Genomic DNA, 144,179 nt, shown 5'->3' with positions numbered 1-144,179 from the left:
AAACGTAGGTCCCTTGCTGTCAGATTCAGGTGAATTTATAATGGGGAACAAAGAAATGGCAGACCAGTTGAACAAATACTTTGGTTCTGTCTTCACGAAGGAAGACACAAATAACCTTCTGGAAATACTAGGGGACCGAGGGTCTAGTGAGAATGAGGAACTGAAAGAAATCCTTATTATGCGGGAAATTGTGTTTGGGAAATTGATGGGATTGAAGGCCGATAAAACCTCGGGGCCTGATAGTCTGCATCCCAGAGTTCTTAAGGAAGTGACCCTAGAAATAGTGGATGAATTGGTGATCATTTTCCAACAGTCTATCGACTCTGGATCCGTCCCTATGGACTGGAGGGTAGCTAATGTAACACCACTTTTTAAGAAAGGAGAGAGAGAGAAAACAGGTAATTCTAGACATCAGTGGTGGGGAAAATGTTGGAATCAATTATTAAAGATGAAATAGCAGCGCATTTGGAAAGCGGTGACAGGATCGGTCTAAGTCAGCATAGATTTATGAAAGGGAAATCATGCTTGACAAATCTTATAGAATTTTTTGAGGATGTAACGGGTAGAGTGGACAAGGGAGAACCAGTGGATGTGGTGTATTTGGACTTTCAAAAGGCTTTTGACAAGGTCCCACACAAAAGATTGGTGTGCAAAATTAAAGCACATGGTATTGGGGGTAATGTATTGACGTGGATAGAGAACTGGTTGGCAAACAGGAAGCAGAGAGTCGGCATAAATGGGTCCTTTTCAGAATGGCAGGCAGTGACTAGTGGAGTGCCGCAAGGCTCAGTGCTGGGACCCCAGCTATTTACAACATACATTAATGATTTAGATGAAGGAATTGAGTGTAATATCTCCAAGTTTGCAGATGACACTAAGCTGGGTGACGGTGTGAGCTGTGAGGAGGATGCTAAGAAGCTGCAGGGTGACTTGGACAGGTAAGGTGAGTGGGCAAACGCATGGCAGATGCAGTATAATGTGGATAAATGTGAGGTTATCCACTTTGGTGGCAAAAAACATGAAGGCAGAATATTATCTGAATGGCGGCAGATTAGGAAAAGGGGAGATGCAACGAGACCTGGGTGTCGTGGTACATCAGTCATTGAAAGTTGGCATGCAGGTACAGCAGGTGGTGAAGAAGGCAAATGGTTTGTTGGCCTTCATAGCTAGGGGATTTGAGTATAGGAGCAGGGAGGTCTTACTGCAGTTGTACAGGGCCTTGGTGAGGCCTCACTTGGAATATTGTGTTCAGTTTTGGACTCCAAATCTGAGGAAGGATGTTCTTGCTATTGAGGGTGTACAGCAAAGGTTCACCAGACTGATTCCCAGGATGGCAGGACTGACATATGAGGAGAGACTGGATCAACAGGGCCTGTATTCACTGGAGTTTAGAAGGATGAAAGGGGATCTCATAGAAACATATAAAATTCTGACGGGACTGGACAGGTTAGATGCAGGAAGAATGTTCCCGATGTTGGGGGAGTCCAGAACCAGGGGACATATTCTAAGGATAAGCGGTAAGCCATTTAGGACTCAGATGAGGAGAAACGTCTTCACTCAGAGAGTTGTTAACCTGTGGAATTCCCTACCGCAGAGAGTTGTTGATGCCAGTTCATTCGATATATTCAAGAGAGAGTTGACCCTTACAGCTAAAGGGATCAAGGGGTATGGAGAGAAAGCAGGAAAGGGGTACTGAGGTGAACGATCAGCCATGATCTTATTGAATGGTGGTGCAGGCTCGAAGGGCCAAATGGCCTACTCCTGCACCTAATTTCTATGTTTCTATATCAAGTTCTTACTAATATAATATTAGCTTGTCTCAGTGTTAGTGCCCTTGCCTCTGAATCAGAAGGCTGCGGGTTCAAACCCTTCTCCATGCCTTGAGCACATAAGCTAAACTGTTATTTCAGTGCAATACTGGTAGAGTTGTCTGAGGTACTGTCTTTTCGATGAGTCAGAAATTAATAGCTCCACCTACCAGTTACAGTGGTTCAGATGTATGTTTAAGGATCCACTTTCACTATATAAAGAAGAGTAAGATGTTCTCCGGATATCTGGGTATGGTGTTTGAAGGCAGTTCAATTTTCGTGTACAATTGGAATTTGCTGACATCAGCAGAGGCAAAAAATATCACCGAACGATGCTGCCCCTTTAAGAAATGTGCACCTTTGTTCTGTCATTATGGTCAGGTATTTTTTTCATCCTTTCTATTATTTTGTAAGAACTCATTCTGAATTGTACCCTGAGTATGATTCAGGGGAGGTGGCAGCAGACTCTTTGACTGACAAGATGAGTAATATAGCACATAAACATTAACCTAACAGCATCAAACAAGGTCAGATCAGAAACAGAATCAAGCAGTAGACTGGGAACCTGGTATAAACAGATTGAACTTCTTTCAGTAGGTAATATGGCATTCTTTCTCTTTCATAAACCTCCATATATGATTAGGATTATAGTCATGCAAGAACAATAGGTGGAAGTCTGAAGAACTATATATTCAGACCAGCTTGGAGCACAATAAAGTATTTGGTGAAAGCATACAGTTAGTGTCAAGACAAACCTTCCTAATGAGTGATCACATCATGAGGACAAGGTATTTCTCTGGTGTCCTCCCAATGAATACCAAAAGGAGGTGCATTCTAGTTCCCAATCCATTAATATCTGTTTATTGATGGTATTGCCTATGATAATACTGAAGGTAACTGCCTTCAGAATCACCCATACTTACACAGCAAAGGAACAAGTCAAGATACATCAGAAGTAAACACTTCAAACTGGAAGGAAGAAGTATGTTTGTAGAAGAAAACCTTCAAAGAATGAGGATCATATCACAGATCAAAAATTTAATTTCCTCCCTCATTTGTTTATCCTCCATATACATTTGGATGCTGTCACAATGCTGACAAAGAATGAAAATGGGCTGTGTATATTTTGATCTTAAGGGCCTCAAGGATCAACATACCAAAGAGTGTACCTTCCCTGAATGATAAATATAAATAGTAATGCTTAGTGGAGGCACAGATGACACGTTGGCCACCGAGCTGGTCATAGACGTTTTGTAAGTTTTCTTCCAATTCTTCTTTCACTAACTGAAAACTTATACCTAAACAATGATAAGTTGTGGTGTAATTTCAGCACGAAGATCAAAGAAATTCAGGTGTAAGTGACTTTTATGCTACAGATGAAATTTCTCAAAGTTTTATGCTGATTCTGCAAATCCTCTGCTAAAAGCCTCTGCTGCTCACTGACATAGCTCCACCTTCATGCAAAAGTGCAGCTATTGTGAATTTTCTGAATTTCTGCCTGTTCGGAACGAGCTGTAAATTTACGCCTATCATTTTAGGCACAGCAGGACCTAAAGTCATATTTCTGGTTTCTTATTCCAATCTGTTACAGCAATTTTTAAAAATTTCTCCTCACTGAGACCTGCAATGTATTTTCTCTATCTTTTAATGCGTCTTTGTGGCATCAGAATGATGTACATTAAAAATGGAAAAACTTCCACAATTGCATTTTCTTAAACATGTTGGGGCGATTTTTGCTGAATACGTTAGGCACTAAAGAGGTAAAAAGGTGGCCAAGATGGCATCTTAAGCAGAAACGTTGGTAAAGGAATTGAAGCTTGCACTAGGAACAGCCGCCCAGAGGTTCATTAAACAGCCGATTGCCACTTAAAATACCTGCTAACGCTCATTAAAGAGGCTGTGCAATATTTTGGTGGCTCACGCTTCAACTAACACCCTCTCCTAACAGCAACTGTTTGGCAGTAAACACGGCATTGATGTTGATTTCAAGCGCTACTTAAAGGGATACTCACCATTTCATGGTCAATACTGCTGGAGTTGTGAAAAGGACCTTGGAAACACATCGAGAGACTTTCTGAGACACTTTCTCAAGACTTCACCAACACATATTCCAGAGGACTTTGTGTAAAAAAAATTAAGTGCTATGCTACTCCACCTTATTGGACACTTTATAGGTGTCGCCAGGAGAAAGAAAGTGCTTGGTCATGAGGATATTTGTAGGGGTCCCACTTGGTAAGGACAATGAATAGGAGGACAACATGGGGCCAGACAGAGCAGCACCAGCTGCTGCAGGAGAGAGCGACAGGAGGGCGAGATGGCGTCCTTCCCCCATGCGGGTACAGGAAAACCCTCCCCCTTTGAACCTCCTCCACCAGGAACTCCAGTGCCGGATTCGAGAACCTGTGCACCCTCTCCCTCGGTCCCTGAGCTATCCTGTAACCTGCCGCTGTGTGTCCGCCAGCACACTCCACACCTTCAGTGGGGAGACCCAATATACTGCTCCAAGAAAATTGCGTTGTATCAGCACTTGAGTATTAAACCCGCACTCAGGTTTAACACCTCCAGGTAAGTTCAAATTATGGTAATCAGCAATTAGGACCAAAGTTGAGTGCTAAATCCTGACTTTCAAGCAAGCCTGTCTTATTAGCACTGCACCCATTTAAAGCCTGTTTTCACCCTTTGGCCAAAATAACCCCCATTTTGCCTCATGTGTGTGGTGGTATGATAGCTTCAAACTTCAATTTTCATCCATAAAGATGGACTTAAAGAAGAAATATGGCGTAAGTTTAATGCTTTCCTTGGCCCCCGAATGATTATGCTCATTCTACCAGTTTAGCGGCGGTTTTTATGTCCAGCATTTGCTAAAGGAATTCTCAAGAAATTTTGGCGTAACCCACCAGTAGAGGAAAGGTCGGCGTAAATTTCAGAATAACTTCACAGTTACACCATTTCAGGAAATACAGGACTAATTAGACATTAATTTTGAATAGATTCTCAACCTGAGTGCTCTGAACAAATTGGCACATTCACGAAAGAGTTTGAAGCTCATATACTTCACATGTACAAACGCTGTGGCTTAGTGGGTAACACACTCATCTCTGAGTCACAAGGTTGTGGGTTCAAATCCTGCTCCAGGGACTTGAGCACATAAATCTAGATTGACAATCCAGTGGAGTGCTGCACTGTCTTTTGGATGAGACATTAAACCAGCTCTCTCAGGTGGACGTAAAAGATCCCATGGCACTATTTTGAAGAAGAGCAGGGGAGTTATCCCCAGTGTCCCTGGCCAATATTTATCCCTCAATCAACATCAAAAAAACAGTTTATCTGTTCATTATCCCATTGCTGTTTGTGGGAGCTTGCTGTGCGCAAATTGGCTGCCACGTTTCCCACATTACAACAGTGACTACATTCCAAAAGTACTTAATTGGCTGTAAAGTACTTTGAGAAGCCCGGTGATTGTGAAAGGCGCTATATAAATATAAGTCTTTCTTTCTTTTCATAGCCCAGAACGCAGCTGATCTGAATGTATCAGATATTGTAAGCATAAAAGAACCATCCATAACTTTAAGGAACATAAGAAATAGAAGCAGGAGTAGACACTGAAGAGCCTTTTCCGTCACTCAATAAAATTATGACTGATCTTCTACCTCAACTCCGCTTTCCCGCCCTAGCCCCTATCCTTTGATTCCCTTAGTGTCTAAAAATCTATCAATCTGAGTCTTGAATATACTTAATGACATAGGTAAAATGAGGGATGAGGTCCTACAGGAAGAATTCAGGGAGCTAGGAAGAAATTTAAAGTGTAGGACCTCAAAGGCACCGGTAATCTTCGGATTACTACCGGTGCCACGTGCTAATGAGTATAAGAATAGAAGGATAGAGAGGATGAACACGTGACTGGAAAGTCAGTGTAGGAGGGAGGGCTTTAAATTCTTGAGGCATTGGGACCGATTCTGGGGGAGTTGGGACCTGTACAAACCAGATGAGTTGCACCTCAACAGTGCCGGGACTAATATCTTCGCGGGAAGTTTTGCTAGCACTGTTGGGGAGAGTTTAAACTAGCTTGGCAGGGGGATGGGAACCTGAGAACAAATTCAAAAGGGAAGGAAGTAAAGCAGAAATTGGATAGTAAGAATCTAGAAAGCAAATCTGTAAGATAGAGGAAACAGGGCTTAGTATGTAGTAAGCAAGGAGGTCTTCCTGTGCTGAATGGTATATACTTTAATGCAAGGAGTATAGCGAATAAGGCAGATGAGCTAAGAGTACAGGTAGACGCTTGGGAGTATGACATTATAGCCATTACAGAAACATGGCTGAAAGAGGGACAGGTTTGGCAGATCAATATTCCTGGCTACAGGGTTTTTAGACAAGATAGAGAGGGGGTAAAAAGGGGGGGGGGGTTGCGGCACTGATTAAAGAAACTATTACAGCGGTGAGGAGGGATGATATGTTAGAGGGATCATCAAATAAGGCCATATGGGTCAAAGTGAAAAATAAAAAAGGGGGGAATCACACTGCTGGGCATGTATTATAGACCCTCAAACAGTGGGAGGGAGATATTGGAGCAAATATGTAAGCAAATTGCTGTGAAGTCTAAAAACCATAGGATAGTAATAGTAGGGGATTTTAACTATCCAAATATTGATTGGGACAAATTTAGTGCGAAGGGTATAGAGGGTGCGGAATTCGTGAAATGCATTCAAGGGAACATTTTTAGTCAGTATGTAGCAAGCCCAACACAAGAGGGGGCGGTCTTGGATTTAGTTTTGGGGAATGAAGCTGGGCAGGTTGAAGGGATATTAGTGGGGGAACACTTGGGTTCCAGTGACCATAATTCAGTCAGATTCAAGTTGGTTATAGATAAGGACAAGAATAGGCCTGGAATAAAAGTTCAGAATTGGGGAAAAGCTAATTTTGCTAAGTTAAGGAGTGATTTGGCCATAGTGGACTGGAAACAGCTACTTCTGGGTAAACCAGAGTAGGAACAGTGGGAGGCATTCAAGGAGGAGATCTGGACGGCTCAGGCAAAACATGTGCCCTTAAAGAAAAAGGCTGGGGAAAATAATTCTGGAGCCCCCTGGATGTCAAGGGACTTACAGGGGAGGATTAAGAAAAAAAGGGATGCTAATGTCACATACCAACGGCTAAATACTTTAGAACCTTTAGAGGAATATAGAAAGTTAAGAGGCAAAATTAAAAAGGATATTAGGAATGCTAAGAGAGAGCACGAGAAATTCTTGGCCAGTAAAATTAAGGAAAATCCTAAGATGTTCTATAAATATATTGAGAGTAAGAGGGTAACTAAAGAAAGGGTAGGGCCTATTAGAGACCATGAGGGTAATCTTTGTGTGGAGGTGGAAGATGTTGGGAGGGTTCTTAATGAATACTTTGCATCTGTTTTCACAAAGGAAAGGGGTAATGCAGATACGGTTATCGAGAAGGAGTGTGATATTCTGGATGAAATAAATATAGTGAGAGAGGAAGTATTAAGGAGTTTAGCAGCTTTGAAAGTAGATAAGTCCCCAGGCCTGGATGAAATGCATCCCAGGTTGTTGAGTGAAGCAAAGGAGGAAATAGCAGAGGCCTTGACCATCATTCTCCAGTCCTCTTTGGATCTGGGCATGGCGCCGGAGGATTGGAGGACTGCTAATGTAGTAACCTTGTTTAAGAAGGGAAAAAGGGATAGGCCGAGTAATTACAGGCCTGTCAGCCTAACTTCAGTGGTGGGAAAATTATTGGAAAAAATCCTGAAAGACAGGATAAATCTACATTTGGAAAGGCAAGGATTAATTAGGGACAGTCAGCACGGATTTGTTAAGGGAAGATAGTGATTGACTAACCTGATTGAATTTTTTGAGGAGGTAACTAAGGATCGATGAGGGTAGTGTGTACGATGTAGTATATATGGACTTTAGCAAGGCTTTTGATAAGGTCCCACATGGTAGACTGGTCATGAAGGTTAAAGCCCATGGGACACAGGGCAAAGTGGCAAGTTGGATTCAAAATTGGCTTGGAGGTAGGAAGCAAAGTGGAATTATAGACTGGTTAGCCTGACATCAGTAGTGGAAAAAATGTTGGAATCAATTATTAAAGATGAAATAGCAGCGCATTTGGAAAGCAGTGACAGGATCGATCCAAGTCTGCATGGATTTATGAAAGGGAAATCATGCTTGACAAATCTTCTGGAATTTTGTGAGGATGTTACTAATAGAGTGGACAAGGGAGAACCAGTGGATGTGGTGTATTTGGACTTTCAAAAGGCTTTTGACAAGGTCCCGCACAAGAGATTGTTGTGCAAAATCAAAGCACATGGTATTGGGGGTAATGTATTGACGTGGATAGAGAACTGGTTGGCAAACAGGAAGCAGAGAGTCGGCATAAACGGGTCCTTTTCAGAATGGCAGGCATTGACTAGTGGGGTGCTGCAGGGCTCAGTGCTGGGACACCAGCTATTTACAATATACATCAATGATTTAGATGAAGGAATTGAGAGTAATATCTCCAAGTTTGCAGATGACACTAAGCTGGGTGGCAGTGTGAGCTGTGAGGAGGATGCTAAGAGGCTGCAGAGTGAATTGGACAGGTTAGGTGAGTGGGCAAATGCATGGCAGATGCAGTATAATGTGGATAAATGTGAGGTTATCCACTTTGGTGGCAAAAACATGAAGGCAGAATATTATCTAAATGGTGATAGATTAGGAAAAGGGGAGGTGCAACGAGACCTAGGTGTCATGGTGCATCAGTCATTGAAGGTTGGCATGCAGGTGCAGCAGGTGGTGAAGAAGGCAAATAGCATGTTGGCCTTCATAGCGAGAAGATTTGAGTACAGGAGCAGGAGCTGCAGCTGTACAGGGCCTTGGTGAGGCCTCACCTGGAATAATGTGTTCAGTTTTGGTCTCAGTTCAGTTTGGTGTTCAGTTCAGGATGTTCTTGCTATTGAGGGAGTGCAGCGATGGTTCACCAGGCTGATTTCTGGGATGGCAGGACTGACATATGAGGAGAGACTGGATCGACTGGGCCTGTATTCACTGGAGTTTAGAAGAATGAGAGGGGATCTCATAGAAACATATAAAATTCTGACGGGACTGGACAGGTTAGATGCGGGAAGAATGTTCCCGATGTTGGGGGAGTCCAGAACCAGGGGTCACAGTCTAAGGATAAGGGGTTAGCCATTTAGGACCGAGATGAGGAGAACCTTCTTCACTCAGAGAGTTGTTAACCTGTGGAATTCTCTTCCGCAGAGAGTTGTTGATGCCAGTTCATTAGATATATTCAAGAGGGAGTTGGATATGGCCCTTATGGCTAAAGGGATCAAGGGGTATGGAGAGAAAGCAGGAAAGGGGTACTGAGGTGAATGATCAGCTATGATATTGTTGAATGGTGGTGCAGGCTCGAAGTGCCAAATGGCCTACTCCTGCACCTATTTTCTATGTTTCTATTTTTCTATGATTGATGTTTTTGTGACTGGAAAGATGTTTTCAGTGGGGTTCTGCAGGGCTAAGTACTGGGTCCCTTGTTTTTTGTGGTATATGTCAACGATTTAGATTTGAATATAGGGAGCATGATTAAGAAGTTTGCAGACAACATTAAAATTGGCTGTGTGGTTGATATGAAGAGGAAAGTCATGGGCTGCAGGAGGATATCATCTACTGGTCAGGTGGGCAGAGCAGTGGCAAATGGAATTTAATTCAGAGAAATGTGAGGTGATGCACTTTGGGAGGGCTAATAAGGAAAAGGTATACACATTAAGCGATAGGCCACTTAATAGTGTAGATGAAAAAAGGGATTGTGGAGTGCTTGTCTACCGATCCCTGAAATTAGCAGGCCAGGTGGATAAGGTGGTTAAGAAGGCGTACGGAATGCTTGCCTTTATTGGCTGAGGCATAGAATATAAGAGCAGGGAGGTTATGCTTAAATTGTATCATATTTTGGTTAGGCCACAACTGGAGTACTGCATGCAGTTCTGGTCGCCGTATTATAGGAAGGACGTGATTGCACTAGAGAGCCTGCAGAGGAGATTTACTAGGATGCTGCCTGGAATGGAGAATCTTAGTTATGAGGACAGATTGGATAGGCTGGGTTTGTTCTCACTGGAACAGAGGAGGTTGAGAGGAGACCTCATCGAGGTGCACAAAATATTGAGGGGCTGGACATAGTGGATAGTAAGGGTCTATTTCCAGTGGTGGAGGGGTCTATTATGAGGGGGCATAGTTTTAAAGTGGTTGGTGGAAGGGATTTGAGGGGGGGCTTCTTTACGCAGAGGGTTGTGGGGATCTGGGACTCGCTGCCTGGAAGAGTGGTGGATGCAGAAACCCTCACCACTTTTAAGAGATGATTGGATGGGCACTTAAAGTGCAGTAACCTGCAGGGTTACGGACCTAGAGCTGGTAATTGGGATTAGACTGGATGACCTTTTGTTGGACGGCGCAGATATAATGGTAAGTACTGCAGGGAATAGAATACGGCCAGGGTGATCTCCTGGACTAGTGTTGATCACCTGGATGGGTCGGAGAGGAATTTTCCCAGATTTTTTCTCCGTAAATTGGCCTGGATTTTTATCTGATTATTGCCTCTCCCAGGAGATCACATGGCTCCGTTCGGGGTGGAGTGTAGATGTTTTCAGTATAAGGGGTGTTGCAGTTGTGTGAGGCGGACTGGTTGGGCTGGGTGCTCTTTGCCGTTCCGTCATTGTTCATAGGTTTATATGTAACCTTTAGGGCTGCTGACCAAGGGCCGTGCGGCTCTTTGTCGGCCGGTGCAGACACGATGGGCAGAAATGACCTCCTTCTGCGCTGTAAATTTCTATGTTTCTATGTTTCTATGTTAATGGCTGAGCATCCACAGCCCTCCGGGGTCGAGAATTGCGGAGAACAAGAGTAAAATCCTGTGTTTGTGCTGAGAGCTAGATCTTCATGCCAAGCAGCTCTTATTAATCTAAACACCAGAAGATGTCTCTCACAGGGTTTCCGTTCACAAAAGACTGTTGGATTGAAATTTAATTCAATTTTAGATGCTGATTAAGGATTGCAGTTAAAATAAGGTTGTCAAGTAATCACAGATTAAGGAGTTCACGTATTACCCTGACACCATAAAATAAATCTCTCCCATTTTATAGTAGTTTCCTTTATAGTGAAACATTCTGAATTGACGATCGAGTAGAAATTCAGTGATTTTGCGACTGGGCTTTTGGTGCTATTTCACCCTTTTGGGTGAAAACCCGGTCGGCAGGAAATTCGGTGATGTTTTGCGGCGGCACTTACCACGTACCGCTGGGGAGAGGAGTGCCGCCATGCAAGACCCAAAATAGCGTTTTCGCCAAAAATTTGGCTCTCTCCGCACCCGTATTCATGCCCAGAATACCGAGAGGGTAAAACCTGCCAGCAGCGATAGATATGAAGACCTGCAAAAAAGGTAAGTTAAAGTTTTTATTTTTTCATTCTTTTTCAGCGCTTCGGTAGATAAGTGTCTTGTGGATGTTTTGTGAATTTTTTTTGTTTTTTCCAATTTTGTTTTTGGTGTTTTTCCCCTCTCCCAAGGCCTCCCTCACAGCACTATCGGCCCCGGACTAAAGTTGGTGAGGATCGCGGTTTGCGCCACAAATCCTCGTGCCACTCCAATTTTTACCGCTGCACAAATTAAAGGTTGAATTTCTGGCCTACTAACAGTAGCGAAGCGAAAACGGTAATTTTGGTGAAAAAGTACCATTTTTTCTGATAACCGAATTTCTAGCCCCTGCAAAAAGTGCCAGGAGGCTTGCAGGAGGCATGTACTAATGTAATACTACGCAGTGCAAATCTGCTCCAAATTGTTTTTTATTCGACATTAAGTCTCCGTATTTAAGGAAGGATATACTTGCATTGGAGGCTGCTCACAGAAGGTTCATTCAGTTGATTCCAGAGATGAGGGGGTTGACTTATAGGTTGAGTAGGTTGGGCCTATACTCATTGGAGTTCAGAAGAATGAGAGGTGATCTTATCAAAACATGTAAGATAATGAGGGGGCTCGATAAGGTGGATGCAGAGAGGATAATTCCACATAGGGGAAACTAAAACTAGGGGACCTAGTCTCAGAATAAGGGGCCGCCCATTTAAAACTGAGATGAGGAGGAATTTCTTCTTTCAAAGGGTTGTAAATCTATGGAATTCTCTGCCCCAGAGAGCTGTGGAGGCTGGGTCATTGAATATATTTAAGGTGGAGAGAGGCAGATTTTTGAATGATAAGGGAGTAAAGGATTATGGGGAGCGGGCAGGGAAGTGGAGCTGAGTCCATGATCAGATCTGCCATGATCTTATTAAATGGCAGAGCAGGCTCGAGGGGCCAAGTGGCCTACTCTGGCTCCTATTTCTTATGTTCTTATTAAGAGTAATACCTGTACCATTCATACAATACTTGAGAATTTTCTACAAGCCAAGATCAAATTTCCCATGTAAGGACATTGCAAATCGGAATATCTTTTTCCAGTGCAATGTATTGCTTCTGGGACTTTGTGCACTGAAGGCAGCACTAAATGGTACAATTGTGAATTGTCTAAGCGGAAAAAGCTCAAGTTTTAACAGCTATTGATTTATACTGCGTGCGCTGGTGATTTCTCTGCCTCTGTACAATGTCTGGTGCCATTAAATCTAGAAACTTGGCCAGACTACAGATTAATGATATGCAACGATTGTACAATGCCAACGGTACAATAAACTTCTGTTTGTTTGGGGAGTCAATTTTCTATGATGCAAAGAAAAGTACATTGTGCTGATTAAAGTGAGAAATGTGTTACTGGAGAAAAGAACATTTCAAACCTTGCATCCAATGACAGTCCTTCGCACTTCAAGGTCATGCATGACGGCAGTGCTGAAATCCCCTTACAGCAAATGAACATTGCACCTCAGCCCGAGAGAAACTATGCCCCTCCCAGCAGACTGAAGGACTAGATGCCAATTCCAGGTTGTTTTGATGTGACCTTGTACCTCACTCGGGATTATACTGCTGCAGCCTGAGGGGCAACTTGTCCTGGGTACACTTGTAACATGCTGGAGTCACCCTACCCTTTAACTACACCGAAAGTAACCCACAACTTTCCAAGCTGCACTTTTATCAGTAGAGCTTTGTTCTAATTATTGTGCAATGTGTAATTATAGAACTAGCACAAATTAAGATTTGTACAAGGCATTTATACATTCCTAATAACAATGCGTATAATGTTTTCTTTTTACAGAGTTGCAACGCTTCAATGTGCAGCCTTCAGCTCCCAGCATTCCCTGATACAAGTGAAGCATCTCAGCAGCACACAGCTTTTGATGATAATTTTACATGCTCCAAATTCAGATCCAAAAGCACCTTGCTCTACTTCATTATTTTTCAAGTACCACAAAAAGGTTTAAAAATATTAGCTTTTATATAAGTCATATCTTGGGAATTCTCTCAGAAGCCTGCATTATCAGAGGTAAATAAAATCAGGTTTAAAATCTGTATTTTTTGAGTGTCTCTCAAACATGAGCGACACTTTGTTGGTATCAGTCAGCAGCAGAGGTTGCTCAGTGCTGAAGGCTAGGTAGGCAAATATCACATAAATAGTCCCCATCTCTGGAAACAGCACTTCTGATTGGGAGTCCAGACATCTGTACATCAATTATTTAATCAGTTTTTGACTTAATGATAAGTCTCGATTTTTTTTTAAAGACCCATGAGGTCTTTTTATGAGGAATATGTACTTGATGATAAGGCCATTGCATGACTTTATCTTGAAATATTTCTTTAACTGAAAAATGTTTTGAAGTTAGAATACATATGGAAAGAAGTGGGTGAACAATATCACAGAGAAGGCGGGTTATTTTGGTGAAAGGGTGAAAACAGGTGCTAAATGGGTGTGGTGTCAATAAGACAAGCCTGTTTGAAAGTCTGGTTTTAGCACACAATTTGGAGGCTAATTGTGGATAACCATAATTTGAATTTGCCAGGAGGTGCTAAAACAGACACCTGCAGGTTTAGCACTCAAGCGCTGATTAGATGCAATTTTCGTGGAGCAGTAAATATGGGCTCCACGCATCCGCTCCCATTGAAGGTGCAAAATGCACTGACTGACACACAGTGGCAGGTTTCAGATTGGCTCAGGGACCAAGGGAGAGGGTGCACAGGTTCTCGGACGCAGCACTGGAGTCCCTGGTGGAGGAGGTCCAGAGGAGGAGCGATGTCCTGTACCCGCAGAGGGGAGGGGGCCACCTCACTTTCCTCTCTCTCCTCTCCCTCCTGTCCCTCTCGCATGCAGCAGCTGGTGCTGCTCTGCTTGGCCTCATGTCCTCCTCCCATTCTTACTGCAGACCAAGAGGGACCCCTAGCAAGATGTCCGTGACCAAGCGCTCTGTTTCTCCTGGTGATCTATAAGGTGTCCAATAAAGTAGAGTAGCACAGCATTTACTCTTTTTAGGTGATCTCATCAGAGAATTTCCAGAATAAATGTTGATAGAGTGTTGAAGTCTTGACAAAGTGTCCCAGAAAGTCTCCCCAAGTGTTTCCAAAGTCATCTTCAAACCTTCAGCAGCAAGTGAACAGTAAACAGTGAACATGGTGAATATGCCTTTAAGCAGCGCTCGAAATCGACATGAACACCTTGTTTACTCCTATTCAACAGGTCGCATTAGGTCAAGCGCTATCCACCAAAATGCTGTGCAGCTTCTTTAATGAATTTAGCAAAAATATTAAGTGCCAATCAGCCCCTTAATGATCCTCCAGGCGACCATTCCTAGCGCAAGCTTCAACTCCTTTACCAAGATGGCATCTTGTGCTGAACACGGGCTAAACCGGCATTTCAGCTCAAGGCCCCATCTTGGCCACCTTGGAGGCTCTTGAGCGTCTAAAGGAGCCGGCAAAGTTCTCTAAGAGTTAGACAGTGCTCTCAGTGCTAAAAATAAAATACCAGTTGTCTGTCAGCTGTCAAATTCTATTTATATCAGACTATAGTACTTCAGCCACTCTTCTTTCAGATGGAAAGTGAACACTTTATAGAGCGTGGCATTAATAAATGAATATCAATTACAATGGCATCCATCAGGTCATTGATGGAACAGAGTTACCCAAACACATTCTCCAAGGCAACTCCTGCAGTATGCATTACAGTGAAAAGGTGATTAGCAATAGAATTATACAGCACGGAAGGAGACCATTTGGCCCATCATGCCTGTACCGGCTCTTTGAAAGAGCTATCCAATTAGTCTTTCCGCCGGCACTTTCCCAAGAGCCCTGCCAATCGTTCCTTTTCAAGTATACATTCAGTTCCCTTTTGAAAGTTACTTTTGGAACTGCTACCATCACCCTTTCAGGCAGTGTATTCTAGATCTTAACCACTCGCTGTGTAAAATGAGTTTTCCTTATCTTCCCTCTAGTTCTTTTGCCAATTATCTTAAATCTGTTTCCTCTGGTTACCAATCCTCCTGCCAGTGGAAACTGCTTCTCCTTATCTACTCTATCAAAATCTCTCAAACTTTTGAACACCTCTATTAAATCCTTCCTTAAACTTCTCTGCTCTAAGGAGCACAATCACAGCTTCTCTAGTTTCTCCACACAACCGAAGCCCTCCATCCCTGGTATCATTCTGGTAAAGCACCTCTGAATCCTCTCATGGCCTTGACATCTTTCCTGAATTGTGGTGCCCAGAACTGGCCACAATACTCCAGCTGAGGCCCAACCACTAATTTATAAAGGTTTAGAATAACTTCCTTGCTTTTGTACTCTTATGCCTCTATTTATAAAGCCAATGATCCCATAGCTTTTTTAACAGGTTTATCAACATGCCCTGCTACTTTCAAAGATTTATGGATATGAACCCCCAGATACCTTTGTTCCAATAATACCTTTAAAATTGTGCCATTAGTGTGTTTCCGCTGGCTGAAGAGTCTAGAACATAGTCTTAGGATAAAAGGTCGACCATTTAAGACTGAGATAAGATGGAATTTCGTCACTCAGAGTATTGAGAATCTTTGAAATTCTCTCCCCAAAGGGCTGTGGATGCTGAATTGTTGAATATGTTCAAGGTTGAGATTGATTTTTGGACTCTAGGGGAATCAAGCGATATGGAGATCGGGCAGGAAAGTGGAGTTGAGGTCAAAGATCAGCCATGATCTTATTGAATGGTGAAGCAGGCTCGAGGGCCAATATGACCTACTCCTGCTCCTAATTCTTATGTTCTTATATTATCTCTTCTCATTCTTCCTCCTGCTTCAGTAGATTGAAATACTGTGCAGTGGTCTCTTAATCACCAGTCAGCTCACAAGATAAAATTTTTGAAATGGCTGGGTGTTTCTCTTAAGATATTATGGGTTGAAGAGGGTAATGTTCAAACGCATGACCTCAGAAGATCCAGGCAGAAGATTAGGTTGAATGGGCGTCCACAAATCACAAGTCAGACTTTCAGCATTAGGAATCTTTTTGTTCCTTTGTGCCTATATGCTCTCCCTTCCTGCACCTACTGAGAGGGCTATAGAGGGAGGTAATCAAAGCCTTCCACTCTTTTCGTCCAATCTGAGACACCCATCCTCCTTTGGTCAGTGTCATTCTTTTGATTTAGGTTTTTGTCTGGATCTGGGTGTCTAGCGCACCGTTAAAGACCAACATTTTTGGAGGTGACACTTCCTCAGGGCTATTTCTGGAGATATCCTGGCTTAAACTTATCTTTGAAAAAAAGTAGGTTGCTAGCTTGTTGGACTCAAAAGGCAATTATGGTAATGTTCCAGGAGATCCATCTTCTGACTTTGCACGCACCCCACCTTCCCATAGCTAATAGAACTAAGAAGGCCACAAAGATGTAACCATAGTCTGTAGCTCTCAAGAAGGGAGGGTGGGGGTATTGCACCTCTGTTTAGAAAGGGCTCCCTGGCTGAAACAGGGCACATTCACAATATATTTTATTCAGCAGCATATGGCCATTATTCACTGGTAGACTTCCACTTAATATCCAAGACCCTGTTACCTTCTTTTGCTGCACTGGGATTTGATTTGATTAATGCTTCAGACTCACTGCTACTTTCACTGGAGGATACAAAAGGAAACTAGAAGTTTAACAATTTACCATAAAAAGATCGACATATATTACAACATTTAGAGTGAAACTTTAGTGATCAGTTTGAATTTAACAAAACCACAAGGAGTGAACAATGCAATGATATGATGAGCTGTTAAACAAAATCTTATTCATCTCATAAAATTAAAATCATGAGGATGGAGTCATTGTTATGAATTTGGTCCTGTCTTGTGTTCTTGTGTTCAGTCGCATCAGTCCAGCCCGTAAATGTTCCAACGGGGCAAAATTGCTCCTTTTTATAGCCCCATTTGTGCCTTCGGGGAAGGGGTTGATAGCAGCTCTGGGGAAATTGTCTTGGAGGTTTGGGAGCGTAGTGCCGTTAGCGCCATGCCCCACGATTTGTGCCCCGGGCTGGTGCACACATAGTAATGACATCATCGCCATGCCCGCCAATCCCTCACCGCCCCGACCCCTTTGCGCCCCGTGGGGGAAATTGCCCCGCAGGTGGCAAGGATGGCAGTGGCTGATGTCACGGCCAGCTTCAAGGTCACGATATTTGACCGCCATATTTTTCTGTCGGCTCGACAATGGCGGTCTTCACTTCGACCAGGCCGTCATCCTGCAGCCTGGCACTCCATTATACGTGCCAGGCCGTGGCCCAGTGGCAGTCTTCAAAGGAACTGCAGAGCGCACAGCTGCCCTCCCCTTTAATTGAAGGGGAGGGGCATTTTGCCACGTCTGCACTACGTAGATCATCCATGTAGCTGAGCGCTGGGCTCTAGAGCACGGCATTGCACTCAGCACTACTCTACCGCCCTGGGAGCACCACTCCATGGACGCAAAGCACCTCCAATTGCGCTCCACCTCCGTTGAGGGGCGGAAAGGCCGAATTCCGTGTCGGGGCGGAACCTCCAGGCTGGGTGATAAATGTCCCGGCCCCGGAAGGTTACCGCCTCAAAACAGGGTGTGGGGCAATTTCGCCCCCTCAAGGGACTTGACTCACACTGACTTGATTTAATTGTAGCATAGCGAGACGCCAAGTGTAACAACAAAAGCCCATTTTGACCTCAACTGGGTTTAACTGGTATATTTATAGACAAATGATGAACATGCAATGCAAGTCATCTTCAGTCAGTCATCTTTCTGAACTTAAAGAAAATAATCTCTCCATATTCTGTTTCTATGGTTGTAATCTCCATCTCAACTCACCTTTCCCTCTCTCTCTTTGAATTCAGTACCCTCCTGCCCTCTCTAAGGGCTCAAGTTTCGGACCCCTGCTGGAACGGCACACATTGGAGAAGCCCGCCTAATTTGTGGAACAGAAATTGCGCCGATTACTTACCTCGCGATTCTCCGATATATTTCGGGCTGTTTCCAGGTCAACGCAGCACAGCAGGAGCTGCTGGGAGCGGGCCAAAGGCATTGCGAGGAAGAACTGCTGGCAGGGGGGACGGGGCTAGAGCCCAACGTCATTTTTAGTGCCAGCAGCATTGTGCATGCGCGTTGGAGCGTGCGCGCATGCGCAGTGGCACAGAAACATTGGCACTCGGCCATCTTTAAAGGTACATGCAGGAGTGATTTTTGGTTTTGTGGAGCTGTACAAAGGCTTCTGACTGAAGGAGTGCTGTTAGCAGTGCTGTGGAAGAAATCAGCTGCTGGAATCAGTGAGTGCTGTTTGTTGCTGCTAAACTTCCAGAACAAGTGCTGCATTGGTGCATGCAAAATAAGGACTGTGTGTTTTGAAAAATCAGAGTGTCAATTCAATACAGCAATGGAACAACGTCCACCAAGAATGAATTTCTTGCATGAGGAAGTGGAGACATTAGTTAATGTCCTTGAGCAGAGATGACAGGAGCTGGATACCAGCAACAGAGGTCGCATAAAAGTGCCACCCAACATGGGAAATGAGGGAGGGAATGACAGGGGGAGTGCAATCGACGGCATAGGCCGTCAGGGAGGGCATGCAAGTGATGACACAGGCCCTCATGGAGGTAGCTGCTGCAATAAGGGCACACAGCCCGACCAATCAAATTACACCCCCATGAAGAAGTGAACATTCACTGAGATGTGGATGAGAGATGGTTGCAGCCTTTCTTTGCTGCTTTTGTTCTTGTTCTTGATGTAACTGTAGTAACTTTTTTCAAATTGAAATTGTTTTGTAACTTTACAACTTATAAGTGATCTACGGGTTTTTAAGTGATCTTAGAGTGTAAATGCTCTCACATTTTGTAAGTTATTTAACTTTGCACCTAAAAAGTGACCTTGAAGTTTCAGTGATCTTAAGTTTCACAGTGAAATTGTTTTGTAACTTTTGTAAATTTACAAGTTTATAAGTGATCTTAAATTTTTAAGTGATCTTAAAGAGTCATATTAAAGTAAAGTTTGATACAACAAATAATTTATTACACTAACGTGAACTTTTCAATAAAATATTTTTACATCAAAACTGAATCATGTTCCATTAACACAACACAACATCGGAACAACTGCAAAGAATAAACATGTCCATGCGCAACAGTTGTCGCAGAGCCCTCAGGCATCAGTAATTGAAGCATTCACGGATGAGCTGCTGGCGCAAGGCTCGAGCAATCGTTAAAGGAGCACGATGGACGGCCCTCCTCCCACGTCGTGCTCCAACATCAGTCACTTGCATGCTTTCCTGATCGTCATCATCCTCATCCTGCTCTTCCAAATTACTATCATCAGGCACTTTCTCCTCATGTGGGTCTTCTGGTTCCACTACCAGCTCCTGCTTCCTCATCATGGTTAAGTTATGCAGCATGCAGCACACAACAGTGAACTGACCGACAATCTCAGGGGAGTATTGCAAGTTGCCTCCGGAATGGTCCAGGCATCGGAAATGCTGTTTCAAGATGTCATTCGTCCTCTCTATGTGCCCAAGTTTCCACACGAAAAAAAACGGGCGCCCCTCCGAGCTGGGCGCCCGTTTTTCGCGCCTAAAACGGCACCTAAAAAAAAAATCGCGATTCTGGAGCGCTTTGCAGCTCCTTGTCTGCCTGGCGCGGCGCCCAGGGGGGCGGAGTCTACACTTGCGCCGATTTTGTAAGTGGGAGGGGGCGGGTACTATTTAAATTAGTTTTTTTCCTGCCGGCAACGCTGTGCGTGCGCGTTGGAACGTTCGCGCACGCCCAGTGTGAAAAAAACATTGGTAGTCGGCCATTTTTGTAGTTCTTTGTAGCAGTTTAATTTTTGAACATTTTTTAATAAAAGCACATTACCATCAGCACTGAGGCTTCTTGCAACTTTCTCACTGTCTCCTTCCCCCCCATCCCCCGGAAACGAACGGCTGTTTCCTTCCCCCCGCCTCCCGCACAGCGGCAACGAACGGCTGTCTCTTCCTCCCCCCCTCCCGCACAGCGGCAACGAACGGCTTTCTCCTCCCCCCCCCCCTCCTCCTCCCGCTCAGCGGCAACGAACGGCTTTCTCCTCCCCCCCCCCCTCCCGCTCAGCGGCATCGAACAGCTGCAGAATTCTCCCTGCCTGAAGCACTTTCACACAGGTAGGAAGATGGTTTATTTAATCTTTTCTTTGCTTATAAATGTTTATTCAGGTTGGATTTATTTGTATAATATTTGTAGAAGTATAAATAAGGATTTATTGTAGAATTTAATGAGTTCCCTTCCCCCTCCCCCCCCACCTCGTTCTGGACGCCTAATTTGTAACCTGCGCCTGATTTTTTAATGTGTAGAACAGGTTTTTTCAGTTCTACAAAAATCTTCACTTGCTCCATTCTACTTTAGTTTGGAGTACGTTTTCACTGTGGAAACTTTGAAATCAGGTGTCAGTGGCCGGACATGCCCCCTTTTGAAGAAAAAATTCTGTTCCAAAGTAGAACTGTGCTACCTGACAAGAACTGCAGAAAAAAAAATGTGGAGAATTGCGATTTCTAAGATAGTCCGTTCTCCACCAGTTGCTCCTAAAAATCAGGCGCAAATCATGTGGAAACTTGGGCCCTATGATGCTGCGTGTCGCAATGTGCGCCATGTTGTATTGATGGTCAGCTTCCGTCCGTGTCACGCGTACCCTTTGTCTCCCAGTAGCCAGCTCTGCCCTTCTGGCTGCTGCTGAAACATGTCAGATATAATGCTGTCGCATAGGATGAACGCATCATGGGTGTTGCTAGGTTATCTCGCATCGACTGACATGATGCGCTGCTTGTTGTCACACACGAGCTGCACATTAATGGAGTGGAAAATGTTTCTATTCCTGTACAGCTCAGCATCCTCCACAGGTGCTCACAAGGCGATGTGGGTACAATCAATGCAGCCCTGTACCTTTGGGAAGCCAGCAATCCTGGAGAAGCCCCCAGCCCTCTCATGCATTGCTTGGCCGGTCATTGGGAACTTGATGAAGTCATTCCTCCACGCATACAGTGCAGCCGTGACCTGGTAAACGCAGGCATGTATTGCACGTTGAGACATGGCGCACACATCTCCAGTTGTAGCTTGAAATGATCCCGAGGCATAGAAAGAAAATGTAGCTGTAACCTTCACTTCAACAGACAAGGCAGCTCTCAGCATATCACAGATCTCAACGACAACTTCTCTGCGGAAACGCAGCTTTTTGACACAATCAGCCTCACTCATGTCCAGGTACGAACGCCTGGCTCGCTATTGCCGTCGTGAGTAAGGTCTCTTGCCCATCAGCCTACGGGCTATGATGTTCCTGGTGCGGTGAGCTCTAATCAATTCTCTCCAATGCAGCGAATTGATGGAGAACCATTTCATAATCCGTGGTGTTGATAATGCAGCACCCATACTTGAAGTAAAAATTAAACTTTTAAACTTTCTGGCTGGCTCTCCCTCCCTCCCGGTGTTTTTCAGGCCTCCCCTATCCTCTGGCCGAACGACCGAAATAGCGCAGCTCGCTTTGCTGCAGGCCGGGCTCTGAATAACGTCGCTCTCCCTCGCCAGTGCTTCTCACGCCGACCCCATCTCCTGGCCGAACGGCCGAAATATCGCAGCTCAGTGCTTGCTGCCGCTGCTTCAGAGAGATAGGAAAATTGTGTTTATTTTTAATTGATTTATTTATCATTTATTATTCATGATGGCTCTTTATTGGTAAAAGTGAAGTGTTTAATGCTTGTAAAATCCCTTAACTTCCCTCTAACTTCCCTCCCCTCCCCACCCCTCTCTCTTGCTCCCTGCGCCTAATTCCTAAAATGTAGGCAAGGTTTTTCTGAGCGTACAAAAATCAACACTTACTCCATTCTAAGTTAGTTTGGAGTAAGTTTTCACTGCCTAAATTTGCAAAACAGACGTAAGTGGCTGATAACGCCCCCTTTTGGAAAAAAAAACTGTTCTAAAACGAAACTATTCTAACTAACTAGAATTGGAGCAAACTAAATGCTGAGAATTGCAATTTCTAAGATACTCCATACTAAACTAGTTGCTCCAAAAAAATAGGAGCAACTCGAGCCGAAACTTCAGCCCATTATCTCTACCTCCATATCAACTCTCTCACTAAATTCACAGACACCCCCTTGACCTTGCCATAGGTTGTGGTCTTTCTGAACCCATGGTCATGTTCACTGACTTATCCATGTCTGACCACTTCCTTATATCCCTCATCACCTAAACCGCCGACATCCTTGCAATCCCATTTCCTTCTACTGCCTCTGAGTAAAATTTTCACCCAAGTCAAATTAAATTAAATTAAAATTCTCATTGTTGCAGCCCTGAAACCTCCTTCGGAACTTTTCATTCCGTTGAATCTAGCCTCTTCTGCATTCCTCCATTCCCTCACTAATGGAAGCCATGTCTTCAGCCACCTAGGCCCATGCTCGGCAATTTCCTCCCTAAACCTCTCCACCTTTAAGACCTTCCTTAAAACATATGTCTCTGAACAAATGTTGGATCATTCTCCTAATGTCTCCTTTCTTGGCTCGATTTCTATTTTTGTTTCCTTATACAGGTGTAACTGTCATGTATGTACCCACAATGTAACACCACTGCAATACTGTATATACTTAAGCAATGCATACCTTGACCACAGGGGATGAACTTGTGGGAGACACTCCTTACCTGGTCATCCAGGTATATAAAGGGAGGTCCCACGCAGGGTCATCACTTCTTGGTCCTTTGAATAAAGGTTCAGGTCATAGAGTGACCTTGTCCATAGAATGTGCCTCGTGTGGGTTTTGTGCCATTGAGTAAGGACTTTACATTGGTGACGAGAAACGGGAATCAACGACCCACGAGAATGGCCACCAGTAGCACAGAGGAACGGTACTGTGTTGGTGAGGACTGGGACGATTTCATTGAGATGCTCCAGCAAAGCTTTGTCACGAAAGAATAGCTGGGAGATGCAGCGGCCGACAAGCAAAGGGCCCATCTGCTGACCAGCTGCGGACCTAAGACTTACACGCTCATGAAGGACCTACTCGACCCGAAAAGGTGGTGGACAAAACCTTTGAAGAGCTCAGAAAACTAATCGGTGAGCACCTCAAACCGGCAAGCAGCATACACATGGCCCGACACAGATTCTATACCCACTGACGTCGTGAAGGACAGAGCATACCGGACTTCGTTGCGGACCTCCTCCGGCAGTTGGCCAGCTTCTGTAAGTTCACAAACGCCTGCAGGGGGGAGATGTTAAGGGATTTCTTTATTGAGGGCATCGGTCATGCGGGAATTTTCTGAAAGTTAATCGAGTCCAAGGACTTGACTTTGGAAGCGACGGCGTTGATGGCTCAGACTTTCATGGCGGGGGAGGAGGAAACCAAAATAATATACGCGCGCAATCCTGCCTCCAACGCGGCGGGGGATCAGGGAGTCAATATCATAAACGCGACTCAGAGCCCCGTAGGCAGGCAAGGGCAGTTCGACACACCACAGGCAGCAATAGACCCCAGAGCAGGTTTTCAACAGAGACAATGGCAGGCTGAACGGACATTTATGCCATCACAGTGGACAATGCGGTCCAGGATGGGGCCATTGACACCCACTAACAGGGCACTCAAGGGCAGTCAAAAGGACTATCAGCGAGGAATGCCGGGTCATAGCTCCTTTGTTCACAACAATGGGAATCTCAGCTCATGCTGGAGGTGTGGGGGCAAACACTCTGCCAGGACTTGCAGGTTTCAACAATTTGTCTGCAGAAATTGCAACCTCAGTGGCCATTTAGCTCGAATGTGCAGGAAGCCTGTAACCAGGCTAATTTACGAGGCAGATGGACCTGAAGAGGGGTCTGTGATGCAGGATGACTCTTGGGGCAAATCAATGGACGCTGAAGTTCAGCGGGTTCATGTGGCAAACATTCACAGCTCATATACCAAAACGCCACCAATAATGATGAAGGTTTTATTATTGAGACACAACTATGGACGTATACCAAAGAAATCATTCCAGTTTTAGGCAGTGTAATGTTGGCGGTCACACACAATGGATCAGTGAACCGGCTGCTGCTCTGGATTGTCCCGGGCAATGGTCCCGCACTGTTGGGAAGGAGCTGGTTAGCTGAGATGAACTGGAAATGGGGGGATGTGCTTGCAATGTCATCTGTGGAGTGAAGCTCATGCTCACAAGTCCTACAACAATTTGAGTCACTATTCCAACCTGGCGTCAGGACGTTCAAAGGTACCAAAGTAGTGATACACATCACCCCGGATGCCAGACCAGTGCACCACAAAGCCAGAGCGATGCCGTATGTGATGCGGGAGGAAATTGAGAGCGAATTGGACCGTTTGCTGAGAGGGGGCATCATCTCGCCCATTGAATTCAGTGACTGTGCGAGCCCCATCGTTCCCGTCCTAACAGCGGATGGTTCTGTCAGGATTTGTGGTGACTACAAGGCCACTATCAATCGGGTGTCCCTACAAGACTAATACCCGCTCCCGAGAGCGGAGGATCTTTTCGCCACGCTGGCAGGCGGCAAACTGTTTACCAAGTTGGATCTCACTTCAGCCTACATGATCCAAGAACTGGCCGACGAATCTAAACTACTGACCACCATCACTACGCACAAGGGACTGTTCGTTTACAACAGGTGCCCGTTTGGCATTAGATCAGCTCCTGCGATTTTTCAAAGAAAATCCATTCCTGGAACAATCGCATTTCAGGACGACATCCTCATCACTGGTCGTGACACCGAGGAACATCTCCACAACCTGAAGGAGGTGCTACGCCAACTGGACTGGGTAGGCCTGCGACTCAAGAAGTCTAAATGTGTGTTTTTGGCTCCTGAGGTTGAGTTCCTGGGCAGGAGGGTTGCTGCAGATGGGATTTGGCCCACTGAATCCAAAACAGAGGCGATTTGACAAGCGCCCAGGCCCGGCAACACATCGGAGTTGCGTTCATTTCTGGGACTCTTGAACTATTTCGGGAACTTTCTGCCGAACTTAAGCACGTTTTTGGAGCTGCTTCACGTGCTCCTGTGTAAGGGTTGTGATTGGTTTTGGGGGGACTGTCAAGAACGGCTTTCAATCGGGCGTGGAATCTACTTTGTTCAAATAAGTTATTGACCCTGTACGACCCCTGTAAGAAATTGGTTCTGACGTGTGATACATTGTCCTATGGGGTTAGGTGCGTGTTGCAGCAGAGTAATGCTGAGGGCCAACTACAACCTGTGGCTTCTGCTTCCAGGTCGCGCTTTCAAGCAGAACGGGGATATGGGATGGTTGAGAAGGAGGCACTCGCGTGTGTCTATGGTGTAAAAAAAATGCATCAGTACCTTTTTGGCAGGAGGTTCGAATTAGAAATGGACCACAAGCTGTTAACATCCCTGTTGTCAGACAGCAAGGCTGTCAATGCCAACGCGTCAGCTCGCATACAGCGATGGGCTCTCACGCTGGCTGCTTATGACTACTCCATCCGGCACCGGCCCGGCACTGAAAATTGCGCTGACGCGCTCAGCAAGCCTCCACTGGCCACCACTGAGGGGGCAGCGGAGCAAAGCGCTGAGATGGTCATGGCTGTTGATGCCTTTGACAACGCAGGCACCCCCATCACAGCCCGCCAGATCAAAATCTGGACAAACAGAGATCCCCTCCTATCTCTGATTAAGAAATGTGTCCTGACTGGGGATTGGGCGCCCGCACACGGAGCATGCCCTGAGGAGGTCAGACTGTTTCACAGGCGGATGGATGAGCTCTCCATCCAAGCCAACTGCCTACTATGGGTCAGCCAGGTAGTCATGCCCCAGAGGGGCAGGGAAGCATTCATCAGGGAACTCCACAGTGAGCATTCAGGCATCGTTCTGATCAAGGCCATTGCCCGGTCACATGTTTGGTGGCCGGGAATTGATTCAGACCTGGAACACTGTGTTCGCAGGTGCACGACGTGTGCCCAACTGGGTAATTCCCCCAGGGAGATCCCGCTCAGCCCGTGGCCCTGGCCCACCAGGCCATGGTCACGCATTCATGTAGACTACGCGGGCCCGTTCATGGGAAAAATGTTTTTCATTGTGGTAGATGTGCACTCAAAATGGATCGAGTGCATCATTTTGAATTCATGCATGACATCCACCACTGTGGAGAGTCTACGTGCGGTCTTTGCAACCCACGGCTTGCCGGACATCCTTGTTAGCGATAATGGCCCATGTTTCACGAGCTACGAATTCCGGGAGTTCATGCCGGGCAATGGCATCAACCATGTCAGGACAGCACCGTTCAGGCCGGCCTCCAATAGCCAGGCGGAACGTGTGGTCCAAATCATTAAACAAGGCATGCTCAGGATTCAAGGACCCTTCCTTCAATGCCGCCTATCGCTCCTCCTGCTGGCCTATAGGTCCCGACCGCTGAGCTATTTATGAAACGAACACTCAAAACTCGGTTGTCCCTCATTCACCCAGTCCTGACCGACATAGTTGAGGGCAAGCGCCAGTCCCAAAACGAGTACCATGACCGAAATTCAAGGGGGAGATATATCAAAATAAATGACCCCATATTCGTCCTCAATCACGTCGTGGGGCCCAAATGGCTTGAGGGTACTGTAATAGACAAAGAAGGGAACAGGATCATCGTGGTTAAACTTAACAATGGGCAGATATGCCGTAAGCATCTGGACCAAGTAAAAAAAAAAGGTTCAGCATAGACACTGAGGAACCCGAGGAAGAGCATGAGATGGTGCTCACACCACCGCCAGTGAACGAGCAACAAGAACATTCAGCAGCATACACAGTCCCTGCGGTCAGCCTGGACAGGCCTGAATCACCACAGGTGACAGACACTCACGCCAAGGCTCAACAACCAGAGCCCCAACTGCGGCGCTCCACGAGGGAGCGTAGACCTCCTGAAAGACTTAACCTATGATCTCAATAAGACTTGGGGGTGGGGAAGGTGATGTCATGTATGTAACCTCTATGTAACACCACTGCAATACTGTATATACTTAAGCAATGCACACCTTGATCACAGGGGGTGAACTTGTGGGAGACAGTCCTTACCTGCTCATCCAGGTATATAAAGAGAGGTCCCACGCAGGGTCATCACTTCATGGTCCTGTGAATAATGGTTCAGGTCATAGAGTGACCTTGTCCATAGAATGTGCCTCGTGTGGATTTTGTGCCATTGAGTAAGGACTTTACAATAACGACTCAAATGCGGCAACATCAGGACTGAGACCGTGCCGGTTTTTGGATTTTTCTGAATTTCGGACAAGAAAAATCATAAGCCTATCTATAGGCTTATTTGAATGGATAAGAGAAACAAGGAATAGAGAAAACAGCTGAGCGCAACCCAAGTTTACGTATTTTTACATTCGAATGCCAGATTCAATGAATGAGATACATGAAATAAAATATGAAAAGGAATGTATTCATAAAGTATAAAATTGAATAAATAAAGGGATTTATTTGGTAAACAAAGTATGAAAAGAATAATGTATAAAGAATAATATTCTTCCTGTGATCCACTTCCTACACCTGGAGGTTGTGTTTGAGGGAGAGCTTGCGGTCGAGGGCTCCCCTATGATGTCTGAGTTTGAAGATGGGTCAGCAGTAGGATTTTCAAGTGTGGAAATTGTTGGTGTAGTTGCAGGCTGTAGGTTTTGTGCACTCTGGTGCGATACCCTCTTAAACATATCACCTAATTTTAATTGTTTAAGTAATTTAGGCTTTTCTTTGATTAATTTTTCCTGAATTTTATACACCTGCATTATTTCCTGTTCACTTATGAAGTTTTGTTGCTCTAAGGCGTTAATTAATTCATGACAAAGGTTGATTGATTTGTCAATGGACACTTTTTCCACTTGATTATCAACATCATCATCATCTTCACTATTTTTATTCTTTTCCTCTGGACGCAAAACCATATCCACAATTTCATCATCTGTCACTGTATGCACAACAGGATCATCATTGTGTCCATAACTTGTTCATTCATCTTCATTCAATGCTAGCACAGCTTCACAAATCAGCCCTGTTGCAATATTCTAAAAGTTCAGAAATCATTTCTTTCTCTTCGAACAGATGAAAACCTTTTAAGTTATCATCAGCATCAGCGTCATCTTCATTAAACATAGTTGCTGGCCACAGATTATGCTAAGCATTAGTCACGGTATTTTTAGTTACCTCATCCCACACATCCGCAGCTGCCCATTTGAAAAATCTTTTGAGAACGCTATTATCTCCATGCCTCTGTTCACAGCACTAAGCAAACGCCTCATGAATTCATTTTTGTAGAGACACTTCATTGATCTCAAAATTCCTTGGTCCATTGGCGTATCACTGATGGGAGGTAAATAGATTCCATAGACATTATCCTTTACTAGAAGTTCAGCATCAGGATGTGCTGTGCAATTGTCTAACAGCAAGAATATTTTGCACTTTTCATCATGGTCAGCCGCCCTACAATGAGCACGAGCCTCAGGAACAAAATGTTTTTCAAACCAATCCAAAAAAATTACCCTGGTTACCCATGCTACCTTATTAGCATAATAATGAATATCCTCATGCCCTTGAAACACCTCGGATGCTGGCTTTTCCAGATGACCATACGCTTACACTTATGTGTCCCAGCCGCATTTGCACAAGCAAGCACAGTCAGTCTATCTTTGGCGTCTTTTATATCTGATGGCTGCAATTCTTCTGCTGTTGCTAATATCTTTCTCGGTATATGGTGCCAAAACAGTGTTGTCTCGTCGGCAGTATAGATTTGCTCAGCCGAAAGATTTCCATCAACAATTAGTTTAGCGAACTCGTCTACCTAACTTTCAGCTGCCTCATGATCTGCTGAGGGTTTTTCATCACATACTTTCAATTGCCTGATGCCATGACACCTTTTAAATTTGGTTAGCCAATCTGAAGAGTACTCGCATGGAGGTTCAATCTCCAGTTCTGCATGGAATATCTTGGCTTGTTGCACCACCATTGGGCCAGACAAAGGAACCTTTTCACTTCTCCTCTGTCGCCACTAATCATCATTACTCGATCTAAATCATCACTTTTAGGCTTAAGCATAGTTTTTCTCTTATTCATTTCTTTCTGAACATCATGAACTTCATGATCTGTTCTTTCTGGTTTTTGATATCATAAATGGTGGCGGTTCCGACACCATACTCCTTACTCAGTCTTCGTACTGACTCACCTCTATCTAATTTCTGCAGTAACTCCACTTTCTTGGCAGTTGACAACGAATTATGTTTCCTCTTTGCACTGTTACCCATTGGGGTATCTGTTGGCCTTTTTGGCATGGTTACAATGGCAAACAACACACATTCACAATAAATGGTGATAAACACCAGGGCGCGTGGGTTGGGTTGGGCCGGGTCGATGGTTATTCAGCAAGGCTCAGACCAATCGTACGCCATTTAAAACATAGGGGCCTGCCGGATTTTGGACAATAATTCCGGATTTTATTTTACTGATTATCAAATGGGATTTTCTCAAAAATGTCCGGTTTTTGGATAATTCCGGTTTTTGGACAGCTGTTGAGTGCCTTGTGATGTTTTTTTTGACTTAAGGGCATTAGATAAATTTAAGTTACTGCTTTACTTTCCTAATTTTTTTAGTGAAAAATGATCAACAAATCCTCAAATGTGACAGCAATGTAAAGAAAGAAATAGAAACATGCAAAATTGCTTTGTGAATTGAAATGAGAAAAAGCAAAGAGAAACTTAAATTGCCTCATTATCAGTAACAGAATATATGGAAATGTTGAAGTGTCTATTATGATTATGATAATAGGAGAAAGATTAGCAGTAAGCTCGAGGAATGCAGCTAGACAGACAGGTACAGCTCCAGGAAACCTAATACCCAGTTCAAGCAGCTTTAGAAATTCATGGGTCATTATGTAACTCCACCAAAAAAGGAACTTGAAAACTTTTCCAAGGGCATTAAACTTCTGGCAATTTTGAGTGAATACAAAGAATTAATGGCAAAAACCTATTCATAAGTAATAGATTCTAATAGTCATTCAAATTCATAGAATCATAGAAATTTACAGCATGGAAGGAGGCCATTTTGGCCCAACTTGTCCACGTGGGCCGACCAAGAGTTATCCAGCCTAATCCCACTTTCCAGCTCTTTGTCCATAGCCCTGTAGGTTACAGCACTTTGGTGCACATCCAAGTATTTTTAAAATGTGATGAGGGTTTCTGCCTCTACCATCCTTTCAGGCAGTGAGTTCCAGACCCCCCACTGTCCTCTGGGTGAAGAAATTTCCCCTCCTATCTCCTCTAAATCTCCCATGATTACTTTAAATCTATGCGCTTGATTTTACACTTTTGTGCAGATTGCCCAATAAAGGCCCAGTATTTCCGACATGGGCGGTAAAAATAGGTTTTCAGATCACCGGCTTGTCACCATTTTAAAAGCCGCTAGTCTCCATTTTTAAAATTGGGCATTACCACGAGCAATCTGAAATGGGCGTTAGCGTTAAATCTCTCTGGCCTTCTGCTGTAAAATATCGCCGTCCTTAGCAACGGCATGGCGACATTCGTTTCCCGCAATTCAAGAGGTCAGGGGTCATCACTACATGCGCAGAAGAGGAAACAGAGAGAGAGGGAGCAGAGAGGGACTGAAAGCGTGTGTGGGTGTGGTGTGTGCTTGTTTGGCTGTTGTGGGAGGCACGAGGGAGATTCACCAGCAGCAAAAAGCCTACTAAGCACCAAGAAGATGGTTGGCACCGAGTTTTTGTCCAACAAATAATACATAACATGGAAGGGATGGAGGAGGCCCTGAAGCTGTTAGCCAGGAACACTGGTGGCAGAGGGCTCCCAGTGCTCCCGGAGCACGGCACTGCACCCCAAGGTGCTGCACCCCCATTGCCAATGACACATGAGAGCCAGGAGCAACATCTTGCTTCTGGCTCAGAACACATTCCCACCTCGGGTCCGTCCTCTCCCGTATCCATCCAAGCAGCAGTTCTGCTGTCATCCCACCACCGCCCCCCCCCCCCCCCCCAATGGAGCAGCGCCTGAGAAACTCTTCGACCAGGTGGCTTGGAGTCAGGAGGGGAAGGAGAAGGGGTAAAGGTGGAGAAGAGAAGCGGGGGTGGGGGGGGGGGGGGTGCAGGGAGGGAAGGGTTGGTTTTTACAGATATACTTATGATTTCAGATAAATGGTCGGTTTAAATGTTTTTTATTTAACATAACCTTGTTGCGCATTGACTCAGATAGCTGCACCATTACACACTGGTGATTCCTTAACATCAAAGGGTATAATTATACTTAACTTGAATCAACTTAAAGTTTAACTGTCACCAAGGTGATGCACACCATTGATGTATGACCTGCACACCCAGCAGTTTGTCAGTCTTGTAAATACCACCAACGTTCTTTCAGGCAAAGCGCTCATTTATGAGCTGCTGACATAAGAGTCTTGCAGCTATGTAGCCACCATGTGCCCTTTCCTGTGGTCTACAGGGGAGCAGTGGCATGGCTTCAATATCAGCCTGATTGTCTGGCCCAAGGTCAGTATCCACCTTCTCGTCCTCCTCTTCCTCTCTCTCCTAAGGTGGAACGTCAGACCCTTCAGGCAATTCTTGTCCCCTCCTGATAGCCAAGTTGTGCAGCATGGAGCACACCACCATGAATTGAGCTACTTGCTCAGGTTGGTATTGGAGCTCACCTCCTGAGTGGTCCAGCCATCTAAAGCGCTGCTTAAGCACTCCAATGGTTTTCTCGACGATATTGCGAGCTGCTCTGTGGCACTTGTATCGCTTCTCGGCTTCGGTGTGAATGTCATGCAGGGGGGTCATCAGCCAGGTGGTGAGGCTATATTCTTTGGCTGATTGTTAAACAAGTCAGATACAGTGCTCTCATGCAGGATGTGAGCATCATGGATGCAGCCCGGAAATTTAACATTCACTGCCTTAATAATTTGCTGGTGGTCGACAACGAGTTGCACATTCAGGGAATGGAATCCCTTGCGGTTCCTGAAAACTTCTGCATCCTGAAAAGGTGCCCGCGTCGTGATGTGCATACAGTCTATTGCTCCCTGCACCTTGGGAAAGTTAGCAATTCGGTAGAATCCTAAAGTCCTCTCAGTCTGAGCCTCCCTGGTCATAGGGAAGCTGATAAAGTCCATCCTGCATGCGTACAGGGCTTCAATGTCCTGTCTAATGCAGCAATATGTGGCATGCTGAGACATACCGCAAATGTCACCAGCTGAGGCCTGAAAAGAACCCGACGTGTAGAACGACAGTGCCATGGTAGCTTTGACCTCGACGGACAATTTGAGGTAAGACTGCTTCTCCCTGTACTTGCGTGGGGTGTAACGTCTGGTCCTCCTCATCTGTCTGTCACGTCTTACATTGGTCACTTGATGCTGTCGAGCGTACCTTCTGTCATCTCAAGTCTGCAGCATGTGAGTGGTCATCAATAGCTATCTGTTTTCCACCGATTGTTCACAAAGAATGAATGTCCCCACTAAGACACCTAGTAAATTCCAATTGTCCACAGTATGAAAAGATGTTTGTTCTGATGTTCACATCACCTCCAAAGACCTCCAGAGTACATCTGAACTTCCCCGAGGTTGAAGCAGAGCAGCCCTTTAAATGATGCGACATGTGATTTAGAACAAGGCGTCCATACCGCCGTGAATAGTTCCGGTTAGTTCCACTTTTTCCCAGCATTTTTTTCGGCGAGTGATTTTGTGGGTGAGATGTGTGTGAGGTGCTGAAAGTAAGGAGGGGCGATATACTGGGCATTAGTTTTGGCAAATGTGATCTTTACGACAAAAAAGAGCGGCCGGGCGGTATTATTAAATCTCGGCATTAATTATGTGCCGAAAGTAACGCTAGGTGATATTATGGGCGTTGGGATCGCCCATTCTGATGATTCCGCCCAAAAAAGTGGGCAGGCGGTATTATTTTTTTTCGGCATTACGCATATGCAGAAAGTGATGCTCGCCGATAAGTGACCGAGAAATGGGCATCAGTTTCCATTTTGTGGCTAAATGGGTAATATCTGGGCGTTACATGTCATTTCAGCGTTACAATGGATGTTAAGTGGGCGTTATGCATGCAAAAATAATGGAAAATCTAGCCCTATGTCCCCTGGTTGTTGACCCCTCTGCCATGGGAAACAGGTTGTTCCTATCTACTCTATCCAAGCTCCTCATAATTTTGTACACCTCAATCAGGTCTCCCCCTCAGCCTCTTCTGTTCCAAAGAAAACAGACTTAGCATCTCCAATCTTTCCTCATAGCCAAAATTCTCCAATCCTGGCAACATTCTTGTAAATTTCCTCTGCACTCTTTCCAGTGCAATCACATCTTTCCTGTAATGTGGTGACCAGAACTGCACACAGTACTCCAGCTGCAGCCTAACCAGTGTTTTATACAGTTCAAGCATAACCTCCTTGCTCTTTTATTCCATGCCTCGACTTACAAAGGCAAATATTGCATATGCCTTCTTCACCACCTTATCTACCTGGCCTGCTACCCTTAGGGATCTCTAGACCTGCACTCCAAGATTCCTTTGGTCCTCTACACTTTTCAGTGTTGTACCATTTAATGTGTATTCCCTTACCTTGTTAGACCTCCCCAAATGCATTACCTAACTCTTATCCGGATTGAATTTCATTTGCCACTGTTCCGCCCACCTGACCAGTACAGTGATACAATTTGCAGCTTTTTTTCTTCATTATCAACCATACAGCCTATTTTAGTGTCATCTGCAAATTTCTTAATCATTCAAGTCCAAGGGCTAGAACCTCCACTTCTTTTGTTTGCTTAACGCCCACTTAATGCCCATTTTACCACTGAAATGACGTTTAACACCCATATATCACCCATTTTGGCACAAAATGGAAACTAACGGGCTTTTTTAGGAGACTTATTGCCGATCGTTATTTTCCCAATGGGCTTAACACCGGGAAAAAATATTACCGCCCGCCCATTTTTTTGGGGCGGAATCAGCAGAATGGGCGAAATCAACACCCATAATATCGCCCAGTGTTCCTTTCCGCACGGAATTAATGCCAAGATTCAATATGAACGCCTGCCCACTGTTTTTTATCGTAAAGACCATATTTACCCAAACTAGCGGCCATGGAGATCGCCACCTCCTCGCACACATATCGCCCACAATATTGCTCGCTCAAAAAACCACCCACAAAAAGTGGAACTAACCGGAATGAACGCCAGCGGTGTGGCTGACATTTGTTAAATCCCACTCTTACGTGAAGAGCTGATATCAAAAAGATTTGCTTGAAAGAGCGCTGATGTGAGTGACAACGCTGACACATTGCTGTGTGTGTGCAGCTCAAACATCAATGGTGCCCATCACCTTGGTGCCAGTTAAAGTTTGCGTTGATTGATGTTAAGTTGTATTTAACCCTTTCATGGTAAGGAATCACCGGTGTGTAATGATCCAGCTATCTGAGACAATGCACAACAAGGTTATGTTCATTAACAAAAGTTTAATACCAACATTGGTCTGAAATCATAAGTATCACAGCCAATAACACCCAACCCCCGCCCACACCCCACTTTTTCCACCGTTGATATAAATCACATGGCATGAGATGATTGCGTGATATCATTGCGAGGTAATGTCACAGAGACTGATACAACACATAACCAACTGATGTAATCATGATTATTATGATTATTATCATTCTTTATCTAAAGACGTACACCGTGACCGCAGGCTTTGAGTAAAACATTCCGGTAAAAGTGCAAGACTTCACTCATGACTGTTACAACTCAAGTTATATAAATACATAAGTACATGTAAATCAATATAATACTTACTCTTGCGGATCCCACAAGGTCGTTCCATCATTTGAGGCATTGGTTGCCCTCATGCACCTCGTTGGTCGTCGACGAGACCACCTCTGCTATCTCGGTCCATATCCTCTGGTAAACCTTGGAACTGGGCTTCCCACGCTCTCCCTGTGTCAAATCGCTCCAGCATAACTCGACCTCCTGCAGGAGGGAGGCATTTGCCTCGCCCGAGAACCTCCTGGCTCTTTTGTGGCCTCCAATGTGCTCCTCTCCCACCTCACTGCTCTCACTCGCGTCAGTCTCCACAGCGTGCTGTGATGCCTCCTCCTCTCCCTCCATTATAGGGCAAATTCGGTCAAATATGTGGCTGGTAACAGCTAATTTTTGTTTGCCTTCTTGCTGTGAAGCTCTAAAGTCTCCCTCCTTCCTCCTAAAGCAGCCACACCACACCCAGACACGCCTTCAGTCCCTCTGAGCTCCCTCTCTCTCTGTCTCCTCTTCTGCGCATGTCATGGTGACCCTTGACCTCCAGAATCGTGGGAATCAAGCATTGCTATGCTGTTGCTAAGGACGGCCACACTTTACGGCAGTAGGTATAAAAAATGTAATGCTACCGCCCATTTGATATCGCTCGCGGTATCGCCCATTTTCAAAAATGTAAACTAGGTGTTTTGCGATTGGGCGAGAAGCCGGCGATCTGAAAACTCTTTTTTAACGCCCACGCCGGAAATAACGCCCATTTTTGGATGAGAAGCACAAAAGTGGAGGTTCTAGCCTCAAGTCATTGATATATACTACAAAAAGCAAGGGACCCAGCATTGACCCAGGCTGAAAGGCTGAGATGAGGTAAATAGAATGGGAGGAGCCTTGTGTGGAGTATAAACACCAGCATGGACTAGTTGGTCTGAAAAGCCAGTTTCTGTGCTTTGCTATGTAATTCTGTGCAATGACAAAGCACAATCACATAGACTTGTGCTGGCTCCAGCTCCAGCTCTCTCACTTACTAATCATTGCAAGATTTTAACCAAAATTACTGCTTTGTGCCTTAATGTAGTTCTACCCGTCTGATCCATCTTAAATCAGGTGGGTGCCACCAGGAGGACATTTGCCTCAAACAACACATGCAGGTTTCTAAATCCAATACTGCTGTTGTTCCATGTAGAAATGTTAGCCCTGAAATTCCGATGTCCCGAGTCCGTACGAAGTATCTACGAACGCGGAAATGCGCATGCACTGAAAACCGGCTTTTCCGATCTGTCAAGTTTCTGGCTTGACAGATCCTCTGTATCTCAGGAGCGAGGACACTTGCAGGGCAAGATTTCCAATACTTACAAATATCTTGCCCTGCAAATGTCCTTTAAAATCTTGCGCCTGAAAAAGCAGGCATATAGCTACTTTTACAGGCACAAGTGTTTAAAAATACACAAAAACATTTTAAAATAAAGTTATAAAAACACATTTTATTGTTAAAAACCCTCCCCACTATGGTAAGTTTACTTTAAGGCTTAATTTAAAAAACTTTTTAAAAAGTCGGGAAAATATATTTTTTTATAACAACTTTAATTTAAATGAACGTTAATTATGTAGTTTATTTTCTATTTTTTATTGTGTTTTGGGTGTTTGTGGGGGGTTTCTCATTCATAGTAATAGGAGTTCCGAACTTACGGAATTCTTATTATTATGAATGGGAATCTATACTACGCTTGATTGGCTGCTGTCTCCAGCTCCCGGCCTACGCACGTCCCCACCTGCGCGCGCTGCGACGCGCAGTCACGAGAGGCCTCAGGCACGGAAGTTCCAACGGACACAGCAGCAACAGGCAAGTGTGCATCTTTTTTCTCTTTCTCTGTCGTTTGCCCGCGGGAAGAGCCCAACCGGAATTTAAGGGCCACTATTTCAATAACTCTGGCATTATTAGGAAAATTCTCTTATCCAGTGCTCCCAGTCGGGAGCAGTACCCGAAGTGTTGGAGATAGGGTTTAAACAGTAGACAACCGATGGAGATTTTAAATCATGGTTGTACTGTACTCACAACAAGCTCTCTATCAATTTAGGCTTGTAAATAATTTGCTTATTTGGACAGTTATATTATAAAATGTCAATCCCTAAGGAAAAAAATCAAATTAGTACTAAGAAATAAAAATATGGTCAAGAAGGCCTAAAGTTTAATAAATTAAAATACTGCAGCCAAATAAGTAATGAACAATTGAGACAGCGCTAAAAAGAGAAGGAATATAGCAAGAAAGAAACTTAGGTTTCAACATCTAGGTATATATATTTAAAACTACTACAATCCACACCAAGTTTATCCTCCAATAGCATTTTACAGATATCTAACTGCAGATTTTATAGTTTAGATGAAAGTGTGACTGGATTTTATCTTTTATGAAATCTGATAGACAATCAGGTCTCTACTTCAGTAGTTTTCAAACTTTTCTATATAAGAGACCCACTGAGACTATTGACAGGCTCCTAGGTATTGCTATAAATATTAATACATTCTAGCAAGCCCTGCAAATACTGACACATTCTCAAGGACCCCTGACATAATTTCTAAAATACAGTGGGGGATAAATTCACTATCTCCCCATTTCAAACTTTTAGAAAATTTGCCATTTGCGCTCCAAGAAGGAAGTGGAGTGCTAAATCAAGAGTCCACTTCCTTCCTGGAGCGCAATCAGCAGCAGACGGGGCAGTGAGTGGAGCAGCGTTGCACACTGGGTCGTGCAGTGCTGCCGCATTCAAAGGCTCCTTCCCTCCCTTAAAGGGAAGGGCCATCGCTGCAGGCTCTGCAAAATAAAATGTACCTACCTGGACCACTACGGCAGCCGTGATCCCACGCGATTCTCTAGCACAGTGCCAGGCTGATCAATCGCAGCCAGAAACTCGAGAAAAAAAACTGGAATAAAAAAGGAACGTTTTATTTTACTTACCTGGGCCACCTCTCCTTTAAGCTTCACCCCTGAAGTGGCTGGCTGCCCGATGCACGTCTCCTGCATCTGTCGGTGTTTTTGCCCGGTGCTGCTACAGGGGATGGAAGTCAATTTCGGGTCCGAAGCACAACCGGGGCGATGTGCACAGCGATGACATCACAATCTCCAGGCAAAGGAGATCGGGGTGCAATGGTGTACTGTGGCAAAAACCCCGCCCGAATATGGCGGGAGTCGATGTCAGTGCCGTGCCCGGTCGTAACGCCATTTGTGTCCCGTTAGCGCCCCCGGGGGAGGGGGGCAAAGGCACCCAATTTCATCCCAAGTGTCCCTTACCCAAAGTAAAACAGTGCTATTGTTGAAGAAAACATTTTTATAATGCAGGTTAGGGATCCTCCCCTTCTGAGCCTAATGGCCACATATTGAAGCTGGAGGGAGGACGGAGCCCATCACACACCATGATCTTATTTTAGTGATTTCCAGAAGATGTTAGAAATAATTGCCAGGAAATTCCTGGGTTCGAGGAGGGCAGGAAGCTTTCTTCCTGGAGCAGTGGAACCAGGCATTTGAGATGGAACCCGTTCACACTGGATTCCACCCAGTTTACACTAGACCTTTAAATTCTGTTGGAGGGGATGGCTGTCGGCAGATCTTCTGCCCCACATCCTGTACATCAGGTGAACGTGTTGGGAGAAGTTCCCGGGCTCCCCAAGAAATTCTGCCCATGCACCCCAATATGGTCTAAGGGAATCGCACAGCAGTAGATAGATGGTTTAAGTCCCATTGACGGCTCCAAGCCTTTAGTAGGGAACAAGAGACCCATTTGCTCCATTGGGAACAGAAGATTCCAACGCATTTTTTCCTGCTGGGCCTTTGCCATATCTCCATTCCACTATCCGAGTGGCGTAGCACTGCTTAGACATTCCTACATGTGGGTAGAATGTTCCCGATGTTGGGGAAGTCCAGAACCAGGGGACACAGTCTTAGGATAAGGGGTAGGCCATTTAGGACTGAGATGAGGAGAAACTTCTTCACTCAGAGAGTTGTTAACCTGTGGAATTCCCTGCCGCGGAGAGTTGATGATGCCAGTTCATTGGATATATTCAAGAGGGAGTTAGATATGGCCCTTACAGCTAAGGGGATCAAGGAGTATGGAGAGAAAGCGAAAGAGAAAGCAGGAGAGGGGTTCTGAGGGAATGATCAGCCATGATCTTATTGAATGGTGGTGCAGGCTCGAAGGACCGAATGGCCTACTCCTGCACCTATTTTCTATGTTTCTATGTTTCTACTGATGGCTCAGGGCAGGGGCCACTGAAGAGCTGTTATAGATTCATTGGGCTCACCCCTGTCATACAAATGACCTTGTCCCTTGGGCAATTTGGAACGGCATCTGCATCTTCGGGCATGGTTAGAGGGGAGGTCTGCTCCACTACACTTGTGACAGCAGAGCGTGCCCTCGGGAATTTGAGGGCCAAGTTATTTATATAGAGGATGGTTAGAAAGGTGAAAGCTCTGCCACAAATTGTTGCTGATTCAGAGTCCATAATTTCTTTTAAAAGGGAAATGCCATTACCTGAAAATGTTGTTTGATCAGGTTGCAGATCAAATTATTTTGTTTATAACAGCAGTTTTGATCTATTAACTGAAAATTGAACTAATTTGATCTGCTCTGCAGTTTAATCATTTTGGCAGTTTACTAGAAAGAAATGTACAGTAACGAATACAGAAAAATATCTTTGTTTCTTCAAATTTTTTGAAGATTTCTCAATATGATTTGAGTAAAGCTGTGTCTTGGCGCTATAACAAATAATATATTTTACCATTATAGCTATGGTTAAAGGATATTCCAAAAATAGTGTCATTTCTAAATGTCCTTGGATTTTCGAGTTGAGTGCACATCGCACATGCAATCTGTAAAGGATTTAAAGTATTCTTTGTACAGAACAACAATAATAAGGCTGGGCAATCAAATTGAATTAATTTTCCTGGCAATCAAATGGAATTAATTTTTTTCTACCATATCAGCCTAATCAGCAGTGAATCCTCCGCAAACAAATGAACACGCCAAGTAGGTAAAATGGGAGGGGGTTGGTTCCTTTAAGAAGTCCCTTAGCCCTAATAATTTGGTTTTCGAAGCCCAGGAAAATCAGTCCTATGTGCACTTCTTATGTATTTCTTATGTATGTTTATTTCTTATTTTGTGGGCCTGGAGGGTTGTAAAGGACTATTTTTAATTCTATGGCTGCTTTGGTCAATAAATGCTGAATCAGAACACCTAGATCTGTTGAGACATATTAAAATTAATGAGAACATGAATTCAAACCTTACGTGTGCCTTTGAAGCTCCATGGTTTGCACCTATGTGACCTGTGCAGACAGAAGTGTGGGCACTTCTACTTTAAGACGCTTTCATCTTCATTTCAGCCAAAGTGCACCATGTGACCTCCTCTAGTTGGGCTGCATGTTGCATCTCATTCTTGGTTCTTTGATGAAAGATACAGCAAAAGAGACCAAGTTGATACAAGAGGCAAAGTGCCCCCCAAAAAGCGAATGCGAGATAGTCTACTACCAGGTTGAGAATTGAAGTGTGTGTAAAGACACGGTTAGAGGTGATGTCACTAATTGTTGTTTTCACTCTCCTGTCATTTGCTCTTTTGCCGCTGCCAGCTTCATTGCTCTTTTTCTGTCTTTCTTTCACCCCCAGTTGTACGGTTACATCACTTTCATTTAGCAGTTTTTCCCCAACTCCCTTCCAGTTTCCGTTAGTTATTTAGATTTTTGTCTCTATTTATGCCTAATGATGGTATTGTACAAGGACAATTTAGATTTTACTTAATAAATAGGAAAGCAGAATGTAATACGCTGTGGACTTATTTATTCTTCCTTTCAATGGCCCGGCAAAAAAGGGCTATACTTGGTAAGTAAGGTCAGTGAGTTTTTCTCCTAGATTTCCCTCTCCCCCATAACACAATATCAGCAGCTAGCTGAGATCTATCAGAACTCAGCCAACCAATGCAAATGACTTTTAGTGATAGGCAACCTTGGAACTCTTAACATGCAATACTCTGCGTGCAAGTCGAGGGCCCAGTTCCTTGAAATGTCAGGATGTATTCCAACTGAATACCTTTTTTTCCCCGAAGTCATTCAAATTTAAAGAAGAATGCTTTGAAAGCTAGTTTTAAAATGTATTTCTGATTTTCCACTCCGAAGAGCTGTCTATGAAATCGTTTGCATTCTCGGGGAACTGCTAGACTACTTACAGTTCACCAGGTTATGTTTTTTATTTTCTAACTTGCTCGTGCTTCACAATAAAATGTTTTGGATGGCCGTATAAATTACTATACAAACTATCTGCTTTATATACTGATCTGCTTTCCCTGCGCATTGCCAGCTGACTTTCCTTTGTGATATAAAACTAGCCACGGAAACTTGTTATTTGAAAAGTTTTTAGAAGACTGTAAACATACCAATTGTTGCCCTAGCACAGTCCTTGCTGACATGTGTAGTTTTTAATGTTTTCCTTTAATGTGGCCAGTTTTGCACAGAAATATAGAGGAGCCATGGCACTAGAAGATGCTCCAAAAGCTGCACTGCTCATGGTAGGAGTCGAGACAGGAAGGTTTGAGATGAATTAGAGGCAGTCAGAATAGCGGCAGCCATGTTTTTTTGCCACAACAGATTTTGCTTAGTCAATAGTTAAAGTGACAGAAACCTTTTCCAAGCACTAACTTTAAGAAAACTCTTCAAAAAGATGGGTTGTATTTCAGTTGGAACCTGCAATGTACAGTGGAAGACTGAACTGATTCCACTTAACTAATACACATAGGTTTTATGCAAATTTTTTTTTAACCTAAAAGCTAACATTTGTTATTGATTTCAAGTAGTCCCAAAATAATGCAAATAAAGTACAGGGGGGAGAGATTCGGCTACTTAGCGCCTCCCGTGCTGCATGTCACACTCGTCGGCCCCCGTAGCACCGGTGATAACACTTAGTGCCTCGCCACCTTTCGCCATGCAGATCGTAACGTCAGCGAGCGTGCAGCGCCTTACTGCCTCGCACTGACAACACTTCGGAGCGGAGGCATGAACAAGCCGGCTGGCGGGGCACTACTAAAGGGATGTGCCCCTGTACTTCCGTTCCAAAGGTCATGCGTTCCAGAGAGCACGTGATCTGCAGCCAGATAAATGCTGCTTAGTCTCCGAAGTGTTGCGGGCCGTCAAAGGCCATTGCGTTTCATCCCACAGCATATCGCCCTTCTGCACTCCCCAATTCATTGGGGGCTGGTATGCAGACTCCAGTGACCCTCCCCTTTAATGTCTGGAATATGCCTTTGCCAACGCTCACTCCCAATTGCATAATACCTCATTTTTATTACCACTTGGAGCCTAACGCTACTCCTGTCATTGAGCTACAGTACACGGAAGACGCCTGCGTCTGCGCACATTCTGAGGCTGAACTCCAGGATATAGTCGATGTATTTACTGAGGCATATGAAAGCATGGGCCTTACGCTAAACATCCGTAAGACAAAAGTCCTCCACCAGCCTGTCCTCGCCGCACAGCACTGCCCCCAGTCACAAGATCCACGGCGCAGCCCTCGACAACGTGGACCATTTCCCATACCTTGGGAGCCCCTTGTCAACAAAAGCAGACATTGATGCGGAGATTCAACACCACCTCCAGTGTGCCCGTGCAGCCTTCGGCCACCTGAGGAAAAGAGTGTTCAAAGACCAGGTCCTCAAATCTACCACCAAGTTCATGGTCAACAGGGCTGTTGTAATACCCACCCTCCTGTATGGCTCAGCGACCTGGACGATGTACAGTAGACACCTCAAGTCGCTGGAGATATATCACCAATGATGTCTCCACAAGATCCTGCAAATCCCCTGGGAGGACAGGTGCACCAACATCAGTGTCTTCGCCCAGGCTAACATCCCCATCATTGAAGCACTGACCACACTCGATCAGCTCCGCTGGGCAGGCCACATAGTTTGCATGCCAGACACGAGACTCCCAAATCAAGTGCTCTATGCGGAGCTCCTTCATGGTAAACGAGCCAAAGGTGGGCAGCGGAAATGCTACAAAGCACCCTCAAAGCCTCCCTGATAAAGTGTGACATCACCACTGACACCTGGGAGTCCCTGGCCGAAGACCGCCCTAGATGGAGAAAGTGCATCCTGGAGGGCATTGCGCACTTCGAGTCTCAACACTGAGAGGGTGCAGAGGTCAAGCATAGGCAGCGGAAAGAGCGTGCGGCAAACCAGTCCCACCCACCCCTTTCCTCGGAGACTGTCTATCCCACCTGTGGCAGAGTCTGTGGCTCTCGTATTGGAATGTTCAGCCACCAAAGAACTCATTTCAGGAGTGGAAGCCAGTCTCCCTCGATTCTGAGGGACTGCCTATGATGATGAACGCTACTCACCTAATTTAGTGCATTCTTTCAGCACAGAGACTCAATTTCGTGGTCATGGAGATTATTTAGAGCCTGGCGCTAAATCTATAACTTGTATTTCTTATTTTGTGGGCATTTTCAAAAGTTAACGCCCCAACCAGGGCGATGCAGAATATCTAGCCCCATGTGAATGGAAGACTAAACATATTCAAACACATGGGTACATATAACACTTTATCAGACCCATTTAGTGCTAATTGTGAATCATATTGCAGTATGGGGAAAAACATAAGTCATAGAATCATTGTAGTTTACAGCACAGAAGGATACCATTCAGCCCATCGTGGCTGTGCCGGCTGAAAAAAAGTTATGCAGTCTAATCCCACTTTCCAGCTCTTGGTCCATAGCTTTGTAGGTTATGGCATTTCAAGTGCACATCCAAGTACTTTTTAAATGTGATAGGGGTTTCTGCCACCACCACCCTTTCAGGCAGTGAATTCCAGTGGTAGACTATTCTCAGGCAGAAAAAAATGTTTGACTCACCAATGTAGAGAAATGCGAGTGATACATCTAATGTCAATACATACTTTGACTTTCTTACTGCATGTACACACTTCACCATACTTTAAACTGAATAGTGTCAGCCTGTCTCATTTTATGACAGATATTGACAGACACTAATAGATATAAAAGTTATAAATTACAAATTCCTGTCTGTATGTTTCATTTTTCTGATAGTATCGCCATCTTTGTTGAAGGAAAATTTGAATGTGATGAAAGAGGTGCTGAAGTTAATTCCTACATTTAATTTGAAATCAAAATCTAGCTGTGTAAATCTACATACTGCACTAAATCATAGAAAAACATCTTTGCTTTTTAGATCTTCTGAAATATTTGTCCATAGAGATTTGACTAAACTTGTGTCTTGATGCCATTTAGTGTCATTTCTACATGTCCAAGAGGCGGATTATCAGGTTGGGTGCACATTGGGCTGGCGATCATGCCACACCCCATTGGCACCAGCAGGACGCCCGAATCATTTTCATGGTCAGGCCTCATCTGCATCATTTCAGCAAGTTACCTGCACTCAACGAACACTGGCGGACAGCTCACTAATCCGAGGGTGGGTGCAAATGGAGTTGAGGGAGGGAAATTTGATGGCTCTTTCGTGGATCCGAGCCAAAACTATTCCTATAAAGAGAGGGGGGGCAGGGGTAAGGTCACTGAGCAACTGGCTGTGGGTGGGAAGATGTGGGCCCAGGAGAAACATTCTTACTCCTCTTGGTCCCACAAAATTAATGGCACTGCTGTTTTGTTGGCTTCTTTGGAGACGCATGCAGTGGTCCCTTTTAATATGTCCTTACTATACAGTACAAATGCACACGAGTCCCATACTAGAGAGAAGGTCACTCTGTGACCAGTAACATTTATTAGCCAGCACTGAAGTGATGAAGGTGGGTGGAGCTTCCCCTTTTATACCTGAAAGTCCAGGTTAGGAGTGTCTCCCACAAGTTCACCACCTAGTGGTCAATGTTCTCAAGGTGTACAACTTAGGTCAGTTTATACATGGGTTACAATGACAGTTAAATATATGACATCACCTCCCCCCCAAAGTCTTATTGGGATCACAGGTTAAGTCTCTCTGGTGGTTTACGCTCCCTTGTAGAGCACCTAAGTTGTGGCTTCAGTTGTGGGATGCTGGCCTGAGTGTCTGCTGTTTGCGGTGCCTCAGGCCTGTCCGGACTGCCCACAGTGACTGGGCACTCTTCCCTTTGGTTACGGTGTTCGGTCACCTGTGGTGGAGTGAACTCTACATCGTGTTCTTCCTCTGCTTCTTCTATGGGGTTGCTGAACCTCCTTTTTGTTTGATCCACGTGTTAGCGGCAAATTTGTCCATTGGTAAGTTTAACGACCAGAATCCTATTCCCCTCTTTGGCAATCACAGTGCCTGCGAGCCATTTGGGCCCTGCAGCGTAGTTGAGGACAAAGACAGGGTCATTGACATCAATACATCGCGCCCTCGCATTCCTGTCATGGTAGTCACATTGTGACTGGTGCCTGCTCTCAACAATTTCATGGTGGGGTGTATAAGGGATAACCTGGTTTTGAGCGTCCTTTTCATTAGCAGCTCTGCAGGTGGAACCCCTGTGAGTGAGTGTGGTCGGGATCAGTTGGCCAACAGGAGTCATGATTAGCAGCTTTGTAGGGAGCCCCCTTGGATTCTGAGCATCCCCTGTTTGATTATCTGCACTGCTCGTTCCACCTGGCTGTTTGAGGCCGGCTTGAACAGTGCCGTTCTGACATGGTTGATACCATTTCCTGCCATGAAGTCCTGGAATTCAATGCTTGTAAAGCACGGGCCATTGTCGCTGACCAAGGCGTCCGGTAGACCATGGGCGGCGAACATTGCCCGTAGACTTTCTACCGTGGCAGAGGATGTGCTTGAATTGATGCGTCTACTACAACCAAAAACATTTTTCCCATGAATGGACCTGCGTAGTCCACATGGATGCGTGACATGGCTTGGCGGGCCAGGACCAGGGGCTAAGGGGAGTTTCCCTGGGAGCATTGCCCAGCCGGGCACACGTGTTGCATCTGCGAACACAAAGTTCCAGGTCTGCATCAATCCCTGGCCACCAAACGTGTGACCTGGCAATTGCCTTCATCATGACAATGCCCGGGTGCTCATTGTGGAGTTCTCTGATGAACATCTCTCTGCCCATCTGGGGCATGACTACTTGGTTTCCCCATAGTCGGCAATCGGCCTGAATCGAGAGTTCATCCTTGCGCCTGTGAAATGCTTTAAATTCCTCAGGGCATGCCCCGTACGTGGCTGCCCAGTCCCCATTCAGGACACATTTCTTGACTAAAGACAGTAGCGGGTCACTATTTGTCCAGACTTTGATCTGACGGGCTGTCACGGGTGATCCTTCGCTTTCGAAAGCTTCAACAGCCATGACCACCTCAGCAGCATGCTTAGTTGCCCCCTCGGTGGTGGCTAGTGGGAGCCTGCTAAGTGCATCAGCGCAGTTTTCAGTGCCCAGCCAGTGCCGAATTGTATAGTCATAGGCGGCTAACGTGAGTGCCCACCTCTGTATGCGGGCCGATGCATTTGCATTCATGGCCTTGTTGTCGGCCAAAAGCGACGTTAGGGGTTTGTGATCTGTCTCCAGCTCAAATTTCCTGCCAAACAGGTACTGGTGAATTTTTTTTACTGCATATACATATGCAAGCGCTTCCTTTTCTACCATCCCGTAGCCCCTTTCTGCCTGGGACAGACTTCTGGAGGCATAAGCTACCGGCTGTAACTGACCATTGGCATTCACATGCTGCAATACGCACCCGACCCCATAGGACGACGCATCGCACGTTAAAACAAGTTTCTTACATGGGTCATATAGTGTTAACAGATTGTTGGAGCATAACAAATTGCGTGCTCTATCAAAAGCCCTTTCCTGGCTGTCCCGCCAGACCCAATCGTGACCTTTGCGTAGGAGCACGTGTAGCGGCTCTAACAGCGTGCTCAATTTGGGAAGAAAGTTACCAAAATAGTTTAGGAGCCCCAGGAACGAACGCAGCTCCGTCGTGTTACGGGGTTTGGGTGCTCTCCGGATCGCTTCCGTCTTGGACGCAGTAGGGCTGATCCCGTCAGCTGCCACCCTCAATTCTACCTCTGGAGCTAGGCAGACGCACTTCGCCTTTTTCAGTCGCAGCCCTACCCAGTCCAGTCTGCGTAGCACCTCCTCCAGGTTGTGGAGGTGTTCTTCAGTATCGCAACCCGTGATGAGGATATTGTCCTGAAAAACCACCTTCCTTGGAATCAACTTGAGGAGGCTTTCCATATTTCGTTGAAAGATCGCGGCGGCCGAGCGAATCCCGAACGGACATCTGTTGTACTCAAACAACCCCTTGTGTGTTGTGATGGTGGTCAGCTTCTTCGACTCACTCGCCAGCTCCTGGGTCATATAAGCTGAGGTCAGGTCCAATTTTGAAAAAAGTTTGCCACCGGATAGCGTCACAAAGCGGTCCTTCGCTCTCGGTAGCAGGTACTGGTCTTGGAGTGACACACGATTGACGGTGGCCTTGGAATCACCACATATCCTGACCGACCCATCCGCCTTGAGCACCGACACAATCGGGCTTGCCCAGTCACTGAATTCGACTGGCGAGATGATGCCTTCCCTCAGCAGGCGGTCCAATTCGCCTTCTATCTTTTCCCGCATCACGTACGGCACCGCTCTGACCTTGTGGTGTACTGGCCTGGCGTCTGGGTTTATGTGAATCACTACCTTGGTCCCCATGAAAGTGCCAATGCCGGGTTGAAATAATGAGTCAAATTTGTCCAGGACCTGTGAGCATGATACTCGCTCCACAGAAGAAATTACATTGACATCGCCCCATTTTCAGTTCATGACAGCAAGCCAACTCCTCCCCACTAGTGCGGGACCGTCCCCCGGGACAATCCAGAGTGGCAATCTGTTCTCCGAATCTTTGTGGGTCACGACTACCGTGGCGCTGCCTTGCACCGGAATGATCTCCTTTGTATATGTCCGTAGCTGTGCGTCAATCGGCAATAATTTTGGCCTCCTGGCCTTGGACGCCCACAACTTTTCAAACTGTTTGATACTCATCAGTGACTGGCTGGTCCCCGTGTCTAGCTCCATTAGTACTGGGATGCCATTGAGGAGCACTTTCATCATTATCAGTGGCATCCTGGTATATGAACTGTATATGTGCTCCACATGATCGCTGAACTTCAGCTTCCCGCGATTTCCCCCAGTGTTCATTTGGCCTCGCAGGGCTTACATCGGGCTCTCCTTGTACATCAACCTGGCTGCAGGCTTCCTGCACATACGCGCCAAGTGACCGCTGATGTTGCAGTTTCTGCAGGTATATTGCTGATATCTGCAAGCTCTGGCTGGGTGTTTGCCTCCACAACTCCAACATGAGCCGTTGTTGGAAACAAAAGGTCCATTACCAGTCGATCGTCTCTGACTGTCTTTGTAACTGTCCTTAAGCGCACCATTAACAGGTATTGACGGCCCCATTACTGGTCGCATTGTCCCTTGCGATGGCATGAATTGCCGTTCAGCTAGCCATTGTCTGTTGAATTCCCCCTTTGGGTTCGACTACATGCTCGGGCATGTCCGATTGCCCCTGCTTGCCTGGAGAACTGTGTCCCACGTTAACAATGTTGACTCCCTGTCCATTTGCTGCATTTAAGCCAAGATTTTTGTCAAACATCATTCTGGTCTCTTCCTCACCTGACATAAATGTCTGGGCCATCAAAGCCGCCGTTTCCAGGGTCAAGTCTTTGGTCTCAATCAGTTTCCTGAAAACCCCAGCGTGCCCGATGCCCTCAGTAAAAGTCTCACAGTATCTCCGCTCTGCATGCATCTGGGAACTTACATAGGCTCGCCAGTCACCGGAGGTCTGCCACGAAGTTGGAAACGCTTTGCCCTTCTTGCCGCCGGTGCGTGTAAAACCGGTGTCTCGTCATGTGCATGCTGCTCGCCGGTTTAAAGTGTTCCCCGATCAACTTACTGAGCTCTTCAAAAGTCTTGTCCACTGGCTTCTCTGGCGCTAGAAGGTCCTTCATCAGGGAGTACGTCCTGGATCCACAAACCGTCAGGAGATGAGCCCTGCGTTTGTCGGCCGAATCCTGTCCCAACCATTCCTTGGTGACGAAACCTTGCTGTAGCATCTCAATAAAATCGTCCCAATCATCACCAACACAGTACCTCTCGTCTGTGCTGCTAGGGGCCATGCTTGCGTGGTTTAAATCCAAGTTTCTCGTCGCCAATAATATGCCCTTACTATACAGTACAAATGCACACGAGGCCCATACTTGAGAGAAGGTCACTCTGTGACCAGTAACATTTAATAGCCAGCACTGAAGTGATGAAGGTGGGTGGAGCTTCCCCTTTTATACCTGAAAGTCCAGGTTAGGAGTGTCTCCCACAAATTCACCACCTAGTGGTCAATGTTCTCAAGGTGTACAACTTAGGTCAGTTTATACATGGGTTACAATGACAGTTGAACGCGTGACACCTTTAAGGACTGTTGGTTGGGCCGATCTACGTCCACTGTGCACTCCACCCATTGGTACTTGAAAATTGTGTCGGGATCCTATAAACGGCAGAGGACCCAGATTTCCATATTAAAGTAAAGCTGCTGCCTGTTTTGGGAGGGAATGCTGGTTGCCCAATTCGAGACCCACTTGAATATTAATTGAAGCAGACCTCAGGCAGACAGTTTTTTTAAAAAACCTTTTGTCTGTCTACCACCCCATTGTTCAGCATGATTGGGGCGGTATTCAGACAAAAATTACCCACCTCCCCCATCACTTTTAAATAGATGATCTGAATATGATAATCTAGCAAGGTCACTATTTTTGACATTATGAAAGTGCATCCTTTTAAATTAAAGAAATATTTTCAGTCATCAACTTCTAATTTACAGCTATAATGAGTTATTTACCAATTCTCATGAAATAGTTTGTTTCAAATTAATTCATCTAGCAGCTCATAATTTATTTGTGCAGTGATCATTGATCTTCGAATTCTCTGTGCCCGCTAACTGCAGAAATTCTATTCGAACTTCAAGATGTCTTTTCCACCAAAATCCTAATTGTGGAATAAGCTCCTACAGTGGGTATTCTCTTGCTGTTTTATACCATTCATCTTATTTGTGTTTCTGTCCACTTTAAGACCCAATAAGTTTGACATCGCGAGCAGAGAATGTTGTAATATCAGACATCCCAACATGAATTCCAGCTATTGAAGTCACAATGGAATATGTTACAAATCGATCATCTCATTTAATAACACTGTGCTTGGATGTGGAAGGGGTGAAGAAAGAAGGAAACTAATATCTCATAAAATTATAGCTGTGATGATGCATTTGCACTGGAAGGGCAAGACCTTTTCCCCTCACTCTGCTGTTACTCACCTTACTCTTAACACCCCATCCACTCCTTCCCCATTCTCAGTCATTTCCCCCAAGGGTAGGTTATGAGAAACCAGAGGTTCCCTCACCCTCAACTTGTTTCCCTCCTCCACATTTGTCCTCCCTATCCTCTTATCCTATCCCTTTCCCTCAAAGAGGCTGTTTGCTTTCAAAATTCAACTCTTTAAAAAATAAACAAAATTAAAATGGTACTCTGGCCGCGATTTCCCCTATCTCGGCGGGTCCAATGCAGCCAGGGTAGGTAGCGGGTCATAGCCTCGCTGCTGGCTGCAGCCCACTCTGTGAAATGATTTTACGGTGATTGGGCTTGTTAAGCCCGCCCAGCACGTTTGCTGGCCAATTACAGGACTGATGATGCGGGTCTGATGATGTAATTTGATGATGTGTCATCAGCCCGTTTCCTTAAAGGGACCATGCGCAAATTAATTTTGACAGTTGTGCTGTCAGTGTTCTACAGCATTCAGCTGCTGCAAACACTGACAAGCATGGTACAGAGGTGCACGGCTGCACCCAGGCTCTCCCATGACTCCCTCCATATGTTTATATAGGGATTCACAGTACGCAGAGAGGTTCTCTTCCTTTTCAAGCAAGGCTTGAAGGGGGTAACTGAAGGCTCACTGCAGACTCGCCTATCCCGAGTCCTGCTTAGCTACCGCACGAGACCCCACTCACTCACTGGGATTCCACCTGCTGAACTGCTCATGAAAAGAGCACTTAAGACAAGGCTCTCGTTAGTTCACTCTGATCTACATGAACAGGAAGAGAGCAGGCGGCTTCAACAAAGTGCATACCATAATAGCGCAAATGTGTTATACGAGATTAAAATCAATGATCCTGTATTTGTATTAAATTATGGACAAGGTCCCAAGTGGCTTCCCAGCACTGTCATGGCCAAAGAGGGGAGCAGGGTGTTTCGGGTCAAACTTTCAAATGAACGACTCATTCACCGGAAACACTTGGACCAAATCAAATTCAAATTCATGGACTATTCTGAGCAACCCACCTTGGACCCTACCTTTTTTGATCCCCCAACATACACACCAGTGCAACCGGCACCATGGTTGACCACGAAGCAGAACCCATCATCCACAGCAGCCCTGCAGGGCCCAACACACCAGGCAGCCCAGCAAGGCCAGCTGCACAGCAGCTCAGCAAGGGCCCAACAAATGATTCAACAACACCAGCTTTCACACCAAGACGATCAACCAGGGCAAGAAGGGCCCCAGGTCGACTCACATTGTAAATAGTTACACTATTGACTTTGGAGGGGGTGAGTGTTGTTATATATGTGGACTTGTATTTACTCTGTACAGCCACCAGAGGATTCATCCACTGGAGTCCCAAGGAATCCCATAATCCCTTCGGAGCACAGGTATTTAAGGAGGCTTCACAGATTGGAGAGGCACTCTGGAGACCTGCAATAAAAGACTACGGTCACACTTTACTTTGAGCTCACAGTGTTCAGTCTGACTCTTTCTCCATACACAACAAAGTCAATGGCTTCCCCCTGGCGCCCTGCACCATGGGGAAGCCCGTTATCCTGGCAAAGCCACATGTACACTCCAGCTGCTTCTCTCCGGTCATGGGGAAGGAAATGTAGTCCCTTCTCCTTCTGTAGAGCGCATCTGTGACCTGGCGGATGCGGCAAAGGAAGACAAACTGGAAGATGTTGGAGATGTCTCCTGTTGCATTCTGGAAGGATCCATTGGCATAGAAATTGAGTGTGATGGTGACCTTGACTGCCACTGAGAGAGCTGTTCTCACCCTGGTCTGAGGCTCGGGGTCTGGTTGCAGCAGACAGCAGAGCTCTGTGACCATGTCCTTGCTGAACCGCAGCCTTTGAACACACTGTTCCTCAGTGAAATTGATGTAGGAGAACTGCTACCGGAATATCCTGGGAGGGTAAGGCCTCCTGTTGCCAGCCCTGTTGGGCCTTCTCCCTCTGACCACATTTTGCTGTCTTTCTCCCTGCCTGCCTTTCTCCCTGACTTTCTTCCTGACTTTCCTCCTGTCTTTCCCCCTGCCTGTCTTTCTCCCTGTCTTTCCCCTGTCTTTCCCCCTGCTTTTCTCTCTGCCATTCTCTCTTCCCAGTGATGTCGGAGCAGGAGGTCGAGTGCCAACACAGGTCCCCGTGAAACAATATAAATGTTGTTGTTTCAAATCTGCCCTCAATGAAACACAGGAATGGTTATGTTATGTCTTTAGATGCTCTGATAATGACTCCACGAGGTAATGTGTTGTACTTGAACTGTAGTGACCTTAGTCCTTTATTGATAACTCCAGAGTGAGGACCACACATGGTGGCCTGCCTTTTATACTAGGCCAGGTACACCTGTACAGGTAACCTACAAGTCTTCCACTGTAGTGCCCTCTGGTGACACATCTTGTTTTAGTACAAGCAGTAACCATGTAGGATACATGACAGGTTAAAAGACAGTGCTTCAACTGAAAATTGCTCAAATCTGTCAAACAGCCAGTCTGCCTATGTATCAGTAAGCTGCAAACAGTAATGGCCGACAATTTTTTTTCCTAAAGGTGGCGTCTTTAAATAACATTCCTCCAGCCGACTCCCGACTGAAACTCGACAGCTAAAGCTGTCGTTGTCAGCGGCAGGCGGTAAGTGAGGGGGCGCGACTGAATTTATCTTCTGGGGCGGTAACGGGGTGCTGCACATGGTGATGACGTCATCATTGCTGTGCACAACTGACCTGTTAGCGCCGCCTCAAACCCCCTGCCCAATTTAGCTGGAGGCGCTGTTCTCGCCACGCCCGGATGAAAACTCATTTCTGCCCCGTTAGCATCCGCCGTGGGTGCTAACGGGAGGCGCAAAGTACCCCAATTTTGCACCCTTTACCTTTACTAACGTAACTAAACATAGTTGAGAAAATTAATTTGCTTCAAACTTCAACTGGTGTTTTATTTTTGAAAATTAAATCAACATTAGCATGGGAAAAGACACAGCTCCTGACGGTGATAAATTAAAACAAAGTGTAATCCACACACTGTTATTTTTTCTCAGTCTCTCTCAAACACACATATACAAGCACAGTTAATAAAAACCATCAAAATAAACTTCCTTGAATAAAGCTTTTGCAATTTGGCATGTAGCTTTTATTCCAGATAATTTTAAAAGCAAACTGAGCAGAAACTATTCGGGGCCAAAATTACCCTCCGCCCCAAATGGGGCAGATAATTCAAATTAAATGAATGTTCTCTGCCTGAATCCATGGGGCAGAGAATAGAGGGAAATTGGCCTCTGTAAATTTTTTAATTTGTCGGGGCGGTTTTTGGGGCGGCTGAGGGGTGGAAGTGCGTTGGGAGCGGAAACGGGGCAGAAGGAGGGTATGTCATTAGAGTACACTGAGCTCACCAGTGCGACGCTGATAACGTCAGCACAATGCAGACGTACCGTGTCACACTGACATGTAGCAACATCCCTCTCCTTCATTTAAAGGGGTGGGCCACTGCGAGCTCTGCAGCCACTTTAGTGGTGCCCACTGGGCCACCAGGGAGGGTTTCGGCCGAGCCAGCAACTCGGCACCCAAGAGAGGGTGCTGGGCTGCCTGTTGATGGCCCAGCCGAACTTGTTGCCACCATTGTCGGGCTGGCTTCAGAGTTGGCCAATAATTAAAATAAAATGGCAGTGCGCCCTTCCCTTTAAGGACGCACCAGCCACCCAGCCACTGGCAGCTTCCTGCCAGGAAAAGCTGTCGGGGGGCACCGGCGGCTGCGGCTCTGCTCCCACGGGGCAATTTCCATCACGGGTCGGAAAGAGGATGCCAGGCGGTAAGGGGTCGGCGCGTGCCCGACAGGGTGGGAACATGGGGTGCGGCCCGGTCCAGGGACAATTTCGGAAGGGTCAGCCCATCCGCCTGCCCCTGGTCAAAAAGGCGGATGCAAGCAATTTCGGGCCCTTAGACTCCAAAGAAAAATATCGTATTAGTACAGGTGACTGCATCCTGTGAAATTATAACCTGCACATGCTTAGACTTCACAATCCAAATTCAGTTCAATGTCACAGCTCTGAGCAAAAATATCAAGTCCAAGACCGGGTTTTTGAGAGAGGGTGCAGTCTTCAAATAAAAACTAAAAAAATATGGTATTAAAACACTTAGGCCCCGAAATTGGTGAAAGCTAAGTACCGCTCAAGTAGCGCCCAAAGGACTGCTGAGATCCTGATGGTACTTTGGGCGGAAGTTTCATGGAAAAATCTTGGAAAGACCGCCCTGCAGCAAAAAGGGGACGTACGCGCTGAATCTGGGCAGCAGCGGGTGGTAGCTCCCATTCTCAGCAGCAAATGCAATCCTCGGCAAAGTACCGCCGGGGATTGAGTTGGGCCTAGGGAGGGGGGACCTGATGAAATAAAATTTTTTCCTAAAATAAAAAAAAACCCTGCAAAAAAAAAAAAAGAAAAGTAGTGGACTAACCTTTTTTTGCAGATCTTCATACTTACTGTTGAGATTAGACCTGCCTCCACGTGGCGGTCTTTTCCCCTGCTGCAGCGGAAGACCGCACGGACCAAACTAGCAGCTCGGCGGGTGGGAGGACTGTTCTGGGTGGCGCACGCCAGCGAGTGGTCCCCAGCGGCCTTCTCTCCCCGCCAGTGAGAGACTGCCCAGAAAGCTCAGCGGCAGTGGACGGTAAGTCCAACATAGAAGATAATCAATGGATAAATCTAATCATGTTATGGTGAAATATGTATTTTTTTAGTTCTATATTTTCTTAACATTTATTTTGAACATTAAAAATTACAGTAACTGAGAAAATAGGTGCTGGAAAATAGATTGATTTTATACCCTCAAAAAATAGATGGTCAGTTTATGGAAGTGGATGTAAATTTGTTGTATACATTTTTTATCTTGTAAAGTGGTGTTTTAGTAGTTTAATTTGATGAACTCGTGGAAATGGATTCCTTTGGAAGAAGTGGTCATGAATTTAACTGACAACAAATGATTGAACTCAGCTGCTATGCCTGCTAGTCTCAACGTAGGAAGGTTATACTCCATCAGCTCACCGAGAAGGAAGTTTGTAAAAATGGGACCGAAATCAATTGGCTGGATAATTTGAATCTAAATGGTGACATTTTACTACTTGAATGGCCCATTATAGAGTGACTTTGGGAGTTCATAAGAAAAAGGATACTGTCTGGAGTTTTACTCCAAATTGAACCATTCACCTTCATGGAACATCTTAGAGCAACTCAGTAAAGTACGCAGAGGTGATAAAACGATTTCTTTATCCTGAGGTACCATGATTAAAACTAGATAACAAAAGGTTCTGCTTTCTTCCCTTGAGAGGAGAGGCAAGGACAAAGACAGAGATAATAACATTAATCTATTAATGATATTTAAATAAAATCTGAACTGAAGTAAACACGGCACGATTATGTGCATTTACTACACAAAACTGCATGATCAATAAAAGTGCAAATGTGCAAAATAGTCAGTCTAAGGCTCAGTGAGTTTGTGATTTCTGCCATTGTATAGATTTGGATGAACCTCTATTGAAACTTTAATCTCCTATATGCAAATTTTACTTAAGTGTTTTTTTTATACCTTTAATATTTTATGCCTACCATTGTCCTAATGTTCTCCTAACCTTCAAATTCTATAACCACTTTTGTCTTCCACAGAAATTTACAACACAAAAGGAGGATATTTGGCACTTTATCTGCGTACTGGTTCTCTTCCAGAGCAATCAAAAATAATCCCACTGCCCTGCTCTCCCCTTAGCCATTTATCTTCCTCTGTTACGTTAAAGGCGCTATATAAATGCATGTTGTTATTATTGTTGGTTCAAATATTTATCCAATTTTCTCTTAGAAGAAGCAATGATCTCTGCATCAACCATTCACTGTGGTGAGGCATTCCAAAGTCCAATAACTATGTGAAGAAATTTCCCTGAATCTCTCTCCTCACTCTTTCTCAAGTTCAAATCATCTATAGAACAAATATATACCTAGCACTGATCACTGGGGTACGTCACTTTGAATCTTTCTTCAATACGAGCAACATTTATTTACCCTACGCTTTGTTTCCAGTCTGTCAACCAACTTTGTATCCATGCTGCTACATTTCATACATTGCATACAATATGTCTGAATTTTTCTAACAAGCCTATTGTGAGTCACCTTATTGAATGCCTTCTGACAATCCGCATATGATTCTGGGTTTTACACATTTAGGCACTGAGGATAAAAACAAGCAGGATGTTGAATTTGTAAATGACTTTGCTGAGGCCACAGTTTGAGTATTGTGTGCAGTTTCTAGCACCCCATTATAGGAAGCATATTAGAGCCAAGGAAAAGGTACAGCAAAAGTTCACAGGAATGATACCAAGAATGAGAGGTTATCGATATGAAAATAGGTCTTTTTTCATTGGAACAGAGAAGGTTACAGGGGAACTAATAGAGATTTGATTATGAATGGTAAAATATTGTTTCTGCTGGTTGATGAATCAGTAACAAGGGGGGCATTGATTGACGATTACCACTAAAAGAACAAAGGGGGAAGTTAGAAAAATATCCCACTGAAATGATTAGACCTTGGACTATTTAACCACAAATAGCTTTTGAGGCAGACACTATGGCCGCGATCTCGCCAAGCGTGGCAAGACCGGGGCGACCGGCATCGATGGCAGGTGGAGACGCCACCGATGCTCCTGACTTCAGCTTGCAGTGTGTAATGCATCTTCCATTGATGGGGCTTGTAAGGTTTCCGGCCAATTGGAGGAAGGGGGTCTGATGATGTTATTTGATGACGCGTCATCAGCCGGTTTCCTTAAAGGGACCATGGCCACATTGGTATTGATAGTTGTTCTGTCAGTGGTCTGCAGCATTGAGGTGCTGCAAACACTGACAAGCACTGCACAAAGGTGCACGGCTGCACCCAGGCTCTCCCATGACTCCCTCCAGATGCTTATGCAGGCAGGTTCTCTTCCCTTCCAATGGGCAGAAGAGACCTCCCCAGGACACCACAGCAGCCTGGTTGAACGTTGCACAGGAGGGTATAAGCAGGGATGTCGTCAGGAGGAGCTGGCTGCAGTGGCGCAAACCTTTCAATGATCTCAATAGATCACGAAACATTACTACAAAGCCACGCTCAACCTTATTCTGCTGTGCTACTCATCACATCCCCATCACTCTGCCTTTCCTACCCTAGTCCTGCACATCCTTACTCACACCAACTTACCTTGCACCTCCAACTATCCCTCTCTCTCTATCTACATTATCACAGCCCATCTCACTAGCCACCCCTCACACTCACCCTCAGCCTTGTCCAATCATACCAATTAACAATATACAACACTTGGGTCTTTTAGCCAATGTTCATGTCAAGTTTCTGCTAATGTGTTATCAAACATTGAAATCTTTATTTTGAACATTTTGCGTTCTTGGACAGATTTGTGTAAATGTTTAGAAATGGCTTAGTGAGTTGTAGTGAATGGTGAGACATAATATCCCCCGCAATGGTGATGCGTGTAAAAGGAATGGCTTGGGCATTGTAGCGATGCCTTACGGTGCTTCTATGGTGTGGTATCAACCTGTCACATCATGTGGCAACCAGGGTGTAAAGCATTAAGTGAGGTAAATCTGGTCATGGTGAAGCCATCCCTGGAGCAATGTGGTCGGGTGCTGATGCCCTGTGTCTTGTGCAGCAACTGGTGATGCTGGTGTGTTTAGTGATGTTGGTGTTGGGGTTAATCGTGGTGGGATTCTGAGCACCAAAGTGAGATTTTCTCAAGGGCACCGATGCTGCTGGAATAGAGGGCAGGTGAATGTAAGATGACAGAAGCGATCTGTCAATGGTGAGAGAGGTTGCTCCAAGGAGGTGACAGTGGATAGAGAGTTCACTGTAGACACTTCCAAACCACATACAGCTCAAAAGTGACTTCCAAATCATGAAGGCTTCAGCTTCTGACATTGGGAAGTGAACAGCTGTGAAATGGTAGGTTTTATATGACTTCTGCAGCTGTCAACTAGTCAAAGCAAAGCCATTGAGAACCCGACACACTTACCTGATGAGAAGCCCCAAGCGACGGGAAGCTGCTGGAAAACTTGGAAAACTGGTAAAATTATTTTTTAATAGATCTAAACTACCTCTTAATGATCTTAATAGGCTGGCTCACCGTTTGGTGTCAGTTCTGTGAACCGCAGCCAGACCCGACACTTTGGAAACTGATAAGGAGGCAGGTTCAGAGGGGGATCCCACCCTTCCCACCCTGTTGTCACTAATGTCCATTTTGACAGCGGGCCCACCTCCAAACCCGCACTCGCAATGCTGGTAAGAATCCGGCCTATAACATAATTTAAAATAAAATTAACTAAGTATGTAAAGAAAAAAAATATTAAAGGATAAGAGAAAACAGCAAGGAAGGGTAATTAGCTTAGGTAGTGAGAACTGAACTACTAATACTAGTACAGGCATGAAACCAGAATAGCTTCCTTCGCTGTTGTAATTTCTACAATTCTATAAGGCATCTTATATGAAAATAAAACAATTATCATGTTCTAGTTGTCATGACTAGGTCATAAATTTCCATCTCAAACACCAATAATAAGAAAAAATATGTAAATTTGAGGTCTGCACAATATTTTAAGTTCCTAGAAGACTTAATCAAATGTGTTTATGCCCCTCAACTGGGAGCACTTGTATGCTAATTTATTCAAATTCTAAGATGCATGTTTGGAGTCCCAACACTAATAAGCCTTTCCTTATGTAATTTGCGTAAAAAACAGCCGAATTTGAGAACATAGTTTTTCGTATTAAGCTCTTGGATTTTTCTTAAGTACAGTAAAAATCTTGCAAACGTGCTAAATGGAAACTTCTTCAAACCTCAATTGTAACATTTTTAAGGTGCTACATCCACATGTCACATTGCCCTTTGGGTTATTATAATGAGCTTCTTCCATATGTCCCAGTATCATTCCATTATGCTAATAAAGTCAGCCTGCAGAGAGACAAGATTGCACAGCACCAAGGTTCTTGTACTGGTAGTCAGAGCTGAAAACATAAGGGTTTTTTTAAATAACACCAAATTGAATTTATTTTTAGAAAGAAAAAGTGGGCCATATAGAATCATGGAATCATAGAATGGTTCCAGCACGGAAGGCCATTCGGCCCGTCGAGCCCGTGCCGGCTCTCAGTTAGTCCCACTCACTCGCCCTTTCCCCGTAGCCCTGCAATTTTTTTTCCTTTGGATACTTATCCAATTCCCTTTTGAAAGATAAGATTGAGTCTGCCTCCACCACCCATTCAGGCAGTGCATTCCAGATCTTAACCACTTGCTGCGTTAAAAAGTTTTATCTTACATCGTCTTTGGTTTTTTTGTCTTAAATCTGTGTCCTCTGCTTCTTGACCCTTCTGCCAATGGGAACAGTTTTCCTCTATCTACTCTGTCTAGACCCTGTCATGATATTCAACACCTCTATCAAATCTCTTCTCAATCTTCTCTGCTCCAAGGAGAACAGCCCTAGCTTCTCCAGTTTATCAAAGTATCTGAAGTCCCTCATTCCTGGAATCATTCTCATAAATCTTTTCTGCACCCTCTCTAAGGCCTTCACATTCTTCCTAAAGTGTGGTGCCCAGAATTGGACACAGTACTCCAGTTGGGGTCAAACCAGTGTTTTATGCAGGTTCATCATAATTTACACACTTTAGTACTCCATACCTCTATTTATGAAGCCCAGGATCCTGTAAGCTTTTTTAACTGCTTTCTCAACCTGCCCTTCAACAATTTGTGCGCACATACCCCCAGGTCTCTCTGTTTGTGCACCCCCTTTAGGATTGTACCATTTAGTTTATATGTCCTCTCCACATTCTTTCTACCAAAATGTATCGCTTTTCTGCGTTAAATTTCATCTGCTACATGTCCGCCCATTTCACCAGCCTGTCTATGTCTTCCTGAAGTCTATCCCTCTCCTCCTCAGTTCTTCTAAGTTTTGTGTAATTTGCAAATTTTGAAATTGTGCCCTGTACACCCAAGTACAAATCATTAATATACATCAAGAAAAGCAGTGGTCCTAGTACTGATCACTGGGGAACACCATTGTATACCTTCCGCCAGTCCAAAAAACAACCGTTCACCACTACTTTCTGTTTCCTGTCACTTAGCCAATTTTGTATCCAGGCTGCCACTGTCTCTTTATTCCATGGACTTCAACTTTGCGGGCAAGCCTAATATTGGCAATTTGCTGTCGGAGTGAATCTATCGGCATCTGTCATTAATTAAACTTGCCCTTGCACATGTATGGTTTTTACATTTTTTGCGTGTCAATTTGCTGAAAATACGAGCTTTGCTGATGGTGGCAAAGATCGCAGCGAGGGAAAGTGAACATCTGGGACCTGAGTGAACAAGGTAAGCAACTGTGTATCTCCTTAACCAATCACATTGAAGCTTGTGAAATTAATAGCACTCGGTTTGAGAAAGAAGTGTAAATTAGAGTGAGTGAATTCAATGTTAAAAAAAGGTACAAGAGAAAAAACAGAGAGAAAGAAAGATTGGAATAAAAGAGAAAATAAGAGACAGAAAGAAAAAGTTAAAAGAAATTAATTTAAAATATTACATTTTTAAATTTCCAACAACAATTAAAACTTGAAGGAATGAGACTTCACATTTGTAATAGTTCATTATCAGTGCCAGAGAGTATGCCTGACAGTAATCATCAATTGTCGTTGAGAGGGTATTTAGACTGAAATGGGCATGATCTAGGGGTGAAATTGCCCTTTTTCTAGCCCATTAGCGCCCCCTGGAGGCGCCAACAGGGTGCAAGACAGTTTTCGCCCAGGGGAGGGGGGCATTACCGCCTCCCAGGAAATTGTCTGGGAGTTTGCGGAGGCATTGCCATTGCAGCACCATGCGGTTAGCATCCCGGGCCGCCCCAAGCTAACGTCTTACCACCTCACAGGGGTCGCAAAGCTGGCCAACATCCCCACTCAGGCTGTTGCTTAAAGGGGAGGGCTCCAGCGTCCCGGTCCATCTTTTTTTGTCAGCCGACTCTCGGGTCGGCTCTACGATGGCAGCCCTAGCATGGTCCGGGCCGCCATCGTGCAGCCCAGCATTCTGTCTTGGGTGTCGGCAGCTGACCCAGTCGCCCGCTACCCTAGTGGCCTAGTGGAGGGCATCAGAGGCCGTGCAGAGAGTGCAGGCGAGGGGCGTTGAAGTGCATCAGCGGAGCATTCACGTAACGCTTGGCTCCCCGCCCCAGTAGTGCCCCGGTTACTGCCCCCAAAGAAAGTGGAGCACGGGCATTAACGCTCCGCGTCTGTTCAGGGGCAGTAACGATAATTCTGCGGTGGGGGCGGGACTTCGGCGGCAGGCGCTAAAAGTTCCGGCCCCAGAAGGTTACTGTCCCCAATCGGGATGCGGAGCAATTTTACCCCCTTAATTTTCTGTTTAATTCATATCTACCACACAACTGCAGCGACTTCATGTCATTCAATGCATTTCGATGGTGAAGCAGACAGCGAGATGCTGTTTTCGTGAAAATAACGGCGGAGCGGTGCAACTTGGACAGCAATTTTGGGATTTCTGCGTTTTACTGCGTATCTACCCTCACCTGAAGGTGCTGTAGCCTTTGCACATAAAAAATGGTGAGCACCCTTAGCCCTACCGTTATTTTGACAACAAATTATGGGCTGTATTCTTTAGATGTTGTTACAGGGGGTAGAGATGATGTATTGTGATTCTAGTGCTACTGCCATAAATTTAAAATATGAAAGAGTTTTAAAGTTACTAAAATGACATGTTCAGACAGCACTGAGACATAAATTAAATTACACTTCTAGGGGCATGAGAAGAGGAAAAAACAAACACCAACGATTTATTTAAATTTACTGCACTCTGGTAACAATCTGTAGTCTTCAGAATTTAAAACAGTTACTTTTGGGCTCTGTGTCAGAAATAAGGCAGCCAGAAATCAGAATCTCAAAAATACAGAGGAAAAATCAGGAGATTTCCTTCACGCCATCTATAATGTTCCTGAACAGCAAATCCTGATCAGAGCTTTTAAAGCACATAACTTGACCCTTTAAGACTGCACCATATTGGGTGGTTTGGTAATGCTATGTAAAGGAATCTCATTGAGCTGTGCCGCAGAGAGCTGGGATATAGGGTCATGCCTGCAATTTCCCACATGGTAGTGATTCCAACTGTTGTGTCAAAAGGAAGCACACTGGGAAGGTCAGGTGAAAATTAAATTGATGAACCAGTGTAATTGCTCAGAGATGCTGGAAAGAATATCCCTGACTTGGGCCTCCTTGTGACACAGTGAATATTTGAGCCCAACTAAAGAGAGCCCCCTATCTCCACAAAGTAGAACTCGGTCTGGAATTTGGGTAGAGACGTTACAAAAATTGAGCATTTTGTTTCTCGTGTATCACCGCATTTTGTTCTTTCAGTCATGGTGCATATGGTGTGAAAAGCCAGGTTTATACAAAGAAACTGGGCCAGCTTGTTCCTGATACACAAATCCCCAGAACAGATGTTTTGTTTTGTCAATCAGGGAAAGGCCAGGCCATTCAATTCAAATACAACTCATCAGAATTGAGTATTGTGATTAGAGTGATGCCCATAACGCAGGTTTTCTTTGTTTGATTAGCAGCTGTAGTTTTAAGAGACATCTGGTTAGATGTTTTGTCCTGGGTATTTTTTTTAAGAAATTATATCTCAGCTGGTTTTGTTCAGATAGGGTTGCCTGTCGCAAGCCACTACAGAAACAAAGGCTGTTATTTTATCAACCTCGGTGGGTCCGGGGCGGGCGATGTCGGTGGCGGGTCCCGACTCCATTGCTGGCTCCAGGCCGCTGTCCAAAATGATCTTCCCTTGATCAGGCTTGTTAAGCCCGACCAGCATGTTTACCGGTCCAATTAGAGGAAGCGGGTCCGGTGATGTCATTTCATGACATGTCATCAGCCGGTTTCCTTAAAGGGACCATGGCCAACTTTATTTTAATGTTTGTGCTGTCAGTGTTCTACAGCATTAGCCACTGAATGGCCACTGAACTCCCGCCTCAGCTTGACAGCCGTGGTCCCCAAACAGCATGGTTCCCGTGGCAATGAAGTTAAAGTGAAAATGTAAGTTTATAAAGCCTGTTAATGACCTGTCAACTAAATGTTAATGAGATTAATTGGGTCCCCTGCCGCTGCCTGTCTGGTCTGCTCAGCGCTGACAGACCCAACATTGGGAATGGCATGTGGCAGCGGGTTGACAGCAGGATCTCGAGTCGCTGGCAAAAAAATAACACTTTCCCACCTGACTCGCCACTGATCCTGCCCGCTGACCCCATAGAAAATTCCGGCTCAAGATTGGCCAGAAAGACTCTTTGGACAGTCAGCAGCAAACAGTTGAGGTACCATTCCACTAGCTCCAGCCCAATTTCAAGCAGGGATCCTTAAATAGTGACCAGGACCTACATTCATATTGAGTTTTCCCCACCAAACCCCAGGTGTGCTGAGGCCAGTTGTACTGCTACTACTGTCACCTTTACTGAGATCAGTCGGTTTAACATAGATCACAAATCAAACCACCTTTGTTTTTAAACAACTTAGCAAGTCTAGGATTTTGAAAATCTATCAATTGAGTTATTAAAAAAGTACTGAGTGAATGATCAGCCATGATCTTATTGAATGGTGGTGCAGGCTCGAAGGGCTGAATGGCCTACTCCTGCACCTATTTTCTATGTTTCTATGTTTAATACTCGCTTATAAACAGGACACATTAATTTTCTAAAACTAAAGAAAAACTCTGTAGAGAGGCAGATATGAGGGTCACAGTACTTCAAATTTACAAGGTAAATTAGCAGTCGGATACATGTGCGAATGGTCATTTATTACCCTGTAACTTAGATTACTTACTTTTGGTATGGTGTTCGCAACATAGCATATCCTCCACATATATTAAAATAGGCCTGTCATCCATTGGGTAAGCTCACAGGATGATGTATTTTAAGAGCTTTGGTTCACTGCAGTCTCACAAGAATGTTCTCTCTGAATCGCATGCTTCATAAGAGTTGTGGCCTAATCCCCAGTTCTCTTTCATAGAGACATCCTGCAGGGCAAGTTATCCTTACGCCGTGAGGTAAAACATTTTTTTTTAATCTAAATTAAACACAGTGGGCAAAACAAGATGGGAGCTATGTAGATGGAGGACAAACTACATCCAAAAATAATGGAAACCATATCAGAAAAAATAAATGTTTCATCCTCATTTCCTATATACTGAAAGATTAGGACTATGGCACAGTGATGCCAAAAATAATGGGACTGAACTGAGTGAGAATATAATCAAACCTGCTGTGTATCAGAACCTGAGTACATATGAATATAACCTTCCTATATAATCGACAAAACTTGTAGGATAATGTGTACTGTGACTCTGGAAATTGTTGTTCAGCGACATTAAATTCATGACAGCTAATACTCTCCTGTTGTCAACCGTAAGGGCTTCCACTCCCTCAATGTGCAGCTTGTCTGCAACCATAGTAAAATAATCATGCATGTGTGTGTCAAGCTCCCAGGGAACTGTCATGATTCTTTCGTCCTGCACCAATCCACTCTCCCTCAGCTCTTCGCTCCTCCAAGCAGACTTTCCGCCTCTGCTTGAAGACAAGGGCTATTCACTGCCGATGTGGCTCATGACATCCTTGAGGAGGCCAAGTACTGAGGCTGAAGAGCATTATAATGAAAGCCACATCTCCACCAGATGTGTCATAGAGCAGACAATAGGTATACTCAAAATGCACTTCAGATGCCTTGACAGATCTGGAGGGGCCATTCAGTACGCACCAGCCAGGGTCTCCAGAATCGCTGTGGTCTTCTGCACCCTGCACAACATAGCGCAGCAGTGGGGATTAGCGCTACATGAGGAGCAAGGTACTGAGCGCACAGTCTCTTCAGAGGATGAGGAGGAGGAGGAGGAAGAGCATCAGCTGGAAGACAAGGAGGAGAAAGAACAGGAGAAACCTGCAGCCCAGATCCCACCAGCACCTGAGCACATTGCTGTCCGGGAGGCCAGGGATAGGCTCACCTTGGCCAGATTTACTTAACTTTATGCTGCCATATGCTGCCACTTATAAAGCTGCCACATGCTGTGCCAGACTCCCACCACTCCACAGCAACACCATAAAGCACACCTATATTGACCAGGCCATTCCTTTCACACTAACCACCATTGCTGGAGGTAACGTGATGTCTCACCATTCACTCCAACTCATTAAGCCACTTCCAAAGGTGCACACAAATTTATCCAAGACCGGAAAATGATGAAAATAAAGATTTCTATGTTTGACATCACGTTAACAGAAACGTGACATTAACTTTGAATAAAACACCCAAGTGGCTACTCTGGTGAATCTACTTGTGTGGCATCTTTCTCTTACCCGTGCTTCTACGAGGTGCAATCCCTATGGCTTTAGCAGAGGTAGAGACAGCCTCCTCACTTCCCTGTTGCGACTGCTTAGACACTCTTGGCGGATGTCCTCTGGGTTTTGGAGCCTCTGATGGCCCTGCCAAAGTCTGCTCCTCCTGCAACTGTGCAGGGGCAGACTCGGCCATTGCTGTCTGGGGAGCATCTGTGGCTCTGACTGAGGGAGTGGCAATGGGAGAGAAATGTGAGCTCTTTGTGAGGAGCCCCCCTTCCATGTCCCCTCTCACCATCATCCCTCTCATGGGCCATCCGCACTTCCCTGCTAGCAAGGAGGTGAAGAGCACCTTGCTGCACATCAGTGGGGCCATGAGGACCTAAGTCTGCACTGATATCCCTCCTAAACAGGAGGTCTATGAGTGTCTGCCGTCTATTCTCCATGGAGACCATGTGCTCCTGTGAGTGGTGCATTAGCTGCTCCCTGCAGGTGGCCATCCTATCCATGGAAGAGCCTACAGTCGCCAACGCCTGCGACACGGTGATGCTCATGTTGGAGATGGCCTTCTCCATTCTCTGAACATTTGCAGACATCGTGGTTGCAAAACCTGTCAGAGCCTCCTGCACTTCTTGCTGCATCTCCAGGATCACCCTCTTTCTGGATGGCCCCCTGAAGCTCAATGTCTGCATGCAGCTAAGCAGAGCTGGGAGACTCCTGCTGGCTGGCTCTGTTGCACAGGAGGGCAGGAAAAAGAGTGGGCGAGCGATAGTGATAGGGGATTCAATTGTAAGGGGAATAGATAGGCGTTTCTGCGGCCGCAACCGAGACTCCAGGATGGTATGTTGCCTCCCTGGTGCAAGGGTCAAGGATGTCTCGGAGTGGGTGCAGGACATTCTAAAAAGGGAGGGAGAACAGCCAGTTGTCGTGGTGCACGTTGGTACCAATGACATAGGTTAAAAAAAGGGATGAGTTCCTACGAAATGAATTTAAGGAGCTAGGAGCTAAATTAAAAAGTAGGACCTCAAAAGTAGTAATCTCGGGATTGCTACCAGTGCCACGTGCTAGTCAGAGTAGGAATCGCAGGATAGCTCAGATGAATACGTGGCTTGAGCAATGGTGCAGCAGGGAGGGATTCAAATTCCTGGGGCATTGGAACCGGTTCTGGGGGAGGTGGGACCAGTACAATCCGGACGGTCTGCACCTGGGCAGGACCGGAACCAATGTCCTCGGGGGAGTGTTTGCTAGTGCTGTTGGGGAGGAGTTAAACTAATATGGCAGGGGGATGGGAACCAATGCAGGGAGATAGAGGGAAACAAAAAGGAGGCAAAAACAAAAGACAGAAAGGAGATGAGGAAAAGTGGAGGGCAGAGAAACCCAAGGCAAAGAACAAAAAGAGCCATTGTACAGCAAAATTCTAAAAGGACAGAGGGTGTTAAAAAAACAAGCCTGAAGGCTTTGTGTCTTAATGCAAGGAGTATCCGCAATAAGGTGGATGAATTAACTGTGCAAATAGATGTTAACAAATATGATGTGATTGGGATTACGGAGACGTGGCTCCAGGATGATCAGGGCTGGGAACTCAACATCCAGGGGTATTCAACATTCAGGAAGGATAGAATAAAAGGAAAAGGAGGTGGGGTAGCATTGCTGGTTAAGGAGGAGATTAAGGCAATAGTTAGGAAGGACATTAGCTTGGATGATGTGGAATCTATATGGGTAGAGCTGCAGAACACCAAAGGGCAAAAAACGTTAGTGGGAGTTGTGTACAGACCTCCAAACAGTAGTAGTGATGTTGGGGGGGGCATCAAACAGGAAATTAGGGGTGCGTGCAATAAAGGTGCAGCAGTTATAATGGGTGACTTTAATATGCACATAGATTGGGCTAGCCAAACTGGAAGCAATACGGTGGAGGAGGATTTTCTGGAGTGCATAAGGGATGGTTTTTTAGACCAATATGTCGAGGAACCAACTAGGGGGGAGGCCATCTTCGACTGGGTGTTGTGTAATGAGAGAGGATTAATTAGCAATCTCGTTGTGCGAGGCCCCTTGGGGAAGAGTGACCATAATATGGTGGAATTCTGCATTGGGATGGAGAATGAAACAGTTAATTCAGAGACCATGGTCCAGAACTTAAAGAAGGCTAACTTTGAAGGTATGAGGCGTGAATTGGCTGGGATGGATTGGCGAATGATACTTAAGGGGTTGACTGTGGATGGGCAATGGCAGACATTTAGAGACCGCATGGATGAACTACAACAATTGTACATTCCTGTCTGGCATAAAAATAAAAAAGGGAAGGTGGCTCAACCGTGGCTATCAAGGGAAATCAGGGATAGTATTAAAGCCAAGGAAGTGGCATACAAATTGGCCAGAAATAGCAGCGAACCTGGGGACTGGGAGAAATTTAGAACTCAGCAGAGGAGGACAAAGGGTTTGATTAGGGCAGGGAAAATGGAGTATGAGAAGAAGCTTGCAGGGAACATTAAGATGGATTGCAAAAGTTTCTATAGATATGTAAAGAGAAAAAGGTTAGTAAAGACAAACGTAGGTCCCCTGCAGTCAGAATCAGGGAAAGTCATAACGGGGAACAAATAAATGGCGGACCAATTGAACAAGTACTTTGGTTCGGTATTCACGAAGGAGGACACGATCAACCTTCCGGTTATAAAAGAGGTCGGGGGGTCTAGTAAGGAGGAGGAACTGAGGGAAATCCTTATTAGCCGGGAAATTGTGTTGGGGAAATTGATGGGATTGAAGGCAGATAAATCCCCAGGGCCTGATGGACTGCATCCCAGAGTACTTAAGGAGGTGGCCTTGGAAATAGTGGATGCGTTGACAGTCATTTTCCAACATTCCATTGACTCTGGATCAGTTCCTATGGAGTGGAGGGTAGCCAATGTAACCCCACTTTTTAAAAAAGGAGGGAGAGAAAAAACAGGGAATTATAGACCGGTCAGCCTGACATCGGTAGTGGGTAAAATGATGGAATCAATTATTAAGGATGTCATAGCAGTGCATTTGGAAAGAGGTGACATGATAGGTCCAAGTCAGCATGGATTTGTGAAAGGGAAATCATGCTTGACAAATCTTCTGGAATTTTTTGAGGATGTTTCCAGTAGAGTGGATAAGGGAGAACCAGTTGATGTGGTATATTTGGACTTTCAGAAGGTGTTCGACAAGGTCCCACACAAGAGATTGATGTGCAAAGTTAGAGCACATGGGATTGGGGGTAGTGTACTGACATGGATTGAGAACTGGTTGTCAGACAGGAAGCAAAGAGTAGGAGTAAATGGGTACTTTTCAGAATGGCAGGCAGTGACTAGTGGGGTACCGCAAGGTTCTGTGCTGGGGCTCCAGCTGTTTACACTGTACATTAATGATTTAGATGAGGGGATTAAATGTAGTATCTCCAAATTTGCGGATGACACTAAGTTGGGTGGCAGTGTGAGCTGCGAGGAGGATGCTGTGAGGCTGCAGAGTGACTTGGATAGGTTAGGTGAGTGGGCAAATGCATGGCAGATGAAGTATAATGTGGATAAATGTGAGGTTATCCACTTTGGTGGTAAAAACAGAGAGACAGACTATTATCTGAATGGTGACAGATTAGGAAAAGGGGAGGTGCAAAGAGACCTGGGTGTCTTGGTACATCAGTCATTGAAGGTTGGCATGCAGGTGCAGCAGGCGGTTAAGAAAGCAAATGGCAAGTTGGCCTTCATAGCGAGGGGATTTGAGTACAGGGGCAGGGAGGTGTTGCTACAGTTGTACAGGGCATTGGTGAGGCCACACCTGGAGTATTGTGTACAGTTTTGGTCTCCTAACCTGAGGAAGGACATTCTTGCTATTGAGGGAGTGCAGCGAAGGTTCACCAGACTGATTCCCGGGATGGCGGGACTGACCTATCAAGAAAGACTGGATCAACTGGGCTTGTATTCACTGGAGTTCAGAAGAATGAGAGGGGACCTCATAGAAACATTTAAAATTCTGACGGGGTTAGACAGGTTAGATGCAGGAAGAATGTTCCCAATGTTGAGGAAGTCCAGAACCAGAGGTCACAGTCTAAGGATAAGGGGTAAGCCATTTAGGACCGAGATGCGGAGGAACTTCTTCACCCAGAGAGTGGTGAACCTGTGGAATTCTCTACCACAGAAAGTTGTTGAGGCCAATTCACTAAATATATTCAAAAAGGAGTTAGATGAGGTCCTTACTACTAGGGGGATCAAGGGGTATGGCGAGAAAGCAGGAATGGGGTACTGAAGTTGAATGTTCAGCCATGAACTCATTGAATGGCGGTGCAGGCTAGAAGGGCCGAATGGCCTACTCCTGCACCTATTTTCTATGTTTCTATCCTCCGGCAAGGAGTCTCCACTGCTGTCCCTGTCAACACCATCTGCTATTGCTCACTTGTGACTTTTGACAGACCAGATGACAACACTATCTCGATCCACTGAGGTGTGCTTCTCTGCGGTGCTGGGTGCGCTTATGTCTGGTGACATTGCACCCTCAGAGGCTGGTGGCTCCTCTAAGGAGTTGTTTTTTTCTTATTCCTGGACAGTGGTGGGGGCTCTTGATAGACCTGTGGGAGAGTAAAGAGATGAGTTGGATATGTGATATGAAGAATGGGTACTGATATCATTATGCACATGATGACCAGTCCCCATATGAGTGACTGCTGTATGCCATGTAGCTGTATGATATGTAATTCTCTCACCAGGTTGCTGAGATGCCCCCCTCTCTCCGCCTCCCACCTCCAGCTGCTTGGCCACTCCTGATACTTCTAAAACAGTCTCCTCGGCTGTTGTGAGGGTGGCAAATGATGGAGGCCCAGCTCCAGTTCTCTCCCTCTCCCTTTTTTATGTGGGCTCTCTTTTCCTGCAAGAAGTGAAAGAAGAGAAGGTTAAGTGAGAAGAGAAGGTTGAGTAACATTCACGCCACACAAGTGCCAGGCAATGACTATCTCCAACAAGCAAGTATCTAGCCACCACCATATGGAGGGAATCATCAGAGAACCTGGGTGCAGCCCTCTGCCTCTGTGCAGTCATGTTTCCAAGTGTTTGGAACAATCAAAACCTCCAGTGCAGTGCCTGCACATTCCTAGATGAACCTTCAAATGCAGTGTGGCCATGGCTCCTTTAAATATCCCGCTGAAAACACGTCATCAGACCTGCACCATTTAATAGGGCCGGGTAATGCGCAGGGCAGGCTTAATAGGCCCCATTAGCCCAAAGTCGATTTCTGCAGCGGGATGGATGCAAGAATGGGGTCGCGACCCGCCATGCCGACAGTGCACACCTGACCCGCCCAGGTAAAGAAAATTCCGGCCTATGTTTTGAGAAGTGATAATCAAAAGCAAAAAAAGTATTTTTCTGCTGATCCTCTTAAGTTCAGTTTCTCCTAAAATGTTATAGAATTACATAGAAATTACAAAGAAACAGGCAATTCAACTCAACCAGTTCATGTTGTTTTTTATCACCCACAGTAGCAATACCCCTAACCCCATATGCCTTTAGCGCACTTTCCTGCAACACCTATCTAAACTATTCTTAAATGTGACCATGGTCTCTGCTTCAATCACCAACTCCAGTACTACATTTCACAGCCTTTGCAAGCCTCTGAGTTTCTCCTCTTTTCTGACCTAAATCTATTTTATATCTATGCCCCATTCAATCACAGTAAACATTTTGTTTCTATCCCATCCCTTCAATCTCCTTTAACAAAAACAGTCCTGTTTCAAGTGTTTTTTCGTATTTGTATCTCCTTATACCGAGAAACATCCGAGTGAATCTGTACTGCATCCTCTCTTGCCTCAACATCCTTCCTCTAGCGTGGAAGCACAAACGGCACAAAATACTCCTAGGTGGGTGAAGAACTATGGGGTAAAGTGTTTTAAGTGCGGCAGATGGTATCTTCCTCTAAGCTTTGGGAGCTGAAACAGTTTGAAAGTTATTTGTGGCCTCAAGTCTGTCCAGATGAACACAGTTGTTAACTATTGAGGTCTGGACATTTGTGGGCTAGGACCTTAATTGGAACCATCTGAAATAAGCAGAGGAACTGGGCAAGGGTGTCTATCTTTATTGTACTTGCTCAACACTAACTTGTCTCAGTGGTAGCACTCCTCTCCTGGGGCAAATAAGTCATGGGTTAAAGCCCCATTCCTGAGACTTAGCACATAATTAAGTACTGAGGGAATGCTGCAGTTCCTTTAATTTATTAACTTATCGCCCTCATCGGTAAGTGCAGATGCATTCTCCCGCTCCTCGCCGATCTCCGGGCCTACCGCTCCTCGCTGACCTCCGGGCCTCCCGCTCCTCGCCAACATCCGGGGCCTCCCGCTCCTTGCCAACCTCCAGGCCTCCCGCTCCTTGCCGACCTTCGAGCTTCCCGCTCCTCACGAAATTCCGGGTCTCCCGCTCCTCGCCGACCTCCAGGCCTCCCACTCCTCGCCGACCTCCGAGTCTCCCGCTCCTTCCCAACTTCTGGGCCTCCCGCTGCCGAGTGCATTGCTCCCTTGCGCCCCACTGATTTCGGATTCGGCTCCAAACTGCGTTTCTGACCTCTGCCCGCTAACAGCCCTCGTCCGGGCAGGTAAGTGATTCGTTGGTTGATTGATAAGTATCTCTTTTTCTCTTTTATAACAGATAAGTCTAAATAGAGGAATGGCAGGGCAGCTCAGTCCTGTGGAGTGCACATCCTGCGGCACGTGGGAAGTCCTGGACGCTTTGCGCAGCCTAGACAACCATGTGTGCAGGAGGTGTCTCCAGCTTCAACTACTCAAGCTCCATGTTTCGGAGCTTGAGCAGCGGCTGGAGTCACTACAGTGCCCCCGCGAGGCTGAGAGCTACGTGGAAAGCACATTTCAGGAGGTGGTCACCCTGCAGTTTAAAAGCAGGTCGGTGGAGGGGAAGTGGGTGACCATCAGACGGAGGAAGAACGCTAGGCAGGTAGTGCAGTTCCAATCTCGCTTTCCAACCGATATTCTCTTCTGAGCACTGGTGAGGGTGGTGGTGCCTCTGGGGAGTGCAGCCAGAGCCAAGTCCAAGACACCACGGGTGGCTCAGCTGCACAGGGAGGAGGGACAAAGAATAAAAGTACTTTAGTAATAGGGGATTCAATAGAGGAATAGAGTGGCGTTTCTGCGGCCGTAGCCGTGACTCCAAAATGGTATGGTGCCTCCCCAGTGCCAGGGTCAAGGATGTCACAAAGCGGATGCAGGGCATTCTGGGGGGAGAGAATGAACAGCTAGAGGTCATGGTCCATATCAGGACCAGTGACATAGGTAGAAACAGGGATGAGGTCCTGCAGACAGAATTTAGGGAGCTAGAAGAAAAATTAAAGGGGAGGACCTGAAAGGGTGTAATCTCCGGGTTACTATCAGTGCCACGTGCTAATGAGTGCAAGAATAGAAGGGTAGAGAGGATGAACGCATGGCTGGAGAGTTGGTGCAGGAGGGAGGGCTTTAAATTCCTGAGGTATTGGAACGCTTCTGGGGGAGATGGGACCTGTTCAAACCGGACAGGTTGCACCTCAACAGCGCCGGGACCAATAACCTCGCGGGGAGTTTTGCTAGCACTGTTGGGGAGAGTTTAAACTAGCTTGGCAGAGGGATGGGACCCTGAGAACAAATTCAATAGGGAAAGAAGTAAAGCTGAAATTGGAAAGCAAAAATGTAGAAAGTGAATCTGTAAGACAGATGAAACAAGGGTTAGTAAATAGTAATCAAGGAGGTCTTCCTATGCTAAATGGTATATACTTCAATGCAAGTATAACGAAGAAGGCGGATGAGCTGAGAGCACAGATAGACACTTGGGAGTATGACATTTTAGCCATTACAGACATGGCTGAAAGAGGGGCAGGTTTGGCAGCTCAATATTCCTGGTTACAGGATTTTTAGACAGGACAGAGAGGGGATAAAAAGGGATGGGGGGGGCGGTATTGATTAAAGAAACTATTACAGCTGTGAGGAGGGATGATATGTTAGAGGGATCATCAAATGAGGCCATATGAGTTGAACTGGAAAATAAAAAGGGGTGATCACACTGTTGGGCATGTATTATAGACCCCAAAACAGTGGGAGGGAGATAGAAGAGCAAATATGGAGGCAAATTTCTTTGAAATCCAAAAACCATAGGACAGTAATAGTAGGGGATTTCAACTATCCTAATATTGATTGAGACAAATATAGTGTGAAGGGTATAGAGGGTGAGGAATTCATAAAATGCATTCAAGAGAACTTTTTTAGTCAGTATGTAACAAGCCCAATACGGGAGGGGGCGGTTCTGGATTTAGTTTTGGGGAATAAAGCTGGGCAGGTGGAAGGGGTATCAATGGGAGAGCACTTGGGTGCCAGTGACCATAATTCAGTCAGATTCAAGGTAGTTATGGATAAGAACAAGGATAGACCAGGAATAAAAGTCCAAAATTGGGGAAAAGCTAACTTTGCTAAGTTGAGAAGTGATTTGGCCACAGTGGACTGGAAACAGCTACTTGAAAGTAAATCAGTGTCGGACCAGTGGGAGGCATTCAAGGAGGAGAACCAAAGGGCTCAGGCCAAACAGGTGCCCTTCAAGAAAAAGGGTGGGAATAACAATTATAGAGCCCCCTGGATGTCGAGGGACTTACGGGGGAGGATAAAGAAAAAAAGGGAAGCTTATGTCATATACTGACGATCAAATACTGTAGAATCTCTGGAGGAATATAGAAAGTTCAGAGGTGAAATTAAAAAGGATATTAGAAATTGTTAAGAGAGAGCATAAAAAATTGTTGGCAAGTAAAATCAAGGAAAACCCAAAGATGTTCTATAAATATATTAAGAGCAAGAGGATAACTAAACATAAAAACATAGAAACATAGAAAATAGGTGCAGGAGTAGGCCATTCGGCCCTTCTAGCCTGCACCGCCATTCAATGAGTTCATGGCTGAACATGCAACTTCAGTACCCCATTCCTGCTTTCTCGCCATACCCCTTGATCCCCCTAGTAGGAAGGACTTCATCTAACTCCTTTTTGAATATATTTAGTGAATTGGCCTCAACAACTTTCTGTGGTAGGAATTCCACAGGTTCACCACTCTCTGGGTGAAGAAGTTTCTCCTCATCTCGGTCCTAAATGGCTTACCCCTTATCCTTAGACTGTGACCCCTGGTTCTGGACTTCCCCAACATTGGGAACATTCTTCCTGCATCTAACCTGTCTGAACCCATCAGAATTTTAAACGTTTCTCTGAGGTCCCCTCTCATTCTTCTGAATTCCAGTGAATACAAGCCCAGTTGATCCAGTCTTTCTTGATAGGTCAGTCCCGCCTTCCTGGGAATCAGTCTGGTGAACCTTTGCTGCACTCCCTCAATAGCAAGAATGTCCTTCCTCAAGTTAGGAGACCAAAACTGTACACAATACTCCAGGTGTGGCCTCACCAAGGCCCTGTACAACTGTAGCAACACCTCCCTGCCCCTGTACTCAAATCCCCTCGCTATGAAGGCCAACATGCCATTTGATTTCTTAACCGCCTGTTGTACCTGCATGCCGACCTTCAATGACTGATGTACCATGACACCCAGGTCTCGTTGCACCTCCCCTTTTCCTAATCTGTCACCATTCAGATTATAGTCTGTCTCTCTGTTTTTACCACCAAAGTGGATAACCTCACATTTATCCACATTATACTTCATCTGCCATGCATTTGCCCATTCACCTAACCTATCCAAGTCACTCTGCAGCCTCATAGCATCCTCCTCGCAGCTCACACTGCCACCCAACTTAGTGTCATCCGCAAATTTGGAGATACTACATTTAATCCCCTCGTCTAAATCATTAATGTACAGTGTAAACAGCTGGGGCCCCAGCACAGAACCTTGCGGTACCCCACTAGTCACTGCCTGCCATTCTGAAAAGTACCCATTTACTCCTACTCTTTGCTTCCTGTCTGACAACCAGTTCTCAATCCATGTCAGCACACTACCCCCAATCCCATGTGCTTTAACTTTGCACATTAATCTCTTGTGTGGGACCTTGTCGAAAGCCTTCTGAAAGTCCAAATATACCACATCAACTGGTTCTCCCTTGTCCACTCTACTGGAAACATCCTCAAAAAATTCCAGAAGATTTGTGAAGCATGATTTCCCTTTCCCAAATCCATGTTGACTTGGACCTATCATGTCACCTCTTTCCAAATGCGCTGCTATGACATCCTTAATAATTGATTCCATCATTTTACCCACTACTGAGGTCAGGCTGACCGGTCTATAATTCCCTGTTTTCTCTCTCCCTCCTTTTTTAAAAAGTGGGGTTACATTGGCTACCCTCCACTCGATAGGAACTGATCCAGAGTCAAAAGAAAGGGTAGGGCCTATTAGAGACCATGAGGGTAATCCGAGTGTGGAGGTGGAAGATGTGGGTATTGTTCTTAATGAATACTTTGTGTCTGTTTTCACAAAGGAAAGGGGCAATGCACATATTGCTATCCAGGAGGAGTGTGAAATTCTGGATGAAAGAAACATAGTGAGAGAGGAGGTATGAAGGGGTTTAGTAGCTTTGAAAGTGGATAAGTCCCCAGGCCCGGATGAAATGCATCGCAGGCTGTCGAGCGAAGCAAAAGAGGAAATAGCAGAGGCCTTGACCATCATTTTCCAGTCCTCTTTGGATTCAGGCTTGGTGCCTGGAGACTGGAAGACTGCTAATGTGGTACTCTTGTGCAAGGGAGAAAGGGATAGGCTGAGTAATTGCAGGCGTGTCAGCCTAACCTCAGTGGTGGGAAAATTATTGGAAAAAATCCTGAAGGACAGGATAAATCTACATTTAGAAAGGCAAGGATTAATCAGGGACAGTCAGCAAAGATTTGTTAAGGGAAGATGGTGTTTGACTAACCTGATTGAATTTTTTGAGGAGGTAACCAGGAGGACCGATGAGGGTAATGCGAACGATGTAGTGCATATGAGCTTTAACAAAGCTTTTGATAAGGTCCCACATGGCAGACTGGTCATGAAGGTAAAAGCCCATGGGATCTCGGGCAAAGTGGCAAGTTGGATCCAAAATTGGCTTAGAGGTAGGAAGCAAAGTGTAATGGTTGAAGGATGTTTTTGTGACTGGAAGGATGTTTCCAGTGGGGTTCTGCAGGGCTCAGTACTGGGTCCCTTGCTTTTTGTGGTATATGTCAGTGATCTAGATTTGAATATAGGGGGCATGATTAAGAAAATTGGCTGTGTGGTTGACAATGAAGAAGAAAGTCATGGACTGCAGAAGGATATCAATCTACTGGTCAGGTGGGCAGAACAATGGCAAATGAAATTTAATTCAGAGAAGTGTGAGGTAATGCACTTGGGGAGGGCTAATAAGGAAAGCGTATACACATTAAATGGTAGGCCACTTAATGAACAAAGAGACCTTGGAGTGATTGTCCACAGATCCCTGAAAGTAGCAAGCCATAAGGTGGTTAAGAAGGCATTACGCAAGGCTTGTATTTTATGCCTCGGCCAATAAAGGCAAGAGTAGGGAGGTTATGCTTAAATTGTAAAACACTGGGTAGGCCACAGTTGGAGTATTGCGCGCAGTTCCGGTCGCCGTATTATAGGAAGGATGTGTTTGCACTGGAGAGGGTGCAGAGGAGATTTACGAGGAGGCTGCCTGGAATGGAGAATCTTAGCTATGAGTACAGATTAGATAGGCTGGGTTAGTTCTCATTAGAACAGAGGAGGCTGAGGAGAGACCTCATTGAGGTGTATAAAATTTTGAGGGGCCTGGATATAGTGGATAGCAAGGGCCTATTTCCCTCAGTTACGAGGTGGCATAGGTTTAAGTTGGTTGATGGAAGGTTTAGAGGGCATTTGAGGGGAAGCTTCTTCACGCAGAGGGTTGTGGGGGCCTGGAACTTCCTGCCTGGAAAGGTGGTAGAGGCAGAAACCCTCACCACATTTAAAAGGTGCTTGGATGGGCACTTGAAGTGCCATAACCTGCAGGGTTACGGTCCTAGAGCTGGTAAGTGGGATTAGACTGGATTATCATAGGCAATCCCTCGGAATCGAGGAAGACTTGCTTCCATTCCTGAAGTGAGTTCTTTGGTGGCCGAACAGTCCAATACGAGAGCCACAGACTCTGTCACAGGTTGGACAGATAGTTGTTGAGGAAAGGGGTGGGTGGAACTGGTTTGCCTCATGCTCTTTCCGCTGCCTGCACTTGATTTCTGCATGCTCTCGGCGTTGAAACTCGAGGTGCTCAGCGCCCTCTCGGATACACTTCCTCCACTTAGGGCGGTCTTGGGCCAGGGACTCCCAGGTGTCAGTGGGGATGTTGCACTTTATCAGGGAGATTTTGAGGGTGTCCTTGTAGCGTTTCCGCTGCCCACCTTTGGCTCGTTTGCCATGAAGGAGCTCCGAGTAGAGCATTTGCTTTGGGAGTCTCATGTCTGGCATGCGAACTATGTGGCCTGCCCAGCGGAGCTAATCAAGTGTGGTCAGTGCTTCAATGCTGGGGACGTTAGCATGGACGAGGACGCTGATGTTGGTACACCTGTCCTCCCAGGGGATTTGTAGGATCTTGCGGATACATCATTGGTGATATTTCTCCAGCAACTTGAGGTAGCTGCTGTACATGGTCCATGTCTCTGAGCCATACAGGAGGGCAGGTATTACTACAGTCCTGTCGACCATGAGCTTGGTGGCAGTTTTGAAGGCCTGGTCTTCAAACACTCTTTTCCTCAGGCAGCCAAAGATTGCACTGGAGGCGGTGTTGTATCTCGTCGTCTATGTTTGCTCTTGTTGATAGGAGGCTCCCAAGATACGGGAAGTGGTCCACGTTGTCTAGGGCTGCACCAAATAGACTGGATAACCTCTTGTTGGCTGGCGCAGATACGATGGTAAGTACTTCAGGGAATCTAATTCAGCCAGAATGGTCTCCTGGATTAATTTCGATCGCCTGGATGGATCAGATTTTTTTCCCCAATTGGCCTGGGTTTTTAGCCTCTCCCAGGAGATTGCATGGCTCCGGTTTGGGTGGAGTGTAAAATGTTGCGATGCATGGGGTATCGCAGTTGTGTGGGGTGGACTAGTTGGGCCGGATGCTCTTTACCTGCCCGCCATTGTTCATAGGTTTATGTGTAACCTTCAGGGCTGCTGACTGAGGGCCGTGTGGCTCTGTCGGCCGGTGCGGTCCCAAAATGGCCTCCTTCTGTGCTGTAGATTTCTATTTCTATGTTAGAATTGCCAACTTTCAGATGAAACATTAAATTGAGGTCTCCTCTGCCCTGTCAGGTAGATATAAAAGATCACATGGCACTATTTGAAGAGCAGGGGAATTCTCCATGTCCTGGCCAACACTACTAAAAACAGATTATCCAGTCATTTACAACATCACTGTGTGCAAATAGGTTGCCACATTTCCCTACATTTAAAGTTTGGGTAGCTGCTGGTCTCAAAAGCCTGGATGATGACTGGATAGCTTTACCTCACAACATCTGGACACGTTTCAACCAATCTACATTTTCAGCTTGTACAGTTGGCAGAATTTGCCAGCATGTAATGAGTACATCAGCACATTTTGATGTAGAAGGATGTATCCCCTTATCCTGCAAGGATTTGAATTGCTTTGCTTTTTCCAAAAGACTGAAGCAAACTATAAACTGAATTGTTAAAGCTTGGTCCCCTGCCCAAGTTTCTGACCTCACCCCCCCAACCCCGAGCTCTTGATCTCCCTTCCCCACCCAAGATCTTGACCTTCTCTCCCTGCCCAAGTTCCTCCCCACACCCCAATAGATGGGGCATTGTATGTGGGTCACAGATTGTTAACAGGTTTATTGGGAATGAAGTGAATAGTGACAGTGTCGTGACTTCTGGATTTCGTCCAGTCCAATGATGTCACTTGCCACACACGTACCGAGCTTTCCGAGAAATCAACCAGGTGCAGGGGAAGGGGAGGGGAGGGGAGGGAGAATGTGGTACAGGTGTAAAGGGAGTGGGGTTGGAAGACCGTGATCAGTCTTACCATCTGGATCATGTTCTCGTCCTCATCTCTTTCTCTCCACCACCCCCCCCCCCCCCTTTAAGATTGATGTAAGAGAAATTTGGCATTAGGGGTACCAGCGGGACAAGGGTTTAAGTGCTGGTTCCTGCATAAGGAGGTAAAGGCTTTTCTTCTCACGCCTTGTATCTCTTCTCACGCCTTGTACATTCCAGCTCCAAGGCTCCAGAAGGTACTGTTATGGGTTGGGATACCAGATAGTATTCCAACATGGAATGTCAATAGGAGAGAACCTAAACAGACCGCTGATAAGGCGGTGAGAAGAGACCAGAGAGACTTCATGGCACCAAAGGAAATGTATAACAAATCGCAACGTAATGATACCATTCTGGGAATGGTCTAAGATGTCACGAGATCATGGCCTGTCAGTCAGAGCTCATGACCTGTCAATCCGGAGTAGTACTGATAAGGTAGTCCAATTAGGGAAGTAGCGCTGATAAGGTAGTCCAATTAGAGATCTAGGGAGGTCTTGTCCGGGAACAGAGGGTTTTTTGAAATGTATAAAAGTTGTATGATTGTGCTATTCAGGGAGCATCCCCACTCACAGGCGGCTGTGATGCGGGTTGTTCCCGGACATTCGTAATAAAGATCGTTATATTTTGCCATCCGTCTGTGTCTGCTAACTTCGAGAATTGCTACGTGGGCTGGGGCGAGCGTCTATATCAGTGGGCCCGCTCGTGGGAAAAGAAGCCTTCCCTCTCTCCCCCAACATTTGGCGCTGCGAGCAGGGTACGGACTTCCCGAACGGAACAATGACCCAGCTGTTGGGGTGAGTATGTTTTAATTTACCACCTTCAAGTTAGAGCTGTGGCATTGTAAACCGCAAGGGAAGGAATCTGTACAAAAGAACCATCTGTAGTGAGTCCCGGAGGGACGGAGATGGAGGACAAGGACGATCTAGGGGTGAAAGGGGGGTCAAAAGGTGCATCCTAAAACGCGCGCGTGGAGGTAGCACGGCAGTGCGATCAGGGTACGACGCAAGGGAAGATATAGAGGGAGAGTGAGGTCTATTGACCCGAAGCGGTACGAGCGCACGGTGCTGGGACGAGAGAGAGAGGGAATAGAGACAACGTCTCTGAGCAGTGACGGGATATATTGACCCAAAGCGTGCAGTGGTACAAGTGTATGGCGCAAGGGAAGACATATAAATCGCGTCCTGCATACCTGACACAAATTTAAGGGAGTACCCACGACCCTCATAGCCCGAAGAAGATGGGTAACTCGGCAAGTAAAGGAACAAATGGAACTGGTGAGGGAATGGGGACCCAGGCCATTAAACAAGGGAAAAGGGGAGAGGGTAACCAGGGACCCGAAGGGTCTCTATTAGAATTACTAAGTAACAAATATGCAACCTTAATGGAAGGGATGAAGCGGAGAGGGTGGCAGCCCACGGATGCCCCCGATAGGCAGAAAAAATGGTGGGATAGTCAGACCAAAAACAAGGTTAGAATGGCCCAGGCAATTATCCTCACCTGCTACCGGGAACTAGTAAAGGAAATAGATACCCATGTTGAGCTGATTCAGAAATTAAACACGAAAATAGCAACCTTAGAAAGGGGCGTAAAGGAGAACGGTAAACCCCGACAGGGTGCACCAGCAATACCCAACCCAAAGGCAGCCCCGATAGCCGCTCCACTGTACCCCTCCCTGGAGGAAATAACAGTAGGAAAGCCTCCAGATGGTGAAACGCAGAGAGAGCCCCCGGCATATAATGAATACATACAGGCAGCTCCCGTACGCACGACTACCACCCCTGCACACGGACAGCAACCCGCTCACGTCACTATACAAGAAGTTCCCATTACCCCGCATGAGAGACAGACACTATTAAAGGATCTACCCACACCCAAACCCAATAGCAGAAATACAGACTTCTGGCAAAAGGTTGAGGAAATGTTCGATGCGCATAACTTAACCTTAGGTGACATACACAGTTTGGTAAAGGCCAAAACCGGTAGTGTAAATTGGCAGAGGGCTACCCTATACGTGCAAAATGGTGGCTGGATGACAATAGTCCAAGAGTTAGAAGCGCAAGGGGTGGTGAAGCCAGTAACAGCCACCACTAATTCACCGGTGTGGCCTGTGAAGAAACCCGACGGGACTTATAGGTTCACCGTTGATTATACCGCCCTGAACAAAGTCACCCCAAGGGAATACCCGATTGTGGCAAGCCCTTCGACTGTGTTCAACGGCCTGAACCCAGAACATAAAATCTTCACGGTACTTGACATAGCAAACGGGTTCGAGGAGGAGTCACAGAAGAAGTTTGCCTTCACTATAATATACGTGGACAAGGGTGCCCCAGGGGTTTCACAACAGCCCGGGAATATTTCACCGGGCATTGTCAGGGATCTTGGAACCCCTGGATGTAGGGGAAGGAAGCACTGTACTACAGTAAGTGGACGATATTCTTATCGCCTCAGGTACTGAGGCACAACACCTGGTGGCCCTAACTACAGTACTAGGGGCCTTACAGCGCTTGGGGTTGAAGGCTAACCCTAGGAAAGCCCAGGTCGGAAGAAGGGAGGTTACATACTTGGGATACGTAGTATCCCAAGGGAACAGGCAGATGCCCGCTGATAGGAAGGAGGCTATTAGAACTATGCCTAGACCAGGGACAGTGAGAGGGGTTCGACAGATATTGGGGCTATTTAGTTATTGCCGGAACTTTATTCCAGAATATGCAGAAATGGCCAAGCCGATACAGGATCTAGTAAAAGGAGGTAAACCTTCCCAGGAGCCTGTAGACTGGGGCCGTCCCCAGGAAGCGGCATTCACACAGCTTAAACACGCCCTCATGAGCGCACCTGCTTTGGGGTTGCCGGATCAGAATAGGCCCTTGCACCTGTATATGTACAATAGTGAGACCCACTACAATGCAGTGGTAACCCAGGAACACGGGGATAGACAAAGACCCGTCACATACTACTCCACGAAACAAGGAGCAGTGGCCGCGGGCCTATCTCGATGTGTCGCAGCCCTTGATTGTGCGGCATGGGCCGTGAGGGTTAGCGAGCCTATCATAATGACTGGGCAGATTATCCTGCATACACCACATACCCTTGTGGAACTGCTTAACACTGGGAGACTAAGGACGATATCAGACGCACGACGCGCCAATTGGGAAGCAATGCTTTTGCCCCCAAATGGCGCCTTGACTATCATAAAGGATAGCGGGAATAATCCCGCAGGCTGGATAGTCACCGAAGGCAAGGAGCACCAGTGTGACCCCACGGGGAGCGAGGAAGAAGGGAGCCAGATTAGGGAAACCCCGCTCGAAAGGGCAGATATGGATCTTTATGTAGATGGATCCCGTCGATATGTAAACGGAACCCCCCGGACAGGGTGGGCAGTCATGGACAGCAATGGGCAAGACAGGGGAAAGGGTGCCCTAGAGGGAAATCTATCAGCTCAGGCAGCGGAATTTGTAGCCCTTACCAAGGCACTGAAACTAGCAGCAGGAAAAAGGGTCAACATATACACTGACAGCCTTCGGAGTGGTGCACGACTACATGACTGCTTGGAGGAGGCAGGGATATGTGACTTCGGGAGGGGGACCCATTAGGCATGAAGAGATAGTCAAGGGATTGGTAGAAGCTTCCCTCCTCCCTCAGGAATGTGCAGTAATAAAAATTAAAGCGCACTCAAAAATCAGGGAAATGCCTGGGCAGACGAAGCTGCCAGACAGACAGCTGGAGCAGACAGGACCCCGATTGGCTCATGTGTCACCCAAACAGAAGAAATAAACATACTCAAGGTACAGGGAGAATCCACCCCGCAAGAAATAAAAGGATGGGAACAGAACGGAGCAAGAAAGGGGGCAGATGGAGTGTGGAGGAGAGATAACAACGTGGTGGCCCCGGAATGTCCCCGACAGAATCTATTGGGTCTCTACCATGGGTACACCCACACTGGTAGGACTGGCATGATAAACTCCATGTCACGATGTTGGTGGTGGGAAGGAATGGGGAGAGACGTAGAAAACTATTGTAGGAGGTGTATAACCTGCTCAAAATACAACCCGGGAAAAAGGATAACGGTCCGACTGGGACACCAACCTCGCCCAAAGGGACCCTGGGAAGCCCTACAAATAGATTTTACCGGGCCACTGCCCAGCCAGAGGGGAATAATGTACTGCCTGGTAGTAATAGATCAATTTACAAAGTGGGTAGAAGCCTTTGCCACCAGGAATTGCACCACCGATACAGTGGCTAAAATCCTGGCTGGAGAAATAATACCCAGGTGGGGGATGCCACTGCAGTTGGACTCAGATCAAGGTACACATTTTACAGGGAAAGTCATGAAACAAGCCTGTGCCCTGCTAGGAATTAAACAAAAATTCCACATCCCGTACCATCCGGATTAGTAGAGTGGATGAATAGGACTCTAAAAACTGCATTGGCCAAGGCAATCGAGGAGACTGGGAAGGGGTGGGTGGAGTTACTGCCACGAATCCTAATGAAATGGACCAGTCCCCACCAAGTGATCATGATCAGCGACACATGCGCTTGCATGGATATGGGGGGTATTGGTAGATGGAAGCACTGGACCCAGTTGAAACGATTTGGATCTTAACCGACCGGTGAACACCGGAAACGTTGTGTTTTACAGGATCCTATTCCTCCTTGGAGCCAGGACATCATCCGACGAAGGAAGCTACAGACCCCAAGGCCTATACTATAGAACATCTGAAACTATTAACTGTGATTCGAGAGCCTTAGTGGTGGTAGCTGGTACAACAGTAGATTTAAATTGTAGCATTGGACTAACGGGCACAACTCAATTCAACCCGGATGACAATCGACATTGGGGGTGGACCAATAACCAGGGCATAACAGTAATAGTAAACGAGACCGCAGTGTGCTTCGTGCTAGAGAAGAAACGGGGAAGTTGTACTCACAGGGAGGCGGCACAAATAAGGTGCACGCCTGTCTTTGCCCAATTCTCAGGGAGACCTCAACCAGGGGATACCAGTTGCAGAATATGCCTGGCCTCCCCGTGTGTGGGTACCGATCAGTGGTGTTGGGACATTCGAGTCCGGAATAGATCCACCACCATTGCTCCAACAACCACTCTGGGAACTACAACTCTTTATAGTACCACCACACATCCCCCTCCCCCATGCCCGTCCATAAAGACGGGAGTCACAGGGGGATTAGTAATAAGGAAATCTAAGAAGAAGATACATTTTGGGGTGTGGCAACGGCTACTTACAGTGGTCCTAAACCTCACGGATATCATCCTTCCTAGCTTCTGTGGGAATGAGACTATAAGTCTGTACCAGAATCTAACTCAGAGAATCCTTGAAGGCCCGGAATCCACAACCATGAGATTCAATACCAGAAAAGGGATAGAACGAGGTCGAACGAAGAGGGATATACTGGAAATGCTGGGCACGGGTTACGCTGCGGGACTTGCAACAGTGAATACCATAGACCTGTATGCAATAGACGATAGGGTCAATACCTTGACGCAAATCTTGAGGGGTGTGCTGGGGAGGGACATGGATAACCAAGTCTTACAAGCGCGGTTGGGAGATGGCGCGGAAGGAGAACGGTTACAGGTGGCCCATACCTTGCAGAAACATGCCAAGACAATAAATTTGATCCATGCAATGGGAAACGCTATAAGTAAACGATTACAAGCTGAGATAGTTTGCTCCGGGTATGGGGCCTGGATATTAAGTGAGGTACAACATAACTTGGAGCAACTCCAAAATGGGGACATACCAGATTGGATCCCAAATAGTATACTTAACAATTGGACTCTAGATAAAAAGGTGAATAACACATGCGAGGTACGAAGGAATAGCCACGCACGGGTGCCAAAATTCAGATGTATTACTGGGCGAGTGAACATGATCAGATTTGTGTTGTCCATACCACAGTATGATGTAACAAAGGGAGACCCCTTATACCAGATTGATAATATCGGTGAAGTGAGAAACCAAACTCGGTTGCGTTACCATCAGCCTGCCAGATGGGCGATTAAAGTTAACAATAGTACCAGAGGCATTGCCATAACCGACTGCTATAAAAATAACCAAGTGGTTTTATGTCGAGATAGGGCCACGAATGACGAATGCGGATTCCACCAGATAAACGGATGTATGCTGAGTATCACTCCTCTTAAACACGACCTGGAGACCATCGCTGCCCCGCAAGGGAACGGAGAGTGGTGCGTGAGCACGGGGGCAGCCAACCTAACCATTAAGACCAGGGGAGGAGTCACCCCGTGTCCTCATTAGTCCTAACTTCTGCTTCAGACCAAAGGGTGAAAGACATAGACGGATATCATATTCATCCCGAGGCAACGGAAATCATCCACGGAACAATCACGGATATCCTCCGAGAAGGGTACGAAGAGGCGGTATGGGAACCGCAAGGCAAACAGATACCGGAATTAAATGAGGAACAATTACATCTGGTGCAAGGAATCCAAAATCAAAGACGACAGTATATCCGGCTGATGGAAGAAATAGACAATTTACAGAGAGACACTAACGCAATGCTGGCTGATCAGCCCTGGTACGCAAAGCTGTGGGACATTGGACTTAATATTCAAATTCACCCATGGATAAGAATAATATCACACGTACTTGTAGTAATACAGGGCCTCGTTCTGTTGGTCATGATTGGATTAACATGTGCAAGAATAAAACAGGCCAAACGACACGTCAGGGCACGCACTATGATTAAGGCCATAAGGGATGAAAATTTAAGCAGTCCGACTGGAAGGACTTACCTTATATAACTCTGTGGGAAGGTTTCAGGAGGTCCCGAAGCTTGGGAGATGGCCACCCAGGTGAACGAACCTATCTGGAACTCGCCTACAGGGAGATAGTTGTCAGGAATTATAGCCAAGGGCCAAAAGGGGGGGAATTGTAAGAGAAATTTGGCATTAGGGGTACCAGCGGGACAAGGGTTAAAGTGCTGGTTCCTGCATAAGGAGGTAAGGGCTTTTCTTCTCACGCCTTGTATCTCTTCTCACGCCTTGTATCTCTTCTCACGCCTTGTACATTCCAGCTCCAAGGCTCCAGAAGGTACTGTTATGGGTTGGGATACCAGATAGTATTCCAACATGGAATGTCAATAGGAGAGAACCTAAACAGACCGCTGATAAGGCGGTGAGAAGAGACCAGAGACACTTCATGGCACCAAAGGAAATGTATAACAAATCGCAACGTAATGATACCATTCTGGGAACGGTCTAAGATGTCACGAGATCATGGCCTGTCAGTCAGAGCTCATGACCTGTCAATCCGGAGTAGTACTGATAAGGTAGTCCAATTAGGGAAGTAGCGCTGATAAGGTAGTCCAATTAGAGATCTAGGGAGGTCTTGTCCGGGAACAGAGGGGTTTTTGAAATGTATAAAAGTTGTATGATTGTGCTGTTCGGGGAGTATCCCCACTCACAGGTGGCTGTGATGCGGGTTGTTCCCGGACGTTCGTAATAAAAATAGTTATACTTTGCCATCCGTCTGTGTCTGCTAACTTCGAGAATTGCTACGTGGGCTGGGGCGAGCGTCGACCCTCTATATCAGTGGGCCCGCTTGTGGGAAAAGCCTTCCCTCTCTCCCCCAACAATTGAGATCACATTCTTCCCCCATTCCCACTATGCTCTCCTTGCTCTTTATCCCCACCCGGATTCCTGACCTACTCGCCTCTCCCCATCCCTTCAATCCTCTATCCCCCTCCTCCCTCAGACTCCCCTCTTTAATTCAAATGATGACATTTAAATTCATTAACTGCTTTTCAGATTAATAAACTGCGATTAAACCTGCAGTTTCTGTAAATGATTCTGTTCTGATTGGCCAGTCACAGCAAGCCACTTGCACTACATCAATTGATAATTCAATTAAAAGATTTCTCTTCTGAAACATTTTTGGAGTGCAAGGGAAATGTTTCATGTAAAAGTTGAAAACTGTAAACAGAGTTTTTGAGCATTATGTTTCATTAACACTTTGATAAAACAATGAGTCAGCAAAATTAACAGTGTAATGAATGCTTAAGTCAGGAATATTAAGGCTGGCATCAGATGAGGAAAAAGCAGTGGAGAGGGAGGTGGGTGGAGAATGCTCAAGGGTACACTGATCAGAGGAGGAGGCATCAAGATGGGATCAGATAGTGCAAAAGGGTTCCAGAGCAATTAAGATCTCATTCACCTGAGCCCACTCGGTCACATGGTTGCTAGTCGGCCCTTCACACTGCCATATTTCAGCAACCCCCAATTCTGCTAAACACTGGCCCCCAATACTCCTAACCCCCCGCCCCCAAACATGTTGGATCCACCCCATGACTTTCTCCCTCACTCCTTGAGCCAGTGACCATTCACAGTACTCTCAAAACCCCCAACACATTCCCAATGCCCCTAGATCTCAGAACCGCTCTTCCACTAAGCCAGACTTTTATTTATGTACTCCCTTTCACATTTTCAGGATGTCATTCAGTGCTTCACAATGAAATTTTTTTTAAATGTTTTTGTTTTTTAAAAAAAAAAGTGTAGTCACAACTGGCCCTGGTGTTTCCAGAACTCCACTCTGGAACATTTCCCAGACTGCAATCCATCTCAAAGTACTGTTAGATTCTGAGACCTCATTCCAATAGCACCAGGCCCCAATACTCCTTCCCAGTACTCCAAGATTCTAAGGCTGCCTGATGCTGATAAATCATGGTTTCTGGCTCACCAGAAATAATGCTATAGGATAGCTGCTAGTATATATTAAAAGCATGGCACTCATTTTCTGTTCACAAGTTATACTTCAAAAACTGTTTTCTCCACCATGTTGCCTATTAAGTTTAACCCGAAAAGACAGAAAAATTAGAAGGTGCCAGATGAAAAAAGGAGAGAGAAGAAGAGCATGAAAGAGAGAACAAGAGCATGAAAGAGAGAACAAGGGAAAGGGAGACAGATGTAGGAGAGAAAGAGAGAAGCAAGAACAGCAAGAGGGTCAAGACAGATAGAAAGTAAACCTATTCTCTGACTGGCCATGAACAATACTATGGGAAATTCATTGGTTGCAACACACAAAACTTCTTGAACAGAGTAGCCTTTCTGAAATGGAGTGTGTAATTTTTATATGCAACTAGCATATTTGGGTTCTGTAAACTCTAATGCGTGCTTCATTGGGGAAACAAAAACTACTTTGAGCAAAACAGTTTACAAGCAAATAAGCCATCCATTGGCTTTTGCAGAAACAAGAAAATAATATTTGGCAGCAGCAAGGATTGAAATGTAAAAAAAGGGGGGGGGGAAGATGAGGTTAATGCTGCTAATTAATTACACTAATTAATTACACTTCCTCTATTGACAAATTTAGCAGTAACTCAACAGTAAACAAAGGGCTCTTCTCTGCATTATTCTGAGGAAGCTGGCTCTCTCCTTTTCACTTTGCCTGCACAAGTTAAGTTCCAGTTTCCTGGTTAGTGGAATGTTGATGCACACTTATAGCATCTGGAAACCTCCAAATTGGGACACAGAATTGATTGCCACTTAAGATAAATTGTTATTTCTACTCTCGAGTTGTCGCCACCCCCTCCCCCCACCGAGTAATTCACTACATATCGTTTACATGGAAACATTTTGATGAAAAAACACACTATAGTTCTTAACTCCTTATAGCACCAGGTTCCGTAACATGTGGTCTTATAATTCAACACTTCGCACTTGGAATCTTTAATACTTCTAATCACACTTAGTGTTTGTATTAAATAGTAACTAGTCATCCACCCTGAAATTAGACCCTGAAATATCAATGAATCCCTCTTAAACTTGCATACAAGGGAAAAACATTTATCACAAACCAATAAAAATCACTGCTTGTAATCTAAAAGGAAGCCAATTAGATATTTAATTAAAACTGCTTGCAGTGTAATTAGGTTTTGTTTGGAATAAGGATCCCAGTAATGTTCAATAAAGATTAGTCATTAATTGCAAATGGTAGTGGCAAGAACTGAAAAAAGTGAGAAAGGAGATGAAAAAGTTATTCTGTTGAAAACGCGAATTAAGTAAGCCCCATTTGCAAATATAGCATAAATACTGCATAAAATATTTGTATTCTTGTGTTTATTCTCAATTTTATCTTACAATTCAATGCACTTTATAAAACAGTGAAATAGGCATCAATTCAATATTGATGTAGTTACATGATTCAACCTGGTGAAATTATCAAGCATCTTTCTTCATTCAACAAAACAAATAATAAAGTTCACAACTTGGTACAAAGCAAGTATATTAAATAGAAGCTAATTATTTAAAAGTGGATAATCGAAAATAAACCATGGAGTGACAAGAAAACACAGCCAGCCACAAGCTGTGTTGGTTGGAGCTATTCATTTTCTATAACATAGCTGTCCTGAACTCGAATGAAAAGTAGGGGTGAGGAAAGAATTAAGGTAGATGAACAGTGGTGAAAATAAAAAAGGACAGAAATTAATGAAGGTGCAGAAATAAGCTGGCTTGTTGAGCATGTCAGGGTATTTGGGTGGGGTGGGGGAAGAAAGAGGGTCGCCAAGGGGTTCTTGGGATTTACACAATAACTGCATGTTTTGGGAGTCAATAAGCTCCAGTAGTGGCATGTGAAAAATCGTGAATACAAAGCATAACCCACTACTATAAACCTTACATTTAGAAGTTATATTTTACTCAGTTAATTGAATTGTGACAGAGCAACAAGTGTCTTTCTGCAGGTTATGGGAATGTATTTCTAAATGACCAACACTACACAATTATTAATTGGCAATAATTGAACAAATAGGTTCTGAGCTGGAACAATGACAAACCTGATTAAATACACTCTTACTATTGAGAACATCCTTAGAATGTAGGACTCAAAAGAATTCCACCAATTGTCCAATCGTTTGCTTGCCATTGTGATTGTTATTTTACATATATAAATGTATAACTTAATTTTAAGCTGATGAAAAATACTAAGTTATGCAGCTGCTTTTAAAATTATGTACAAATGTATTTTATACATCAGGGTTTATATGCATGACAATGGTGTTAACAGTACACAATTCCAAAACTTCCTTTTCCATTTTTCTTAAAATGATTGCCCACAATGGATGGAAACATTTCTGGAGACATTAAGTCATTCACCTCAGAATCTAGCGTCTCATTTAATCTACTTCTGGAATGTTCCCTCTTTGTTGCAGAAGTAGAAATGAGTTCTATTGTTACAGCTTCATCACATTCAGCAATGTTAAAAGGATTCAATACAACAGTTTGTTCGCATTTGTTAGAACTACATTCCTCAATTAATAAATGCGGTATATTTTGTGTTCCACAACAGTCAGAATTTAATTCCAAATTGTGTTCATTGAAGTCACTCTGTGGATTTGATTTTTGCTCTGCATCACCTAAAAGATACAAAGTCAGTAAGATAAATATTCAGGCCTTTTATTCTGCATATTATACAATTTTCTGGCTACAGATAGAGTGCCATAGCAATGTGTTATTGATTTAATTCTCTTTTTACTAACGGAGCTGGCTTTGACACTGGTCAGTAGGGGGGTGTGAACAGTACTTCAACTTATATTTCCAGATAAACATTCTGCAACTATTGCAGCGTTGTGGGGAAATAATTTGGTAAACACTATTGAGACATATCCAAGGTGGGTAACAATGGCAAGGCCATCCTTAGTTACCCTGAAAAGGTAGTGTTGCAGTCCTTGTGGTGATGCTGTGACCACAATAGTGTTAAGGTAGACAATTCCAGAGAAGGGGGTGTATGATATATGTCAGCTTGATAATACAAGGGAGAATCAGGCTGAATATAAAAAGTAGAGAAGTGAAAAAGGAAATAAGAGGGGCAGAGACAGTACAAGAATAGATTGGCAGACATATCACCAGTAAAAGGGTTGTCAGAGAAGCGGTCGGGCTGATTAGGAAGCAAAATGGAGATCTATAGGTGGAGGCACAAGGGGCTGGATTTTCAGGCGAAAACGCAAGCAATACATGAAAATTAACATTTTCATGGTGCTAACCATTTAAGGCCTAACTTTCTGTCTTTGCGTCTACGAAGGGGAGTATCGCAAAGGAGATATTGCACAAGTGCTCGCGACGCAAATACGCGATCTTCGCCAATTTAGTGCGAGGCCAGGAGCGCTGCGAGAGGCCTTGGGAGGGGAAGAAAATAATAATAATAATTCAAAAATGCATTCCAAAAACATTAACAAGAACCGTAACTAACTAATCGCTGCAAAAAAATAAATACTTTCACTTACCTTTTTTGCAGCTTTTCTAACTTACCGCTGCTGGCAGGGTAGAATGTGCCTAATCGTCAATATCAGTTTTAAACAAATTTTTAAAAAATAATTTAAAAACTGATAGACGATTAGGCATGTTTTGTTGTTGAGGATAAAGTCGACTGAAGTATTGCAGGTTCTCTGAACTAATGCTTAAAACAATGACGATTGCTCATCTAAAACAAACTCGCAAGATCACACATTGGACTTTACATCAATTGGAAGGATTTATATTCCGCTGTAAAACACTGACTATCTTTCTCGGCTGACCTGCAGCCCATGGCGACACTTCACCGATGTTCCCCACAGATACACATCGACCCTGCTGCTCCGAGAGTTGATGCCTCCGCCCGAAATGAACCATTACATTAAAAACTTACTGGGTACTGCTGACAACGCTCCGACCTGACCGAGGAGGGAACGCCAGAGGCAGTAGGGAGAAGAGGAGCAGCCAGCCCCAGGATACAGTGCAGGTCGCGACCCCCACCGGGAATGATGCAGACAAGGGAGGTTGCCGGTTAAAAGAGTACCAGATAAGAGAGGTTCAACCCGTATTCCTTTATTCCTGATTCAGAGCACATAGTAACAAACTTAACAAAAATAAACCAATTTAGAAGAATTCTTTTCCACTTACTTGCGGATTGCATTATAATTGCAAAAGGAGCTTTCTTTTTTGTAAAGTGTATTGCAAATTTGGTCATTGTGATACCGTAGTCTTCGTGGTTATGAATCAGATTGTTCATCATGGTTATTTTGGGCATATCATATAGTTGTTCCATGAAATTCTGCAACAAATGTCAAGTACAAATGAGTTACCTTGGTATTCGTGAAGAGTTTTATGACGCACATACAGGTTACACCTGGTTGTAGGACGCTTTCTTACACATGCTAAAATACCATTATCAAGCACAGTATGGATATGTGTGCATCTCTTTGCCTTTCTCCCTCCTCCACCCACATTAGATGCGATCTCTGCCTTACAGTCCTGGGGAGATTACTAGTTTTAACAAAGATCAGTAAAAGAAATTCCTTCAGTAGCAGGTTCAATATTTGAATAGGGTATTTCAAAAAAATACTGGGGTAGATTTTCAATTTGCCACCAGGGCGTAAAACAGCCGTTATAGAAACCACCCGATTGAAATGGACGGATATGAAAATTCTCTCTAACAGGCTGCCAATCCACAAAGAAAATGTTATGCCCAAGTAGCAAGTTGAAAATTTACCTCAGAATATTTAACTCCCATTTAGCAAAAATGTAAACATTCACCAGTAACAGAAATTATTTGAACATCTAACCACACAACTTGAAAACATGCCAAAGCTTTAAAAAAATGAATACAACTATATAATCCAAATACAGTACTGACCCATCCTAGGTTAGCTTTAGCATAATTTTTATGTAATACTAATGTCTTGCTATAATTACTCGGCATCATTTCAACAGTATCCTCACTTATATGAAGCTATTTCTATTCCCCATTGGTTAATTGCCAAAGCTCTGTGTGCACCTCTCGCCCTGAAAGCCCTCCAAGCCTATCTTTTTGACCAAGCTTTTGGTCACCCTTGCTGGCTTGGCTTTTGTTTCCTCATCTATTTCTATTCTGTGGAAGAGCATTACGCTGTTTTTTTAAAATTGAAGGCACTATATAAATGCAAATGGCTACTGTTCTTGTTTTGTTTACATTGCTAAGTACTATTGGGCTTACCTTAATGAGTATTCCTTCCTTGCAGTGATGTATATCATTGCCAAACAGCTCACACGTGCTGCTGGGGTAAATTTCAAGGCCTGCCCCCTGTTGAATACCCAACATTTTAGTCCTTTTCCTGTTAATCTTCCATGTAAATTGGTGTTTTTACCAATCCTCTCCATGATACATACATTCAAGGACAGTTACAGCAAATTTCCCACATTAGCTGCAACCAAACTTTTAATTCTCACACTTCCTTTCCAAGTTACAATAACCAATAATTTAGCACCAAGAATTATTACATCTTATTTCATTAATATGTCTAAATACATTGGCCTCAATAAATACTGCCAGCTAAGCAGTTCTACCAAAGTTAATATTGTTCTTTATCTCTATTCTCATTTACTTCATCCAGTTTCTTTATTTTTTGACTTTGGAAAAAAGACATTACCAAACCGTTTGTTTTTTTGCTAAGATCCAGTTCTTACTTGACCACTTAAATTAAACTATGTGCCAGATAGTTTTACAGTCACTAGCTTTAAACAGATTGCTATTACGGAGTTAAATTGAATTTCCCTAATTTTCAAAATCTCATTCATTCCTCCACAATTCAGAAGAAGCCTGTAGAAAGCAAGAGGTAGCATTAACAGAACAGTTGTTCACAAAGACCTTTCGTGATAGCTTCAAATAAATCCATCCCCTTCCAATTTTTTTTTTTTTTAAATTGTACAAAATACGAGTTATTTTTATTGGCAAAAATAATGATTATGCCAGGAGCCAAAGTAATTTTGAGACAACTGTGTAAAAGGATTAAATACTGAATGCTTCTTAAAAGATCTGCAAGATAAAAATGATCTTAATTAATCGAAAGATGCAATTCATAAAACACTGTTCCATGTTCACTGGATCAGGATGAATGCTTTGCAGCTAGAAAAAGCAATATATATTCTCTGTAGCCATAATTCCTCAATTGTAGTACATCTGAAAAAAATGTACTAACTAGATTTACCTGTAATTTAATTTAAGGGTAACATTAAACCCTTCATTGGGAATTTGTTGCACAATATATTTCATTAATGGTGGCTTAAGTGTTCAGCTTCATCATGTCAAACTCTTTTTTAGTGATTTCTTGAAAAATATTTTTGGGAGTCAATCATTTTCCCCATTAATATGAAACCTACTTAGACATTAGCCAATTATGATTGAAGATTGGCATGCAGGTACAGCAGGCGGTTAAGAAAGCAAATGGCATGTTGGCCTTCATAGCGAGGGGATTTGAGTACAGGGGCAGGGAGGTGTTGCTACAGTTGTACAGGGCCTTGGTGAGGCCACACCTGGAGTATTGTGTACAGTTTTGGACTCCTAACTTGAGGAAGGACATTCTTGCTATTGAAGGAGCGCAGCGAAGGTTCACCAGACTGATTCCCGGGATGGTGGGACTGACCTATCAAGAAAGACTGGATCAACTGGGCTTGTATTCACTGGAGTTCAGAAGAATGAGAGGGGACCTCATAGAAACGTTTAAAATTCTGACGGGTTTAGACAGGTTAAATGCAGGAAGAATGTTCCCAATGTTGGGGAAGTCCAGAACCAGGGGTCACAGTCTAAGGATAAGCCATTTAGGACCGAGATGAGGAGAAACTTCTTCACCCAGAGAGTGGTGAACCTGTGGAATTCTCTACCACAGAAAGTTGTTGAGGCCAATTCACTAAATATATTCAAAAGGGAGTTAGATGAAGTCCTTACTACTAGGGGGATCAAGGGGTATGGCGAGAAAGCAGGAATGGGGTACTGAAGTTGCATGTTCAGCCATGAACTCATTGAATGGCGGTGCAGGCTAGAAGGGCCGAATGGCCGACTCCTGCACCTATTTTCTATGTTTCTATGATACAAAAGGTTATCGATCTGAAATGTTAATTGTTTCTCTCTTCACAGATGTTGCCCGACCTGGTGAGTATTCCCAGCATTTTCTGTTTTTATTATAGCCAATTATGATGGTCCGTTAGAAATTATACTTCAGAACTTGTGTGCAGTTTGTACGTATCAAGCTGATGCCCAACATTGGAATGCAAGGGAGTAAAAAGTACACTTAAGTAAGAAGCATAAGTGAATGGCACGGAATCAGGTTAAAGGGAGTAGCTTTGCTTGTGTGTACCTAGAGCTGGTAATTGGGATTAGACTGGATGACCTTTTGTTGGATGGGGCAGATATAATGGCAGGGAATCGAATACGGCCGGGATGATCTCCTGAATTAGTTTCGATCGCCTGGATGGGTGAGGGGAATTTTCCCAGGTTTTTTCTCGCTAAATTGACCTGGGTTTTTAAATCTGGTTTTTGCCTCTCCCAGGCGATCACGTGGCTCCGGTTGGGGTGGAATGTAGATGTTTTCAGTATAAGGGGTGTCGCAGTTGCGTGAGGTGGACTAGTTGGGCTGGGTGCTCTTTGCCTTTCCGTCATTGTTCATAGGTTTATATGTAACCTTTAGTGCTGCTGATCAAGGGCCGTGCGGCTCTTTGTCGGCCGGCGCGGACACGATGGGCCAAAATGGCCTCCTTCTGCGCTGTAAATTTCTATGTTTGTATGTGTTTATCTTTAAAAACTGCAGACCAAGCTGGAAAATCCAGAGCAAGGTCAAGACTGTGGAACAACACATTCCAATAGACTGAGATCAGCTCCACATGCTATGGGAGATGGAGAGGTTACGAACCACTCAGCAGCCAGTCTGATAATGGTTAATGAATCAATGTAGCGCCGCTGATCAGTTGTAAGCCAACCGGTGGCCGTAGAATAGTGAGCACGAGGCCAGCACGCCTCGGAAACTGTATAACTGTGTGTGAAACTATCGTTCATTGAAGGTTCATTCCTAGGCGGTTAGGTCTGGAATGCTTCCCCTGCATATGCTTGAATAAAGATTGGAGAAGTGAATCCCAGGTTTCGTCGGATTGATTCCATGGTCGTTATAAGGGCCGGTGTCGATTCCTTATTTCAGGGAATCCACCTTGAAGAGGAGAAGTCTTCTTTCACCCCAGTAGGAACAACTGACAAGATTTTTCACAGGAAATGTAACAGCTTCAGACATTAGAATTATTTTTATGTTTTGTAAACTACCAAGAAATGTGAGGGTGGGGGAGAATGGAGTTGCAGCAGTCCTTTAAAAAAGAGAACTTGACAAGTTCCCGAAACAAAAAAGACACATCCAGTTAGACGGTAAGCTGCTAGCTTGTTGCAATTATGTTGGATTGTCAGAGTAATTTCCTCAGTTATCCTGAATTGACCTCGTTTGTTTTCCTCTCCCAGGAGGAAGCATGGCTAGGGAGTGGGTGACTTGTGAATGTAGTGGTATCAAGTCTGGATGAGGCAGGCTTACATAGAAACATAGAAAATTGGTGCAGGAGTAGGCCATTCGGCCCTTCTAGCCTGCATCACCATTCAATGAGTTCATGGCTGAACATGCACTTCAGTACCCCATTCCTGCTTTCTCACCATACCCCTTGATCCCCCTAGTAGTAAGGACTTCATCTAACTCCTTTTTGAATATATTTAGTGAATTGGCTTCAACAACTTTCTGTGGTAGAGAATTCCACAGGTTCACCACTCTCTGGGTTAAGAAGTTTCTCCTCATCTCGGTCCTAAATGGCTTACCCCTTATCCTTAGACTGTGACCCCTGGTTCTGGACTTCCCCAACATTGGGAACATTCTTCCTGCATCTAACCTGTCTAAACCCATCAGAATTTTAAACGTTTCTCTGAGGTCCCCTCTCATTCTTCTGAACTCCAGTGAATACAAGCCCAGTTGATCCAGTCTTTCTTGATAGGTCAGTCCCGCCATCCCGGGAATCAGTCTGGTGAACCTTCGCTGCACTCCCTCAATAGCAAGAATGTCCTTCCTCAAGTTAGGAGACTAAAACTGTACACAATACTCCAGGTGGGGTCTCACCAAGGCTCTGTACAACTGTAGCAACGCCTCCCTGCCCCTGTACTCAAATCCCCTCGCTATGAAGGCCAACATGCCATTTGCTTTCTTAACCGCCTGCTGTACCTGCATGCCAACCTTCAATGACTGATGTACCATGACACCCAGGTCTCGTTGCATCTCCCCTTTTCCTAATCTGTCACCATTCAGATAATAGTCTGTCTCTCTGTTTTTACCACCAAAGTGGATAACCTCACATTTATCCACATTATACTTAATCGGCCATGCATTTGCCCACTCACCTAACCTATCCAAGTCACTCTGCAGTGTCATAGCATCCTCCTCACAGCTCACACTGCCACCCAACTTAGTGTCATCCGCAAATTTGGAGATACTACATTTAATCCCCTCGTCTAAATCATTAATGTACAATGTAAACAGCTGGGGCCCCAGCACAGAACCTTGCGGTACCCCACTAGTCACTGCCTGCCATTCTGAAAAGTACCCATTTACTCCTACTCTTTGCTTCCTGCCTGACAACCAGTTCTCAATCCATGTCAGCACACTACCTCCAATTTCATGTGCTTTAACTTTGCACATTAATCTCGTGTGGGACCTTGTCGAAAGCCTTCTGAAAGTCCAAATATACCACATCAACTGGTTCTCCCTTGTCAACTCTACTGGAAACATCCTCAAAAAATTCCAGAAGATTTGTCAAGCATGATTTCCCTTTCACAAATCCATGCTGACTTAGACCTATCATGTCACCTCTTTCCAAATGCGCTGCTATGACATCCTTAATAATTGATTCCATCATTTTACCCACTACTGAGGTCAGGCTGACCAGTCTATAATTCCCTGTTTTCTCTCTCCCTCCTTTTTTAAAAAGTGGGGTTACATTGGCTACCCTCCACTCGATAGGAACTGATCCAGAGTCAATGGAATGTTGGAAAATGACTGTCAGTGCATCCGCTATTTCCAAGGCCACCTCCTTAAGTACTCTGGGATGCAGTCCATCAGGCCCTGGGGATTTATCGGCCTTCAATCCCATCAATTTCCCCAACACAATTTCCCGACTAATAAGGATTTCCCTCAGTTCCTCCTCCTTACTAGACCCTCTGACCCCTTTTATATCCTCCCTAGTGAATACCGAACCAAAGTACTTGTTCAATTGGTCTGCCATTTCTTTGTTCCCCGTTATGACTTCCCCTGATTCTGACTGCAGGGGACCTACGTTTGTCTTTACTAACCTTTTTCTCTTTACATATCTATAGAAACTTTTGCAATCCGTCTTAATGTTCCCTGCAAGCTTCTTCTCTTACTCCATTTTCCCTGCCCTAATCAAGCCCTTTGTCCTCCTCTGCTGAGTTCTAAATTTCTCCCAGTCCCCGGGTTCGCTGCTATTTCTGGCCAATTTGTATGCCACTTCCTTGGCTTTAATACTATCCCTGATTTCCCTTGATAGCCACCTTCCCTTTTTTATTTTTATGCCAGACAGGAATGTACAATTGTTGTAGTTCATCCATGCGGTCTCTAAATGTCTGTCATTGCCCATCCACAGTCAACCCCTTAAGTATCATTCGCCAATCTATCCTAGCCAATTCACCCTCATACCTTCAAAGTTACCCTTCTTTAAGTTCTGGACCATGATCTCTGAATTAACTGTTTCATTCTCCATCCTAATGCAGAATTCCACCATATTATGGTCACTCTTCCCCAAGGGGCCTCACACAACGAGATTGCTAATTAATCCTCTCTCATTACACAACACCCAGTCTAAGATGGCCTCCCCCCTAGTTGGTTCCTCAACATATTGGTCAAGAAAACCATCCCTTATGCACTCCAGGAAATCCTCCTCCACCGTATTGCTTCCAGTTTGGTTAGCCCAATCTATGTGCATATTAAAGTCACCCATTATAACTGCTGCACCTTTATTGCATGCACCCCTAATTTCCTGTTTGATGCCCTCCCCAACATCACTACTACTGTTTGGAGGTCTGTACACAACTCCCACTAACGCTTTTTGCCCTTTGGTGTTCTGCAGCTCTACCCATATAGATTCCACATCATCCAAGCTAATGTCCTTCCTAACTATTGCATTAATCTCCTCCTCAACCAGCAATGCTACCCCACCTCCTTTTCCTTTTTTTCTATCCTTCCTGAATGTTGAATAACCCTGGATGTTGAGTTCCCAGCCCTGATCATCCTGGAGCCACGTCCGATGGTCCGATGATCATTACAGCTTAAAATTCTAACTTGAGAAAATATTCACAGAAAGCACAATGCTGTAAAAGACAAGTTGACACAATGAGTTTAGTTCAAAACTTAATTTTGCATTGCCTCAAATGACGCGATTAAAATTGAGAACATGATTTTAATTATGAATATTCTGCTGCCTCACTGCCAAATGAAAATGACATTTTAAATCACATTTCTTTAAAGTAATCAAGTTTAAAGCAAAAATCACTATATTCAACTTAAGATATATTCTGTAGTCACAAAAGTGTTTTTTTTTAAAAAGCAGTAATTGAACTCTGAAGAGAGGAAATAAGGCCGTGTGCTATGGAGCATGATTGGGCAAAAACCATTGGTTAATTTTGATTAAAAGTAAAACATGTTTGGTAGCACTGCAATCACAACTGCAGTGGAGATAATGGCCCCAAGTTTCCACATGATTTGCTCCTGATCTTTTTAAGAGCAACTGGTGGAGAACGGAGTATCTTAGAAATCGGAATTCTCTACATTTAAGTTTTCTGCAGTTCTAGTCAGGTAGAACAGTTTCACTTTTGAACAGAATTTTTTTTTCCAAAAGGGGGCGTGTCCGGCCACTGACGCCTGATTTGAAAGTTTCCAGTGAAAACGTACTCCAAACTAACTTAGAATGGAGCAAGAAGATTTTTGTAGGCTTGAAAAAACCTTGTCTACACATTAAAAAATCAGGCGCAAGTTACAAATTAGGCATCGGGAACAAGGTGTGGGGGGGAGGGGAAGGGAAGTCATTACATTCTACAATAAATCCTTAGTTATACTTATACAAATATTATACAAATAAATCCAACCTGAATAAAAATTTATAAGCAAAGAAAAGATTAAATAAACCATGTTCCTACCTGTGTGAAAGTGCTTCAGGCAGGCCTTTCAGGCAGCGGTTTGCCGTCGGGACCGACCGACAGCAGGGAGAAGGCTGCAGGAAGCCTCATTACTTGAGGCAGCCTTTCCCGACGGCGGGGGGGGGTGGGGGGGGAGACAGGGAGAAGGCTGCAGGAAGCCTCATTACTTGAGGCAGCCGTTTGCCGTCGGGCCCGACGGACGGCAGAGGGAGAAAGCTGCAAGAAGCCTCAGTGCTGATGATGGAAGGGCAATGTGGTTTTATTAAAAAATTTTAAAAATTGAACAGCTACAAAGAATTTGAATAGTCTCAAACAAGTACATGTGTCCCATTTATCACAGTCTATCTTTAATTACAGAATGCACTCCCTCACCCTCACACACAGAAATATCAAGAAAATTAAAATACAAGCCTTTGCAAGGGTTCAATGAACAAATTTTCACTTTTTCTGCAGCACTTTTAAAAATGGCCGAGTGCCAATGTTTCCTTCACACTGCGCGTGCACGAACGCTCCAACGCGCATGCGCAGCGTTGCCGGCACGAAAAAAACTCATTTAAATTGTACCCGCCCCTCCTACTTACAAAAAAGGCGCAAGTGGTAGGCTCCGCGCCAAGCTGCAAGGCGCTCGAGAATAGCGGCTTTTTTTTCAGGCGCCATTTTCGGCACAAAAAACGGGCGCCCAGCTCGGAGGGGTGCCTGTTTTGCCGCGTGTGGAAACTTGGGGCCAATAAGTGGGCCTAAACTTTGGTGTTACTATATGGTACTGTAATACCCTATGCATATGAATGAAGACATCTATGTTACAAATAAAGAAATGATGAAATAAAAACTAAAGAAATACAATGTAAATTCATTGTATCAGACAAGGTGAAATTCGGGCAAATAATCAGTGATGATGATAGAGGTTCCACTGTACTTTTAAAAGATAAAGGGCCTGAATTTCATCAGCCTACCACTGCGTTTCTTGGCAGTAATTCCTTGTTTTTGGCGGTGTTTCATCGGTGGGAATTTCATCAAAACCTTACGCCAGTGCTTTCAAAATATCGCTGGGGAGCGGACTGTTGGCGTGCAACGCTGGGAAAACCGCTCCCACCCAAGTTTGGCGGGAGCGGTGATCCGTATTTCTTGAAAAAGAAACGCCCAGTTGGAGCAGCCTTTCGATGGACTGTAGGTATGATACCTTGCAAAAAAATTAAATGTAAGGTGGTAGAGTATTGTAAGGGGATACAGATGGTCAATAAAGTGGATACTGAAGGTAGTGAATTGATCGGACAGACAAAATGGTCCAGATTATAGGGCTCATCAGTATTAGGAGGTTGTGAGGAATCGGGAGTTCCTCCACCTCACGGTAGGTATTGTAATATATCGCCTATTGACAGATTGTATGTAAAACTCGCTTATGTATGTAAAGCACGCTTATAACACTCATTTACAACTGTTTTTTTGGGGAGAAAGGTTAAGCAGCAAAGCTTGCTAAGCAGCAAAGCTTGATGGTAAATGAACCATCAATTGTGTTAACCTTTAGTACAGACAGATAGAAAATGGAAATTTATATATTCAGTATATTTAAGGGAACAACAGCTACCATGGACAGTAGGGAGTCAGTAGTCGAGGAAACATAGGTTGTAGCAGCAGCTGCATGCATGAGAACTAGAAAGTTTTGACTGGAGTTCTCTTGGGAACAGGATAAGAAACCAAGTGTTTGGGAAGATAGCAAACCTTGGGAAACAAGGTTAATAATCAACATGTCATGAGGAACTGAGGCAAAGTTGACACCACTGAACAACACATTCCAGAAGGATGACATGTGATGGGAGATGGACAGGTTGGGAAATCACTCAGCAGTCAGTCTGATAAGGGTCTACGAATCAATGAAGCTCCGCTGATAAGCTGCAGGCCAATAGAAGTTTTGTAGGAGGAAAATCTGTATAACTATGCTTGTAGAAACCCTTGTATTTCGAAGGTTCATTACTGAACTCTTTCCCTGCATGCTTGAATAAAGACCGGTTAAACCGAGGTTTCGTCCGAGTGATTCCGTGGTCACATTAACGGGCAGGTGTAGATTCATTATATCAGGGAGTCCAACTTGAAGAAAAGTCTTCTTTTTACCCCAACAGTAAGTTAACGTTTTGTTTTAATTCTTTTGCAGCGATTCAGTGGAAAAGGGTCCTCTGAATGTTTTCCAATGTTTTATTTTTTGAAAAAATATTTTTTGTGTTCCCCACCCCCCCTACCACGTTTCCTAGGTCTGACTCTAGCCTCGGACTTAATTTGACCAGGATTGCGTTTATTGGCCAAGAATCCACGTGGAACGCCCATTTTTCCCGCCGGGCATTTTTTCCCCTATTTCTTCATCGATTTTCCGCCGGCGTTAATTGCAGAATCTTAGCAGTATTTTGGGCAGTAACCGGGCGGTGGCGGCTTTTGATCAATTTCTAGCCCATAATCTTTAAGAAAATGACAATAAAGGCAGATAAAATAAAACTTTAATCATTGCTCTCTTCACCTCAAAAGTCTGTATTAACCCTAGATACACCCCTCATATTAATTAAGTTATTTATAATTTATTTCTTCTAGTTTAAAAATATTACTGCTGCTTTAAAAAAATATTTTAAAAATCGTAACTGAGTTTTCAAGAAGCTTCTTGGCTTGCGGAACAGCAACTCATCTTTCGATTAGGCACTTTACAACCGCCTTCTCCGGCAGACTCAACATGGAGTTAAACAATTTCAGATTATAACCATTGCCCCAATTTTTGGGAGGACAGAAGCTGTTGATGATTCTGCTGTTGCCATTTACACCTCGAGACCCATCTTGTGTTTCTTTACTTGTCCCATTACCATCTCCTTTTGCCCTGCACCATCATCCCTTTTGTCATTTAATCTCTCCCATCTTCAACCCTATCACAGACCTTCCCCTTTTGTTTTTTCCTCTCCTCCTGCCTTTCCCAGCCTCTGTACTTGCTTAAAACCTGTTATATCTCTAACTTTTTCCAGTTCTGATGAAAAGTCATCAGCCTGAAATGTTAACTTTGTTTCTCTCTCCACATATGCTGCCTGACCTGCTGAGTATTTCCAGCACTTTGTTTTTATTTCAATTTCCAGCAACCGCAGAATTTTGCTTTTCTATTAGTGCTTCTTAGGTCTGCTTTGTTGTGAAAAATAGATGTTTTTAAATCCAATTTTTTGATAAAAGTAGACACAAGAAAGTTAATGAAGACCTTTAGGCTTCCCCGTATAATTCTAATACCAAACGAGCAGGCAATATATTCCTTAGCATTTACCAGTTCTGCTGAAACCAGCCACTGGGAAGTTCACAGGTATATCCTCTCATGGTATGACCAAGAGGGAAAAAGAAAATCAATTAAGATCAATCTACCTCACTATTACACACATCCTACCAGCCACAGCAAGTCCACCACATCCCTTTACATTATATATATTTATATAATGCCCAGCTTACTGCCATAGAATAGTAGCATAACTAGATGTGCTAAAATTGTAACGCAGCCATTTCTTGAAAAGCATGGAAAAGTGTATTTTTGATCAATTATGTAAATCACAAAAACAAAGAATTGATTTTTTATAAAATTTAGACTAGTTATAGAAATAATGAATGTGCAACTGATGCATTTAGATCAGGTTCAGAATAGTCATGTGCCTTAATCATGTAGAAATCTGATATTCTAGCATGTCATTATGCAGAAAGCCAAATCAAACCAAAACGTGAAGGATTGTCACCCTGCTCGAGTATTTTTGCAGATCATCATATTTATAATTCTGAAGATTTGTTATTAGACTATACCTTTGCTCCATACAGGTCACAATTTTTCATATACAGTTCTGCTGAAGTTCTCAATACGACTCCTGTGGTGTCACATTGCAGTACACAATTCTCCAGAATAGCCTGGCCCTTACGGACACCTAAATAGATAAAATACAATAAACTGTTAATTAGCTTAAACTGTTTAACTTTATTCAGTAGAGTCTAAATTAAATAACAAAGTTTGTGTGTATGTCACTGATTATACAGAATATTCAGTGTTTCAAGTGTAGTTGGTTTATAATGAGACAAAATAGACTAAGTATGAAATTACATCAGATTGTCTGCACAAAAAAGGTTGACATAATTTAGCAGATGGCAAAGATTCCACGAAAAGATAGATATTCCTCCAACATTTAATTGTCAAAGCTTTTTGTAGCAATGATCTTCAGACTAGCTGCACAACCATTAGAAAACATTTTAAAAGGCCTATTAGGTTTACCTTTTAACATTTGCCTGACACCCAATATAAATTTTAGTCTATGACCTGTATGTTGGTTAGAAAAAAAAAAGTCATCCTGTCAAATCATAGAATCTTGCAGCATTGAACAGGCCACTCGGCCTGTTGTGCCTATGCCGGCTCTTTGAAAGAGCATTTCAATTTAATCCCACATCCCAGCTTTTTCCCCACAACACTGCAAATTATTTCTCTTCAACTACTCTGTTCTCATCTGTAAACTTGGGCAGCGCAGATGGAAGTGGTAATTACATAAGAAATAGGAGCACGAGTTGGCCATTTGGCCCCTCGAGCCTGCTCCACCATTCAATAAGATCATGGCTGATCTGATCTTGGCCTCAACCGCACTTTCCTGCCCGCTCCCCATAACCTTAGGTTCCCTTAACATTCAAAAATTTGTCTATCTCCACCTTAAATATATTCAATGACCCAGCCTCCACAGCTCTCTGGGGTAGAAAATTCCAAGGATTCACGACCCTCAGAAGAAATTCCTCCTAATTTCCGTTTTGAATGGGTGACCCCTTATTCTGAAACTATGTCCCCTAGTTCCAGATTCCCCCACGAGGGGAAACATGCCTTCTGCATTAACCCTGTCAAGCCCCCTCAGAATCTTATACTTTTCAAAAATTAAAAATAAAATCTAGAAATGGAACCCTTATAATTAAATCAAACTTCTCCCCTCTCCATATTTCGGACCCTAAAAATTACCACTGCGCAACTAACCTTGAAGTCAATATTTCAGAACATAGCACGATGACGTATTAGGGAAAATTGGTCTTTGTGTACTATATATACACACAGATAAGTATTTCAGATCCATTTGGAATGAAGCAGCCAGAATTGAGGGATAAAGAACTTATATTGCTATTACTTGTACTGTCTACTGATTCTCGTGAGTCTGAGACGTCCACCTGTCTTTTGTCTAGTAGTGGTCCGATATAAGTACTGGAGCGGGCGTCCGCCATCTCGAATCCTGAATGTTGTGGTGCAGGAATATGCAGTGCGTCCCGTTCTGGTAGCTGAACACGCGATTTCTCTGGCAATATTTGAGCAGAGACACACAGGCGCGGGCGTGTGTGTCGATGCCCTTTGATGGTTAGTGTTTGCAAGCTCCTCCCAAGTTGAACCCGGCACCAACCTCCGTCATGGGGAGGCCATGTGCCCAACAGACACAGCGATGGTGGTGCCTTCACAACTCAGTTTATTTTCTACAAACCAATAATGTGCAGTAATTTATTGGAATGATTATACAAATACTGAAAGCGAATAATAGCAGGTGTGATTCAGTATACCAGTATACTATTTACAAAAAGCAATCGAACCACATAACTTCTTGTACTGTCAGTTGATAGAGTTTTGGTAAATAAAAATTCAAGAAGAAATTGCTAGTGTTGTGAATAGACAGCAACTTAGTGGTGAGCACTATTTGATGTTATATGAAAATCATTGAGATTTTAATCTGAATTATATGTAGTGGAGCAATAATGTAATGTTCTTTGAATAATAGAAACTGAGAATTTTTTTTTTTAAACTAATGCCCTTTAATCATACAAGCTCAAACTCTGGCTATTTCTATTTAAACTGGTGGGAACATTTAAACAATAAAATGCTGCACTTGTTTTTTTTTTAAATAGAAGAAAAACACTAAAGACTTATAAAAGAATGCCAGCAGTATAAACTGCTGCGATCAGAACCTACAAAGCAAATGATAGGAAGCTTCTAATTTGACAGTATTCGTTGTACAAGTCTGAATACTAGGAATGCCTAACATTTAAGTCAACTTTCAGGTGTGAGTGGGAACTTTAGCATGACATGTCATTTAAAATTAGCCTCAAATTGTTGATGGATTGGACTTGCTTAGCTTGGGGCTTAATTCCCAAAATATCTTAGCTGAACCATACATCCAGCTTGGTGTAGCACGCCACCAGGTGGTGAGAACTGATGTCTGAAGCACTGGGAAACCAGAAATCTATGTAGCAGTAAATTAAGTCAATTGGAATGAATTCTGACAAAGTTGATTTCAATTGCTAACCATCATCAAAAGACATTTCACAATATACAGTAAGTATCTAATCATCATCCCTTTTGCCAAGGAAGAGATTTCAAAATTAAAACAAAATGACATTAGGAACATTGAGACTTAAACAGGATATTTGAAGAAAACAAGTACTGAATGTGAAAGGCACATAAATTATAATTTTCTGAAAATATCATGAACAGTCTGTAAAGCAGCCAGTGATTTGTGCAAGAGAAGGGAAGAAAATTCTGTCAACTTTTAATGAATCGGCTTGATTCAACCGTAGAAACTAAATGTATCAAATCCCATTATACAGAATTCCTGCTCCAGACAAGTTTCAAACTCAGTCCCAATTCAAGCATAACATTTCCCAGATTAAATCACTTGTCATGTATAATCACATCAAACTGTTCATATTTTTCAAGCATCATACACTTATCAGTCTATTGTCTAATTTTATCCACAAGTTAACACTCTCATTTTCCACATATTAACACTTTATTGATTTTTTTAATTAATATGTTTGTGCTGTATGCATTTATGTGACAGCTCTGACTCACTGCTTGCACTCTTGCTGGAGTCAGAGATTGTGGGTTCAAGCCCCAGTCTGGGATTTGAGCATATAATCTAGGCAAACATTTCAGTACAATACCGAGCGAGAGATGCACTGCGGAGATGCCGTCTTTCAGATGACATGTCTGCCCTCTCAGGTGGTACTAAGATTCCGTGGTACTATTCATAGAAAGGGGGAATTCACCCAGTGCCCTGGTCAATATTTGTCCCTCAAGCAACATCACTAAAACAGATCATCTGGCCACTGCTGGTTGTGGGACCTTACTATGTGCAAATGTTCCCCTACATTACATTACAACAGTGACCAAACTTCAAAATTACTTTGTTGGGTGTGAAACGCTGAAGTTGTGAGGTCATGCAAGGTGTTATATAAATACAACTTCTTCCTTAATTATAGATTTAATTACCTGGATTGACAATTTATTTCCAGGTTCCATAACTGAACATGGTTTTTCAGCAGTGCCCTCTTACCCTCGCTCAAGCGGCATACTTACCCTGTGAGTTTTTACTAATGTAATACAGGAACTAAAATCAGCCTGTGTATCTATCTATCTATATTATTCATACATGTAAGACCAAGACAATTTCATGTGCATCGCAGAGCAGGCAGTCAGGCGATAGACAGGCTGTGTAGAGAAGTGCTGAGGAAACCAAAGTCCTAACCAAAGATGTTCGACTGTTCAATGTCCAAGAACCAGAAAAAGAAAATGTAACTGACAGAGTCTCAAATATAATATGCTCGCAACTACTCAGGCAGCGGATGGAGCGTGTGGCAAACCAGACTCCCCACACATCCTTTCCTTCAACGACTGCCTGTCCCACCGGTGACAGAGACTGTAATTCCTGTATTGGACTATTCAGTCACCTGAGAACTCACTTTGTGGGCTCAAGTTTCAGCCTGAGTTACTCCTATTTTTTTGGAACTAGTTTAGAATGGAGCATCTTAGAAATTGCAATTCTCGGCATTTAGTTTGCTCCAGTTCTAGTGAGTTAGAATAGTTTCATTTTAGAACAGATTATTTTTTCCAAATGAGGGCGTGTCCAGCCACTTACACCTGTTTTTCAAGTTTAGGCAGCGAAAACTTACTCCAAACTAACTTAGAATGGAATAAGTGTAGATTTTTGTACGCTCACAAAAGCCTTGCCTACACTTATAAATCAGGCGTAGAGAACGAGAGATTATTTGTAAACCTCCCCCCCCCCCCTCCCAGGTGGGGTTTACAAATAAATAAACACTTCATTTTTACAAATAAAGATCCATCATCAATAATAAGTGATCAATAAATCAATCAAAAACAAATTTAAAAAAAAAATCAATAAATAAAAAATTAACATTCTACTCACCTACTGCAGCACCGGGAGCTCTCCAACAGCGTGCTCGGACGTCCCGTTCCTCCCCTCCTCCTCCTTCCACCACCCCCCACCCCCCCCCCGACAGTGTCTCTCTCTCTCTCCGCCTCTGTCAGTGTCTCTGTGTTAGAGAGGGGGGGAGGAAACAAGAGGGGGGGGGAGGAAACAAGAGGGGGGGGAGGAAAAGGAAGAGGGGGGGGGGAGGAAAGAGAAAGAGGGGAAAGGAGGGGTGGCTGAACATGCCCCGTTGAGTACTTCGGGCGCGGCCCGTCCCCAGCAGGATGCCGGGCGGGTGGGCCCTGCCGCCAACGTGGAGGGAGGAGGAGGGGGAAGAGAGAAAAGAGAGGAGGGGGAACAGCTGAACGGGAGGGGGGGGGGGGGGGGGAGAAAGAGAGCGGGAGCTGAACAGGAGGAAGCGGGGCCCGAGTCCGATCTTCACCCGGGGAGCCCATTCGGCCAGGGCTAGGGGCGGCGTGCTTCGGACCCCTCTCACGCAGCCTCAGGGGCGAGAAGCTACTGCACATGCGCGCACACTCTAGCGCGCATGTGCAGAGGTCTCGGCACTGTTTTCAGCGCCGGGACCTGGCTCTGCCCCCGACCCATTGTGCTGCGCCACGCCAAGCACGAAGACATCCCAAGGAGCTCGTAGAATCACAAGGTAGGTTTTAGGCGCCCTTTTTATTCCAGAAAACCGGCGCACCTTATGGAGGTACGCCGTTCTTAGAGGGCGGAAACTTGGATCCTTAGAGTGGAAGCAAGTCTTCCTCGATTTCGAGGGACTGCCTATGATGATGATGATCATTGGAACTACCCTTGAGCGAAGGTAATAGGGCATTCCTTAAAAGGCATGGACTGGCACCGCTGAAAAACTATGTTCAGTTTTAGAACCTGGAAATAAATCTGGATTGAATGTTCTCATTATTCTGGTTCCCAGTTTCATTGTCTCTCCTTCATGAACCCTCTCTGATTCCATCTTTCTTATACCTATGTTTCTCCTTTCCTGAATTCTATCATTTACAACTCTCATTGTCTTTCTTCCCCTCATTTCCTCTCCGGTACATACTTGGGTCTTCTCTACCTTGTTACTCTAGATTATTTCAGTGCTCATACTTTATAGCACTCTCCTCACTAAGTCCCATCTCCCAATACCTCCAAGAGTCTCTATTCTCCTCATCATCATCATCATCATCATCATCATAGGCAGTCCCTCAGAATCGAGGAAGACTTGCTTCTACTCTAAACATGAGTTCTTAGGTGACTGAACAGTCCAATACATGAACCACAGTCCCCGTCACAGCTGGGACAGTCATTGAGGGAAAGGGTGGGTGGGGCTGGTTTGCCGCACGCTCTTTCTGCATGCTCTCGGTGATGAGACTCGAGGTGCTCAGCGCCCTCCCGGATGCACTTCCTCCACTTTGGGCAGTCTTTGGCCAGGGACTCCCAAGTGTCAGTGGGGATTTTGCACTTTATCAGGGAGGCTTTGAATGTGTCCTTTAAACGTTTCCTCTGCCCACCTTTGGCTCGTTTATGTACACTTGTACACACTTATGTACAGTGTATGCTTTTGCTAACGTACCCAGAACAAAACAGAAAACCTGCTCTGTTAATTGCTTTTAGCTACTGGACGTGCCCTATACTTTCATAGGCTTGGTCAAATATAGTATCCCATCTTCAAACATTATTTAAATTTAAAATCATTAAATAATTTTAAACAAATGGCAAACAAGCAAATTAGTACAGCTAGTTGTCATATTTACTGTAAAATTTCCACCCAATTCAGAGTGGAAAATATTGAAAAAACATTGCCACTCTTAGGCCCCAATATTGGTGGCCTTACCACCGAGTTTTGCCGCCAGTCTCCCCTCTGTGCCAGTTTCCACTCAGGCTGCAGTGGGCAGGAGGGGAGTACTGCCGGGAACTGCCCGCTTTAGCGGCCAAGTGCCCACTCGCCCACCGGCTGCCAGATTGGTGCGGGTGGGAATCGGCGCCAGCAGGGGGAAGGACCACTACGTGGAGGCAGGTCTAACCCTGACAGTGAGTACGAAGATCTGCAAAAAAAAAGGTTAGTGAACATTTTTTTTTATAAATGTTTTTTTTTTTTTTTTACAGCGCCTTACCTGGATGGGGTCCCCTCAAGGCGTTCGTGGTTTTTTTGGGTAATAGTTTTTATTTACAGCTCCTCCACCCTCCCTGGGCCCAACTCCATCCTTGGCGTCACTTGGCCGGCAAGCGCATTTGCTACCGTGATTGAGAGCTCCTGCCCGTTGCCACCCAGACTGACGGCGTAAGCCGTTATTTTGCCACCGGGAAATACTGCCACTTCTTTTGAAGGAATCTTCCTGGCAAAGTACCTCCCGGTCTCTCGGCGGTCCTTTGGGCGGCACTTGGGCAGGCCTTGGCTTCAACCAAGTTCGAGCCCTTAAAAACTAAGCTAACCCTTTGTAAATAATATTGATATTACAGTGTATTTCTTCTCTTCCTAATTGTCTTATGCCTAACATACTCTGTTCGAATCTAAGCTACCTCTTGGTAGTTTCGAACTAACTAGTTCATTTTCTCAAAGATTTTAAACACCCCAGCAAAATGTTACCAGGAATCCCTGCTGACCCAATATATGGTTTTAGCTACCTACTGTAGTTCTAACTACTGTTTCCTACAGTGATTACAGTTCAAAAGTACTTCATTGGTTGTAAAGCGCTTTGGAACATCCTGAAAGGTGCTATACAAAATGAAATCCTTCCACCCGCCCCCCCCCCCCCACCCCCCCATCCCCCCATCCCCATCCCCCAAACTTCAGCTTCCTCCCCAAAAAATAGAACTATGAATATTGGGAAGACCGAAGCCATTGTTTTCGGTCCCCGCCACAAACTTCGTTCCCTAGCCTCCATCCCTCTCCCCAACTTCTGTCCAAGGCTGAACCAGACTGTTCACAATCTTGGTGTCATATTTGACCCTGAAATGAGCTTTCGACCACATATCCACAGCATAACTAAGACCACCTATTTCCACCTCACTAACAGCGCTCATCTCCACCTTTGCCTCAACTCATCCGCTGCTGAAGCCATCATCCATCCCTTTGTTCTCTCTAGACTTGACTATTCCAACGCACTCATGGCTGGCCTCCCACATTCTACCCTACGTAAACTAGAGGTGATCCAAAACTCGGCTGCCTGTGTTCTAATTCACACCAAGTCTCGCTCACCCATCATCCTTGTGCTCACTGACCTACATTGTTTAACCAGAAGAAGCCAACGCCTCAATTTCAAAATTCTTATCCTTATTTTCAAATCCCTCCAGGGCTTAGCCCCCCACCCCCCGCCTCTAATCTCCTCCAGCCCCCCCCCCCACCCCCAATCTCCTCCAGCCCCCCCCCCACCCCCAATCTCCTCCAGCCCCCCCACCCCCAATCTCCTCCAGCCGCCCCCTCACCCCCAATCTCCTCCAGCCCCTCCACCCCCCCCAACCCAAGATGTCTGCGCTCCTCTAATTCTGCATTCATGAGCTTCAGATTATAATTGCTCAACCATTGATGGCCATGCCTTCTGTTGCCTAGGCCCAAGCTCTGGAACTCCCTGCCTAAACACCTCTACGTCTCTCTACATCGCTTTCCTTCCTCAAGGTGCTCCTTAAAATATACCTTTGACCAAGCTTTTGGTAACCTGCGTTAATTTCTACTTATGCGGCTCGGTGTCAAATTTTTAATCGCATAACACTCCTGTGAAGCACCTTGGGACATTTCACTACGTTAAAGGCACTATATAAATACAAGTTGTTGCTGTTGTATAGGCTGTTCTTCAGATATTTGAAGAAACCATAACATTTTTCAACCTGAAGATTAGACACAGTCTCTATTACAAAAGCTTCTGATCTGCTTCAATCTCTATAGCATTTTTGTCCAGCTTATGATATTGTATTAACATAAATTATGTTCTTGCATTATGTGACAAACTTCCGATTACATTTGTAAGCGAGAAACAAGTAAAAGAAGATTTGCCCGGCAGTGAAAAAGTTTAGAAGAGTGAAAGACAACCACAAGGCAGAGCAAAATAGAGAAATCTTGAGCACTTTAGATCACAACCTACAAAGCAGGAGCTAAATTCATTACCGTTTAATAACTGCAAATGAGATACAATAAAATGTCTCATTAGCTCTCATTCCAAAAAATTAATCAACTTAAAACATTTTGCAAAGTCTACCTTATGAGCAGTTCACGCAACCTTGCTGAAATCATAATAAATATTGCAATTAATAGTGAAAATATTTAATTAATCCAACATTGGATTAACAATAATAAAAATAGAAAAATGCTGGAAATACTCAGCAGTTCAGGCAACATCTGTGGAAAGAGAAAGAGAGTTAACGTTTCAGGTCGATGATCTTTCGTCAGAACTGAATGCCATCGACCTGAAACATTAATTCTGATTCTCTCTCTCTCTCTGCAGATGCTGGCTGACCTGCTGAGTATTTCCAGCATTTTCTGTTTTTATTTCAGATTTCCAGCATCCGCAGTATTTTGCTATTAGATTAATAGAAGTTAATAAGCATATTAAGCTTATTTCCTAAAATAGCTTAAGAAAAGCTTATTTTTCCAAAAAAGTGAAACCAGTCTTTTTCATTAGTCTGCTGTAACCTAGCAAAGGATGGTTCAAGTTTTTAAAACTACATATCTAGCAGCAAGTAGCTAATATATTGGGGCCAAGTTTTGGGCCGCGCCTAGAACGGCGCAGCCCTGGCCTGGACGCCTGTTTTTCAAGCCTAAAAGTGCGACATAAAAATACATCTTAATTCTCCGGCTCCTTGCTGGTCCCTGGGAGCTCAGCACGGCGCGCACACAGCAGCGGGGGACGGAGCCACAGAGTCGTGCCGATTCTGCAAGTGGAGGGGGGGCGGGGCTAAATTAAATGAGGCAATGTCGTGCCGGCAGCCCTGCACGTGCACATTGGAGCATGCGCAGTTGCCCAGAAACATTGGCACTCGGCCATTTTTCAACGGACTTAAAGAAAAATGTTGATTTGTCTCGTGGACCCCTGGAAAGGCTTGGGATTGAATTTTGGTGATTTTTTTTTTGTCTGAAGGAGTGCTTTTAGCAGCACTGTTGAATAAATCACCACTGAAATCAGTGAGTGCTGCTTTTCACTGCTAAACCTCCAGAACAGGTGCTGCATTGGTGCATGCAAATTAAGGACTGTGTGTTTTGAAAAATAAGAGTGTCAATTCAATACAGCAATGGAACAACGTCCACCAAGAACAAAGAATTTCTTGCATGAGGAAGTGGAGATATTAGTCAACGTCACTGAGCAGAGATGGCAGGAGCTAGATACCAGCAACAGAGGTCACATAAAAGAAATGAAGAAATGTTGGAACCAAGTTGCAGAAGATTACTGCGCAGTGGTGCATATCATGAGATCTGGAAGCCAGTGTAAAAAGAAATGGCACGACCTTGGTCAAGTAGTTAGTGTAAGTAATATTTTCCATTTTTAATGTAATCGTAATTGTAATGTGTCTATCTGTATGTCCCACCCTGCAGAAAGACGCACTCTGTAAAAAGTTATATTTTACTCTTTGTAGAAGAAATTGGCCCACAACAAAAGGAAAGCAACTCGAACAGGAGGAGGCGTGCCCAATCTGCATTCACTGACACCCTTGGAAGAGGGTAGCTGCAATGATGAGTCGTACATGGAGAAAAGCAATCAGTACAGCACAAGCTGGGCCCGCACACGAGGAAGAGGGTAAGTCCTGAAAATGCATCGTGTTCCTTCAAATCAACCTGCTGCCTGGCCTGCTATGTGAGAGTACTCATGCCACCCATCCTGCCCCCTCCCTTGCTGTTAAACATTTGACTGTTCTGATGTATTTTGCAGAACATGATGATGATGATGATGCTGCTGCCGCTGCTGCCAACCCCGAGGATCCTGAAGATACAGAACAAGAACCAGTACAACCAGATGTGGACAATCCAGACTGGATGATGGTGGCGATGACTGAAATGTCTAGAGGGAAGAGCTTCCAAATTAATGTTTATGAGCCCCCAATTAAGGGGCATCAGCATTTCAACCCCTTGCATAGGTTCCATCTTCCATGGTTTTGATTCTGATGTTGCGGGTCCCAGTGGTGCTGCTGGTGTAATGCAGCAGTTTACAGCCAGTGCACCACCGTCCCAGCCTGCGCCTCCCACTCACATAGGTTCTGGTTCCACCTTCCATGGTTTTGATTCCGATATTACGGGTTCCAGTGGTGCTGGTGATATAATGGAGCAGTTTACACACATTCACCCACCATCCCAGCCCACGGCTCGCAATCGAGTGCTGTCGTCTGGAACAGAGCGTCCCACCGTACCAGCCCATGCCTCCCAGTGTAGTGGTGCCACGAGGCAGACCCAGGCAGAGGAGAAGGAGATTGGAGACAGCGTGCAACAGATGCGGCTCAGGTTGTGGCATTGGGTAAGGAGACCAATGAGCTTACCCGATCACTCTTCGGTGGCGTCAGTGCAGTGGGTGAAGAGGCGACGATCCTGACGGGAGAAATAGCAGTAATGACACGGGAACTTAAGAAGGATATGTCCATGGGAGTGCAATCGACGGCACAGGCCGTCAGGGAGGGCATGCAAGTGGCGGCACAGGCCATCAGGGAGGTAGCTGCTGCAATAAGGGCACACAGCCCCGCCAATCAAATGACACCCTCATGAAGAAGTGAACATTCACTGAGATGTGGCTGAGACATGGTTGCAGCCTTTCTTTGCTGCTTTTGTTCTTGTTCTTGACGTAGCTGTAGTAGCGTTTTTCACATTGAAATTGTTTTGTAACTTTACAACTTATAAATGATCTTAGGGTTTTTAAGTGATCTTAGAGTGTAAATGCTCTCACATTTTGTAAATTATTTAATTTTGCATCTATCAAGTGATCTTGAAGTTTAAGTGATCTTAAGAGTGTAAGATTTTTCACATTGAAATTGTTTTGTAACTTTTGTAACTTTACAAGTTTTTAAGTGATCAAGAGTCATATTAAAAAGTAAAGTTTGATACAACAAATATTTTATTAGTGATGTTAACTTTTCAATAAAATATTTTTTCATTAAAACTGAATCATCTTCCATTAACACAATACAACGTAGGAACAACTGCAAAGAATAAACATGTCCATGTGCAACAGTGGTCACAGAGCCCTCAGGCATCAGTAATTGAAGTGTTCACGGATGAGCCGCTAGCGCAAGGCTCGAGCAATCGTTAAAGGAGGACGATGGACACCCCTCCTCCGACCTCATGCTCCGGCATCAGTCACTTGCAAGCTTTCTTGATCGTCGTCAGCATCCACATCCTGCTCTTGCGTAATACTATCATCATGCACTGGACCCTCACGTGGGTGTTCTGGTTCCACTACCAGCTCCTGCTGCCTCATGGTGGCTAAGTTATGCAGCACACAACAGTGAAGTGACCGACAATCTGAGGAGAGTATTGCAAGTGGCCTCCGGAATGGTCCAGGCATCGGAATCGCTGTTTCAATATGCCAACGGTCCTCTCAATGATGCTGCGTGTCGCAAAGTGCGCCATGTTGTATTGACGGTCAGCTTCTGTCCGTATCACGCATAGGGTCGTCATGAGCCAGGTGGCGAGACCGTACCCTTTGTCTCCCAGTAGCCAGCTCTGCCCTTCTGGCTGCTGCTCAAACATGACAGATAGAACACTATCACGTAGGATGAACGCATCATGGGTGCTGCCAGGGTATCTCGCATCAACTGACATGATGCGCTGATTGTCATCACACACGAGCTGCACATTGATGGAATGGAAACCTTTTCTATTCCTGTACTGCTCGGAATCCTCCACAGGTGCTCACAAGGCTATGTGGGTACAATCAATGCAGCCCTGTGCCTTTGGGAAGCCGGCAATCCTGAAGAAGCCCACAGCCCTCTCATGGATCGCTTGTCCGGTCATTGGGAAATTGATGAAGTCACTCCTCCGTGCATACAGTGCAGCTGTGACCTGGTAAACGCAAGCATGTATTGCACGTTGAGAGATGGCGCACACATCTCCAGTTGTAGCCTGAAACGATCCCGAGGCATAGAAGGCAAGTGCAGCTGTTACCTTCACTTCAATAGACAAGGCAGTGGGCGTTCTGCTTCTGGGCTGCAAATCTGCTCTCAGCATTTCACAGATCTCAGCGACAACTTCTCTGTCAAAAGGCTGCGTTTCCGCAATCAGCCTTGCTCATGTCCTGGTACGAGCGCCTGGCTCGATATTGCCGACATTGCCGACGTGGGTAAGGTCTCCTGCCCATCAGACTACAGGCTATGACGTTCCTGGTGCGGTGAGCTCTAATCAATTCTCTCCTATGCAGTGAATTGCTGCCGAACTACTGCATAATCCGTGGTGTTGACAATGCAGCACCCATTCTGCAAATTTAAGTTTCAAACTGGTTATCTGGCCGCCGCCCCTATCCCATGGTCGAATGGCCTTAGTCTCCCTCGCAGCTCGAAGACTGCTTGATGTGTCTTCGGCTGCCGTCAGCCACTGCCGCCACCGCCCCTATCCCGTGGTCGAATGGCCTCAGCCTCCCTTGCAGCTTGAAGGCTGCTTGCTGTTTCTTCGGCTGCCGTCGAGCTACTGATGCCGCCCCTGTCTCCTACATGGAAGGAAGACCTGCCTGAAGCACCGCAGCTCGAAGGCTGCTTGCTGCCAGTGTTGTTGGGCTGCCGTCGAGTCACTGACGCCGTCCCTGTCTCCAACATGGAAGGCCTGCCAGAAGTATCGCAGCTCGAAGGCTGCTGCTGCTTCACACAGGCAGAAATATTCAATCTTTTGTCTTTGCTTTGTTGAACTGCAGCAAACTAAATGCCGAGAATTGCAATTTCTAAGATACTCCATTCTAAACCAGTTGCTCCAAAATAATAGGAGCAACTCAGGCCGAAACTTGACCTCTCTAATTCCAAAAATCTAGGTAGCCAGGTCCGATCAGAAGGAAGATTGCCTGTTTAGTTGTGACCAATTGCATCCTTCATGATACTGCATCTCTGACATTGGGAATGAGTATGCAAACAGCGAAGATAAATAATGCGGCCCCCAATAACACTGGTTTGTCCACCCCCAAGACTATACAAATGCGCATGAATGTATATTTTAAATCACATTTAGATGAATTTGTGCTCAAAAGAAAGACACGACCTCTGACAATGCAATTAGAGCATCAAGATATTGAAGGCATGAGAATAACTGATGCAGCTACAATAAAATGCAAGAAAGTAACAGTAACAAGGAAAGCATAACTGAGCAAAATTGCAGTAAGGAAGGGGTTTTTAATAACAATTAATTTATATATGAAAATAATGCAACTGCTTAGAAGTTTATTTCAAAGCATTTCATTTTTACAGGCTCTTCTGCCCTTTCCCAGAGCAGAAAATGATACTGTACTTACATAAAATACCCTCTGTAGCATCATGCTGGATAAATTTCAGATTGAATATTTTTACACAACTGGCTGTGCAATCAACAAAGGTGTCTCCTTTTCCTTCTTTTTCCAGCACTATATCATCAGGAAGTCCATATCCTAGGCCGAGAGAAAGAAAACAAAGTGAAATAGTTTCATGATTTGGTGGAAAACAAGCCACAACAAATTTGTAGGATATTAACAGTTTCTGAAATGCCAAGACATCGCGCAAAACTATCGAAAGATTTTCTGAGCTAGCAAAGCATTGTTCGAAGCACAAAAAGTCTCCAGGTCATGCTATTCTGCTATATGTACCAGTGAACTACTAATCTGTAAGGGTTTAGTAAGACTAGCATTCTTAAAAAATGCATATACAGTACCCTCTTCTAAATATCAAATGTTCTGTTCATATTATGACACGAGTTTGCCTGCTTGCATCTGTGTCTGCATGTGAAAGAGAAAGAATGAGTAAATAGTACCAAAGTAGAGCCTCCTGCAGATCCCCAACCTCTAATATCCCAACATCAGAGCCGACATGTTCTCCCTCTTTTCAGCTGCCCCACCCCCCCTCTATTCTCAGTTGTTAGTTCAGTGCAATCACTACTGAAATAAGATAGGAACCCATCACTGCTCCTCCCAAAATTCTGTTCTTTACTCCAATTCAAAAGATTCTACTGACAGGATTTGTGCTTTACCTTTTCCTCGTGGCTTGATCACGTTAAATAAGACTCCATCTCTGTATTCAAGCACGTGCATTTTGGTTACCACTCGGATCAAAGCCCTTTTGATCTTCCTGTCCATTGCCTCCAGGTCCTGCTCTGGTTCATCTACACGCTGCCTCAATTTCCCTCTCTAATGCCCACCCACTCAATATTACTCAGATTTGACTGTGATTGTTGAATTAGAATGAAACCATCAAAAAACAGTCTTTATGTGAAATGCTTTGAGAAGGTTGTCAAGAGATTTGATACAGCACTATATAAATGCAAATCTTTCAGATCTTCAGACTTCCAGTCTACAGTGACCTGAATTTGTATTACACCAGCAGAAAAGGCAACAATTCACAAAGCTGATTGTAGACAGGTACCAGTAGATAAAAAGTGAAAGTCACATTAACCGACCTCTTTCTAAGTAACACGAAAACAGGACTATATATTGTACCACGACTTTTATACGAGTTGGTAAATGTTGCTTGGATTGACATAAATACCACCCTTCCCATCCCCAGGTTCACAGATAAGAAAACTTGTGTAAAGGTGCAATACATACATACATTATTCCTCCAGCCCCTACCTTCTACTTGAATGGAATCAGCAATTCTGAAGTAGCCATTCACACAGTAATGACCAGGACAGATAACAACAACATCTCCTTCATAGCAGGCATTTATTGCTATAAGTGGATCACTGTGAAACTGACAAAGAGAAAAAGTAGTTACCGGAAAATAATGACTCCGACTTTCAAGTTATATTTCATATAAATACTAGGCATTTTCCGATACTGGTAATCTTCAAACTCTTATCAGCAAGGAAGGAGTACCAGGATTGTGAAGTTCTTTATTTCTTTCAGTGTTAGTTATACTAACTCTGGGTGGTTTTCATTTGTTCACTAAATTTCATAAATCCATTTAATGATCAGAGGAGCCAGCATAGCATGAAATATTAGACAATCTCTCAAAGAGCTATTTGTTCTTTTCTTGTAAAAGAATCGCCAGGCTCTCTCCACTCAAGTTTAAAAACTATGTTTGTTCCCACAACAAAGTTTTCCCAAATCTTAATGTTGCACCATAAACGAGTTAGTTTAACAAAGTGTACATCACAAAAGTTTAAATGAAAACTTAATAGCAAGAACAAAGCGGGATCAGTTTAGCTCTTTTGGTAGCACTCTTGGCTTTGGATCAGAAGGTTGCAAGCTCAAACCATGTACAGATTTCATAATCTAGCTCACACTCCAGTGCAGTACTGCATTATCGGAGGCATCTTCCTTTTGGATATCTTAAACCAAGATCTAATCAGCCTGCTCCAGCAGTTCAGTTGGACATTACAGATCCCAGGGCTTTATTTGAAGAAGGGGAGGGAGATTCCCTTGTCCTGGCTAAGATTCCTCCCTCAAGCAACACCATTAACATGACCAACAGGCTATTTGCCTCATTGCTGCATGCAATGTTGCTGACGTTGAATGGTTACCACACGTGCCTACATAACAAGTAATTCATTGTGTGAATAAAATACTGCAAACATCCGATTTTTCTTGTAATGCCAAACGGTTAATTACAATGTTACAAATTTGTTCTCTCTGCTCTCTCAGAACTGTATTTTTGATTGAACTCAATGGTTTAATTCAACTAATATTTAATTCATCGATAGTCAATGAGCATCATTACCTCAAGTGTTTGCTCCTGAGTAACGCTGTCTGGATTTAGTTTCTCTCTCAACAGAGATTGCAGTAGATCAATGGTCATGGAGCTTGAAACAACATGAATAACCTTTTCACCTGAAGGACGAATTCCTTTAGCCTGTTTTGTTGGCAATCCATAGGCATCCTGACGTAGCACATATCTAAAAATAATTGTTCATGTTATTGGTCTTTTAGGGTGACAGTTTCAGCTTTATATAGCTTGATCCAAATTTCACCATTATCGTTCAGTTTCATCCTTCCTCTCACGAATTCAATGGGCCAAAAATTGCGGTCGGAGGCTTCCCACGGACCCAAGCCTCCGACCACTGAATACGATGCGCACCTAGCTGCAGTCCCTGCACACACGGAGAATTCAGTTTTGAACCGGAACGCCTGTGGCTTAGTTTGGAAAATAGTACCACCCACAAGACCTGTCAAAAAAGTTAATGTGAATAAGCCACGCCCCCAATTTTTAAAAACTCCAGTCTTGTTGTACGGAGCTGCCATTACTATGCATGGGAATACCCCCAAAACAAAAAAAGCATTTTATATAATTTTTTTTTTTTAAATCTCTTATTTAAAATTAATAGAAACTGAATTAAATTAATGTTTTAGAAAAAAATTATATTTTTTTTTAATATGTTTTAAGAGTTAAAAATAAAAAACTTACCTGAATATAAAAATTTGTCATAAAATTTATTTTTTCAATCTTTTAAAACTCTTACGCTGGTAAAAGCAGACCTTACGCCTGCTTTTACCAGGTATGAGAGTTTGAAGAACATTCGCTGGGCAGGAGTTGGGCAAATAGCCCAACTCTCCACCCTTAGGGCCTTTTACTTTTGCATTCATACGATCTGTCAAAATAAATTGTGATAGATTGCAAGTGCTGGGTTTAGGCGCATGCACAGCATACACGCACCCAGAGAGACCGCAAGTTACGGCCCAATATTTTTAAATCAAAGATGACTCCAGTTATTTGTTTTAAACCACTCTCTTTACGGGATAAAATATGTGCATACAATTAGATAAATGGAACACAAGTCCACATACTGTGAGGCACAGGCAAACAATGTTACAAAAAGCTTCCACTGTGATAAAAAATTAGAAAGTAAATGCATAATTTAGAATTGCATATTTTCATGACTTTCAATATCTAACAGGAAAGGCATACACTATGGTTTGTAAACAGGAGTGAAACAAAGTAAGGATTACCTATAAAGTGGGCTCTCCATTATTCGAAGTTTATATTGAAGCTTCTCCAATTGTTCACAAAGTTTAACTCCTTCCACCATGGAAATGTTATTCAATTCAGATTCAGATTCAGAATCACTAGTTGAAATATTATTTCTCAGCTTTATAAATTCCTTATACGTCTCCTCACACTTTGACAATAGCCGATTATATTCATCAATGAGATCAGCAGGAACACGATCTTCAAGAATATCATAGTACCTGAATTAAAAAAAAAAGTAAATGCTTTCTCTATCAGGTGAACTTTAATTTTGTAACCTGCTCATATCACATTCCCCTTTGCCCTATCTATAGGCTACTGTTGCAGCAGTGAATATTTTCAATCTGTTTATTAGAATTATTTTAGTTGAATTGGCTATGATGTAAATATTTCAGGACACAGATGCATTCAGTCCTCATTCTGCTGCAATTAATTAAGTTTCAAAGGTTTCGAGTGAAATGACAAAAGTTTGGTTTCAACTCTTTTGTATTTCAATGAGATGTTCTGTATTGATTGATCACGAATGAAATTCAGATGCCAACTTCTGCAGTACTAACTAAATATAAAGTCACGGCTCCGTGATGGGTTCAATGAGTTCATCCACTGAGGAGCTGAACCACATAAATCAAAGACGACCAAATTCAACCTTCAGTCTATTTGGAGTTAGCTGACTTTTGTCAGGGCAGCCATAGGAGCACTACGATTAGCCTCAGAACCCATTGGAGAGGGACAATCGGCCATAACACCTGCACCTAACTGCTTGCCAGCACTGCTGTTGGATATTGGCCAATGACAGGACTAAATCTATGCTCGATATCCCCACTGTGAAATAGCCTGACAAAACTCAATGTCAAGACTTAAATATTAACAGAGGCATTTGGGCTCGGCTTCAAAAGCAAATGGCACTGGAGAAATGCACCCCAACAAGGAATCGACACTTTCAACAGAGGAAGGGAAGAAAATTGATGATAATTGTGCATTCCAGTAACATTATTGCAATCAAAACATTGATCATTCCACTAGTTTAATTAATCACAACTTTAAAATCCATTTAAAACACATGGTTTTAGATACAGTATTTTTATCCAACACAGATCAAATTTCAGTTTGCTTAGAGCACCACCTGGCGTCAAGAATCAGCCAAATAACAAGAACCTAATATGAACAGTGAAACTGAATAATGGTACAGTGAAATAAAGGATTATAGGTGGCCTTGGGTAGATTGAGAACTAGGCTATAAGGTTGTGGAAAATCTCATAATATAATGATGTAGCTATGAGTGAATTATGAAGGTCATACAAACCAAAATTCACTAGAACATTTAATTTCATTGACAGGTGTACTTTTAAGTATAATTGGTTAAAATTTACAACATTTATATTATAAAGGTGGACAATGACTACAGACAAGGGCTATTAGTAATAATTAAAATCAATCATGTTTACAAGTTAGATTTTTAAAGTTTTATTTTTTTAAATAATTGTGTTGCGTTTCTACAGAATGTTTGTGCCAGAATATAGTTTTAACAACATCGCGCTGCATTTGCATGGTTTTAGCTGTACACTACAGAAGGTGTTTTTAAGTTGGGAAGGCTAGTTTCTCACAACTTGTTTCATTAATTTCAGATCTGTTGGGATCAGAACAACAGTAAAGTTATCATGCACTATGGTGATTATTTATGTAAACCTAGCAAAACCAAATTTGTCATTTCTATTAAATCAGATGCAGAGCGGACAGAAAGATCTCTGCATTTCTAGGATATACTGTTCCAAATTCATTTAAGATACCTCACTAAGTGGTCAGAAAATTATATTAACACTAGATATGCTGAATTAATTCTGAACATTCTGACAATTCCAACAGTTGCCCATGTCAAACCGTGGCAAAACATACTTACAGCTTTAATCTCGGTTCACAACATCTGACAAAGTAATCAAAATCATCATCATCATCATCTTCATCCCAGTTTCTCCAGATATGAAGGTAGAAAAATCTACAAAACATAAAATATCAAGCAATTGATACTAATTGTAACCAATTGTAATAATGTTAAAATACATAAATAAACTCATTTGTTGAGAGGTGCTAAAACGTCAAATTACCATATGGAGCACTTAGTGAAATCATTCACCATACAGATTCACATTGGGCAAGTAAAGTTAGGAAAAGATCCAGGACAAAGTTTTCCTAGCATGTTTTATTCAGTCCTGAGACTCCTGCTTTATACAAGCTCTGACCTCAAAGACACTGCCTCCATTTAAGTGTCAGCTGTGGTTCAGTTGGTGGCACTCTTGCCTCTTAGTCAGAAGGTTGTGGGTTCAAGTCCCACTCCAGAGACTTGAGCACAAAAATCTAGGCTGGCACTGAGGGGGTGCTGCACTGTCGGAGGTTCCGTCTTTCAGATGAGACATTAAAACCGAGGCCCGTCTGCCCTCTCAGGTGGATGTAGAAGAACCTATGATACTACTTTGAAGAGCAGGGGAGCTATCCCTGGTGTCCTGGCCAATATATTTATCTCAATCAACGTAACAAAAAAAAATATTTGGCCATTATTACATTGTCTGCTTGCTGTATGCAAATTGGTTGCAGCGTTTCCTACATTACAACAGTGACTACACTTCATTGGCTGCAAGGCACTTTGGGATGACTTCAGGTCATGGGTCTTGAAAGGCGCTATATAAATGCAAGTCTTTCTTTATTTGGGTCAGCTAATAATCTTTAACATTGCTGAAACTTAAGCAAAATCCATTATGAAAAAAACTATAGATTTATGTCACCTTAATAAAGGTAGGGTTTAAAATATTGGTGAAAATGTTACCATGTGACTTGAGAATATCCTAGGAAGCATCATCCACCTAGACTAGGAGTGCTTTATAAAATAAAGAAATGGCACAACCAATAATCTCCCACATTTTAAATTTAGTATTTATGAAATGTGGGACTGGACAGATCCCTTTATTTCTACATTTCTCTGATGTGGAAAAGGCCATCGACAGGATATAGGCAAATTATCTGTTCTAAACTTGAGTGTCTTGGCTTTGGCCAATATATAATTAACCAATGACACTGATCCTGAATAACAAACTACTTTTGGATTCTTTCCCACCTGGAACATGAAAAGAGGGTTGCCTTCTCTCCTTATGACAGTTAGTTTTAGCACCAATGACAAGTGCAATAAACTCTTTCCAAATAAGGAACATTCACTGAAAATGGATAAGCACTTGATATATCTACATACAATAAAATGTTAGTCTTTAAGCGTTCCCATTGCAGAGAGATTTGTGCAACATCATGCATTTGGGAATCAATGCATATCCCCAATTCGCAGCCCACACACTTCGTCCATCTACTAATTGTAATAGGCAGACAGACAGTCATGGGGGCTAGAAATTGGGTATGTGCTCAAATTTTTGTTATGCGCTCCCATGATGTGAATCTCTGCTGGAAGGGTTGCATTCCCTGGAAATTAGAAGATTCAGGAATGATTTGATTGAAGTTTTCAAGATATTAAGGGGAATTGACAGGGTAAAGAAAGAGAAACTATTTCTACTAGTTGGGGAATCTAGGACCAGGGACATAGCCTAAAAATTAGAGCCAGACCTTTCAGGAGTGAAGTTAGGAAACACTTCTACACATAAAGGGTCAAGATGCTGGGACAATTGTTCATTTTAAATCTGAGATTGAAAGATTTCTGTTAATCAAAGGTATAAGGGGGATTTGGGCAAAGGCGGGTCAATGGGATTATGTCACAGATCAGTCATGATCTCATTGAATGATGGAACAGACTCAAAGGGCTAAAAGGCCTGCTCCTGTTCCTATGTTCCCAAAAAGGAAACATGAATATTTACCCCACAATGTCCATCCATCTAAAATTTGCTAAGCTTTGTTTGTTTATTTCATAACATTTGATTCTTTTGCACAGTAAAAATAAAGCCACATACAAAATGGACAAAAAAATATGTTCAGCTTCTTTCAGTTGCCAGAATTCTCACTCTCAGCCCAGCAAACAGGCAAAGGTGATAAGTTACATCACACTTGCATAACACTTTCCAGTACATTGCCACCAACATCATCTGCTGCTCCCTCTCCAGGCATCTTATTACCCGCCATCTTCTGTAGAACTTTCTACCCAAGCCTCACACTGAAATGCCTCATCTACCCCCTGTTGCTCAGTTCCAACCTTGCCTCTCCTGACATTCCAAGTTTTCATTCTGCTGCTTGGGTTGTGACTTCTTTTGCCCATGAGCAATGAAGCGTGTTTTACAATTGACCAGATACTCTTCATACAGGTTAAAAACATACCTGTTTTACTGGTCAACAACCTAGAGATTATTCATAGCTTTTTACGCCCAACTGTTTGGCAGTAATGACACAAAGCAAAAGGAAGAAACTGATCAAGTATATTCAATGGTGTGAATCCTCATGGTTTTAAAAAGTCAAACACAAATCTTAATTCAATTTATTACCTGAGATGTTCAATAGCGAGGGCTGTTTGGTCAAACTCTCCTGACTCATCAAACACCACATATAGTTCTTGCAGTGGCACAAGGTGCTCTTTTGCCTCAAGGAAACTTTCCATTGCTTCTGTGTTAAGAGGATATGTTTCAGACTCATAAAGGAATGGTTCTCCTAGCTTTACCACTGCACTGAGGTTCGACGTCTGCACATCAGTTACCTGAAATTATAAGCAGATACCTTATTAAAAACAGAATTACAGATAAGCTCAGTGTATTATTGTCTAATTATTTTAACCAATATAATTTAGAATGCAAACCTTCATTAACTACTGCTTTTGATAAGTACTTGTTGTGAAACACATATTAGAGCAAATTTGATCATGACACTACCAGCACAAAATGACAGATTGTATTGGGGCATTACACCATTGCAGTAGGGGCTCTTCCATTGCACTGTTGAGGCAGAATAGAAACTCTAATCCCGGAGAACATCGTAATAAAACAAAAAATGTCTTTATAAGGTTTAAATAGTTAGGCTAAATCAATATTAAAAGCGGCATCTTTGTGCACGGGATGTTTAAGAACGCAAGAAATAGGAGCAGGAGTAGGCCACCTCCGCCATTCAATAAGAATTTCTATACAAGTGATTGGCCACTACACACAACTATTTGTAGATAATTATCCTTTATCAACTTATTTAATGTGAATGTATGTCCAAAATCTATTCTTGCACATAGCCTAGTATTTGTTTACATGGAATCCCCCTACAGGAGTACCTTATATGAATTTATCTTGGCGAGAACAGTAAATTACAGATTTAGCCCGTTATCAGGTGTGAAACTCCGTGTAACTGGAGGATGTGGCCACCACCAAGGAGGAGATACAGTATAAGGGCAAGCTTTCCACTGGCACAATCCGGACGTGCAACTTTGCCTGCTGAAATGAAACAGAAAACTATGTACTGCATGTACTCAATGTGTTCCTAGAGGCCGTATGTGGAAGCACACAAGTGTAAAAGTTATCTTATAATTTCTAGATCATAACGCATTGTTGAGTGAAGCAATCTTGGGGAATCGGTTTGTTGAACACAATCTTCAGAGATTGTTTCTACATTGAGAACAACAACTTTATTCGCCTAGGAATGTGTCATGGTCTTCAGTGCACTATTCACCAAGCTGCTTATAGGCATTTACCAGTGACTACGGGTTCAATGGGATGAAAATCAGGCAGGTTCTACAACGGGTGCACGATTCGCTCGGCCACATTACTGCCCTGACAGCGTAGTTTAAAATGACCCATTGTATTTCTAGGAACTTACTGAGAGGGTTGTTAAAACTACAATTGATACCCCCTTTAAAAAGGAAAGTTAAAGTTTATGTAGTGCAAGTTTGGTTCTTGTTCTGTATTAGTACCTTGCCAATCTTTCTGCTTTATTCTACCTGTAAATAATTCTGGACAAGTAGCTTTAGCCTGTAAACTGTGGTCTAGTAGTGTGGTATTTTTCTGCCTTTTGAGATGAGGGGATAAGATTCTAGGCACTCATGTATTCCCTAGTAAGAAATATAGCATGATATGGGGATAAATGTTGGACCTGAGCTATACTAATCTATATACAGAATGAAGTCCCAGGTTCTGGTTTATAATAAAGCAAGTCTGCTTACAGAAATTATCAAAGCAAAACATGAGAAAAATGTTATAAATAATTCAAACTGACAAATCTTGGTGATATCTATCTAAAACCAGGAAAAGTTTGGGAAGAAAGATACAAGGAAATGCTAGCAAAACATTGTGAGCCTACAAGTCCTGAAGGGAGAGAAAACAGCACGCACCATGGACTGGTGGACCCAATGTGCTTTGTCTGAATTTTGTGTTTTAATTTCAATTCTGCTGCATTTACTACTCATCTTTTTCCTATTATTTTGCTATTTTCCCCAAAACGATGTGTTTACTCATTGATTCCTCATGCAAGTCCTTTGTTATAACCCCAGGACATTAATCTTTTGATGGCTCTTTTCACCCTACACAATTTGCACATTCCTTTGTTCTTTTAGTGTCTCTCCTTTACCTCACTATTAGAAAACTTTCACTTTTATATTATCAAGCAATCTTGAGGTCATTCATTACTCCTTTTCTGTGACTGGTGTATCTGTTCATTCACTCTCACTCCCCTTTTTCTCTCTCAAATGTTTCCAACCTAATTAAAATTCTGGCTCATTGTGGGAGCGAAAGCCCATATTTCTGAAATGCCTCGCTTTTGGCGCAGTCTGGAGATGGCATGCTGGGTTAAAAGTTGAAGCAGCTTTCTGATGAACATGGAGTGTATTGAAGTTTGGACCAAAGCAGAGATGTCTCACAAAAACACGCTAGATGACGTGCAACCATTCGGCCATTCAAATGTCTTAATCTGATCACCTGTGTGTTTACAGTAATTCATGGCAAGAGTCAATTGCGGCAATAAGACCTGATTTCAGGACAATGGGTACCTGGTCGTTTAGTCTACATTGTCTGTTTGTTAATTATTTGTATGTACTGTTGAGGCATCATCATCATAGGCAGCCCCTCGGAATCGAGGAAGACTTGCTTCCACTCCTAAAGTGAGTCCTTTGATGGCTGAACAGTCCAATGCGAGAGCCACAGATCCTGTCACAGGTGGGGCAGACATTCGTCGGGGGAAGGGGTGGGTGGGACTGACTTGCCGCACACTCCTTCTACTGCCTGCGCCTGACCTCTTCACGCTCACTACTTTGAGATTCGAAAAGCTCAACGCCCTCCCGGATGCACTTTCTCCACCTAGGTTGGTCTTCGGCCAGGGACTCCCAGGTGTCAGTGATGATGTCGCACTTTACCAGGGAGGCTTTGAGGGTGTCCTTGTAACGTTTCCGCTGACCACCTTTGGCTCGTTTGCCATGAAAGAGCTCTGATAGAGCAATTGTTTAGGGAGCCTCGTGTCTGGCATGCGAACTGTGTGGCCTGCCCAGAAAAGCTTAGAGTGTGGTCAGTGCTTCAATGCTGGGGATGTTAGCCTGGGCGAGGACACTGATGTTGGTGCACCTGTCCTCCCAGGGGATTTGCAGGATCTTGGAGACATCGTTGGTGATATATCTCTAGCGACTTGAGATGTCTTCTGTACATCGTCCATGCCTCTGATCCATACAGAAGGGCGGGTATTACTACAGCCCTGTAGACCATGAGCTTGGTGGTAGATTTGAGGGCCTGGTCTTCGAACACTCTTTTCCTCAGGCGGCCGAAAGCTGCACTGGCGCACCGGAGGCAATGCTGAATCTCCACATCAATGTCTGCCTTTGTTGATAAAAGGTTCCCGAGGTATGGGAAGTGGTCCACGCTGTCGAGGGCCGCGCCATGAATCTTGATGACTGGGGGGGCAGTGCTGTACGGCGAGGACAGGCTCGTGGAGGACCTTTGTCTTACGGATGTTAAGCGTAAGGCCCATGTTTTCACATGCCTCGGTGAATACATCGACTATATCCTGGAGTTCAGCCTCAGAATGTGCGCAGGCGTCGTCCGAGTACTGCAGCTCAACAGAGGTTGGGTTGATGCATTATGTATGGGATGTAGAGTTCAAAGACTTGATTTTGAAGAAGATATGAGAGAGAAGACTGCTTGAGCAGAGATACTAGGTTTGGAGTGTGTTTCTCAGAGAGCATATGGCTCAGTAACTTTCATACTGGTTTTTGTGTAGTATGAAGGTTTAAGTAAAGACCTGACCCTGCCATTACTCAGTTTCATAGGCAGTCCCTCGAAATCGAGGAAGACTTGCTTCCACTCTAAACACTAGTCCTTAGGTGCACGTTAAAAAAATTCACATAGACACCTTCCACCCCCTCAATTGGAGTTCAAGACTGGAACATCGGGTCCTTCATTGAAACACCTGTGAACCCGTGGAAGCAAGTCATCCTCGTTCGAGGGACCGCCTATGATGAACAGTCCAATACGAGAACCAGTGTCCCGGTCACAGGTGGGGCAGATAGTCGTTGAGGGAAAGGGTGGGTGGGACTGGTTTGCCACACGCGCTTTCCGTTGCCTGCGCTTGATTTCTGCAGGCTCTCGGCGATGAGACTCGAGGTGCTCAGCGCTCTCCCGGATGCACTTCCCCCACTTAGGCGGTCTTTGGCCAGGGTCTCCCAGGTGTCAGAGGAGATGTTGCATTTTATCAGGGAGACTTTGAAGGTGTCTTTGTAACGTTTCCACTGCCCACCTTTGGCTCGTTTGCCATGAAGGAGTTCAGAGTAGAGCGCTTGCTTTGGGAGTCTCGTGTCTGGCATGCCATTACTACAACGGAGTGTGTGTGTGATCTGAAGTTTAAAGCAACAAAACTAAAAAGAGCAAGAAAGCAGTCCAATATGCACCTTTCACTTACACACCCAAAATGCAATAACTTTCCCCATTTATTACCTATCTATGAGACTATGTCCAAAGTTGAGATACCAAGCTGGGTGCATTTTTTTTTAAGTTATATACCGGACACATATACTGTGCAACAAAACCCTCCACTGGATTGTTTTATAATCTAGACCTACTGAAGACAAAGACAAACCAAACTAACAAATTTTGATTTTGTGTCCAAAATTGGCAACTTTGCCAAATTGGTCATAAAGATTAGTGTGCTGGAGTTATAACAAAGAGGACTTGCATAAGCAATCAATGAGTAAGCTGAAGCAAAAGTATAACTAAGCTTGTAAAAGAGCTAAAAACTACTTTTCTAAAATTTACTATAAGCTGAAAGGTTTGACTCTGGAAGTTGAATAAAAGAAACACCAGGAGCTAAAAGAAAGTTCTCAAAATTAGAGGGAAAAAAGTCCTGCGTTTTCGTGCAAGTACCGAGCCTCTTTCCATGGCAGGAACATGGGATCACAAGAGAGGAAATGGCATTCCTAATGATACCATAATTTTTTAAAAATTTGCCAGTCAATCAACATTAGACAAGTTCCTTGATTGTGTGAAGAATGCCTGAATGACAAAGGATATGTTCAAGTATTAAGGACTGAAATTTAAAATTGATAATGTTCAACATAGATTTGAATCAGTGAAATTTGAGACACCAAAAATGTCTCACCTCATTGGTATAACCAACAGATTGAAGCCCATTTGATCTTGGAGAACATACATACTATAATGAGTTGTGTTAACGCGGTATTTACCCACCGTAGCTGGGTTAACTAGGCGCTGCAGCTCTGCAAGCAGAAGTACTAAAATGCAGTTGTTACCATTACCGTACATATTTGCACTGTACACATTCTCCTTCATTTCGGATGGCCCCAAAAGTTTGTAACCATCCTCCGCCTGCTCCACGACAACATGCAGGCCATGATCCTTACTAACAGATCAATCAGAGACCTAATCCACTTCCGGACCAGGGTCAAGCAGGGCTGCGTCATTACCCCAACCCTCTTCTCAATCTTCCTCACTGCCATGCTCCACCCCACAAATCAACGAGCTCCCCGCTGGAGTGGAACTAAATTACAGAAGCAGAGGGAACCTGTTCAACCTTCGCCATCTCCAGGTCAGGTCTAAGACCACCCCAACCTCTGTCGTCAAGCTACAGTATGCGGATGACGCCTGCATCTGCGCACATACTGAGGCTGAACTCTAGGACATAGTCGACGTATTTACTGAGGTGTACAAAAGCATGGGCCTTACACTAAACATCAGTAAGACAAAGGTCCTCCACCGACCTGTCCTTGCCGCACAGCACTGCCCACCAGTCATCAAGATCCACGGCACGGCCCTGGACAACGTGGACCACTTCTCTTATCTCGGGAGCCTCTTATCAACAAGAACAGGCATTGACGACGAGATCCAACACTGTCTCCAGTGCGCCAGTGCAGCCTTCTGCCGCCTGAGGAAAAGAGCGTTTAAAGACCAGGCCCTCAAAACTGCCACCAAGCTCATGGTCTACAGGGCTGAAGTAATACCCGCCCTCCTATATGGGTCAGAAACATAGACCATGTACAGCAGTCACTGAAGAAATATCATCAACGATGTCTCCGCAAGATCCTACAAATCCCCTGGGAGGACAGACGCACCAAGATTTGCGTCCTCGTCCAGGACAACATCCCCAGCATTGAAGCACTGACCACACTTGATCAGCTCCGCTGGGCAGGCCACATAGTTCGCATGCCAGACACAAGACTCCCAAAGCAAGTGCTCTACTCGGAACTCCTTCACGGCAAACGAGCCAAAGGAGGGCAGTGGAAACGTTACAAAGACACCCTCAAAGCCTCCCTGATAAAGTGCAACATCCCCACTGACACCTGGGAGTCCCTGGCCAAAAACCGCCCTAAATGGAGGAAGTGCATCCGGGAGGGCGCTGAGCACCTCGAGTCTCGTCATCGAGAGCATGCAGAAATCAAGCACAGGCGGTGGAAAGAGCGTGCGACAATCCAGTCCCACTCACCCCTTCCCTCAACGACAGTTTGTCCGACCTGTGACTGTGGTTCTTGTATTGGACTGTACAGCCACCTAAGAACTCATGCTAAGAGTGGAAGCAAGTCTTCCTCGATTCTGAGGGACTGCCGATGATGATGATGACACATTTATTTAAAATAGATATTTACCTCAACGAGCACCTCAAACATATCATTGGACCAGATTGCTTGCCATCCATATGGTTCTAGGACCTTCTCCAAATATTCTGCAATGAAATCTTTCACTTCTGATGGTTTAGTATCACCTGTTAGTTAAGAGAACCGCAATCAAACCATCAACAGTGAACCCTAATATTCTAAATCGAGAATTTAGACAACATTCTGCACCATAAGAACTTAATACAAAAATATGGAATGAGAATAATCAGATGCCATTTTGAATTCCTTCCATAGATCTTGTATAATTTACTCTATAATGGACATCATCCAACTTATTTAAATTTCCAAAGAAAAGTAAATAACCACAGGCAAAAAAGATAAAACTTTACAACATTTCTTCTTGGTTTCCAAGGTAACTTAGCAAACTCAAATATGAACCTTGTATTACAATCTGTCTTATGTGACCCACGCAGCGGCATTCCATCAACACAGGAACCATCATGTGCCACAGAATATTTGATCACTTTCGCATACAATGATCAAAACTTACAACGCTTTTCTTAACCGGATATTTATCCAGCCCTTTGTCAAAATATTAAGTGTTTCTACAGATTATGTGTTCTGTAGGAAAAATATTCTTACATCCCTAGTTTCACTTGTATGCCTATCTTCTCTTTTTGTTACCATTGCCAAAGTTAAATACCTCCTTGTATCTGGATTATCCATACTTATCATTTTAAAGATCTGGATCATGATGTAGGATCAATATTATAGTACTATTTTCCATCTATACTACTTTTAATGTAGAAATTTTAATTTAAAAACACTGTTGTTAGAAATAACAAACCCAAGATGTAGTCCTGGTAAGCCTTGTATCGCTCATAGTAGGTAAGTCGGGTTGTCTCAACAACTTCGGGAAAGGTGGCCGTTCCTCTGTGCAAAAGTCTTTTGGAAGATGTTCCCTTGGGACTGTCACAATTGCCTCCACTTTCCACTTCATCTTGAAAGAGACCTAGATTTAAAAATAGAAAAAAAAGTACTGTTTACTGTCGAGTACAACTCCTTGGACAACTGGAAATAAACACACTAGTTCCTTACTAACATTAGCTTTAGATCCAGTATTACAATTATATTATACTACTAATAGTATTTACCTACAGAATCTACAAAGAATTATATATAAAGCGTAACAGCTGCTCTTGAAGCAAGACGGATATTTAATTCTGCAACTGACAGGGTTATCTGCACCCAAAGGGTATTAGACCATAATTCACAAGTTACCACGCTGTTTGGATACTTACGAGTAGAGATGGGGTCAACAAATCCATTAGGGCTGTCAAGTCCGCCACTGTCCACTACAGGAAATAGTGAAGAGATTGCATTAGAGTGTAAGCATTAGCAAGAACAGAAGAATATATTTGAAAAGAGCAACATTTAATACATCAAAACTCATGATCCTACATTTTTTACAATGTGCATAGGAAGAGGAGTAAGCCATTTGGCCCCTCAAGCCTGTTCCACCATTCAATGAGATCATGGCTAATCTGCAACCTAACTCTGTATATCTGCCTTTTCCCCATATCTCTTAACACCTTTGGTTAACAAAAATCTATCAATCTCAGATTTAAAATAAACTGACCTAGCATCGATTGCCATTTGTGGAAGAGAGTTCAAAACTTCTACCACCCTTTGTGTGTAGAAGTGCTTCCCAACTTCACTTCTCATTTTTAGACTACGATCCCTAGTTCTAGACTCCCCAACCAGCAGGAATAATTTCTCTCTAACTACCCTAAAGAGATTATCGTTGTTCCCAACTTGCAGAAATGCTTCATGGGCAGTAACTTTGAAATTTCAATGGTTATTACTGAGCAGACTAGAATCAAACTTCAAAAATTATTGGGGCAGCATTAGGAAATGTAGTCGATCATCTAACTCCATTTTACATTCTTCCATTATCACAGAAACTATGGGTCCAACTTTGCCCAACACCTTTTATCGGCGCACTTATCTTAAGTGCGGCAACTTTGCGCGCTAGAAAGAGCGCCGGAAAAAAGGGGCCCCATCCTGGCCACGCCTCGAAGTCCCCAGCGTGGCGTGCATTCTAAAGTGGGGGGCGGAGCAACAGACCAGCGTTGAAAACAGTGCCGGCACCTGCGCACATGCTCCTGTCCTCCTAGCGTGTCCTGCGGGCTGTGAGCAGGACCCGATGCTCACAGCCCCTATCCCTGGCCAAAGGGATGCCCCGATCTCGCCACATTCTATCCCCGGCCGAGTTGCCTCCCGCACCGGCCGGCTGAGTTCCCAGGCGAGGTAGGACTTCGGTTTTATTTTTTATTTATTGGTTGTGCTTGAGTTTTGATTTGGGGGGGCATCTCTCGCTCTCTCCTTGGCTACTCCCCACCGTGACATCGCGACCAGCAGTTCACATTTCTCCGGTCGGATTTATTTCATTTTTATTAGTATTTTAATTGTTTGAGCTTTGCCTTGCAATGTTTGGTGCTTGGTTGTTGAGGTCCTCTCCACTTCCCTTCCCTATCCCTGCCCTAATGTCTGCCGAATGTGCGCTGCTTTTTCTTCACTGCCTGCAAGGTTTTTCAGAGATGGCCACATACGCTGATCTAAGTCGATTTGGAGTAAGTTTTAGCTAGCCAGAGGCATAAATGGCTAAAACTGGCATAAGTATCTGGGAACGTCCCTTTTTGAAAAAAATACTGACCTTAAAAAAAAATGGTACCTAACTGACTTACTCTGGAGCAAATGTTTTTGGGAAAATGGCATTTTTTAAACTTACGCCATAAAAAACAACTTACTCCAAAAAAATTGATGCAAGTCATGGCCACAGTTGGGCCCATACTACCCAACAAGCCACTTGAATTATGTACAGTTATGGCCCCCAATAGTGCTTTTGTACCAATGAACACAAGAACATATGAAGTAGGAGCAGGAGTAGGCCATACAGTCCCTCGAGCCTGCTCCGCCATTCAATATCATGGCAGATCATCCAACTTAACTCCACTTCCCCATCCTTTCGGACAACAGGAATGTCAAATCCGGTGCCCAATCACAGAATACTTATGTATGCACCCACTTACATATAGAACAAAATGTACATCTAATCCTTAAAAGTTATCAATGTGAAGAGACACAGATTTCACTTTTAACCTGTATAAAGGGAATTTACTACAAGTTTGTAACACTCAAAATTGGTGGGGAACACTGTGACCCTGAAGCTACTATCTAGAATGGGTGTCTAAACTTTTGTCTTTGTGGATGATTTAAAGTTTAAATCCATCTTCATATTAATTTGCATATATCTCAGGTTGTTCATTCCAAAAGACCGTGGTGCAACAACAGAAGCAGTGCTTTCTGATACTCCAGACTTACAAAATTCAAGCAGAACAAACCAGCAAATAAGAAATACAAGCACAATTGGACTGAGTTGCCTGGGCTCCAAGGACTAAATTACCAGGGCTCAGGGGCCACATGTTCCTAAGAGCTGTGGGTTGGACCCCAACTCCGACTGAGAGTATTAATTTTTTTGGAGTAAGTTGTTTTTTATGGCGTAAGTTTAAAAAATGCCATTTTCCCAAAAACATTTGCTCCAGAGTAAGTCAGTTAGGTACCATTTTTTTTAAGGTCAGTATTTTTTTCAAAAAGGGACGTTCCCAGATACTTATGCCAGTTTTAGCCATTTATGCCTCTGGCTAGCTAAAACTTACTCCAAATCGACTTAGATCAGCGTATGTGGCCATCTCTGAAAAACCTTGCAGGCAGTGAAGAAAAAGCAGCGCACATTCGGCAGACATTAGGGCAGGGATAGGGAAGGGAAGTGGAGAGGACCTCAACAACCAAGCACCAAACATTGCAAGGCAAAGCTCAAACAATTAAAATACTAAACAACGGTCAAAAGTGTTGGCTCGAAGGAACAACAGGCGAGATGTCTAGAATCACAATGGCATTGATTTTGGTCAAAAGGCTTATTGCCAATCAACTCAGAAATGTGTTAAAATAGCAAAAAAGCAAATATTTAGAAAAGCTAAACAAAGAAGGAGCCCTGAAAAAGCTAGATCTCTAACAAAGAGAAAAACAGAAAAATAAAGTCACTAGTGGAATGGAGAGGGCAGAAGCTGGGCTACAGGTGAAATCAGCTACCAACATACCAATGGTATCTTGGCCTTTATTGCAAAGGGGATGGAGTACAAAAGCAGGAAAGTCTTACTACAGCTATATAAGGTACTGGTGAGGCCACACCTGGAATACTGCGTGCAGTTTTGGTTTCCAAATTTAAGAGGATATATACTTGTTTTGGAGGCAGTTCAAAGAAGGTTCACTAGGTTGATTCCGGGGATTGACTTATGAGGATAGGTCGAGTAGGTTGGGCCTCTACTCATTGGAGTTCAGAAGAATGAGAGGCGACCTTATCAAAGCGTATAAGATTATGAGGGGGCTTGACAAGATGGATGCAGAGAGGATGTTTCCACTGATGAAGGAAACTAGAACCAGAGGGCACGATCTTAGAATAAGGGGCTGCCCATTTAAAACAAAGGTGAGGAGAAATTTCTTCTCTCAGAGGGTTGCAAATCTGTGGAATTCACTGCCTCAGTGAACTGTGGAAGCTGGGACATTGAATAAATTTAAGACAGAAATAGACAGTTTCTTAAACGATAAAGGGAATAAGGGATTATGGGGAGCGGGCGGAGAAGTGAAGCCGAGTCCATGATCAGATCAGCCATGATCTTACTGAATGGCGGAGCAGGCTCGGTGGCCTACTCCTGTTCCTATTCTTATGTAACAATACTGAAATCAGATCAGGGATAAAAACAGAGGATATACTGCTGATGTTTGAATAGAGGCAATAGGAAATAAATGATTGGAGACAAAAGGAATAGTAGAAAACGCAGATTCAGGATAAAAAATTACAGCATTAAAGGTTATTCATTCATCATATGAATAAATATTGATAAAGTGCAACATCTCCACCAACACCTGGGAGTCCCTGGCCAAAGACCGCCCTAAGTGGAGGAAGAGTATCCGGCAGGGTACTGAGCACCTCGAGTCTCGTCGCCGACAGCATGTGGAAAACAAGCACAGGCAGCGGAGGGAGCGTGCGGCAAACCCCCCCCACCCTTTCCTCCAACGACTGTCTGTCCCACCTGCGACTGAGACTGTAATTCCCGTATTGGACTATTCAGTCACGCGAGAACTCACTTTTGGAATGGAAGCAAGTTTTCCTTGATTTCGAGGGACTGTCCATGATGATGACGACCAGGGATGAAAGATTTCAGTTACATAGAGACTAGAAAAACTGGGATTGTTCTCCTTAGAGCAGAGAAAGTTAGGGAAGATTTGATAAAGGTGTTCGAAATTATGAGGGGTTTTGATAGAGTAAATAAGGAAGAGCTGTATTTAAGATAATTGGCAAAAGAACCAGAGGTGTCACGAGAAAGAAAATGTTTACTCAGCGAGTTATGATCTGGAAGGGTGGTCTAAGCATGTTCAATAACAACTTTCAAAAGAGAATTGGATAGATTCTTGTAGGTTCTGGGGAAAGAGTAGAGGTGTGGGCTAGTTGAATAGCATTCAAAGTGCCAGCACAGGCCAGAGAGGCCAAAAGACCTCCTTCTATGCTGTATCATTCTATGAAATGATGCCCAAAAAGTTTCATTGTAAAAAATATCAGCCCAGAATTTTACGTTGAGAATAGCGGTGCGCTCACCATTATTATGGAGTGAATCAGACTGCAACTTCCAGAGTCTGCACATGCACAGTTAAACGCAGAAATCTGAAAGTTGTAGTCCGATTTACCTGCTCTTCCACAAGCTTTGCTACAGTGGTACCTCGCCGATAAAAGAAGCATTGAAATCCATATAATGCCGTGAAGTTGCAGTACTCACCAAAAAAAGTTAGGGCTATTGTATTCAGGTGTAAGTGAATTTTTAATGGCAGGATAAGTCATTACTGCCAAACAAACTCTCTGGCAATGAAACTTAATTTTACAAGCGTGGAGTCTCATTCCTTCAAAGTGTAATTAGTGTTGCAGACCTTTTTAAAAATTAAAATAATTTTTATTTACATTTTATTTCTGTCTCTTAATCCTATATTTCTTTCCCTCTCTTTATTTGGCTTTTGGTACAGATTTTACAATTAATTAAATCTAAGTTATACTTCCTGATTTAGACTCTACGACCTAGAAATTGGTCTCCTTAGCGCCTCCAGTTATCACCTCCGGGGGACAATAAGGGGACGCTAACGACTTACCGACTAGGCGTAGTGAGATGAACGACTCCCGCTAACTTGGCCGAGAGGTTTGCGGCAGCGGTAACATTTTGCGCCACTATCTCCCGCGCCCAGTGATCGTGATGTCATTGTCGTGCGCATCGCCCCAGACCCGAACTATGGCTCCGCCCCCCTGCAGCATCGCCGGGCGACAACACCGACAGCTGCAGTAGGCATTGTTCGGGTGGCCGGGAGCTTTGGAGGCGGAGATTAATGGGGAGGTTGGTGCAGGTAAGAGAAAAGTTTTTATTATACGCAATGTGGATTTTTCAATTCTTCCTGGGCTGCAATCGATCAGCCCGGCACTCTGCTAGAGTGTATGGGGTTGATCGGGCCAGATCGCTGCTGCCATCAACAATCAGCTACCTTGTCCCAATGCAGAGCCTGCAGCGATGGCCCTTCCCTTTAAGGGAGGGAAGGACCTTTGGAACAATGCAGTGCTGCACCACTCCCGCCCCGTCTGTGTCCCTTAGCTCTCCAGGAAGGAAGTGGAGCACTTGATTTGGCGTTCCACTTCTTTCCTGGCGTGCTAACACTGAATTTAGAAAAAACTAATAATCATTCGTGCCGGGTGCTAATTTTTCCAGCTTTCAAAAGCTAGTGCCCCGAACGGGGCGATACCGAATTTCTCCCCCTGCGTCGGTCAGGATTCTTCAAGCTGATTGGCTGAAGAGCCACGCTGTTACTTAGCCTGCTCACACATGTCACAGATCCACTATAGAGGATGCCATGCTGGAAATGGTCTCGCAGAAATACCGCAAGTTGCTGCTCAAAAGCTCACGAAAAGTCTATGAGCAGCTGTCAGCGCGATGAACGGCTATCGCCTTTTCTTCGTCTCTGACGTCAAAATCCGGGCAACTGCATTCCCAAAACAGAGACAACACTTTTAAGTCTTAAAAATATCACAGCATCAGCTTTCCTAGAAAATACACTCCAGCTTGGAGAATAGCCTCAACACCCAGAGTGAATGAAAATAGATGATGATTTGTGTTCCCTATTTTGTCATGTCAATTGCCCAACAAATTATCAAAGAAGGCAAAGTGTATCAAAAACAGTGACAGACATCAATTAAAAAGAATCCAAAGATTTACAGCACAGAAATAGACCATTCTGCCCAACAGGTCATACCAGTGTAAATACTCCACACAAGCCTCCTCCCACCCTTCTTTGTCTAACTCTCATTAACATATCTTTCCATTCCTTTCTCCCTCATATTTATCTAGCTTCCCCCAAACTACACCTGTGTTGGTCACCTCACCTTGTGGTAGCAAGTTTCACATTCTAACCAATCTCTGGGTAATAAAGTTTATCCTGAATTACCTATTGGATTTATTAGAACTACCTTGTATTTATGGCACCTAGTTCTGGTCTCCCCCGCAAGCGGAAACATCTTCTCTACGTCTACCCTATCAAACCCTTTCATAATCTTAAAGACCTCTATCAGGTCACCCATCAGTCTTCACCTTTCTATAGAAAAGAGGCCAAGCCTGTTCAGTCTTTCCTGATAAGTATAACCTCTCAGTTCTGGTATCATCCGAGTGAATATTTTTTTGCACCAGTGCTTCGATATTCTTTTTGTAATATGGAGGCCAGAACTGTTCACATTACTCCGGGTGGTCTAACCAAGGCTCTATATAAACTTAACATAACTTTTCCATGTTTATGTTTATGGAATTGTTTCATATCAGTACTGGATCAGTTGTCAAGTTAATACATTTGATTACAAATTAAGCTACAGCTTAATCAGCATTAATATATCTAACAAAATAACTATCACATCCCATTTTAATTTGAATAATGCATGCCCTGACCAGTTTTACAAGTTATGTAGAAGTGCAATTACATTTTTGGAATTCCTTTTGTAGAGCTGTACTGGAAGACAAGAAACGAAATACAGATTGCACCTTATTTTTGAATTACGTTGCTTAGATAAATAAAACTCTCAGTATCTGAAGATTTGATGAGGGAAACCGTGTTAGTGTATCTGGGGGTGATTGAGGCTGGTGGGGATGGAGGGAACCTTGTCAGTGTATCGGAGGGTGATTTGGGGGGGGGGGGGGGGGTTGGTTTGGAACCTGTCAGTGTATTGGGGGGGGGGGGGAGGGGTGATTGAGGCTGATGGGGGAGGTCGGAACCCGCTCAGTGTATCAGGTGATTTGCGGGGGGGGGGGGGGAGGATTGGGAACCTGTCAGTGCATCTGAGGGTGATTTGGGGGGGGGGGGGGGGGTAACCTGTGTATCAGAGGGTAATTGGGGAGGGGGGGGGGGAGGAGGTGGTGGGGAAGACCCTGTCAGTGTATCGGAGGGTGATTTGGGGGGACGGAAACCTGTGTATCGGAGGGTAGGGAATCTGTCAGTTTATCTGACAGTGAATGAAGGGGTTGGGAATCTGTCAGTGTATCTGAGGGTGAATGAGGCTGGTGGGGGAGACGCGGTCAGTGTATCAGAGGATGGTGCAGAGCGGGGGAGGGAGGACGAACCTGGCCATTCTACGCGAGGACGGTTGTTTCTGGGCCGGGGCAGCGGGGGAGCAAGTCGGGGTGTCAGTGGGTGGTTGAGCCCGGGGTGGAGCTCGCTCGGTCTCCCCCAGGGGTGGAGCTCGCTCGGTCTCCCCCAGGGGTGTTGCACAGAAGGGCCCGGGTGTTGGGCCCGGTGCTCTGTCGATACCTGGAGCCGGGCTGCTCTCACACGCACCTCCTGCGGCCACTGTCAGTGTATGTCCGGCCTCGGCCGCTCTGCTGCTGCTGGGCCGCTCCGGCTGCTTCTCGTCCGCCGCTCCCTCACCGTCCGGCGCTGGCCGTACTGCTGCCTCAACCGGCGGAACCGCCCGCTGCTGCTCGGACATGCTCCTGGGTTGTACCGAGGCCTGAACAACGGCTCACTGGCTGGCGCGGCCGGCGGTTACACTTCGCTCCCGATTCAAACTTTTGCCGCTGGGAACCGGTTGACGGCTGCTCGGCTCGCGCGCCCTGATTGGTCGAACGGCAGGCGACGTCCAAGCGGCAGGAGGGGCCTCTGAGCAGGTTACAGAGAGCTGCGCCACAGCGCCCTCCAGCGAGGAGGGAGCACACTGCCACAGGGTTTGAGCATGTGTCCACATCATTTCACCGGGAAGGGAGCATATAGGATAACTTTATTTCCATCGGTGTCAGCTGTGGCTCACTTCGCCTCTGAGTCCTGCTCTTGCTACAACTGTACAGGGCGTTGGTGAGACCACACCTGGAGTACTGTTGTACAGTTTTGGTCTCCTTATTTAAGGAGGGATATAATTGCATTGGAGGCAGTTCAGAGAAGGTTCACGAGGTTGATTCTTGAGATGAAAGGATTGTCGTAGGAAGAAAGGTTGGGCCGATACTTATTGGAGTTTAGAAAACTGAGAGGTGATCTTATTGAAACAATGATTCTGAGGGGGGCTTGGCAGGTTAGATGCAGAGAGGATGTTTCCTCTCGTGGAGGAATCTAGAACTAGGGGGCATCGTTTTAGAATAAAGAGTCGCCCATTAAAATGGAATTGAGAAGGAATTTGTTCTCTCAGAGGGTTGTGAATCTTTGGAATTCTCTACCCCAGAGAGCTATGGAGGCTGGGTCATTGAATGGATTTAAGGTGGAGCTAGATAGATTTTTGAATGATAAGGGAGTCAAGGGTTATGGGGAGCGGGCGGGAAGTGGAGTTGAGGCCAGGATCAGCTCAGCCATGATCTTATTGAATGGCAGAACAGGCTCAAGAGGCCAAATGGCCTACTCCTGTTCCTAATTCTTATGTTCTTATGAGTCCAAAGGTTGTGGGCTCATAGTCCCACTCCAGACATGTGCACAATAATCTAGGCTGACACTCCTGTCCAGTGCTGCACTGTCAGAGGTGCTGTCTTTCCAATGTCACCTTAAACCAAGAGACGTCTGCTCTCTCAGATGGACGTAAAATAACTATTGGCTGTATTTCAAAGAGGAGCATGGGAGTTATCCCTGGTGTCCTGGCCAATATTTATCGCTCCACCAACATCACAGATTATCTGGTCATTATCGCATTGCTGTTTATGGGAGCTTGCTGTGTGCAAATTGGCTGCTGTGTTTCCTATATTGCAACAGTGACTACACTTCAAAAATATTTGATTGGCTGTCAAGCGCTTTGGGATATCTGGTGGTCGTGAAAGGCACTATGTCAATGCAAGTTTATTTTTACTAAGATATTTTTGGGTGGGGAGTTAGTGATTTAGATCTATTTCTAATGAAAATGAACCAGCGCTCTTTCCTTTTGACCGGCATACCACCGCCTTGTCAAGGTCCACTAGCAATGGGCAATAAATGCTGGATATGCTAGCGACGCCTATACCCCTAGAATGAATTTTTAAAAGTCTAGGCTCAAAATTCCTTGGTGTTAGTGCCTGGGCCGTTATCACTGCCAGCTTTTCCTTTAAATACATCTCATATGCTGTGAAATACAGAAGAGATTATTTATCTGTGCACTCAGTATTATTCGCCCTTGAAGAAGTGTTAGTCCATTGTATTAAAGCCCATAAAGCTGAGATTATATATGATGAGTATTTCACAGCTTTTACCAACCTTCTGAGCCATCTTTTCTTTTGGAGGGAGAGAAGACAATGTTCAGGGAATTTGAATGGCATAGACACTTTCCCTCTAATGAGTGTATGTATCCCACGATGATAAGATGTGGCAGCGAATTGCTAGCTCTTATAGCTTTCCATATCAATTTCCGAACGCCATTTTAGATATTAACAGCCATTTATTTCCTCAGCAATGTCTGATGGAAAAATGTATAATGTTATGTTTAGTAATCTATCTTAGTTTGGCTTCTTTATTGTCTGAAGTGACAATACATGCAATGCAATAAGGTGATAAATACAATTGTTAACCTCATTTAAATACTCACACTCACCTGGTTGAATGCAGCCACAGTAATACTCAAGAACCTTGACACCATCAAGGACAGAGCAATTTGCTGTACAGCACCCCTGCCATTGCACTCAATAGCCACTTCGTCTATGACTGAGAACAAGAGTAGCAATGTCGTGCGAACACCATCACTTCCAAGTTCCCCTCCAAGTCACACACCATCCTGACTGAGAC

General features: G+C 44.3%; 2 protein-coding genes across 5 annotated transcripts; one reads left to right on the top strand and one right to left on the bottom strand.

Moving 5' to 3' along the window:
* Positions 1–61,443: 61,443 nt before the first annotated feature.
* Positions 61,444–87,064, top strand: LOC139278300 (uncharacterized). The gene is made up of 2 exons (XM_070896951.1): positions 61,444–61,825; positions 84,203–87,064. Exon 2 carries the CDS (start codon positions 84,918–84,920, stop codon positions 85,836–85,838), a length of 921 nt encoding a protein of 306 aa, XP_070753052.1. The 5' UTR covers positions 61,444–61,825; positions 84,203–84,917; the 3' UTR covers positions 85,839–87,064.
* A 2,675-nt stretch (positions 87,065–89,739) lies between these two features.
* On the bottom strand, positions 89,740–142,005 carry shcbp1 (SHC SH2-domain binding protein 1). 4 transcript variants are annotated; one of them, XM_070896947.1, is made up of 14 exons: positions 141,762–142,005; positions 134,120–134,173; positions 133,666–133,830; positions 132,849–132,964; positions 126,283–126,491; positions 123,714–123,809; positions 121,798–122,037; positions 120,572–120,746; positions 119,482–119,602; positions 118,177–118,308; positions 104,355–104,473; positions 93,546–93,632; positions 92,474–92,624; positions 89,740–90,951 (listed from the first exon to the last, which is right to left on the bottom strand). In XM_070896947.1, exons 1-14 carry the CDS (start codon positions 141,937–141,939, stop codon positions 90,596–90,598), a joined length of 2,199 nt encoding a protein of 732 aa, XP_070753048.1. In that variant the 5' UTR covers positions 141,940–142,005; the 3' UTR covers positions 89,740–90,595. The 4 variants fall into 4 exon arrangements, with proteins under 4 accessions (XP_070753048.1, XP_070753049.1, XP_070753050.1 ...); XM_070896948.1 differs by having other exon boundaries at positions 141,789–142,005; XM_070896949.1 differs by lacking the exon at positions 132,849–132,964 and having other exon boundaries at positions 141,789–141,873.
* Positions 142,006–144,179: the final 2,174 nt, after the last annotated feature.

This window comes from Pristiophorus japonicus, chromosome 13 (genome assembly GCF_044704955.1).
Source record: "Pristiophorus japonicus isolate sPriJap1 chromosome 13, sPriJap1.hap1, whole genome shotgun sequence".
Classification (NCBI taxonomy): domain Eukaryota; kingdom Metazoa; phylum Chordata; class Chondrichthyes; family Pristiophoridae; genus Pristiophorus; species Pristiophorus japonicus.
The sequence above is the reverse complement of the archived record's forward strand: the minus strand, read 5'-3'. Positions and strand labels throughout refer to the sequence as shown.

What these genes read in the sequence shown, in the direction of transcription:
- LOC139278300 (XM_070896951.1), top strand. Translation starts at nt 84,918, where the DNA reads ATGAGATTCAATACCAGAAAAGGGATAGAACGAGGTCGAACGAAGAGG.
- shcbp1 (XM_070896947.1), bottom strand. Translation starts at nt 141,939, where the DNA reads ATGTCCGAGCAGCAGCGGGCGGTTCCGCCGGTTGAGGCAGCAGTACGG. An exon ending in TGTTTGAGGTGCTCGTTGAG is followed by an intron (nt 126,492 to 132,848) that starts GTAAATATCTAT and finishes TTATAATTTCAG; the next exon opens with GTAACTGATGTGCAGACGTC. An exon ending in GTGACCTGTATGGAGCAAAG is followed by an intron (nt 93,633 to 104,354) that starts GTATAGTCTAAT and finishes GGTATTCAACAG; the next exon opens with GGGGCAGGCCTTGAAATTTA.